This window comes from Rana temporaria, chromosome 2 (assembly GCF_905171775.1).
Source record: "Rana temporaria chromosome 2, aRanTem1.1, whole genome shotgun sequence".
NCBI lineage: Eukaryota > Metazoa > Chordata > Amphibia > Anura > Ranidae > Rana > Rana temporaria.
This window is the reverse complement of record NC_053490.1, coordinates 102,046,914-102,191,092: the sequence shown is the minus strand read 5'-3', so window position 1 is coordinate 102,191,092 and position 144,179 is coordinate 102,046,914. Positions and strand designations below refer to the sequence as shown.

The following is a 144,179-nucleotide window of genomic DNA, read 5'->3' as shown; positions in this document are numbered from 1 at the left end:
TGAACTGGAGTGGTGAAAAATAGCACATCTTATTAAGCTTTGGTGATAAGCATAACCATTCTATGTATACAGTATATAAGTGCTTTTTTTAGATACCGTATGCAGATAGGGATTTGTTTTGCAAGTTTTTTCACTATATTGTTTATTATTTTAAAACAAGATATTTTACCATGATATTGAGGTATATTTGGAATGTTGTCTTGGCCATGTATTTTGGGTCATTGTCATGCTGGAAGACTCATTCACGAACCATTTATAATGTCCTGGCTGTAGAAAGTTGTAATTTCTAGATTGTAAGCTCTAACGAGCAGGGCCCTTTGATCTCTCCTGTATTGAATTGTATTGTAACTGTACTGTCTTCCCTGATGTTGTAAAGCGCTGCGCAAACTGTTGGCGCTATATAAATCCTGTATAATAATAATAATAATAATAATATCTCCTTAGCAGAAAAACGCCCCCAAAGTATAATGTTTCTACCTCCATGTTTGATGGTAGGGATGGTGTTATTGGGGTCATAGGCAGCATTCCTCCTCCTCCAAACACTGCGAGTTGAGTTGATGCCGAAGAGCTTGATTTTGGTCTCATCTGACCACAACACTCACTCAGTTCTCCTCTGAATCATTCAGATGTTTATTAGAAAACTTCAGACAGGCCTGTACATGTGCTTTCTTGAGCAGGGGGACATTGCGCATGCTGCAGAATTTCAGCCCTTTAAGACATAATGTGTTACCAATTGTTTCCTTGGTGACTATGGGCCAGATCCACAGCCAGCCGCCGTAACTTAAATATTCCCATTTAAGTTACACTGCCGGAAAATTTCTACCTAAGTGCCCGATCCACAAAGCACTTACCTAGAAATTTTCGGCTGTGTAACTTAAATCCGGCCGGCGCAAGGCGTTCCTATTCAAATGGGGCGAGTCCCATTTAAATTAGGCGCGCCCCCGCGCCGGCCATACTGCGCATGCTCACGACGTCATTTTCCCGACGTGCTTTGCGCGGGTTTACGTTGCGCAGGGTTTTGAGAATCGCGACGGGCGTAAAAAAAAAAAATACGAGTTGCGGCGGGTAAAAAAAAATTTGAAAAAAAAAAGACGGCGACGCGGGATAGAAGGGTCTACTTTTACAAGGCCTAAACAGTTTAGGCCTTGTAAAAGCAGCCCTAATTTTACGATTGCAAACTAATACTTACGGAGTAAAAACGAAGCGTAAAAGCTTTGTGGATCTCCGTAAGTGCTAATTTGCATACCCGAAGCGGCATTTCGACTCGAAATGCCCCCAGCGGCGGATGCGGTACTGCATCCTAAGATCCGACAGTGTAAGTCCCTTACACATGTCGGATCTTCTGCCTATCTATTGGAAACTGATTCTGTGGATCAGTTCCAAAGATAGAAAGAGGGATACGACGGCGTATCAGTAGATACGCCGTCGTATCCCTTTTGTGGATCTGGCCCTATGGTCCCAGCTGCCTTGAGATCATTGACAAGATCCTCCCGTGTAGTTCTGGGCTGATTCCTCACCGTTCTCATGACCATTGAAGCTCCACGAGGTGAGATCTTGCATGGAGCCCCAGACCAAGGGAGATTGACAGTTATTTTACACCCCTCACATTTTTGTAAATATATTATTATATCTTTTCATGTGACAACACTGAAGAAATTACACTTTGCTACAACAAAAGTGAGTACACCCCTAAGTGAAAATGTCCAAATTGGGCCCAAAGTGTCAATATTTTGTGTGGCCACCATTATTTTCCAGCACTGCCTTAACCCCCTTGGGCATGGAGTTTACCAGAGCTTTACAGGTTGCCACCGGAGTCCTCTTCCACTCCTCCAAGACGACTGGTGGATGTTAGAGACCTTGCGTTCCTCCACCTTCTGTTTGGGGATGACCCACAGATGCTTAATAGGGTTTAAGTCTGGAGACATGCTTGGCCAGTCCATCACCTTTACCCTCAGCTTCTTTAGCAAGGCAGTAGTCGTATTGGAGGAGTGTTTTGGGTCGTTATGTTGGAATACTGCCCTGCGGCCCAGTCTCCGAAAGGGAGGGGATCATGCTCTGCTTCAGTATGTTACAGTACACCCCACTGCTTGCTGTGCTTTGTAGTGCTTTTTTCCTTTTTACTATTAAAAGCTACCTTTTTAATTAATTTTTTGTGTGCGGCTGTCCATATCTTCTCTTCAAGTTATGTTACAGTACATGTTGGCATTTATGGTTCCCTCAATGAACTGTAGCTCCCCAATGTCGGCAGCACTTGTGCAGCCCCAGACCATGACACTCCCACCACTATGCTTGACTGTAGGCAAGACACACTTGTCTTTGTACTCTTTACCTGGTTGCCACCAAACACGCTTGACACCATCTGAACCAAATAAGTTTATCTTGGTCTCATTAGACCACAGGACATGATTCCAGTAACCCATGTCCTTAGTCTGCTTGCCTTCAGCATACTGTTTGCAGGATTTCTTGTGCATCATCCTTCTGGGATGACAGCCATGCAGACCAATTTGATGCAGTGTGCAGCGTATGGTCTGAGCACTGACTGGCTGACCCCCCACCCCTTTAACCTCTGCAGCAATGCTGACAGCACTAATACGTCTATTTCCCAAAGACAACCTCTGGATATGACGCTGAGCAAGACCACTCAACTCCTTTGGTCGACCATAGCGAGGCCTGTTCTGAGTGGAACCTGTCCTGTTAAACCACTGTATGGTATTGGTCACCATTTTGCAGCTCAGTTTCAGGGTCTTGTCAATCCTCTTATAGCCTAGGCCATCTTTATGTAGAGCAATAAATTCTTTTTTTCCAGATCCTCAGAGAGTTTTTTGCCATGAGGTGCCATGTTGAACTTCCAGTGACCAGTATGTGAGAGTGATAATACCAAATTTACCACACCTGCTCCCCATTCACACCTGAGACCTTGTATCACTTACGAGTCACATGACACCGGGGAGACAAAATGGCTAATTGGGCCCAATTTGGACATTGTCACTTAGGGGTTTACTCACTTTTGTTGCCAGCAGTTTAGACATTAACCACTTAAAGACCGCCGCCTGTAAATATATGTCGGCAGACTGGCACGGCTGGGCAGATGGACGTACCGCCACGTCCTGTACATCTACCCAGCTGTGGGTCTCGGGCGCGCATCCGCGACCTGGTCCGAAGCTCCGGGACCCGATCGCCACTGGGGTCCCGCGATCGGTCCCCAGAACTGAAGAACGGAGAGAGCCGCGTGTAAACATCCCCTTTATAGGGAGACACAATCGATGACGTCACTCCTACAGCCACACCCCCCTACAGTTGTAAACACACACTAGGTGAAACATAACCCCTTCAGCGCCCCCTGTGGTTAACCCCTTCAGCGCCCCCTGTGGTTAACTCCCAAACTGCAACTGTCATTTCCACAATAAACAATGCATTTTAAATGCATTTTTTGCTGTGAAAATTACAATGGTCCCAAAAATGTGTCAAAATTGTCCGAAGTGCCTGCCATAATGTCGCAGTCATGAAAAAAAATCGCTGATCGCCGCCATTAGTAGTAAAACCAAAAAAAATAATACAAATGCAATAAAACTATCCCCTATTTTGTAAAGGCTATAAATTTTGCGCAAACCAACCGATAAACGCTTATTGCAATTTTTTTTACCAAAAATATGTAGAAGAATACGAATCGACCTAAACTGAGGAAAAAAAATATTTTTTTATATATTTTTGGGGCATATTTATTATAGCAAAAAGTAAAAATATTGCATTTTTTTCAAAATTGTCGCTTATAGCACAAAAAATAAAAACCGCAGAGGTGATCAAATACCACCAAAAGAAAGCTCTATTTGTGGGAAAAAAAGGATGCTAATTTTGTTTGGGAGCCACGTTGCATGACCGCGCAATTGTCTGTTAAAGCAACGCAGTGCCGAATTGCAAAAAGGGGCCTGGTCCTTTACCTGCATTTTGGTCCGGGGCTTAAGTGGTTAATGGCTGTGTGTTGAGTTATTTTGAGAGGACAGCAAATTTACACTGTTATACAAGCTGTACACTCACTACTTTACATTGTGGCAAAGTGTAATTTCTTCAGTGTTGTCACATGAAAAGATATAATAAAATATTTATTTACATGTAAGGGGTGTACTCACTTTTGTGAGATAGAGGGCCAGATTCACATAGAATTGCAGCCGTGTAACGTAAGCCGTTTACGTTACACCGCCGCAAGTTTTTTTTTTTTTTTTTTTTTTTAAAGTTTTTTATTTTATTTTTTTTCCGTCCATCATACAGGATAAGTACGATTACAAGAACAATATATCATTCAAGCAGACAGTATTCTTGCGGACGCAGCCGCTACAACATATGCAACATAAGCAAAACATTATATTATACTTAGTAGTAATATAAACTTAAACTTAATGGACAGAGTGGATGCCAATGGGCTATATTGCTAGCCTTGTTCAACGGGCGCAAATAGCGAAACTGTTGGGCAACTGAGAGCCCTTAACTTCACAGGTGTACCCCTGGGTGTGACACAGTCTGAAGTGGGTCTAGTGGATTGTACTAGTTCCTGCTTAGGGGTTTGAGGGTTAGGGGGGGGGGGGGGGGGTGGGGGGGGTAGAGCCGCCACAGCTCGGTGAGGTATGAGGTTGAGGGTGCGTTGTGCGGTGATCACCTGGGATAATGGCTTTGTAGTCATCAGACAGAGTAAAATGCTGCCAGCAGGCCCAAGTCTCGTTGAACTTTGCCGGCGTATCGTTGCTCTGGTGGATCAGTTCCTCCATCTCCATTATCTTTTGGAGGCGTTGAAACCAATCGGACATAGAGGGGGGTTTTGGGGAGAGCCAGAAAAGTGGGATGCACATACGCGCGGCATTTACCATGTGCATAGCCAAGGAGCGGTTATATTTCCTCGGGCACGATTTGGCATGATGGAGAAGGAATTGGGCAGGTGAGAATTCTAGAGTATCTGTGGTAATGCGTGTTATGTAATTATGGACCTCAGTCCAGTAAGGTTGTAGTTTGGGGCACGTCCACCATATGTGGAGGAAGGAGCCCGTCTCCCGATGGCATCTCCAGCACCCTTTGGGGAGCGCCGGGTTAATTCTGTGTAGCTTGAGTGGGGTTTTGTACCATCTGGAGAGGAGTTTGTAGGCGTTCTCCTGCGTCTGGACGTTGATCGATCCCTTGTGGGCGAGTCTATATATGTGTTCCCATTCCCTGTCTGATAGGTCTAGCGAGAGGTCATTTTCCCACTGCTGGTTGGCCCAGTGAAGTTTAGGTGATTGTGAAGAGAACAGTAGACCGTATATCACCGAGATTAGATGTCTCAGTGGCGATGTAGAGTTGCAAAGGTTTTCGTAGGGGGTGTAGGGTCTGGACCATTGTACGTCAGGCTCTATTTTGTCTAGAAAGTGCCTAATCTGGAGGTAAGTCCAGAAGGGGAACTCGCTCTTACTCATTTTGGTCGCTAGTTCTGTTTGCAACAGAAGGCGGCCTGCGGTATAGAATTGACCTGCCCTTACCGTCTTGTGGGGCCATCCGTCGGCTAAAAAGGTAGGATTCATTCCCGGCGGGAAGTTGGGATTTAGACGGAGGGGGGTCATGGGGCCGGTCCGGTCCGCTATTTTGTATTTGGCGCAAGCCTTCTGGAAGGCCAGTAGGGTGGGGCGTATGAGGGGGTGGTCACCCCAACCTTGTGGGGCGTTGCACTTTGCGATCCATGGCAGGTGTGCTAAGGGCAGGGAGGAGAATGACTGCTCTAGGTCTACCCAGTTCTTTCTCGCCCCATTTGTTGTCCAGTCCACGATCCTGGACAGCCCACAGGCTAGGTTATACTTGTGTAAGTCAGGCAACCCCAGGCCTCCCTGCATTTTAGGGACCGTGAGTCTAGCGTAGCTTAAACGCGGGCGAGTGTCCTGCCACACAAATCTCGTGCAGGCCGAGTTGTAGGATAAGTAGAAAGCCGGGGGGAGCCTGATGGGTATGGCTTGCATGACATATAGAGCCCGGGGGAGTATGTTCATCTTGACCACTGCTATCCTACCGAACCACGATAGTGGTTTTGGGGACCAGTCTTTCAAGTCCTTTAGTATGTTATGGAGCAGTGGAGTGTAGTTAAGTGCATATAGGTCTGCTAGAGAGGAGGGAAGTTGGATCCCCAGATATGTGATGGCTCGAGTGGCCCACTTGAACGGGAAGTTTAGCTTGCACTGGTCGCAGAGAGTCGTGGGCAGAGATACATTTAGGGCTGAAGATTTGGAGAAGTTGATTTGGAGGTTGGTTAGAACTTTGAAATCCTCAAAGTCTTTCATCAGGTTGGGGATGGTCGTAAGGGGGTCTCTGAGAAATAGGAGAATATCATCCGCGAAGGCGGCTATTTTGTAGGTCTTCTTGTCAATATGGATTCCTTTAATTGTGGGGTTAGATCTAAGGCGCTGTAAAAGGGGTTCTAGTGTGAGGATGAATAATAGGGGGGAAAGGGGGCATCCCTGGCGTGTCCCGTTTGCGATGGGGAAGGCGTCCGACAGGTGGCTGTTCACTCTCACCCTTGCCGTGGGGTTCGCATAGAGTGCCGAGATAAAGCTCAGCATGGTCGGCGGGAGGTTCACGGATTGCAGCGTTGCCTGCATAAAATCCCATGCCACCCTGTCGAACGCCTTCTCCGCGTCGAGGGACAAGAGAAATCCAGGGGACTTGTTGGATGTAAGCCAATGGTGTACGTTTATTGCTGTGAGGGTGTTGTCCCGGGCCTCCCTCCCAGGGACGAAGCCTGCCTGGTCCAGGGCCACCATGTTTGGCAGGTAGGGCAGTAGCCTGTTTGCTATGGTTTTAGCGAACCACTTGAGATCCACGTTTAATAGGGATATTGGCCTGTAGTTGGATACCGCGTTCGGGTCTTTGTCTGGTTTGGGGATCACCACAATGTGTGCTGTCAGGAGATCACGGGGGGGGGTGGCTTCATTGGCAAAGGAGTTGAAGGCCGCTTTAAAGAATGGGGTAAGCACCGTCGCGTAGGTCTTGTAATACCCCGCCGTTAGCCCGTCAGGCCCCGGGCTTTTGCCCGCCTTTAGTTGCTTCAGGGCCAGTCCCACCTCTGCGTCGCTGAGGGGTTTGTCGAGGTCTGTTTTGGCCTCTTCTGACAGCCGTGTTGGGCCGTATTGGTTTAGGAAGTTGTTAATCAGGCCTCGCCTTGTTTCTATTGCCGTCGGTGTGTCCGGGGTCGGCAAGTTATACAGACCAGTGTAGTACTGTACGAAAAGTTTAGCTATGTCGGGGGTGGATTGCACTGTGTGTCCTAGGGCGTCCGTCAGGGAGTGGACCGTTATTTTTGCTTTTTGGGACTGTAGTGCTTTAGCCAAAAGTTTACTCACCTTATTGCCGTGCTCATAAAATGACTTCCTTGCTAGCACGTAGTTCCGTTTAACCCTCTTACCTATGATCTCAAGAAGTTCGGCTCTAGCTTGGTTTAGTTCCTGTAGTGTGGCGAGGGCTTGTGAGTGTTTGTGTGCGTTTTCTAAGTTCTTAATCCTGCCTAGAACGTCATCGTAGTGTTTTCGTCTTTCTTTGTTCCTTTTGGCCGCGGCCGCTATTAGTAAGCCCCGTACTACACACTTGTGGGCCTCCCAGTTTATACTGGGGGCTGTGTCTTCCGGCCTGTTTTCAAGAAAAAATAATTTGAGCGCTTTCTCCAGGTCCTTAGCCACTACTGGGTCTGTGAGTAGGGAAGGGTCTAGCCTCCATACCCTGGACCGTGGGTGACCGGGAGGTAGAGCTATCGTGGCCGAAATGGGGTTGTGGTCCGAGATGAACATGGGGTTGATCGAAACCGCGGATAGGAGGGGGAGGTCTTCCTGGCTGATAAACAGGTAGTCGAGCCGGGAATAGCGGTTGTGTGGTATGGAAAAGTACGTGTAGTCCCTGCCCGTCGGGTTTAGGGCGCGCCACGTATCATGTAGGAGTAGACCTTGCAGGAGCTTTTTAATTCTCCTTAGCGCAGTGTATTGCAGGGATGAGGTACCCGTGGAGGTGTCTAGCGTGGGGTTGAGTGGAGCATTGAAGTCTCCCCCGAGCAGGAGAATCCCCTCTTTAAAAGAGGCAAGCAGTTCCAAACTTGTTCTAAAGAACGTGACCCGGCGCGTGTTTGGTGCGTATATATTGGCAAGCGTTATCGTCCTGTTTTGGTGTGTGCCTTTGAGAAACAAATACCGCCCTTCCGGGTCGGCTAGTGTGTCTGTCAGTTGAAATGGGCAATTCTTACCTATTAATATGGAGACCCCTTTCGTTTTTGCTTGTGCGTTCGTCGCGTGATGGACCACTGGGAAGTGGTGATTATGCAATTTGGGTATAGCTCCAGTTTTGAAGTGTGTTTCCTGCACCAGTACTATGTCGGCCCTAGCTTGGTGCATGGAGAGGAGGAGCTTGGCCCGTTTTTCGGGTAGGTTCAGTCCCTGCGCATTCAGGGAGATGATCTTCACTTTGGGGACGTCAGCCTTCGTCGGTATGGTAGACATTGTCGGTCGGGTTTGTGAGTGTATGCCCGAGTTGTACGGTGATGTGATGTGAGCGAGCTGTGGCGGTTCGCAGTGGGGGGGTGGGTGGGGGGGGGGGGGGGATTGGGGTGGTTGCCTAGTGTGTCTACGTGGACCCCGGTATAGGTTCAAGAGGAACTACGCTCTTCAGGTGTCGGGTGTCCGAGCAGGGGGCCTAGCGGCAGGGTCCCAGGGACTGGGAGTGGTATTACCCGCAGTTGGGGCGGTGGGCGCCCGTGTCCGATTAGGCGGAGGGACTCAGTCCCGCCACCTGATTTAGGTGGTAGATAATCGGTGAGGTGCGGCCGTGGGGGGCGTCCGCGCCTGAAACTAGACGTAGACTCCGTCCCACGATACCGCTTGGGGGATGGTCTGGAGCTTACCAGCAGACCGCCTCGTGTGTGTGTACGATACGTGTCGTGGTTAGCCACCCCGGAGCGCACCTTCCTGTATGGCTTGAGAAGTGTTCGCCCCGTGGTCGATGAGTGTCTATGGGTATAGGGGAATTGTGTACCCTGCTGGTGGGAGGGGGGGGGGGAGAGTCCCACAGTGTTCCGCCGTATGGCGACCCCCGGGCTCGGTTTCCCTAAAAGGACAGCATACGGAGCCTCACCCGTCCCCTCTCCCCGTGCGCAGCCTCCTCATTAGATGGGAGTCCTGTGAGGAGGGGGGGGGATGGGGACCTTCATTCTCTGAATTATACCCCGTCTACCTATCCCCAGCCAGTTAGTGCGTGCCCTCCCCGTTAGGGTATATCTATCTGGCCGTGGTGCGGCCTATCGTCGGGGATACGGTAGACCAAGTACCCATAGCCTTGGGAGGTAGGTTTATGCGTTCATACTTTACCCGGGAACCTCAGTTCCCTCGGCTATTACTGAGTTCCGAGCGGTGTGCAGTCTTTAAGAAGTGCAGTTCGTGGTGTGGATATAAGCAGGTGTTGCAAAGGTCTCCTGTCTCGGGGAGGGTGGTCAGTTCGTTAAGGGTCGCCGTGGCGTGAGATTCTGGCTGATCCCTCCAGTTTCCAGGGAGTGTCCAGCTGCGAGACTGTGCCGGTTCAGTTCAGACAGTCGGGTGTGTGCTATCCCCGGGATCCGCGGTGTCCTCTGTTAGGGTGCGGTCCCCTGTCAGGTGTAGTCTCGAAGGTGTAGCGGTTGGGGGGGGAGCGTCCGGCTGTACCGGCTGGAGTCTCATCCAATGGGCTTGGGGTGGGCGCCTTATCGGGGCCCGGAAGGGTGATGGTGCTCACTTGGACCGTCTGAGAGGGAGGGAGGGGGAGGGGGTGCCGGCAGGTAAGGCCCGGTGAGTAGGTATGCGCGGGCTGTCTGGGGGCCCGGCGGACCTTAGAGTGCGTGCTCGGGGACGGTGGTTGGATTCCAAAATGGCTCAGGAGCTGCCCGCGGGATGAGTGGTGGTCTTTCCTCCGGAGCGGGGAGCTGAGTCTCTGTGTAGATCCGCGTCTGGGGTGTAGATGGGCGTAGTTGTCGGCGCGACACTCGTTCGTGTCTCCTCTGTCGTCTTTCGCCGTGTTGATGTGTCTTGCTTTGTGACGAGGTTGTTGTGCGCCGTGCCGGAGGTCATCACAGGGTTCCGCTTCCGGGAGTGCGGCAGTTCCAGCGCATTCTGGGTATTGTAGTGTTCAGTGTTGGGCTGGCCGCTCTGATCACAGATGGTCGAGGGGGCGGAGTCTGTCAAGGTTTCCCGCTTTGTAGGTAGGCGGCTGTTGTAGGTCCGGCGGGCGTGTCAACAGGGCCTTCAGGAGGACCCTCAGAGTGGCAGTCTCTGCGGCGGGGGTGCGATGGGATGAGGCTTGCTTCGTCTGTTCCCATTAAAGTTTCGTGAATAAAGAATAAAGTTTAGAGTCTCGGGGTCTGAATCAAACAGCTGTGTATAACTTGCCAACTAATCCTTGGGCATCCGCTCTGTCGGGGACTTAGTCTGTCCTTCAGTTGTCCCTGCGGGCTCTACGTGCTCCTGGAGAGGAGAGGGGGTCGCCCTCCCTTCTGGGACCTGCGTTGCTGGTCGAGGTGCGGGGGTTCGAGGGGGATCTCCTCCTCCTTGATCTTGTGGGTTGTGTTTCCATCTTTTCCGCCGGGGGCCCGTTCCATCGGCCCACGGAGCGGCGGTATATGGCATACCACTCCGGGACCGCAACGGGTGGAATGCCAAGGGTGTCAAAGAAGAGCGGCAGGTCCTCCGGGACTTTAAGCTGTGCCGTGCGCCCTTGATGGGAGGCAGAGAGGCAGAAGGGGTACTTCCATTTATAACGGATGTTAGCTGCTCGGAGGGCGTCTAAGAGGGGTCTGAGATCTCTTCTATGTTTCAGCGTTATTCCAGACAGGTCCTGGAACAGTTGGATCTGGGAGCCCTCATGTACCAGGCGCTGTCCCCTCGCCTGACGGAGGATTTCTTCTTTCAGGCCATAATCCGTGAGGCAGCAAACGATGTCTCTGGGGGGGTCTGTGTCCCTACCCCTGGGACGTAGTGCCCTGTGGATGCGCTCCATAGCGATGGCTGTGTCTGGGGGCCTCTGTAGGATGGAATTGAACAGCTCCGTCCCCTCTCTTGCTATCTGGCCTCCTTCCACTGCTTCAGGGAGGCCCCGCACGCGTAGATTATGGCGGCGTCCCCGATTTTCCAAATCCTCCAAGTGGCGGTTTATTTCCCGCATTTGTAGCGTGTGGTCGTCTATTTTCCTGGTGGAACGTTGGAGGACCAAATCGTGTTCCACCAGTGTATTCTCCGCGGCCGCAACTCTCCCATCCAGTGACTGGAAGTCGAGGCGAAGCTCTGCTATGGCTGCAGTGAGCGCGCTTTTTATGTCGGAGGCCACCGCTCTTAAGTCTCCGATCGTTATGGGAGCCGTCGCCGGGGCGGAGGTCTGTAACATCCCCGGGTCCGTAGTATTCCCCTGAGGGTGGTCCAGGGGGGTCGCAGAGAGCACTATCTCCTGTGCGTGAGAGGTGATGGCTTGCGAGCGGCTCTCGAGGTGTTCCCTGGCGGGAGGCCGCCATGTTTCCCCGTCCGGTGCGGAACATCTCCGGGATGTGGTGCTCAAGAGAGTCGGTTGGTTCCCTTGGGGAACGGGATCGGGAAGCCGAGGACTGTCGGGAAGCAGTACCCATGGTGTGTCTTGCTTGGTGGGGTCGAGAAACACCGCTAATTGTGAAGTACGCTCTGAGGTGGCCGGAGCTCAGCTATCAGGCAGCCATTTCCTAGCTCGGTCCAGCCACGCCCCCGCAAGTTTTCAGTCTAAGTGCCCGATCCACAAAGCACTTACCTGGAAACTTGCAGCGGTGTATCGTAAACAAATCCGGCGCAAGCCTGCCCAATTCAAATGGGGCGGGTACCATTTAAATTAGGCGCGCTCCCGCGCCGGACGTACTGCGCATGCTCTGTTTGCAATTTTCCCGACGTGCTTTGCGCAAAATTACGGCGGCGCGACGTGTTTGTGAATCGCGACGTGCGTAACGTACTTACGCCAGAAAAAAATAAATTCAAAAGCGACGCGGGAACGACGGGCATACTTTAACATGGTGGAGTAATTTTACACCATGTTAATAGCAGCCCTAACTTTGCGACGGGAAACTAAGACTTGCGCCGGCGTAACGACGGGAAAAATCTTCGTGGATCGCCGTAACTGCTAATTTGCATACCCGACGCTGGAATACGACGCAAACTCCACCCAGCGGCGGCCAAAGTATTGCATCCTAAGATCCGACTGTGTAAGTCAATTACACCTGTCGGATCTTAGGGGTATCTATGCGGAAATGATTCTCTGAATCAGCCGCATAGATACGACAGCAGATACGACGGTGTATCAGGAGATACGCCGTCGTATCTGTTCTGTGAATCTGGCCCACTGTGTATGTGAATATATATATATAATCACAAATCACCATCGCCATCTTGTGGTTCCATGTAGGATTGTAGAAGTAGTCTTTGTACAGAAATAACAATGACAAATCAGTAGCTTTGGTGACTGTGGAAATAAATTAATAAAATGCAATGTTAATGGGAAACTCCAGTTTTCTTTTTACATAACAAAACATCAGTTTGTAGCTTGTGCAAAATATAATATGTGTGTATGCTGTGTATATATATATATATATATATATATATATATACGCTACTGTACCAATTCTTAGATGCATTGGCTGCATTTGTTTTCCTTGTCAGGCTTATGCTTCCTTATTTTCACCTAGTGTTCTGGCCAGTAAGTCTGTTATTTTTTTATTTTTTGTACAGAACAAGCTATCCTACTGATGTAGCAGTTAGAGGGATGAGACAAACCATTTAAACACTGACAGGGATGTTTATAGTGATACATTTTTATTTATGTAAAACTATTATCCCAAAGGGAAAATAGTAACTGCCTATAAAGTCTGAGCTAAAGTTTGGCTTCAATTTAGTGTATCTAAATATGCTAGTACATCCAGCACTCCCACCCCCCCTACTTAGATTAACAATGCTGTTGTCCAAAGCTGCTCCCATGCTCCTTCATCCAGAGTGGTGGCACTCTAAAACAGGAGGTATGTTACTGACCAGACTACCGCGTGGAAACCAAGGGGGGAAAAGAAAAAAAAATAAGTAAACAAATTCAGCCACCACATATAATGATTGGGAAGCTGCAATATATCAAATGTTTTGGTTTTGGGGTTAAAGGGGTTGTAAAGGTTCATCCAAGTCGTTCTGGCTGGGGGTTAGTCAGCGTGCTCGCCCCCTCCCTTGGGACTACATCCCTGCGGGGAGATACACACCATCTCCCCACAGGATTGTCCCAAGGGAGGGGGCGAGCACGCTGACTAACCCCCAGCCAGAACGACTCGGATGATGGGGGAAAGCTTACTGAGAAGGAACAGGGAGTGAGAAATTCAGACAAAGAAAAAAAAACATTTAGAAGGGAAATCGAAGGAAAGGGTAAGAGAACCAACAATGCACTAGCTTAAAGGAACCAATTTAGAAAAAAAAAAAAAAACCTTTACAACCTCTTTAAAGCCACTTTAGTCGTAAAGTACAGGATAAAGGCTGGATAGGGGGTGGAGGCGTTAGCTTGGGGAGGGAGGTAATTTTTTTGTTGCATTTTGTCTACTGACCTATATACTATACAAACTGTAGTTTTCTTGTATGATTGCCCTCTAAGTCCCTGCCCCCCAAAAAGAGGTAACTTGAAGTGTGGTACAAATAGCAGGCATGGTGGCAACCACCAAGTCATATGAACCTTCTTTTTGAATATTGTGTAAAGGGTGAATAATACACCAAATACTTGTGTTCTTTATGACTGTGGGTGGACCCTAACAAGGATTGAAGATTTGATATTCTACATTTCCGCTTGGCATATTGTTAGCTGACAGGATTATGCTGGAAACGCCTGTCTGGGTACAATGCTCAAAATGGGTGAATTTTAAAGTAGGGATTGGGAGGAACTGATGTCCAGCAATAAAAAACGATTTCCAATTAAAAGAACAAGTGGAATCGAATATATCCTCCCTTTTCTCAAGTCTCAGAAGGATTCTTAAAGGGTAACTCCACTTTCATGGAGAAAAAAAATAGCAAATAAAGAAAGAATGATATGGTGTATACAAAGTCATATTGTAATTGAATGTTATTAAAAATTACCTTTCCTTTTCAATCTGCAGCCGCTGTAATTTCCTATAAATGTAATGCTACATGGAGTTGTTCTGTACATAGAACAGTGGTGGCTGGTGCTCAATTTTTTTTGGGGGGGGGCGCAAACAAACAAAAAAAAACAAAACAAAAAAACAATTGCAGCCTCACTGTGCCCATTAAACGCAGCCACTGTGCCCATCAAACGCAGCCACTGTGCCCAAACGCAGCAACTGTGCCCATCAAATGCAGCCACTGTGCCCATCAAATGCAGCCACTGTGCCATCAATTGTCGCCACTGTGCCATGCCATCAAATGCAGCCACTGTGCCATGCCATCAAACACAGCCACTGTGCCATGCCATCGTGCCATCAAATGCAGCCACTGTGCCATCAATTGTCGCCACTATGCCATCAATTGTCGCCACTGTGCCATGCCATCAATTGTCGCCACTGTGTCATGCCATCAATTGTCGCCACTGTGCCATCAATTGTCGACACTGTGCCATGCCATCAAATGCAGCCACTGTGCCATCATTTATCGCCACTGTGCCTATAAATTGTCACCACTGTGCCATGCCATCAAACGCAGCCACTGTGCCATGCCATCAATTGTCGCCACTGTGCTCATCAATTGTCGCCACTGTGCCCATCAATTGTCACCACTGTGCCCATCAATTGTCGCCACTGTGCCATGCCAAACGCAGCCACTGTGCCATGCCAAACACAGCCACTGTGCCATCAAACGCAGCCACTGTGCCGTGCCATCAAACGCAGCCACTGTGCCATCAATTGTTGCCACTCTGCTATCAATTGTCACCACTGTACCCATCAATTGTCACCACTGTGCCCATAAATTGTCACCACTGTGCCATGACAAACGCACCCACTGTGCCATCAATTGTCGCCACTGTGCCCATCAATTGTCACCACTGTGCCCTGTAAAATGCTGCCAAATTTCCCCCACCCGGCACTTACCTTTCTGGGGTCAGCCACCCTCCTTCCACCGTCCCTCGGTGTCTTCTCCCGCCCTTGATGACGCTTCAGCCGCTTACCGGTAACCAGAACCGGTGAACCTGATTGGCTGAGACGCCTGTCAGTGTTAACCAGGGAACCCTCCCCCTGTGCGTCCCCTGGTTAACTATTTGGAAGCCGATTACAGCTCTCAGGCTGTAATCGGAAAGCCTATCAGAGCCGCTGGCTCTGATAGGCACTTCCAAAGCCAACCAGCTGCCGTTATTCAGATGGCCGGCGCTCACCAGGGGGCCGGCCATCTGAATAGTGGGTGGCAGCGACAATGCATGAATCGATGTATTGTTTCAGTAGCGGTGCAGGAGAGAGGGGGCAGCGCTCCTGCGCCCTCTATGGACGCACCGCCACTGACACAGAATGTATACTGACAACTCCCCAGAAACATAATTTCCTGCTTGTGTGATTTTTTCCCAGAAGTTTACACTAAAATACAAGTCAGATTTCAGGCATTTTCCTGCAACAAAAATTTAATTTTTGATGAGATATTTCCAATAGGAACACGTCTAAAGGGATGCAGGCCCAGTAGCTTTCCTCATTACAGCCCTGCAGGTGCCACAGCTGACTGACAATTATGAAACCACTCCCATTAAACACACATGGATTTCTTCAGAAAACGAATGGTAGGAATCTGCAACAAAGGTTGTTATAACCCTTGCAATGCACATAGATCGCCCAGAGGGAAATGTTTCTCAACAAAAGTGGAGTTACGCTTTAAGAAAATCAGCTCTTCATTGGCACATTAAGTCCTTTGAGAGATACATAAGCCCTCGTTCACATTGAAGCGATTTGGAATGTGATTTGAGTGGCAGCCTATTGCCGGCAATGGCATCGATTTGCAAAAGTAGTTCCTGCACTACTTTTGCAGATTTCGGGGTGCGACTTCAATTAAGCTGCACAGATGTCTTTCAAGTCAAACACAAAGTCACACTGAAATGCGGCTTTGAAATCATGCGATTTCAGATGAAGTCGCATGATTTTAAAGCTGCGCTCAGCGTGAATGAGGGTTAAGGGAAAACCTCAATCCCATTGGACTAAGGATCCAAATCTCTCCCACCCTTAACCACTTCCAGACCGCTGCATGTACATATATGTCGGCAGAATGGCACGGACAGGCACATGTACGTACCTGTACGTGCTCTGCTTGACGTGGGTCGGGGGTCCGATCAGGACCCCCCCCCCGGTAAACGTGCGGTTCCCGTGGCTTCAGGAGCGATCCTGGACGACGGCGCGGCTATTCGTTTATAGCCGCCCCGTCGCGATCGCTCCCCGGAGCTGAAGAACGGGGAGAGCCGTATGTAAACACGGCTTCCCCGTGCTTCACTGTGGCGGCGCATCGATCGAGTGATCCCTTTTATAGGGAGACTCGATCGATGACGTCAGTCCTACAGCCACACCCCCCTACAGTTGTAAACACACACTAGGTGAACCCTAACTCCTACAGCGCCCCCTGTGGTTAACTCCCAAACTGCAACTGTCATTTTCACAATAAACAATGCAATTTTAATGCATTTTTTTGCTGTGAAAATGACAATGGTCCCAAAAATGTGTCAAAATTGGCCGAAGTGTCCGCCATAATGTCGCAGTCACGAAAAAAATCGCTGATCGCCGCCATTAGTAGTAAAAAAATTCCCTATTTTGTATACGCTATAAATTTTGCGCAAACCAATCGATAAACGCTTATTGCGATTTTTTTTACCAAAAATAGGTAGAAGAATACGTATCGGCCTAAACTGAGGAAAAAAAAAATGTATATATATTTTTGGGGGATATTTATTACAGCAACAAGTAAAAAATATTGCATTTTTTTCAAAATTGTCGCTCTATTTTTGTTTATAGCGCAAAAAATAAAAACCGCAGAGGTGATCAAATACCACCAAAAGAAAGCTCTATTTGTGGGGAAAAAAGGACGCCAATTTTGTTTGGGAGCCACGTCGCACGACCGCGCAATTGTCTGTTAAAGCGACGCAGTGCCGAATTGTAAAAACCCCTTGGGTCATTTAGCAGCATATTGGTCCGGTGCTTAAGTGGTTAAAATTACAAATAATATGAAAAAGGAGTGGGAAAGTAAATAAATTAATGTTCTAAGAGTTTATTATTACTTCAAGAGGAATATCAACGACAACTAAAACATCTTGATAAGGATTTTAATTCCTTGTATGCACAATTGACCCCACTAAAGGTTCATGCTCAATATAAGGAACTAGAAAAATACCATAAAGGGCACTGTAAGACCCCATTCACACCTGAGCGTTTTGTAGCTTGAAGCCTGAAGCTACAAAACGCTGGAGGGAAAAAAAATCTATTATTCTCTATGGAGATGGTTCACATCTCCACTCCAAAACGCCTGAAGCCAGAAGCTCCAAAACGCCTGAAGCTCAAACAAGTTCTGGAACTTTTTTTTTTAGGCAGATTTGGGCGTTTTTCTGCTTTTAAATTGTTGACCCTTTGACATGTACAAAATCGCGGCAAAAAAAGCTGTAAAAACGCTGTAAAATTGCACGACTTTCTGCCTGAAAACGCTATGCTCAGGTGTGAATAGGGCCTAAGTTCATCCTTACAGAAAATCTGTAAGGTAAATTTACACTGAACCCCCTCCCCCGCTATACAGAAGTTCCGCGATCACACACTGCGATTTAAAATCCCTGCGACTTAATCTCCTAAACGTACCTCATAAAGGTACGTATAGGAGGCATTCTAATCAGAACCTGCCTAGCCAGTCCTATCAGTGCCGAAGAGGAGAGAAAGCCATGGGGATTTCAAATATTTGGACCAGTAAAGCGGGGACCTGATGTCAGAGGGTGATCGCAGGACAGGGGGGGGGGGGTCCAGTGTAAGTTCACCTTACAGATTTTTTGTAAAAGGTGAACTTACACTTTAACCACTTCAGCCCCAGAATGTTTTACTCCTTTCATGACCAGACCAGTGCGACTCTGTACCCAAATAAAATGTATCTGCTTTTTTTCCCCCACAAACAGAGCTTTCTTTTGGTGGTATTTGATCACCTATAAGGTTTTTATTTTTTTGCGCTATAAACAAAAAAAGGCTGACAATTTTTGAAAAAAAAAATATATTTTTACTTTCTGCTATAAAATTAACTAATAAAAAAAAAAAAAAATGTAATTTCTTCATCAATTTAGGCCAACATCTATTCTGCTACATATTTTTGGTTAAAAAAAAGTCCCAATAAGCGTATATTGATATGTTTGTGCAAAAGTTATAGCGTCTACAAACCATGGGATGTTTTTATGGAATTTTTATTGTTTTTTTGGGGACCAGTGACACTAATACAGTGATCAGTGCTAAAAAATATGCACTGTCATTGTACTAATGACACTGGCAGGGAAGGGGTTAACATCAGGGGCAAATGGGACCCTAGGGGGTGCTTTCTAACTGTGGACAATGTGCTTTAACTGTAAGAAGACAGAGATCCGTGTTCCTTGTGATGACGTGCTGCTAGGCCAGCCCCTCTCCTATTAGCTGAATGGAAGATTTAAGGCCTCCTGGGATATGTGACGTGCATATCCCAGGTGGCCCAGCGAGCGCTATGCACGTCATACGCTTAGGCAAATGATGTGCGCAGAGTGGCGGGCCATGCTTTTATGAAGAAAAAAAAGGTAACAAAGTGAAATAAAAAAAATTAAAAAACTGCCCTATTTGTGTAGAGTTGAGGAGGGGTTGAGAAGGGGAACTTCACAAGGAGGATGAATGTTCAAATTTAAAGGGTCACTAAAGGAAAAAAAATGTTTTTGCTGAAATGACTGTTTACAGGGTATAGAGACATATAAGTTAACTGATTCCTTTTAAAAATTATTACAAATAGATAGAAATCAATCATATAATGTGCCTGTAGGTTAGTTTCACTTTTAAACTGTTTTCATGTTCCTGTGAGCTAGAGAGACACACAGAACAAAAACAAACAAATCCAGGGCAGTGTTTTGTTTTTAAAATGAATCTGATTGGTTCTGTTAAGTTTTAGACACACAGTAATGACAGCTTAGACCTACAGTGAAAAGCTCCCAGTAATGTGGTTATAAGGAAAAAAACAACCAAGAAGTGTGGAGATCACAGCAGAATCACAGCAACTTCAAAGCAAAAACGAACAATAAGGACATGAAACCAGTACTGCAGTAAGGTAAAGGAAGCTATTTAGCTAAAAAAAAAATTCCTTTAGTGACCCTTTAACTACTTTCCTACCCAGCTATAGACATATACCATCTGTCTCTCTGGGAAGGCCGTCATATGACATTCTCGGCTTCCAAGGCCTCTAGGGGGGCACGCGCCCGCCGCGTCACTCGGGAGCCGATGCACCATGTTCCCAGCGTTTGCCGGGCACCCGCGATTGCCTGTCACACAGCAGGGACGTGGATCTGTGTGTGAAAACACACAGATCCACGTCCTGTCAGGTGAGAGGAGACCGATGGTGTGTTCCCAGTACAGAGGAACACCGATCCGTCTCCTCTGCCTTGCGAATCCCCTCCCCCTTAAGTTAAAATCACTCCCTAGGTAACACATTTAACCCCTTGATCGCCAGTGATATTTACACAGTAATCAGTACATTTTTATAGCACTGATCGCTGTATAAATGTTAATGTCCCAAAATAGTGTCAAAAGTGTCCTATATGTCCGCCGCAATGTCAGTCACGATAAAAATCGCAGATCGCCGCCATTACTAGTAAAAAAATAATAATAATGAAAATACCATAAATCCATCCCCTATTTTGTAGGCGCTATAACTTTGGCGCAAACCAATCAATATACGCTTATTGTGACTTTTTTTACCAAAATATGTAGAATACATCGGCCTAAACTGAGGAAGAATTTTTTTTTTTTTTTAATGGGATATTTATTATAGCAAAAAGTAAAAAATATTGTGTTTTTTTTCAAAATTGACGCTCTTTTTTTGTTTATAGCACAAAAAATTTTAAAACGCAAATATGATACCTCCAAAAGAAAGCTCTATTTGTGTGCAAATATAATTATCAAAATTTTATATGGGTATGTGTTGCATGACTGCGCAATTGTCATTCAAAATGTTACAGCATGGGCAGGAAGGGGGTGAAAATGCCATGTATTGATGTGGTTAAGGAACATGCCTAACAAACAGATTCTCAATGAAAAGGAGAAACAATATTGGCAAGATAAAACAGCCTTCAGTGGGGGCAGGGCAGTGGAATAATGCCCAAAACTTTCAGAAAAGAAAACAGGAAATTAATAAGATAGGGTCACTAAAGGATTTTTTTTTTTAGCTAAATAGCTTCCTTTACCTTACTGCAGTCCTGGTTTCATGTCCTCATTGTTGGTTTTTGCTCTGATGTTGCTGTAATTCTTCTCTGTTCTGGACACTTCATGGTTGTCTGTTTCCTGAGGACCACAGTACTGGGAGATTCTAGTTTCATTTTCCAAACCATCACTGCTCTATGGCTCTGTCTAGCACAGAGGCAGGATAACATGCAAAAACAAAACTAAATGCAAAAACAAAAGTAGATGCAAAAACAAAACTAGAGGTACATTATATGATTGATTTTTAATCAATTTTAAAAGGAATCAGTTAACTATTATGTCTCTATACTCTGTAAACAGTAATTTCAGCAAAAAAAAAAAAAATTTCCTTTACAACCCCTTTAAGGATAATAGTAGTAGCACCAACTACCTATCTGACTCAACCTCTACTTCTTCCTCGTCAATTTCCTCCTATACAGATCACTCATTTTAGAAAAGAAAGGGCCCCTTTCACAGACGTCATCAGATAGATGGGGAAGCTGAACAAGTAAATAAAAAATGCACAATCGAAGTTCATCAAACTGAGACATCGTATGGTGGTAAAAAGGGTTGGTACAATGGTGCCACTAAAGTAGGGTGACCAGATATTTAAAATGAAATCCGGGGACATATTTTTTTTTTTACTAGTAATGGTGACAATCGGCGAGTCTCTTCCCACCGCCGCCCGCCTCACAGCCTGTCAAGTCTTATGCCGTGTACACACGATCATTTTTAGGCATGAAAAAAACAACGTTTTTAAAAATTGTCATTTAAAATGATCGTGTGTGGGCTTCACATAATTTTTCGGGTTCTGAAAAACGACAAAAAAAAGAATTCGAACATGCTGCATTTTTTAAACAACGTTTTAAACAATGGCCCAGATTTAGGTACATTTGCGCTTTATTTGCGGAGGCACAGGGCAACGATTTTGCCCTGCGCCCCCGCAAATATTTTGCGCTGCCCTCGATTCACGGAGCAGTAGCTCCGTAAATTGCGAGGGCACGCCGGCAAAATTGCCCGGCGTAAGCACGCGCAATGTAAATGATCCCGCCGGGGGAGGGAATCATTTAAATTAGGCGCGCTCCCGCGCCGAGTGTATGCTCCGTTGGGAAACTTTCCCGACGTGCATTGCGGCAAATGACGTCGCAAGGACGTCATTTGCTTCAAAGTGAACGTGAATGGCGTCCAGCGCCATTCACGATTCACTTACGCAAACGACGTAGATTTTAAATATCGCGACGCGGGAACGTGGGTATCCTATAGCATTGGCTGCGCCTGCTAATAGGATGTGTAACCTTACGCGAAACCCGACGTACGCAAACTACGTAATTTGCGTACGCAGGGCTCGCGCAACATTGTGAATCGGTGTTAGTATGCAATTTGCATACTATACACAGATCACAATGGGAGCGCCCCCTAGCTGCCAACGCAAGAATGCAGCCTAAAATCTGCGTGGCATAAGAGCCTTATGCCACGCAGATTTTAGGCTGCAGTCGGCGTAGCGATGTTCCTGAATCAGGAGCATTCGCTACGCCGGAGCAAGTAAGCAATTGCGCTGTGTAACCTATGGTTACACAGGCGCAATTGCTTCTTGAATCTGGCCCAATGTCGTTTTTCGGGTTGTAAAAAATTATCGTGTGTGGGCTAAAACGACGTTAAAAACCTGCGCATGCTCAGAAGCAAGTTATGAGACGGGAGCGCTCGTTCTGGTAAAACTACCGTTCATAATGGAGTAAGCACAATCATCATGCTGTAACAGACAGAAAAGCGCGAATCGTCTTCTACTAACACAAAATCAGCTAAAGCAGCCCCAAGGGTGGCGTCATCCGCATGGAACTTCCCCTTTATAGTGCCATCGTACGTGTTGTACGTCACCGCGCTTTGCTAGAGCATTTTTTAAAAACTATCGTGTGTAGGCAACGTCGTTTTAATGATGAAGTTGGAAAAAACAACATTTTTTCTAGATGCTGAAAAACTTAGTTTTTTACATGCCAAAAAATGATCGTGTGTACGTGGCATTACTCTTCGGGCCCCCGGCTACTACTGGGTGGGGAGAGGTGGAAGACCACTCCACCAGGGAAGACAAGGAGATAAGCAGACAGCGGCTGGGCATGTACCCGAAACTGAAGAAAAATTTCCTCCGTCCGACCAGCACATGATCATCAGAAAGGGGCACAGATAATGGAAAAAAATACACCCCCACAAGCTAGTAGGAGCGGCGGGGGTGTGTAATTCTGAATTTTTTTTTTTTTTTAATTATGCACTGACGATCTTTGATCTTTGTCTGTTCACCCTACAACATAAGAATGATCATAGCGGTGGTTCCGTTCTTATAGGCGGCGGGAGGGGACATCCCCCCCCCCTCCCGCCGCCATCCGGTGCTTCCCAGGGCTCTCCCGTGTCATCGGGGGCCCGGAGAGCGAATCGGCCGGCGTTCGTTGGGAAAGCATAGAGATGACTGGTGACCAGATGGTCACCAGTCATCTATATGACCGTCGGAGGTCCGGGCGCGACGTTATGACGTCACGCCCGGTACCCGGAAGTAAACAAAGCCGCAATCGCGGCTGTCTGCATTAGATCGGTAAATTTTTTTCACCGATCTAATGCCTGTAAGCCTTAAGGAGAGATGTGTGGTCTTATTGACCCTACATCTCTCCATAAAGAGGACCTGTCACAGTGATTCCTATTACAAGGGATGTTTACATTCCTTGTAATAGGAAATAAAAGTGATCAAAAATAAAATAAATATGTAAAATAAAATTTTAAAATAAAAAAATTAAGTAAACTAAAAATAAAATTACCAAATTTTTTTTTTTTAAAACGCTCCTGTCCCCGGTAGCTCGCACTTAGATGTGAACTTGCATGCAAGTCTCGCCCACATATGTAAACGCCCTTCAAACCCCACATGTGAGGTATCGTCGCGTGCGTTAGAGCGTGCGCAACAATTCTAGCACAAGATCTCCTCTGTAACTCAAATAGTAACCTGTAAAGAAAATTAAAGCGTCGCCTATGGAGATTTTTAAGTACTGAACTTTGGCGCCATTCCATGAGTGCGTGCAATATTAAAGTGTGACATGTTAGGTATCTATTTACTCGGCGTAACATCATCTTTCACATTATACAAAAAAATTGGGCTAACTTTACTGTTTTGTTATTTTTTAATCCATGAAACCGTTTTTTCCCCAAAAAAAAGGCATTTGAACAATTATTGCGCAAATACCGTGTGAGAAAAAAAGTTGCAATGTCCGCCATTTTATTCCCTAGGGTGTCTGCTAAAAAAATATATATAATTTTTGGGGGTTCTGAATAATTTTCTAGGGAAAAAATTAGATTTTTACATGAAGGAGAAAAGTGCCAAAATAGGCCCGGATGTCAAGTGGTTAAAGGTGATGGTTGTGGCTGTTTGAAGCTTTTCAAAACTTAATGATGTCCCAGTAAGGGCCTTATGATCATATCCATCCAGATGGCATAAAGTCTAAAATGGATGGTACCCGATCCTCTGAAAGAAGGAGTGAGGTTTTCCCCTGTAATGTGTCCTATATGGCACTGGACCCCGGGTATTTGGAAATCTTGGTCTTTATGCCCAAGGTAAATCCCAACAGGGTGCTTTACGGGTCCAAGGGTGTGGACCCCTTACAAATAGGGGACCCGGTCCTTGAAGCTCCAGTAAGTGACAAGACCCGCCGTGATGGGGGAAGATTGGATCCGTTTTGATACGGATTCTGCAGCGAGACTGGTAAGTGCTCCCTCCTTGTAACTCCAGCCAAGGGCAGTGCCGTGTCGGGCCACTAGATGGTGTAGGTAGGGAGGATCGTTTCTGTGAGCGGGCACGTGGCGTGAGTACAAGTGCGAGCGTGCACATGGCAGTAATCGGCGCCTGACGTCAGCAAAGGGACACAGGACGTTGATACAGCATGGTTACAAGAGCAGCTGGCAGTCTGGCTGCTGTAGCTCCTGGCTGGACTCTGAAGGGACACAGAGCAGGCTCTTCCTTATAGTGAGTCTAGGAGGGTTTGGACACGGCTACTGCAGGTATTGGTTTTGGGGGATTGGTAAGGCTGTGGTAGCTGCTGTATGCTGGATCACAGTTTGTTTAATCTGAGGGAGTTTTTTCTTTCCTCGTTTCTGGGTCTTACTAGTAAGCAATGTCTTCCAGAAAATGAAGGGGGGGGGGGGGTTGCAGCAGGAAAGGGAGCAAATGTTCCACCATTTGGGTCAGAGGACCTGGCTCATATTACTGCTGAGCTGACCTCCCCTGAAAGACCTGTGGCATCTGGCCAATCTGAGCCATTACGCCTGTCAGGCATTGTGGCCACTACCAATGTCTCTGCTTCGGCTTACATTACTAAAGATGATTTGGCATCAGCCTTAGCTGGCTCCCATTCTGGGAGCTTGGAACAAAGACACTCAAGCTTTGGATTGTCCTATGTCTCTGTCCCCGAGGGTGAGACAGAATCTCTCATGGTAGTTGAGGCACAAAAACTTAAAAAAGGGGGAGATAATTTCTGCCAATAACCTGAAAGCTGATTACCATGGATGCCAGTCTTTTTGGCTGGGGGGTAGTCCTGGAGGAGACATCAGTCCAGGGGAAATGGTACTAATGAGAAAGAAGCCTACCCATCAATAACTTATAGATTCGGCCAGCCCAGTGGGCTCTAGTTTTTCGTAGGCCAGGTTACAGAGATCCCCTGTCAGAATCCAGTCCGACAACTCCGCCAGGGAGGTACCAGGAGCCAGGCAGCCCAGGAGGAAGTAATAATAGATCTAACAGGGCATTCTTTCTAGTTGGGGAATCTTCCAATTGGGTCATGAAGTTGTTATATAAAACATTCATGAAATGACGGGCCTTTAATGAGTGAGTTGTTCCCTCTGCCCAGTCAATATCGGGAAAACTGAAGCCACCCATTATGATTACATTCCCCTGTTATTTCTAACTGAGATAGTGATTCCAGATCCTACTCCTCCTTCATGTTGGGTGGGCTATAGCATACCCCCACTATTAATTTCCCACATACTTCCTCTCTTTGAAGTTTTACCCATACTGATTCCACCTCCCACCTAGTCCTATACATGTCACTCCTCTCTACCACCCTTGCATCATTTTTGATATAGACACACCCATCCCCCTCTTCTGCCTTCCCTGTCCTTTCTGAACAAGGAATACCCCTGTATATTGGGCAGTCAATCCTGTGAGCTGTCAAACCAAGTTTCAGTTATTCCCACAAAGTCCAAGTCCTCCTCCTGTAATAGCAGCTTCAGATCCACTATTTTGTTAGCTAGGCTCCTAGCATTTGTGTATATGCCTCTTAGTGTTGTATGAGTGCATATTATATCCCCCCCTTTGTTTCTCCTGCCTTTGTTTTTGTTATTAACCACTTCCAGCCCAAAGACGTCCTGGACTTTCAGTGGGGACGTCCTGGACTTTCATATGACGTCCTGGCCTTTCAGTGGGGATATCTGAAAGATGCCTGCAGCCACAGGCATCATTCAGATATCCATCTCTTCAGCCGGCGAATCCCTGCACCATAAGAACGATCATATCGGCGATTCCGCCGCTTGATCGTTCTTATAGGCGGCGGGAGGGGGGGCGTCCCCTCCCGCCGCCTATAAGAACGATCAAGCGGCGGAATCGCCGATATGATCCGGTTGCTTCTCCGGGCTCTCCTTTGCCATCGGAGACCCGATCCGCCGGCGTCCGATGGAAACCATAGAGTAGACTGGTGACCAGATGGTCACCAGTCATCTCTATGATCGTCGGAGGCCCGGGCACGATGTTATGACATCACGCCCGAGTCCTGGAATGTAAACACAGCCGCAATCGCGGCTGAAAGCATTAGATCAGTGAATTTTTTTTCACGATCTAATGCTTTCCAGCCTGGAGGAGAGATGTGGGGTCTTATTGACCCTGCATCTCTCCATAAAGAGTACCTGTCACAAACCATTCCTATTACAAGGGATGTTTACATTCCTTGTAATAGGAATAAAAGTGATCAAAAAAAAAAAAAGACCAAAAAAGTGTAAATATAAAAGAAATTGAGTAAAATAAAATAATAAAAAAACATTTTTTAAACGCCCCTATCCCCGGTAGCTCGCGCTTAGAAGCGAACACACACGTAAGTCCCGCCCACATATGTAAACGCCGTTCAAACAACACATGTGAGGTATCGCCGCGTGCGTTAGAGCGCCAGCAACAATTCTAGCACTAGACCTACTCTGTAACTCTAAATTTGTAACTTATAAAAAAAAAAATAAGCAACGCCTATGGAGATTTTTAAGTACTGACGTTTGGCGCCATTCCATGAGTGTACGCAATTTTAAAGCGTGACATGTTAGGTGTCTATTTACTCAGCGTAACTTCATATTTCACATTATACAAAGAAATGGGGCTAACTTTACTGTTTTGTTATTTTTTAATTCACAAAAACGTTTTTTCCCCCCCAAAAAAAGGCGTTTGAAAAATTATTGCGCAAATACTGTGCGAGATAAAAAGTTGCAATGGCCGGCATTTTATTCTCTAGGGTGTCTGCTAAAAAATATATATATATAGTGTTTGGGGGTTCTGAGTAATTTTCTAACAAAAAAATTATGATTTATGCATGTAGGAGAGAAGTGCCAAAATAGGCCCGGTATGGAAGTGGTTAAAATTGCCTACTCAATTATCCCGGGATTGTTATGGTTGTATTTTCACTGCTATTACTATTGCCGACTCTCCTTTCACCCTCTGTCATCTGCTCCCTGTCAGCTATTGCTTTCTCTAATCCCTCCCCCCAACACCTAGTTTAAAAGCCCCTCCAACATTGCGGCCATCTTACTTTCCAATAGAGCTGTACCATCCCAATTAAGGTGCAGCCCATCCTTACTAAAGACCCTGTAACCGACTGAGAAGTCAGCCCAGTTCTCCAGGAACCCAAACCCCTCTTTCCTGCACCAATTCCTCAGCCACTTGTTCAGTTCCCTAAGCTCCTGCTGCCTCTCTGGTGTAGCTCGAGGTACAGGTAGTATTTCAGAGAAAACTACCTTGGAGGTTCTTTTTCTCAATCTATACCCTAAAATCGTTTTTAGGACTCTCCACCTTCCCCTCACTTGTTATTGGTACCAACGTGTGTGGGGCTGGGCGTAAGTTAAATTCACGTCGACTAAGCATTGAGCCAACGTATCTTGGGGAGTTTTTGCGACGTGACTCTGAGCATGCGCACGCATTCGCCGTTCGATCGACCCCTAATTTGCATGGGGTCACGGCTCATTTCAATACAACACGCCCACTGCCTGGTACATTTGAATTAGGCGGGCTTACGCCAGCCCACATACGCTACGCCGCAACTTCGGGCGCAAGTTCTTTCTGAATATGGGACTCGCCTCTCAAAGTTACGGCGGCGTAGCGTATATGAGATAGGCTACGCCCGCATATAGTTACGCAATTGTATCTGAATCCGGGCCACTATTTGTAACCTACCCTATTCCCAGCTCTCTACATCTAGTTCACCCACAACACAGGTACTCTCAATACACAGGTTACTCCACAATACTCAAAACAGTTACTCCACTATACACAGCGTCCCCACTAGACTCAGTCAGCCTTTTCTGTAAATCATGACCGCCATGCTCAGACGTCCCTGCAATCGGTCACTTGCAGGGCTTGTCCGTACATACAGTCTCCCCTGGTCAGCCTGCCTGTTACTTCTCCCACTGCTCGTTTGTCTGCCTGTCACTCTCCCCCTTCAGTCCGCAGCACACTTGCCTGTCACTTCTCCCGGTCAGGCCTGTCACCTCACGGTCTCTTGGTCCCACCTCCTCTGGTGGAGTCAATGGGATAGCACTTGCCCTGTTCTCAGTCACTCCCGACTCACGATGTCCCATGCCTGCCGCCGATTTGTCGCCCTGGGTCACCCACCGCTGCTACTCCCGGTCTCGGGGGTTTGGCCCAGTCAGCAACACACACACACACACACACACACCAAGAGACTCGTGAATTAGTGGATGGTGGAATAATCCCCAAAGATATTTGGGAATACATTCAGATCAGGCACCCCCATACACTGGCCTTTTATGCACTTCCAAAAGTGCATCAAGATGTAACCAACCCCCCTGGGAGACCCATCATCTATGGGAAGGGTTGCATATCTAAGGGGATGAGTCAAGCGACTGACGCACACCTAAGGCCTCATGTCATTAGCCTGGCATCATTTACAAAGAATACCATACGTCTGCTTCAAATAATAGAAAACTTAGTTTCCAGGGCACATACTACCTCCAGATACACCCTGTACCTGGAGGTAGTAGGAGCCCTGGAAAAGTAAGTAGCGACATGTTGTGCTACTATGTTGTTGGAGAAGGACTTTATAATTGATGATTACTTGTCTATATATATATATATACACACGCCACATAGTTATGTGGCAAAGGGTACATAGACTACATACTTTTTGTATGGGACAGACCAGAGCATTTATTGAAATCATGTCTTGAAAAAATGAACCAGAACGACTCAAATCTCTTTTTTACTATAACCTATGATTGCCATAAGGTACATTTTTTTTTTAGATGTTAGTATTCAAAAAGAACAGGGACGACGACTTAGGCCCCTTTCACACGGGGGGGAATCAGTAATGATCCGCCCCGTGAACCTCCGCTTGCTCAGCGGGGATCGCTCCGTTGATCCCCGCTGAGCTGGCGGATGACAGGGCGGTCCCCGCACACTGTGCAGGGACCGCCCTGTCTTTTCTCCACTCTCCCCTTTGGGGGGGATCGGATGAACACGGACCGTCTGTCCGTGTTCACCCGATCCGCCAGACGGATGGAAAAGTAGGTTTTTCCTCCGTCACACTTTGGCGGGTCGGATGACAGCGGGCATGTCACCGCTGACATCCGCGGCTCCTTAGAGAAGCACGGAGCGCCCGTTCAGGTCCGCCTAAAAGACTGGCAGGCGGACCTGAATGGGCCACCCGTGTGAAAGAGCCCTAACTAGTAAACATTACAGTAATGAGACTGCCAGCAATACTATCTAAATGCCACTTACTCTTCCATCCTGAACACCTCAAGAAATCTATACCATTCAGTCAATTCTTACGCATTAGGCATAATTGTACTACTAATAAGGACTTCCAAATTGAGGCAGACAAACTAACCAGATTATTATTATTGAGGGGTTATACCAAGTCATCATTGAAAAAAGCTTTTAGGAAGGCAGGATCAATTAAAGAAGAAGAGTTGAGGAAAGACCCGTGTAAACACGTGGGTACTTTCCCCTGTGGGGAATGTGCACAATGGCCGGTTGTAAATAAGGCAAAGCAATTCATTCTTCCAAATGGTGAGGGATTTATGGCCAAGTACTTTGCCAATTACAAAACAAAAGGAATCGACTTGTTTACCTGATGCAATGGGAGTGTGGCTAATTTTATGTGGGCAAAACACAACAGGAATTTGGTAAACGAAACAATAAACACATGTACAGTATGAAAATAGGCAACTTATATTGTACCTACCCCTGGGAAGACATGTAGCCAGAATCCACTGATATAAAATGCCTAAAAGTGATCTCAGTTTTGGATAGAGTACATATTCCCACAAGGGGTGGGGACTGGAAGAAGGTGCTGCTCCAGTGCAGGATTAGAAGACTCAATGCCATGTCTCCACCAGGCTTAAAACTAAGCCGATAGCTTCAGGCCTTTTCTGAAAAGCTTTTGTTCTGGAAAAACGGATTCGCTTAACAAGATATCTTCAAATAAATAATCTAAATATTATTGTGTGTTTAGAGTAGCATCATCACTAGGCTTCATAGTTCAACCTGTTTTTACATCTGTAGGTCATGATGGCCTCATACATTGGATTTTTAAAAGTTGTAAAACAGATATATAGCGTATGGTTGTTATACATACTGTTGTATTTTTTTGTGTTTGTGCCCTGTATGGACCAGGATGTGCCTCTGTCACGTTCGGACAAAGTTGTTTGGGGTTGTGATGGTTACTCCCAGCACAGAAAGGTGCAACTCACGGGGGGGGGGCCTCTCTTCACTCCGTTGGTCTCTAGAAGTAGCCTTTGCGGGAGCCGGATGTGATGCAATCAGGCCTAATGTCACCACGGCATGCATGCCTGATACATTGGAATGCCGTTATGGGTGCCATTTTATCCTCCCCTGCCACATGGGAGAGTGCAGACATTGCACAACTCCCCCTGGGGGAGATACTATTATAACTGCCCACCTCAGCAAATATAATAGTGGTGAATAGGAGGACTTCAGATTGAAAGTACTCTCACATGTGAATGGACACCCCATCTGTCAGCGGCTTTGGAGACCTTTTTTGGTTAGCATTCATTCTTGTAAGTACTTATTTTTCTTGTGATTAATAGGACAAAACCATTGTATACATTATAGACTTCCTGAGGTTACTAAATAAAAGGTTATACTAGTAATTTTAGAGAAATTATTACTGTAAAAATTAAATAAAAAAGGGAAATTGCTAGTAAAATAGTGAAAATAAAAATGGAACGGAGAGGTCTCTGTTATAAGGCTATTTTAAGCCTAAAAATTTAAACCATGTAAATATTAACCACACTATCAATTTCACAAAATTGTATAACCATACTAATAAGTACTCACTATCAAGTGAATGTGTCAACACAATCAATTTATATAGTGCCATTGATGGAGTTCAAAGTGAATCCAAATGCACCACCTTAATTCCACATCAAAGTGACTGTTAGTGTCTCCTCTGCACTAACATATACGTAGGGATGGGCCTGCTGTTCGACTTGAACATTGGGTGTTCGCCGATTAGTGAACATTATGGGGTGTTTGGGGCAAATTTGAGCACTGCAGAACACCCCATAATGCACTGCGGAACTGCAGGGCAGTGAAAGCCGATTGGCCACCTGACCTGCATGCTTTGGCCAATCACAGCGTGCTCTGCGAGAGCCATGATTGGCCAAATCAAATTTAGCCAATCATGGCTCAGGGGGCTACGTCCACACCCCACACTATATAAGGCTGCTTACACAGTGGCCGTAAATAGTGTTTTAATTGAGAGAACATTAGCTAGGAGGCAGGTTAGTTAGTGGTGTGCAGGCAGTGTATTAATATACAGTATCTCACATAAGTGAGTACACCCCTCACATTTTAGTAAATATTTCATTCCATCTTTTTCATGACAGCACTAAAGAAATTACACTTTGCGCCAATGTAAAGTAGTGAAGTTTACAGCTTGTAAAACAATGTAAATTTGCTGTCCCCCTCAAAATAACTCAACACTCAGCCATTAAAGTCTAAACCACTAGCAACAAAAGTGAGTACTTCCTTCTGGGAAGATAGCCATGCAGACCAATTTGATGCCGTGTGCACTCAACTTCCGAGTAGAACCTGCCCTGTTCAACCACTGTATGGTCTTGGCCACCATGCTGCAGCTCAGTTTCAAGGTCTTGGCAATCTTCTTATAGCCTAGGCCATCTTTATGAAGGGCGACAATTTTTTTTTTTTCAGATCCTCAGAGTTCTTTGCAATGTTGAACTTACAGTGACCAGTGTGAGAACGAAAACACCAACATTTAACACCTGCTCCCCATTCACACTAAGAAGTCACATGACCATGGTGTGTCCTATAAAAGATTCTGTCGAGAAGGAGCCACGCTCTGTTGGCTACTTGCATGCACCAGCAGGGTGTATGCGAGTGTTGCTGGGACCAGGACTAGCCTTTGCTCCATGTGTCCCTCCGCACCAAACTCACGTGGCCGAGTTGCATCCATCTTGGATTCGGCAGGGGACGGTGGTGCCTGTGAACTGGGGTCTGAGATTGTAGCAGGCCAAACCCCCTGACAAATAGTGATGTTGGGGGGTCTTCTGCCAACTGATGCTGCTGCCTGTCCCACGGGTTGCAATCAGTGATTGAGTACAATTGGAATGGGGCAGTGCAGAGCTTCCTGCTCAAGCGGCCATCTTAGGAGCTTCCACGCATTACATCTCCTAGAGGAGTACCATTTCATGTGTGGCCTCATAGCTCGTAACAAATGCTAGAAATCAGTTATACACTATGGAAAGCATTATTTGCATTTTATTACATGTATGATACTGCTACTGAGCGCATAAGCTAGAGAGCGGGAGGAGAGAGATTACCCTATATATCACAGTGCAGAGAAGCATCTTGCTTGATACAAAAGCGGTTTGCAACCTCTCACGTGGAAGTCGCATATGCTCGGGTAAGCCTCAGAGTTTTGTGTTTGGCTATACGTTGAGTGGAATTATCAATATATCCTACTTCGGCAGCTTTGAACTCAGCAGAATGGCCAAAGGAAGACAGGGAAACAGTCTGGGGGCACCCATCAAGTTACAGTGTGAAAGGGCTCCAAGTGGACAAACTACCACCCCATTAGAGCCAAGCCTGAGTGCTAGCAAGTCCATCTGACCTTTTTCATCCCCTAAAGCATGGGTCTTCAAACTATGGCCCTCCAGTTGTTCAGGAACTACAATTCCCATCATGCCTAGTCATGTCTGTGAATGTCAGAGTTTTACAATGCCTCATGGGATGTGTAGTTCCACAACAGCTGGAGGGCCGTAGTTTGAGGATCCCTGCCCTAAAGGGTACTCGTGACCTTCACACCTGTGGTGGAGGAATGCCCCAGTGCCAGGTAGGTAATGCAGTAACAAACAGTATGCCACCAGGAGATAGAGATCAGAGGCATGCAGGTGCACAACAGGCAAAAATGGTGGTCATTTTAAAGACAATTTGGAGCTGAAAGGGGGAGAGGTCTGGAGTACAGAAAACAAAAAAAAACAAAAAAAAATGTTCAGAGAAGGAGGGTCTAGGAAAAAAAAAAAAAAGAGAAAAAAAAAAAAATCTTTTCTTCAAAATAATGTCCACTGTCCTAGGACACTAGCAAAACCCAAAGCATGAAGTGTGAGAAGGGTTACCCGATTGGCTAATGGCTTTTTTGTCCAATTTCTCACGAAGACAGCAGTATAACTCCGTTAGATTTACTTCTGAACTTTTTGTAATTTACCAACAATAAGGAAAAACTATTAATCAAAGCGGGATAATCTACTACTTCAGGTTCAAACAGAATATTTCTGCCCCACAAATGCAGTTTTCACAAGTTATGAAAAGGTTTTAAAAATACATTGCAGAACTGTGCCAACGTTTCTATATAATAGCATACTATTAAAGAAAAAAAAAAAAAAAAAAAGAAGACCACAATGAACGAAGCACAGCTTTTAATAAATGTCTCCCATTATATTTAGGGGTCCTCAAAACCACACAATTATTCCACAGTGTGAAGATGAAATCTTTTACACAAAAAGACAGACAAACATTTAAACAGACATAATACTTTAAAGATTAGTTTATTTGAGGGAGGGGCAGAGCGATAAACAGAAAAAAAAAATTGAGGGTTGGTCAGGTACTTTACATGATAATAAAACATCTCCCAGAAAGCCAATTACAAATCATTACAAGTTTTTATTATATATTTTCCTCAGATTACACTTCAGTGGGAAGTGTAAAATGTTAAACCAAGGTTTCAAGAACTGGCCTGAGAGACGAGGACCCAGCTCTCCAATGCACATTAGTTATAAATTAGGGAAGGCCAGATGAAGGGGTTGAGGTGGGGTAGAAGGAAAGAGGACTAATGTTGATTCAGGGTGTCTGATGCGCGAAAGGCAGTGTCTGAATGCAACATGCCACTCAAACACCACCTCTTCCAGATATTTTATTTAAAAAAAAAAAGAAAAGAAAAACATCCTACGAACAAAAGTTCATTGCTACAGCAGCCTCCTGGAAACCCACAGCACCACACCAAGTTTGAGGGGGGATTCTCCTATGTAACATGGGTTTGAGTCTGTGGATATAGCTAGTAATCGGATTTTTTTTTCTTTTTTTACATTTTTTTTTTTGCCACTGTGGATGACAGGCTTCTGGCAAACTGTTCTATTCTGAGTGCAAACCAAGCATCCGAAGGCTTTAATTTCACTACTGAAGCTGCAAATCAGGGCTTCATATTAATTCATTTTATTATCATAATGTGCTAAAAATGCAATCATTAAGGTCCAGCACAACAAGTCCATGAAGTTCTCTATGTGCTGGAGGAATAACCTTAAAATAGGAGCTCTGGGAGCCACCCAAAAGTCTTATATATGAGACATTGCTGCTTGGAAATTAATGTATTCTCTGGCATAAAAATGATAACCTTTGTGCAATGTAGCAGAGGTTTTCGGGAAGCATTGAATATACTGTGTGATAATCCTGTTAAACTTCCCTTTCCCAAAAAAAGCATGAACTGCGATTAAGGGCTCCCTCACCACACACTGCACTTACGCCCCCCTCCTATTTCACGCACACGGTAAAAAGCTGCAGCATGCAAGAGAACAAGCAGCTCATTGTTTTTCTAACTGAAGATCATTGTTGAAGGTGTCAGAGTTGGACTGCTTTTAGATTTCTGAGGGGACAGAGCCGGAAGGGGTGTTGCTTTTCTTGCTCTTATGGAATAGGGCATATGGGAGATTAAAAGGAGAGAAAGGAAGGAAGGAATCCAATAGACACTGGTATTCCCCCAGGTTAGTCTGCGTATTCTTCTGGCTCCTCTTCTCCATCCACAGACAAAGCTGCGTATTTACTTGCGTGGCTGAATTTCTACACGTAACAGAGAAAAAATATAATAGGCAAGGATGTTAGCCTGGTTCAAAAAAATTGGCATAAACAGGTTCTGAGAACAATGGAATGAAAGACTAGAATGAATATGCAAAACAGTTTAAAGAATGGTTTAACCCTTTCGCAGCCAGGTCCGTACTTCATATGAACCTAACAGCAGGGGGTATCACACACAATGCAGTGACAAGCAGCCTCCTGTCCGATTGAGCTAGTCAGAGCATCGGTACCGGGGGTGTGTGAGAGCAAAGTACTGCTCCCTCACAGATTACTATACACTAGAATAAAAAAAGGCTGATGCAAAGTCAAATTCGGGTACTTGCTTTAGTTGTATCAACACAAGTTTATGGTTTTAATTAATGCACAGCACCATTTAATGGTCTACCTGGAGTTCAGATTTAAGTAAGCAAAATTGCACACAGTAATAAAAAAAAAAAAACAGACAGACTCCAACTATTTGACATTCTAAAAAATAAATGCATGGCTGTGTACCCATTGGAAGAAATCCAGTCAACTCCTTGCACCAGTGATGGTGTTTCAAGAAAAGGATGTGTGCTGAAATCTCTACAATAGAGGACAGGCCACAACTAAAACTTGGAGGTGCTCATATGTCTCAGTATTGTGTTCGCAATGGTTTAAAGCAGGGATATGCAATTAGCAGACCTCCAGCTGTTGCAGAACTACAAGTCCCATGAGGCATAGCAAGACGCGGACAGTCACAAGCATTAAACACAGAGGCAGAGGCATGATGGGACTTAGTTTTGCAAAAGCTGTTGGCCTGCTAATTGTATATCCCTGGTTTAAAGTAAAATACATTGACCCTGAAGTGCTTCAAACAAAAATACAAAATGTGTCTGTATAACTGCAACACTAGTTTGCCAAAACTACTGATTTAGTACCCAAAACAACCAGTAACTTTCTATTAATTTAGATTTTCACTTTTCTATTAGTGTTTAGATATAGGGGAACTCTGTTGCACCCACCGTTGAAATTCTGCAGCCCAAAATGCAGCAAATAAAACCAGAAAAAAATAAAATAAAAAAAACACTTACAGCTGCCTGCTCGTCTTTACTCATTGGCTCCGACACTACATTTAAATCCTCATCGTCCCTGTAAATAAAAAAATAAGTTATATAAATTTTAATGCCTCCAAATCCAAACTTTAAGCAAACACTTGTACAGTTACAAATATAACTGGTACAAATGAAATCTAAAAATCAAAAAAACAAACAAACAAACAAACAAACAAAAAAAAAACAACAAAGGTTCAATTATGAATATTAAAAAATCTTCAGAAATTGTAGTACTGTTTAGACATTTGTTTCATTGTTGCCGCGCTATAAACAAACCGATTTATACTACCTAATGAGGCGCAGGATAAAATACTTGACTTCATTACAGATGAGAAACTAAGAGCCGACTCACCAGAAAGCAGGGCGGGAAAGGCATGTTTTGTGCATGTTTCCCGCACTGCCTCTGCAATCTGCTGTGAGTGCCAATGCAAGGTTAATAGCACTCCAAATGCAGATCGCAAATGCAGTACACCAGATTGAACAGTACCATGTGATTTGGTGCAGCACCTTCTTGAAAAGTAGTGTGATTTGCAGCCCATACACAGTGTACATTGAGAAGCAACAAGTTTATTCAAGTGCACTGCAAACTATAAACCATCAGACCAGCCTTATCACAAATCACTGCCCTCATCTCTTATGCTTTAACCTCTTGACCACTGGGCACTTAAACCCCCTTCCTCACCAGACCAATTTTCAGCTTTCGGTGCTCTCACAATTTGAATGACAATTACTCTTTTACTCAATTGTCCTTTTTTTTCCCACAAATAGAGCTTTCTTTTGGTGGTATTTGATCACCTCTGCGATTTTTATTTTTTGCGCTATAAAAGAAAAAACACTGAAAATTCTGTAAAAAAAAAAAAAAAAAAAATCTCGTTTCTGTCATATTAGCAGGTATTGCGGAGTATTGGGTGGTATTGCAGAGTATTGGGTGGTATTGCAGAGTATTGGGTGGTATTGCAGAGTATTGGGTGGTATTGCAGAGTATTGGGTGGTATTGCAGAGTATTGGGTGGTATTGCAGAGTATTGGGTGGTATTGCAGAGTATTGGGTGGTATTGCAGAGTATTGGGTGGTATTGCAGAGTATTGGGTGGTATTGCAGAGTAGAGTATTGGGTGGTATTGCAGAGTATTGGTGGTATTGCAGAGTATTGGGGGTTATTGCAGAGTATTGGGGGGTTATTGCAGAGTATTGGGGGGTTATTGCAGAGTATTGGGGGGTTATTGCAGAGTATTGGGGGGGTTATTGCAGAGTATTGGGGGGGTTATTGCAGAGTATTGGGGGGGTTATTGCAGAGTATTGGGGGGGTTATTGCAGAGTATTGGGGGGTTATTGCAGAGTATTGGGGGGGTTATTGCAGAGTATTGGGGGGGTTATTGCAGAGTATTGGGGGGGTTATTGCAGAGTATTGGGGGGGGGGTATTGCAGAGTATGGGGGGGTTATTGCAGAGTATGGGGGGGTTATTGCAGAGTATGGGGGGGGTTATTGCAGAGTATGGGGGGGGGGGGTTATTGCAGAGTATGGGGGGGGGGGGGGTTATTGCAGAGTATGGGGGGGGGTTATTGCAGAGTATGGGGGGGGTTATTGCAGAGTATGGGGGGGTTATTGCAGAGTATGGGGGGGTTATTGCAGAGTATGGGGGGGTTATTGCAGAGTATGGGGGGGTTATTGCAGAGTATGGGGGGGTTAATTGCAGAGTATGGGGGGGTTAATTGCAGAGTATGGGGGGTTAATTGCAGAGTATGGGGGGTTAATTGCAGAGTATGGGGGGTTAATTGCAGAGTATGGGGGGTTAAATGCAGAGTATGGGGGGTTAAATGCAGAGTATGAGGGGTTAATTGCAGAGTATTGCACAGGGAGGGAGGGATGGATCTGTGACTGCATGTGTCACAGATCCATCCCACAGCAGCTGCTGCTGCTGCCGCTCTCCCCCCTCTCCTCTCACACTGTACCGATCGGTACAGAGAGGAGAGGGAGGAACCGGCGTCATGACATGACGCCGGTTTGTTTACAAGTGATCGCTCCGTCATTTGACGGAGCGATCACGTGGTAAACCGCCGCTATCAGCTGATGATTCCGGGAGCGCGCCCCAGGGGGCGTGCGAGTGAAGGATTCTGGGAGGACGTCCCAGGGACGTCGTCCCGGAATAACTCCACCGCGCTGTAGCAGTATTTTCGCTATGGCGCGGTGGGGTAGTGGGTAAGCTATCAAAATTCGACCGGTCAGCAGCAATTTGCTAAAATAAAAAAGTCAGTCTAAGGAACGGCTCCTATCAAAAAGGTCCTGCTGGACAACCAGCATTTGTTCAGTGCTGATCCGTGTATTCTGGGGGGTTAGCCCCCGCTGTCAAAATAAAAACGCAGTGGGGGAGGATCCTTGCACCCACATCACTTGTGTGGTCGGGATGGGAAAAAAAAAAGTCAGTGCATACCCCGCTTTACAGTCCACTGATGTGCCGCTTCCTACCATGCCCAACCCCCCCCCCAAAATGACCCAGGAAGTTTATTTGCAATTCCTCTCCCGCACAGCTTACCTATCAGACACTTGATTGCGATCTCCAATGCCACGTCCACTAGACTTCGACACATGGTCCAAATCATCTGTGTTCTCATCTGCTTTAAAAAAGAATGAATAAGCTCTGGGGAAAATGTAACATATGAACACACAGGTTACCTTTGACAAGCAACTTACCTCCTTGCACATTCACAGGCTGCCGCCTTTCTGAATCATAAGGTCTCTCCCCTCCACTAGAAGTGAACAAAAAAAAAAACAGATTACCATAGTTGTCCAAGGCATTAAATTCCATGGCAGTCTTTTTTTTTTTTGCAGAATGTATGAATGAAATGCATAAATTCCTCAGACATTGCTCAAATTATACATTAGAATGTTAGCAACTACCAAGGGTGTTAAAGAGCAAAGGTTCTTTAGAAGTCATGGTCCATCAGGACTTATTTCCATTTGCCAGTTGTGTGCTCACATTACACTTTCCAAAGTAAGCCTAGGTTCACACTGACAGCGGGATAGAAATAGTGTGAGTTCCTCTGAACGCACACGATTTTATACATGCATGTCAGTCCGACTTCAGATACATCTGTGTGGGTTCCTTCACAGATATCGATTGAAATCGCACCCCGAAGTCGCCAAAAGTAGTACAGAAACTACTTTTGGGAATCGGTGCGGCGCTGTAAAGTTGGCTTTGCACAAATTCGGACGGTGCCATTGCTAGCAATAGCCACTGATTTGGAATGCAATTTGACAAGGGAACCTAGGCTAAAGCAGATTTTTTTTCTCCTTTATCTGCTGTTCAAATCTCTACCAAGTTTTTAGAACTAGGAAATTATATGAATTATACAGGATTTATATAATGAGGGCAGTACATTTATAATATATACATGTGAATTGAGCACACATCCACACAAAAGTCCACAAACAAGTGAAAACAGACATGCAAATCTTTAAAAAAAAAACACTAAAGTCCAGGAACAAGTGAAAACATTCAACTATCCGACTCTGAAAGTATCGAAGAGACGACCAAGACACTTGTGCCCTTCACCACAAATAAGGTCGGCCTCTTACCAAATATGAAAGATCCCCGCCACAGATCAGCCAGGCATGCAATTAACAGACCGCAAGACATTGATCAATGGCAATAGCAGGACACCAACTTCCGGTTTCAGCGATTCCAAGGATCAGCATGTCATATCAGGCCGCATCCGCACTCATGAAGGAGAAGAGGGTGAAGGCCAGCAGTGAGGCATCAGTACACGCTGTATTTTTTTTTACCTCAGTCTATTGTTTTAACCTTTTGGCACTGGCCAAAACCGTAAACTTGGCCCAATTTTTTTGTATAATGTGAAAGATGATGTTACGGCGAGTAGATACCCAACATGACATACTTTGGAACTGCGCACACTCATGGAATGGCAACAAACTACGATACTTAAAAATCTCCATAGGCGATTTCTACCTGTTACCAGTTTAGCGTTTAAGAATCTAATAATCGTGGCAATACCTCATGTGTGGTTTGAGCACATTTACATTTGGGGTGCAACTCAGGTATGCATTGCTTCTGCTCACGAGCACAGAGACGAGGCGCTTAAAATTTATTTCTCTCTCATTTTATTTTTACACCATCTTTAAAAAACTAAATAAAATTCTGATCATTTTTATTTGCGTCACAAGGAATGTAAACATTCCTTGTGACAGCAATAGGCAGTGACAGGTACTCTTCATGGAGGGATCTGGGGACCCCAAGTCCCTTTTTTGCACTTGACAGCATTGAAAACAGCCAAACTTGGCTATTTGAATGCTTTTATTTTAAAAACATTGGCACCATTAAGGCTCCAGTAAACCAAAAGTGATGTCATGACATCACTTCTGAGTTACTAGGTCTGAGAACTTGTCAAAGCCGGCTTCAGTCAGGTTTCCGGCTAGCCGGCGGACGTGTCAGCTGATCGCCCGGGCCTCCCAGTGGGACGGGAGAGCCGCAAAAGGTGGCAGGATGTCCTCGTTGGGATAACAACCCAAGAAAGTCGTCCATCCGCTCTAAAAAACGGTACCGAGGTGATGTGGGCAGACGCACGCATCACCTCGGTACAACTCCGTCAAGCCGAAGGCCGCATATTTGGTCGGCATTAGCAAAACTCAGATAGTTGAATGTTTTCACCAATTCCTGGACTTTACCGTTTTTAGAAGATTTGCACTCCACTGATGGTTTCACTCAAGGTTTGTGGATGTGCTCTCACTGTATGTGTATACATAGATTCCGACAACCGATATTCCGATGTTTAGTGGGCGTTTCTCTGTGTACGCTTTCACATCCGAGCAAAATATTTTTTTGTATTTTGTTAGCACAATACAGGAGGAATCAGACGGCTAGCTTGAGAGGAGGTGAAAAGGGAGCCGGAGAGCAGGTCTTGGTAGCAATGCAGAGAATGTTTGAATGTATTAAAATTAAAAAACTCAAGGGGTTGAACAGTACAGTTCAAGGCTTCAGGATTGAGAAGTGGGATCCCAGAATTACATTTGACCACAGTTGTGACTTGGGAGCGCTTACCTTTGAGAGGACTCTGAACTGATGGAGCGAGAAGGGCCAGGTGCTGTAGTACGCTTTGCCCATGCATTCTCTTTAGGAGGTGGGGCAGGCATAACTTTGAAAGGTAGCTGGGAATCCGATTTGGGGGACTTCAAGCTAGGAGGTTCCTCATCTTTTCCGAACACTTCATTCTCCACAGATTTTTCACTTTCTCTCCGTCGTGAGACTGTGGAGCAATAACCAGAAATATGTTACAGTGCATCACTTCACGCTCTAAGAGATAAAAGAGCCGAAACCAATGTGCAACTATAACATTGTTAGTAATAACAATGCAACAGTAAGTTAGTTTTCAGTGCCACTCTTTAATTCTTAGTATCATAAAATCTAATAAGTAAATTGACCTTAAAACTTTGCACAACTCAACAGAAGAATTCTAATAACAAACCCTAAAATTAAACTTGTCATAAGCTTAGACAATTAAGCATATGACATTACTTTTTTTACCTTAATGCATTCTCTGCGTTAAGGTAAAAAAAAAAAAAAAACAGTCCCGCTAAGTGTCCTACTGCCCATCCATTAAACACACTTGCCCGGCTCCATTCCATTGAACCAGAGACGCCTCTGGCTCCGGTGTCACTTTCTGCTTTAACAGAACAAACTGACGGCAGCAGAGCAGGTGGGAGCAGGGGCATGGCTTACTGACGCTCTGTGTCTAGGGATTTAAACAGCTTGGCACAGGACCTGATATAACGGGTGCCACCTTTAGGCCCTGCTTGCTAAAGGAGGTGCCCCAAACAAGGATGGAGCCTACAGGGACTGCCAGAAGAGGAAGAAAGCAATGTTTCTGTGCAATATTGATGCACAAAAGCAGGTAATTGCTACAAAAAAAAAACACACATTTAAACTTTAAGGGCACTAATGTTTACAGGAAAAATAGACATTTGCATAAAACTTTAGCCAAATATAAATTTTGATCCTAGTCTAGAAATGCAGGTTCTACTAAAGGAAACATCTGCTTCTGCATGTTTTCATTGTGTGCAGAGTGTGATTTGGTCAGGTACATGAAGGCCCAACACTAGACCCTCCAAATAACTAGGAACCTGAAAACCCCCTAAACCATGAGCTTAATCCTTAAAAATTATTAAATTACCCTTAATTTTTTTTTTTTTTTTTTTTTTTAATATTCCCGTTTTAAAGATTTCAGAGACCCTGTCATCAACTTAAATAATTGCCGGTAAAAGCACAGAAAAATACGTATTTTAAAATGCTTCCTTGCAGTGTTTTCCCTTTGATAAAATTTACTTGCAATGTGCATTAACTACCTCCCACCATATAGTAAAATGACAGCTGGAAAGTGGTTCCGTTATCCTGACTGGGCATCATATGATGACCAGCAGGATAAGGCAGGGGGCACGCAAATTGGTGGTGTGTCAGTCTGACACTGCATCTCTGATCAAGGCAAAAAGCCTATGACATGGCCACCAGAGATGCCCATCAGTGTCCATGCGTGATGGCACCATGTCCATCAGTGATGCCTGCCAGTGCCTGTTGATCAGTGCTCACCACCAGTGCCGCCTACGAGTGCCAGATATGAGTGCTGCATATAAGTGCCAATCAGTACTGCCTCACCAGTGCAGACTCACCAGTGCAGGAGAAAAAGTTTAAAAAGTTTCGTAACAAACTGAGAAAAAAAAAACCTTTCAAAATGTGTTTTTTATTTGTAGCGCACAAAATAAAAAACCCCAGTGGTGATCAAATACCACCAAAAGAAAAAACGGATAGTGCCGAAAGCTATACGTCTATATACACACTGCTGTACAAATGTTTTAGGCAGGTGTGGAAAAGAAAAACTGAATAAATGCTTTCAGAAATAGAAGGGTTTATCTATCAATTAATAAAATCACACTGGGGCGGTTTGCAGGCACTATAAATAGCACCTGCAAACCGACCTGAAACAGCGGCTGCTGTTTCTCCAGTGTGAAAGCCCAAGGGCTTTCACACTGGAGCGGTGCGCTAGCAGGACCCGCTCCAAAAGTCGTGCTAGCCACATATTTGGAGCAGTGAAGGAGCGGGGTGTTAACCGGTGTGTTTACCGCTCCTTCTAACTGAAAGCAATGGGAAACCACGGCTATACCGACGGCAATGCGCCTCTGCAGAGGTGCATCGTGAGTAGTAGGATAGTATCGGATGTAGGATAGGATGCATTAAGGTGAAAAAATAAAAATAAAAACAGGAAGGTTTACAACCCCTTTAACATATGTAAAGGGACAGATTTACTGAACTCAACTGTAAAATCATAAAAATACATGTATAATGTACGCTTTATACATGGAAAATCTTTGCATTACTCAAAATTACACGTTTATAATCCACTTTAAAAGAAACTGTAATTTTGTCCATACAAGGCTTTTTTTTTTTTTTTTTTTTAATGCTAGTTGGCTGGCTGTAAAAATGTCACACTTTCTAGGAATAGGAATAAAAGGAATGTTAGAGAAGTGCCATAAAGCCTAATCTGCATCATAGTTCCATGTCATTTATTCAAAGTATCGAATCCAGAGGCTCAACCACCAGTCGGGTAGCATTTTCAGAAGGGGAGCTCAGGAACAGCAGCCTCTGTTTCTCTCAGGGCCGATTTCTCTTAAAACATGGCTGCACTACTGCAGTCTTCACACCATTGTTAGGATTTAATTTCAGAATTTAAATAAGGTTTTGTTCAAACTAGCATTGCTTTTTATTTCCCAACTCATTTCTTGTACAGGATTCCCTCGAAAGAGGTTTAGAATGCATATTCTAAAGGATCCTTCTCTATGCTTCTTGGCGACTTCAACATCCCTACTAATGCTAACACTCCTGCAACTTCCAAACTTCTCAGTCTAACCTCCTCTTTTGACCTGAAGCAATGGATACATGCTCCTACTCACTCTGAAGGCAATACTCTTGACCTTGTCTTTTCTCACCTATGCACTCTATGCAACCTCTCCAATTATCCTTACCCCCTCTCTGATCACTACCTTATTAATTTTACTCTCTCACTCTCCTCCACATCCTCTCCCCCCAAATGCCTAACAGTTACTCGTAGAAACCTGGACCATATCAACCCTTCTCTTCTATACTCTGAGACTGACCACCTCTATGACAAAATTGCACCCCTGTCCTGCACCGACCTAGCCACTTCTGTCTACAACACTTCACTTCTAGCATCACTGGACAGACTGGCCCCTCTCACTACACGCAGAATAAGGCCCCGTCCCCTTCAACCCTGGCAAACAAATGATACTAGAAGTCTGAAAAAACATAGCCGTGCTCTCGAGCGCCTGTGGCGCAAGACTAAGTCCCAGGAAGACTTCGCCCAGTATAAATCTGCCCTCCAAATATACAATTCTAGCCTCTTCACTGCCAAGCAGACCTATTTTATCACCCTTATTAAAAACTTATCATCCCGTCCCCGTCAACTCTTCTCTACCTTCAACTCTCTCCTTCGTCCTCCATTGCCTCCACCCACTAACTCACTCACCGCCCAGGAGATCGCCAATCACTTCAAGCGGAAGATTGATACAATTCGCAACGAGATCTCTACTGTTCAGATACCCTCCACGCCTCACGCCTCATGCCTACAGGTACAGTCATTACTTCCCTCTTTCAACCCCACCACTATAGACGAGGTCGCTAAATTACTTGCTAACGTCCATCTTACCACCTGTGCTCTGGATCCTGTTCCCTCGCAAATGCTACGCTCGCCCTCTGGCTCGATTCTACACTCTCTAACCCACATCTTCAATCTCTCCCTCTCTTCTGGCATCTTCCCTAACTCTTTGAAACATGCACTAGTCAGCCCCATACTTAAAAAGCCCTCACTGGACCCGTCCAATCTTGACAACCTACGCCCCATCTCCTTGCTCCCCTTTTTATCCAAACTCCTTGAACGTCTAGTCTACAACCGACTGAGCGTCCACCTTGCTAAAAATAACCTCCATGATCCCCTTCAGTCTGGATTTCGTCCTCAACATTCCACAGAAACTGCTCTCCTAAAACTAACAAATGATATACTAACAGCCAAAACTAAGGGACACTATTCTGTGCTCCTACTCCTGGACCTCTCTGCCGCCTTCGATACGGTTGACCACCCACTCCTCCTCAAAAAACTCCACAATTTTGGTCTCCGTGACTGTACTCTTCGCTGGTTCTCCACCTACTTATCCAACCGCACCTTCAGCGTTGCTTACAACTCTACTTCCTCCTCTCCTCTTCCATTCTCTGTTGGGGTCCCCCAAGGTTCTGTTCTTGGACCTCTCCTATTTTCTATCTACACCTCCTCCCTGGGTCAGCTGATAGCCTCCCACGGCTTCCAATACCATCTTTACGCTGATGACACTCAAATCTATTTCTCTACCCCTCAACTCACTTCTTCATTCTCCTCACGTATCACTAATTTACTATCGGATATATCAGTTTGGATGTCACACCACTTCCTCAAACTCAACCTATCCAAAACGGAACTTATAATTTTTCCTCCCCCACGTGCCTCTTCCCCTGATCTCTCTGTCAAAATTAATGGTACAACTATCTGCCCATCCCCACATGTCAAGGTCCTAGGAGTAGTCCTGGACTCTGAACTCTCCTTTAAGCCTCACGTTCAATCACTGTCCAAATCTTGCCGCCTCAACCTTCGCAACATCTCCAAAATACGCCCATTTTTAACCAATGACACCACAAAACTCTTAATTCACTCCCTGGTCATCTCTCGCCTCGATTACTGCAACTCCCTCCTCATTGGCTTACCGCTGCATACTCTATCCCCCCTTCAGTCTATCATGAATGCTGCTGCCAGACTAATCCACCTTACCAACCGCTCTGTCTCTGCTACTCCTCTCTGTCAATCCCTCCACTGGCTTCCGCTCATCCAACGAATTAAATTCAAAATACTAACAATTACCTACAAAGCCATCCACAACACTGCCCCCAGCTACATCACTGACCTAGTTTCTAAATACCAACCTGTACGTTCTCTTCGTTCTTCTCAAGACCTCCTACTCTCTAGCTCTCTCATCACCTGCTCACATGCTCGTCTCCAGGACTTTTCTAGAGCCTCTCCATGCCTATGGAACTCCTTACCCCAATCTATCCATCTATCTCCTTCTCTATCAGCTTTTAGAGGATCCCTGAAAACCCTTCTCTTCAGAGAAGCCTACCCTTCCCACACATAACTGTTTTTTCATTTGAGTCCATCTGATCATCCCTCACAGCTAACTACCCTTTGTTCCACTTGACCCTCCCTTCTAGATTGTAAGCTCTAACGAGCAGGGCCCTCTGATCCCTCCTGTATTGATTGTATTGTGACTGTACTGTCTTCCCTGATGTAAAGCGCTGCGCAAACTGTTGGCACTATATAAATCCTGTATAATAATAATAATAATAATATGCTTAACAGAATAGTGAATAACCCGTTGGCTTTATGTACACGGGACATTTTTCAACCTCTCCTGAACAATTTAACTTGACAGCTAGAAACTGGCGTCTAAAAACCGCCATTTAGCTGTGTTTACATGCCGCGTTTGCGCCTAGAAGCATTTGGGAAAAAATATTTGTTTGCTAAAATGAAAGATGGCGGTAAACGAAACGCTGCCTTTAAACTCAGCTTCTGGACGCATTTTTTGGTGTTCCAGAAAGCCTCTAAACTGAACTGCCTAGAAACTACTGTAAACGACCCTGTGTACATGTACCGTATTTTTCGGATGATTTTTCGGCGCACTTAAAATCCTTTAATTTTCTCAAACATCGACAGTGCGCCTTATAATGCGGTGCACCTAATGTATGGTTGTGCTTTCTGTCCTAGAACCGATTTTATGTGGTACACGGCGCTCAAAAATCTGTCAACATGTTTTAGCATGGCCTTGGTAAGCTACGAAGCTGCACTGTTTGGATTGAGCATTACGGCCATCGTAGTCAGGAGGTGTGTGCATTCATTCATTAATTTTCTATACCCGCTGCCCCAAAAATGGCTCCTGTTAGGAGACATGCTTACGAAGCGGATTTCAAACTCAACGCTATCAGTCACGCAGTACAACATGGAAATAGAGCAGCTGCGAGAGAATTCAACATTAATGAATCAATGGTACGGAAGTGGATTGTATGGTTTTGTATTTTATGTGTTACAACTGAACAATGTTGAGAGTTATTGTGAAAGAGTTGAATAAAGTTTGACTTATCAGAGTTTTGTTTCATTTAATGCGCCTTATAACTCGGTGCGCTTTATGTATGAAAATAAACCCGTTAGCAGTCGATCAATGATATTGCGCCTTATAACCCGGTGCGCCTTATGGTCCGAAAAATACGGTACTGCTAAAACAGGAGTTAAGGAGCAGTTATGCATTTTTTTCCAACTGCTCCTGAATGTCCGTTTATCATACATGATAAAGCTGTATACACAAGTAGAAATATTTTATGCGAGTTGGGGGGGGGGGGGCAGTCAAATATAAGTGTGTGCGCATAGGCATAAAACATACAGGAGTCCAGGATTTTAAGAGTTTCTCAGTTGCTTCATACAAGTTTAAAAAGAAGAGAAAGATTCCTCATTTCACTCACTCCTTGATGATCCACCAGTGCCTGTTTGAGACGACTCACTTCCAGTCCTAGACCTTTCTTGGTTTTCTTCACTTCGCCAGCTTGGATGCCTACGGGTTAATAAATAAAATTAAAAAAATCACAACTAAAAATCGCTGCACAGCAAAAACATTAGGGCGACCAAAAGCTCCAACCATAGCAAAGCACTCTAGCACGCAATAACTGTGGCGTCTATCCTAGGAACAACAAACGGTTGTAATACTAATGGTGCACCATTTTATCATTGTGGGTGGAGTGGTAGAGAACATAGAAGAAAAAAAAAAAAAAAAAAAACACAAACACACGACAGGGAGTGAAGCACTGACCTAAATGAAACAGAGGTGGTATGCGTGTCCTGCAGTGTTGCAAGGCTGCCAGGAGCAACCACAGAGCGCAGAGGTTGACTAGAGGTCCTGAAGAGTCTTCGGGGGGGGGGGGGGGGGGGGGGGGTGTGTGATATCAAGGCATTAACCACTAGCCGACCGCGCACCGTCATTATACGGCGGCAGGTCGGCTCTCCTGGGCGAGAGCCCGTAGCTATACGTCCTATCGTATAGCCGCCACTCCCCCCCGACTCCCGTGCGTGTGCCCGGCGGGCGCGATCGCCGCCGGGCACACGCGATCGCTCGGTACAGAGCGGGGAACGGGAGCTGTGTGTGTAAACACACAGCTCTCGTTCCTGTCAGCAGGGGAAATGCTGATTTTCTGTTCATACAATGTATGAACAGAAAATCAGTGTTTCCCCTAGTGAGGCCACCCCCCCCCCCCACAGTAAGAACACACCCAGGCATACTTAACCCCTTCCCCGCCCCCTAGTGTTAACCCCTTCACTGCCAGTGGCATTTTTATAGTAATCTAATGCATTTTTATAGCACTGATCGCTATAAAAATGCCAATGGTCCCAAAAATGTGTCAAAAATGTCCGAAGTGTCCGCCATAATGTCGCAATACCGAAAAAAAAAATCGCTGATAGCCGCCATTACTAGTAAAAAAAATAATAAAAATGCCATAAAAATACCCCCTATTTTGTAAACGCTATAACTTTTGCGCAAACCAATCAATAAACGCTTATTGCGATTTTTTTTACGAAAAATATGTAGAAGAATACGTATCGGCCTAAACTGAGGAAAAAAAATGTTTTTTTATATATTTTTGGGGGATATTTATTACAGCAAAAAGTAAAAAATATTCATTTTTTTCAAAATTGTCGCTCTATTTTTGTTTATAGCGCAAAAAATAAAAAACGCAGGTGATCAAATACCACCAAAAGAAAGCTCTATTTGTGGGAAAAAAAGGACGCCAATTTTGTTTGGGAGCCACGTCGCACGACCGCGCAATTGTCTGTTAAAGCGACGCAGTCCCGAATCGCAAAAAGTACTCTGGTCTTTGGGCAGCAATATGGTCCGGGGGGTAAGTGGTTAAAGCAGCTTCAACAGTGCAGAAAAAAGGGAGGAATACAAGTATCTGTACAAGACACCGTTTCCTTAACCACTTCAATACTGGGCATTTTCACCCCCTCCCGGCCCAAGCAATTTTGAGCTCTCAGCGCTGTCACACTTTGAATGACAATTGTACGGTCATATGACACTGTACCCAAATAAAAATAATTTTCCCCACAAATAGAGCTTTTTTAGTGGTATTTGATCACCTCAATATTTTTTTACTTTTTGCTATAATAAATATCCCTCAAAAATATATAAAAATACAATTCTCAGTTTTGGCCGATACGTAGTCTACATATTTTTGGTAAAAAAAAAATAAAAAAAAACGCAATATGCGTATATTAATTGGTTGCGCAAAGTTATAGCGGCTACAAAATAGGGGACAGATTTATAGCATTTTTTTCTACTAGTAATGGCGGCAATCTGCGATTGCGATCTGCGACACTTGACACTATTTTGGGACCATTCACATTTATACAGCGAAAAGTGGTATAAATATGCACGGATTACTGTGTAAATGTGACTGGCGGATAGATTAAACACGGTCATTACGAAATTGGTGCACCCCGACCAGACGGGATTAATGCCGGGCAGGGGCACCGACAAATCTCAGGAGATATAGCTAGAACGGACACGGAGGGGCAGACACTGGTGGCCTCCCTCGACGCAGAAAAGGCCTTTGACTCTGTTGAGTGGAGGTACCGTATTTTCCGGTGTACAAGACTACTTTCTACACCCAAATCATGCTGCCAAAATAGGGGGTCGTCTTATACGCCTATAAAACAGACGCTTGATGACGAAAAGCCCAAGAGGCACTGTGACAGTATCGGTATGATATCCCCGTCAAAGATTCCCTTCTTCCATAAGAACATCACCCAATATTCCACTAGGAGGAATATTCCTGAGATCGCCCATTAAGCCACACATTAGTCCAGGCTTACTGCTAGAACAAGACAGACTTTAATGTTATATCACACAGCTTATATGTAATTTCCAAAACTGTTACAATGACAAATCTCCGCCCCCCTCACACTGGGGCTTCCATACAGATGATTAGGCAGACACGACGGAGCCGATGCTGAAAACACATTTTCTTTAGACAATGACATCAAGGACGCTGATTACTAGTTGTACTAAATACATTAACTAGACCGCTCGACCCCGCATATAGAGAGATAATTTCCACACTGGAGCAATCAGAATAATTAACACAAGCCACTTAAACACAGATCTCCTTCACACAACACAATAGATCAATTAACCTTTAGAAATAGTGAGGGGACATTAGCACGTCAATAACCTGTTAGCCGAGGACAGAATCACACAGGGCAAGCAGGGAGAATTAGACTGAGACATATAGGAAATTGCATCACAGGCACCAATCGCCCTGGTCGAATGCGCCGTAACCTGAAAGGGGGCGCCCGCCCCTTTAGGGCATATGCCTGAAGCACGACCTGTCGGATCCACCTAGAAATGGTGGCCGACGAGACCGCCAGACCCTTCTTAGAACCAGTCACTGACACGAACAGTGAATCTGACCTCCGAAACGGAGCCGTAGCAAACAAGTACACCCGTAGGGCTCGAACCACATCCAAGGAACGCAACGTGGCTTCCTTCGGGTTCTTCGGCTGAGGACATAAGGATGGAAGAACAATGTCCTCATTAATGTGAAAAGCCAAAACAACCTTTGGAAGGAATGACGGCTGCGGCCGCAGCACCACCTTATCCTTGTGGATGACCCAGTAAGGGGCCTTGCAAGACAAGGCCGCTAGTTCAGAGACTCGCCTTACCGAAGTTAATTGCCACCAGAAAAACCACCTTCTGGGACAGAGTCAAAGGAATTTTCCAAATGTCCTCAAACGGAGACTCTTGAAGCACCGAGGAGAACTAAATTCAAGTCCAATGGAGGCAGTGGAGGACGCACAGGAGGGGCCACATGCCGAACCCCCTGCACAAACGTACACACCAGAGAGTGCGCCGCCAAGGGTCGCTGAAAGTAAACAGCCAAGGCCGAAATCTGACCCTTAATCGTACTTAAGACGAGAGCCTGATCCACTCCACGGTGTAAGAACAGCAGAATCCGGGACATCACGTATGTACGGGGGTGCCAATTCATCTCCTCACACATGGAGATGTAGGCCTTCCACGTACGATGGTACATCTTCCATGAGGTAGACTTCCGTGCCCGTAGCATGGTAGAAATCACAGAGTCCGACAGGACTCAGTCCTTCAGCACCTGACTCTCAACAGCCATGCCGTTAAAGCCAGCGACTGTAAAGCAGGGTGAAAGATAGGACCCTGCGACAGAAGATCTTCTCTCAGGGGTAGACGCCAAGGGACGTCTGCCACCAGGTCCGCGTACCAGGGACGGCGCGGCCAATCCGGGGCGATCAGGATTGTTGGTATCCCCTCGGCTTTCACTCTGCGCAGCAGGTGAGGAAGAAGCTTCAGGGGAGGAAAGGCGTAGATTAGGCGATAGTGACCCCAGGATGCCACCAACGCATCCGCCCACGGGTCTCTTGACCTGGCCACAAACCGTGACACCTGCCGATTGAGACGGGACGCCAGAAGATCCACGTCCGGAGTGCCCCATCTTTGGCACAGACTCCGAAACACTTCTGGGTGTAGCGACCATTCTCCTTGGTCTAGCATTTGGCGACTTGGGTAGTCTGCACCCCCGGAATGTACACTGCCGACATAGCCGGAACGTACCTTTCGGACTGGACACCCCAGACACCCCCCTAGCCGGAGAAGCTGGCATCCGTTGTTTCCCGGTCCGAAGCACCAGAGATGTCAGCCACCACACTAGGGGAGGACCAGACGGCTCACCCGGATCTGGTAATCCAGAGACGAAGGGAGCTTGTCCCAACGTGACAGAATCTCTTTCTGTAACACTCGAGTGTGGAATTGAGCATACGGAACCGCCTCGAAGAATGCCACCATCAGACCCAGGACCCTCATGCAAAAGCGAAGCTACAATAGCGATTCCGCGCTGCCTCAGCAGGGCCAGAATCGGAGCAAGCACCTTGGTGAAAACCCGTGGTGCCGAGGCCAGGCCGAAAGGGAGGGCCACAAATTGAAAGTGGTCCTCCCCGACCGCAGAAATCTCTGGTGATTTGCGCACACAGGGATATGCAGGTACGCGTCCTCGATATCCAAGGACGCCAGAAATACCCCTGATGGAGTGCCACCACTACCGAGCGAACAGACTCCATCTTGAACTTTTGCACCTTGACAAAACAGTTGAGGGCCTTGAGATCCAGGATCGGACGGACCCCTTCCTTTTTAGGGTACTACAAACAGATTGGAGTAAAACCCCTGAAACCGTTCCACTGAGGGAACCGGCACAATCACTCCCCTGACCAGCAACAATTGAACAGCCCCTGACAGGGCCCCCCCGACGTTCCCGGAGGAAGCTGAAAGTTGGAAGGAAAAAATCTGTTTGGTGGACAAGAGAGAAACTATTTTGTACTCTGAGGAAACTACTTTGCAAACCCATCGGTCGGAAAGAAGAGACCTCCACCGAGCCTCGAATTCGCAAAGCCGGCCCACCACCCGAGACACGGGCGGGGGCAGACCTTCATGCGGAAGCAGGCTTGTTGGGCTTGCGGTACCAGGGGCGCTTATGCCCTTCAGCGGGCGCCTTGGCACCCTGGAAACGTTTTCCTGATGCGCCGGGCGAAAGGAAAAAACGCTTGGGGGCGGTAAAGGAGGGCCCTTGCTTACGGCGAGGCTCCTTACCTTTACCCAACTGTGGGAGCAGAGTGCTCTTATCTCCTGTGGCATCTTTTATGATGTCATCCAGAGATGCCCCAAAAAGCTGTTCACCCTTAAAGGGCAAGTCCACCAAGGCCTTTTTAGAGGACTGGTCCGCAGACCAACACTTCAGCCACACCAGGCGGCTTAACACCACCGAGGAGGCCCTGGAAAGTAGGGGAAGCGTGTCCAAAGCAGACTCGCAGACAAATTTGAGGCCCTGCACCAACTGGTCGGCCAGGTCCACACAGAGCTCAGAAGCATTCTGCGCCTGCAGCAGCGACTTTGCTTGTTCGGTAAGTGTCTGCGACACTAGAGCCCCGGCCAAGACCGGTCTCACCGCCGATCCCACCACTGAACATGGAGTGGGCCACAGCCTCAGCTCTCCTATCTGCGGGGTCCTTAAAAGCAGGAGCCCCTTCCACAGGCAACGTGGTAGCCTTGTTCAGTCTGGACACAGGGGGGTCCACTGACGGAGCAGATACCCGTTTGAGGAGGATTTCCTAAAAAAGTGGGTAACGGACCGCAAAGTATTTTGGAACAGCAAAAACTTTCTGCAGCCGATCCCATTCTTTGTACAACAATTTGTCCAGATATGGAACACAAGGAAACACTTTTGCGGTGCGGGGTGGCTTGCGGAACCCAAAAGGGACCGGCATGTCTGATGCCTCCGCCAAACCCTCAAGTTTGAGTATCCCGCACCGCAGTGATAAGAGCTCCAACAAAACGCCTTATCATGCGCTAACCCTGAAGCAGAGTCATCCTCACTGTCCGTGTGGGCTAAGCCTGCATCATCTGACATGACGGAACCAGGGCCAGACGCAGAAGTGGGGCCTGATTCCATGTCAGAGACATCCCCAGAAGAAGGCAGAGGGAGGGGGCGCTTTTTACCCCCCTTCTGGCCACTCGCCGCTTCAATCCTGGCAACAAACGCCTCAAGGACTGCAGTCATAGCATCCACTGAGGCCGCAGGAACAGGGGCACTAAGGGTTAACTCTGGCATGCTTGGGGTATCAGCTTCCGGCTCGGACGCCATGCTGACCCACCATATATGCCGCCCTTACACTGCAAGGCAGGACCCACAGGTCACCCTCCCGGCCGCAACAGCGAGCAGGGGACGCCCCAGAGGACTCACCACCCCATCAGGCTGTAGCGCTACTGAGAGCCGAGAATGCTGCCCATGCTGTGCCGTCCCACAGGAAGAGTGCTGAGAGCATTTGGCGCCGTTATTCTGGTCACTAGAGGCCAAAACTTTTCCAAGATGGCCGCCGACACGCAGAAAAACAGCATGCGGACTACAAGAAAATGGCCGCCGAGTCAATAGAGGAGCGTCAGCGGCAAAATGGCGGCCATACACGCGTTTTAAAAATACAGTGACAAACACAGCAAAAGTACCAGGCCCTCCAGGCCCGCCCCCCCCCCCCTCCCCAGCATCATACCAAACAGAAAAATAGCACCCCACAGCAGCGCAGCCCCCTGGTAGTAACGGAGCCCCCAGGGACCCCCCACCTCACGGCCGCCACCCAGAAAACGAGGAAGGGGGATAGAGGAAAGCAGGGCGGACCCTCAGTCGACCTCCCCAGGAATGCACCAGCCGAACCACCATGCCTAGGCAAGGGGACCGTCCTGCGACCACCGGCTGGAGGCATTTCAGACAGAACAAACATCTGCTTACGGCATGGCTGTTGGCCCAGCACACTGTGACAAAGCCAGAGACCGGTCATATGTGTGCCCTGTAGCATATAGCTCACCGGCCACCCCTAGAGCAACGGGGCATGTCATGGACGGCCCAGCACGTAGCTAAAGGCTGCCACCCGCTCGACTGCCGAAATGGGGGGACTACAAGGATCGCAGATCCAGCCTGTCACCCAGTCGGCAGTTGATTGTAGAATCCCAGGATCCAAAATAAATAAATAAATAAATAAATAAATAAATAAATAAATAAATAAATAGCCCAAAAAAACCTCCAGAGCACATGGGCCCCGAGGAGCCTTGTCTTCTCCCAACGTTAGGCAGAAAAAAAACTGAGGCTGCATGTGCAGAGAGTGGGATGTACCCGGGGGACCCGCCCCCTGGGAGGTGCTGTACTGAAAGAAGTGTTTTAACACTTGAAGTGCTGTTTTTTCTGCCCAAGCCTCTCCTGAAAGGAAAGGTATATAACCCTAAGGTCAATGCTGCTGTGTCCGTCCATGAACGGAAGAGAAAAGGTTTTGTTTTTTTTCCCACATGACTGCAGACCGATTCTGAATAGGAGGATCTGGTTCAGTATGATTACCTAGAGCAGTGTGTCTCAAACTTTCAGCTAAGACACCCTGTAATTCTACACAAACTTGAGGCATTCCATTTTAAAATGTGAAAAACTAGACAAATAGTTTTACGCATCGCAACATCCACACATGTAGGACACCCAGTGTTCGGGAGGAATTATTCTTCCAAAGCAAATACACCTTTGCACACTGGTGCTGATTAGTATTCCAATGTTTTTCTTCAGATTCGGTTACTCGGCCCCAGTGCTGAAGAGGGACAGCAGAGGGGAAACAAGGATGCTGTGCCATTGGTTGTTAGGTGGCGGCTAGAAGGTTGTAATGGTGCACAATAAAAACCTGTGACTTTACCAAACTACTTGATTCATCCTCTGGCTCATATACAATTTTTGGGCATTTTGCCAAAGCACCCCTGAGTGCCTGGGCACCCCTGGTTGAAAATGGCTGGCCTAGAGAACTCTGTGTTCTAATGGGGAAAGCTGCAATGTCTGCATCTCTTTAGAAGTATTTAACCCCAAGGACGCAATTCACCAAAGCGTAAATTTCTATTACAATGGATGCCAAAAATGTCTTGCATGTTATTACACATTTACGTTTTTGGTTGAAACATGACAATGTGGAAAATTTCAAAGGGGTATGAATACTTTTTCAAGGCTCACCAAAGCAGGAAATTTAATTTCAAGGGGCGTTCTGTACACCAAATATGCAATGGGCAGTCCAAGACAGTAAATTTTTCCCACACAGGCAGAAGGGGTCTGGAGTAAAAATGGGCATATGGCACTGCCTCGAAAGGAGGCTACCATTAGGCCAAAGTCATGCATATTGCATTCATGAACCTGAGGGCTCTCTTTGGACCCGAATGGCCATGAGACCAAAGAAAGAAGTTTGTCTCAAGGCAGAAAGGTTCCGGATAAATGGATGTACCTGTAGTGTCCATTGGAGATTAGCTGATAACAGAACAGGGAAGAATGGGGATTGAAGTGACTTTGAATGTGGCATGGTTGTTGGTGACAAACGGGCTGGTCTGAGTATTTCAACTGCTGATCTACTGGGATTTTTACACACACACACACACACACACACACACACACACACACACACACACACACACACCTCTAGGTTTTACAGCGAATGGTCAAAAAAATATTTAGTTAGCGTCAGTTGTGTAGAAAGGCAACAGTAATTAAAAAAAAAAAAAAAAAACACTTGTTACAACCAAGGTATGCAGAATATCATCTCTGAATGCACGACACATCAAACCTTGAAGCAGATGGTCTACAGCAGTGTTTCCCAACTCCAGTCCTCAAGGCACACCAACAGGTCATGTTTTCAAAATTTCCCTCAGATGAAACAGCTGTGGTAATTACTAAGGCAGTGAAACTGATCAAATCACCTGTGCAAAATAATGGAAAGCCTGAAAACATGACCTGTTGGTGTGCCTTGAGGACTGGAGTTGGGAAACACTGGTCTACAGCAGCAGAAGACCACAATGGGTGCCAATTCACACAGGCTCACCAAATTTGGAAGATTGGAAAAAGGTGCCTGGTCTGTTGAGTCTCGATTTCAGCTACGACATTCAGATGGTAGGATCAGAATTTGGCGATAACAAAAAATTAATCTATTCTGCCTTGTATTAATGCTTCAGGCTGGTGGTACAATGGTGTGGGGATATTTTTCTTGTCACACTTGGGCCCCTTAGTACCAATTGAGCATCGTTTAAATGCCACGGCCTACTTGAGTATTGTCGCTGACAATGTCCTTATGACTAGTGTACCCATCATCTTCCAGCAGGATGATGCACCATGTCACAAAGCTCAAATAATCTCAAACTGGTTTCTTGAACATGACAATGAGTTATACAATATGGCTTGTATAGCAATTGCATATGCTGTATTTTTTATTTGCCATTTTTTACCCCATGAAAGTGGAGTTACCCTTTAACAAAGCGGGATAGCAAATGGATGACAAAGCAGAGTACATCAAATTATTCAACCCTCTCTTACCTTTCCCGTGGCTTCCTCTCTATCTGTCGAGGCCGGTCATCCTCCAAATGACGATGCATTTTTTCCTGTTCTTTCTGCAATCTTTCTTCTACCTCACGTTCTCGGGCAGCTGTGTCCACAGGTTTGGCACCCCCAAAAATTGACGCAGCTCGACTTGTGGCTGTGCTCTCCTCCTCTTTTGGTGCAGTACGAGGTTTAAGATTCAACCTTGGCCTCTGAATAGGACCTGCGTTCATAAAATTGGCATATAAAATTTAACAGCTGGCACATGCATGAGTCGTAGTGCCCAAACAGTACAGATATAAACTAATTTAATAATGTCTGCAACAAGGTTTACATTTTTAAAAAACTTGCATACCTCCACCGCCTCCTCCTACTCCTCCTCCTCTTTCTTCCCTCTTTTCTTCATTCCTGGAAAAGCCGTTCCACTTGTCTGACCTATCCTCTCGCCGGTCATCATACCGATCACCACCATATCGATCTGAACCACCACCACCGCCGCCGCCGCTACCACCACCTCTGAAATCATCATCTCGACGATATCCGGTGCCAAACGCTCTCCTTCCACTTCCACCTGCACTACCTCCCCAGGAGTCAGAACCTGATAAGGAAAAAAACATTAAGACAAAAAAATAAAAAAAAATACATTGTTGAACACTAGATTAAAACTTGACTAAGAGTTGATTCTGGCTAAAATGAGAATCACGATTTTTTTTGGTTTGGAATAAAGATCACGATTCTCTCAGTGTAACATCTTTCACATTATACAAAATTGTTTTGCTAAATTTACTGTTCAGTTTTTATTTAATTCATTAAAGTGTATAAAAAAATAAAAAAAATAAAAAAAAAAAAAAAGTTTGAAAAACCGCTGCGCAAATACGCATGTGACATAAAACATTGCAACAACCACCATTTTATGCTCTAGAATCTCTACAAAAAAAATTATATATATATATATATATATATATATATATATATATATATATATATAAAAAATTATTTTGGGTGTTTCAGGTAATTTTCTAGCAGAAATTTTTTTTTTTTTTAAATGGTTAAACTTCCTTCATCTAGTTCTTTCCTTTGGTAAAAGAACAAAAAGATACTTTGTTTCTACTTGTGTTGTAATAAAACTTGGCAGACTGCCTGGATTTTGTTTTTCCAGCTGTAAGAACTCTCTGCCCTCATTAGAAAGAAAGTGACATGCCGTTTTGAAGATCGAGAAGGGAAAAAGATTGCGATTTTGATTCTGAACGATTAATCGTGCATCTCCAACTTGACTACTACTTAATGCCCAAGTTGTATATTCAAATAAATGTTGGCATTGTCTGGAAGGAACCTCCTATAATACCAGGGGTGCCCAACCTTTTGAAGAACAAGGGCCACTTAAAGAGGAAGTAAACCCTAATGGGTTTACTTCCCGTTTCCCTACAAAGGAAAAGCATAATGTGCCATGTATCACATAGTAGCCCATTATGTGTCACTTACCTGAAACCGAAGCCTGCGATGTCCCCGATTTCCTCACCTCCACGAAGCATCCATCTTTCACCCTCTTCCTTCCAGGTATCGCTGCTCTGGCGCTGTGACTGGCCCGGAGCAGCGGTGCCGACACTTACAGCATGATGCCATTCAGCAATGGCACGCTCAGTGCGCCTACACCGTTGTCTACAGCGCTCATGCGCCGTAGACATCGGTGCATTATTTATTGCAAATATCTCCTAAACTGTGTAGGTCTAGGAGCTATTGCAAGCACCTACAGGTAAACCTTAATCTAGGCTTACCTGTAGGTGAAAGTTCTCAGAGAGGGTTTACAACCACTTTAAGTGACTTGGTAACCAGTCGCAGGCCACAATAAGTGGAGTGGGTGGATGGCACTCCAATCTCAGCACACCAAACTCACAGGTAATAAAAGTCTATGAGTCAGTGGAGGTAACCCACAGGTGCACTTCTCTGCACCTGTGGATCAGTTTGAAAGCAGACCAGTAACCACTGCAGAACAGATATGCCCATATATACACTGTGATTTTAGCAATAAACTTACCTTTAATAACAGAATTCTATTTTATTCCATCCCAGAGCAGGAGGTATTGGGCCACATCAGAGGGCTCCGTGGGCCACATGTGGCCCTCGGGCCAATAGTTGGCCACACCTGTCCTATACCCACTTTATTCCCACTCCATCAGATTCTCTACAGCTGGTGGAGCAGCACTGCTTCCAATTTCACCAACATAGCCGATCTGAAAGTTGGCTGTGGAGGAGGAAGCCGCTATGAGGGGAGCATGTAAGGAGTGTATAAGGAGATTGGGAGGGATGTCCTTTCCAGAGGCACCATAACCTTGCCAATTGCAGTGAGGAGTTATATTTATTTTTAATGGCTACAAAAACATAATATAGAAGTCTTTTACACACAATCAACTTCTATTCTTAAAACTGAAAGATAGAATCTTATTGCCCCCAACAACCGCTACCGATTGATCCAGTCTTGATAAATGCCCCTCTGTGTGTGTAAAAGTGTATGTAAAGATGTACTAATGTATGTGCGGGATGTCGTAATAGGGTAAAGGGCAAAAAAAAAAAAAAAAGCTAGTCATGCCAAATGCACTCATCCTACTCATTTTTCCAGCAACAAATTTGCAGTTCAGGAGAAGCTTCCGTCTCTAGCTTTTCAGACAAAAGCAAAGAACAGAACAAGTGCTCCAAACCTTAGATCAATCACACATCAATTATAAAAATTAAATAAAGTGCAATGCAGGTAAAGCAAATGAATACAAGTGATCAAATTTGAAAAAACACGTCAAACACTTCGTATTTTGCTCATGTTTGATATTTGCCTCTATCACGGTCATCGTAGCGATCCCTTCCTCTGTCTCGATCAAAGCGGTCATCCCTACGTGGGCCATCACGATACCGGTCTGACTCATACCGGTCACCTCGATCACTTCGATACCCTGTCAGAAGGTTGGCATTAGTATTACAGGTCTAAAGAAAATATTTATCATGCACTTAAGCAGCCACTAGCATTCACATTCATATACAGTGGAACCTCGGATTACGAGCAGAATTGGTTCCAAGAGAATGCTCATAATCCAATGTACTTGCATATCAAAGTGTTTCCCCATTGAAGTCAATGGAAACGAAAATAATTTGTTCCGCATTGACTTCGATGGCATGCAAAAATGCCGGAGAGCCTTGGAAACAGCCGGAAAGGCCTGAGGACAGCTCGGCTAACTTTGGGAATTAAGTATTTCCGTGTCATTCCGAGCGCTTGTGTTAGTACAGTGAACGAAAAAAAACAAAAAACGTTAATAGCGTGTACCCTGCATAATAGAGAAATCTGGACAAAGAGATTCACTTTTGAAAAGAGAATCCTCAAATCAGGCACAACTACTTACTGTCTCCAAAGCCCTCTTCACGGCGAGGAGGATTATCATCCGCTGCATCTGTGGTGGGACGTGCCCTCCAGTCAGAGGAATCGGTCTTGTCAGAATCTCTATTGCGGTCCCGATCTCTGCCAAATGAGCGATCATCCCGATCTAAACACAAAGAAATTGTGGTAAATCAAAGTTACTGCTTAGGAAAATAAGTCCTTGTACTGCTAAATATTGTAAAAAATAAAGGCCATCAATCTCAAGCAAAATACTGTTGTACAGCTCGATTATGCATTAAATGTAAGCTGATCTTACAGACAGCAAGTAAAAAATCTCCACATGTTCATAATTAGAAATAAGGCAGCATTTTTATGAACTATTCTATATAGTGATAAGTAGGGATGAGTCAGATGTTCGCCAAACAGCGAACATTATGCGGTGTTCGCGGCAACTTCGAAAAGCAGCGAAACATTAATGTCTATGGGACACCAACATGAAAAACCAAAAGTGCTCATTGTCATTTTGCTGTGGTATTGTTCTAAACACGGGAAAACTGCGCCACTTTACAGGCATACTATAGACACCCTCCAGGCACGATATTTAAAAGAATATTTCATTTTTATTGATTCACTTGAAGCATTATTAAAAAAAAAAAAGTTTAAAACTTTCTGCATTGATAAATGTACCTTGGGGTAGAATACCCAAGTGAAAAATATAAACATGAACATGTCAGAAAAAACAAAACAAAACAAAAAAAACACACACACAATGAGGAAGGAGGATGCAGGAGCTGGACTAGGTTACTCGTGTCACCCTAAATATGGGTGGAAAAATGTAACAGGTTTCAAAAAGTGAACCCATCCTTTAGTCACATGTTCCTTGGATTCTTATAGCCTGTGGGGGTACAATATCTTGTTACAGAGTCACAATATCACAGCCCTCTTTCCAATGTTTCCTTTCTGCATGGAAGTGAGAAGGCATATCAGAAAAAGCAAAGTGTTTTCTGACACCATTAGGAGAGGCCATCTCCAAAGACAGTCCACAGTGATCTTCTGCTTCTCTCTTACTGGGAAACAAACTTAGTTTAATTTGCTCTGCTATCGTTTCTAATCATTGTATGCGCTGGAAATCCTATCGCGCATAGATAGACGAGCTGTATTTAAATGTAATGCCCAATTCCAGCTAAAACTTTTTTTATTTTGAAAAGAGCAGGAAGGACTTTTACTGCCATCTGCATACCCAAAAGACAGATGATATCTCCTTCATGACCTGATAACAGGGAGTCATGTGCATGGGAAGTGAAATACAAAATTCTAAAATGAAGCAGAAAGAGAAACAAAAAATGTTCAGTACAATGTGGAGTTTTTTTCTGTATGAAATGCAGAAAGTTTAGAATTAGAGGTCGACTGATATATTATGAAAAATAGGCTGACTGTCTGGCATCCGAGATAGCGGTGTGCTGGGTGGAATTCTTCCGCCTGCCAGCCCACCTGTTCGCCCGCTGCCATCTGGTGACTTTTTTAATTTTTAGTTTAGGAAGTCGGCAGCCAACCAGCGGGCCGGTAACAGCCAATGGGCGGCCGCCGCTGCCGACATCCTCCACTGTAAAAAAAAAAAAAAAAAACGTCCCGACATGCTGCGCGCCCTGCCTCTGCCTACAAACCCCAGAATGCAGCACGTGCCGGCATTCTGAGGTTTGTAGGCAGGGCTAGCAGCACGTCACGTTTTTTTTTCAGAGTGGAGGATGTCGGCAGTGGCGGCCGCCGATTGGCTGTTACCGGCCCGCTCTGCATTCTGGGGATTGTAGGCAGAGGTGGGGACGCACGTCAGGGCCAGGGACGAATGGTGCTTTCCTGTGCTAGGCTAGGAACGGAGCCTGAAACGCTCCTCTGGTGGGCATTGATGAGGTGGCAGTGAATGACATTGGGCTGTACTGGTGGGCACTGATGAGGTGATGCACTGGTTGGCACTGGTGAGGTGATGCACTGGTGTGAGGTGATGCACTGGTGCATTGGTGGGCATTGATGAGGTGGCACTGATAGACACCAATGAGGTGGCGCTGATGGACACTGATAGGCTGCACTGGTGGACACTAATGTGGAACTTATGGACACTGATAGGCTGCACCCCACCTCTCCACCCTAAACAATTATCTCCTCCCCACCCTAGTTTTTTTGAGATGAAGGAAGAAAAAAAAAAAAAAAAAAAATCGGCCTAAAATATCGGCCGCAAAAATCGGCAACACATATCGGCCATCCCGATTTCCAAATATCGGCCAGAGAAAAACCCATATCGGTCGACCTCTATTTAGAATGAATCAAGTTTTTGTTGCAATAAAAGCCCAAAATTGTTCCAATCACTCCTTACTGCCATCAACATATGGGTAGTAGCAGAACAAAATTGCTGGCAGCTGGTTAGCTCAATAATCCTCATGTCTGTTGCATTTTCTTTACGCTATAAGCTCACGGTCACTTCAGAGACTTTGAACTTATAGCAAAACAGTCCTCTAGACCCAGTCGATTAATAATAGCTGTGATCAGCGGCTAATAAGCCAATTGCAGGCATTCATTAAAAGGTCTCATATACACGGACGCTTGGCAGCCCCTGTGAGCCGAAGGAAGAAAAAAGCCAGCCACTTTACATACTATATGTAGCCACCAATACAAGTGAACAGCTGCACACACCCATGCTCAGAAACAGATCACTTTTGCATCAGCATTTACCTGTGCATGTGCATTTCTCCAAAAACACGAGTGGTGAGGTACATACATGGAGAAATGTCAGGACAGAAGCCATCATTGTTCAGAGCATGGCTGTGTATAGCTATTCATTTGTATTAGAAAATGTACACAAACATGAGGCTCACCAGCAACCAGAAAGCAACTGGGATTTAACACCACAGGACCTGACAAATGTCCATGTGCAGGTAGCCTAAAAATGCTTTTCTTCACGTTGTAACACACTGTACTGTGAAACCTATTACGGGGCCATGTGCATAGAAAAAAAAAATAGATAGTTTGGGGTGGGATTTTCAAAGTTGTAGGTAAAAAAGGGTGAAACATGATAAAATGAAAAAATAGCAAAGGTCTAGCCACCTGATGTTCAAAACAGAGGGCAGGGCCTGGCAGCAAAAGAGTTAAAGGCAAAAGCATTATTGCATAGACTACTTACCTTTGTCCTGTGCTTGGTCAGCTATGTCCACTCTTATTCTTCTGTTTCCTAGAGACTGGAAATGCACAGAATTTCAAGAATAATTTAATACAAATAAGTGATAATGTAAGAAAATCAGATCTGCAACTACTATTATGACTATTTTTAAAATGCTAGATAGCTGCCATGCCCATCACCTGGCCTCAAGTCAATGATCCAGAAGCGTTCTGAATTTACTGGCTACATGCCCGTTTCAAATTGTGGCTCAAACTACTGAACAGCCACAGATAACTAAATTAGCACACGGCAAGACTACACAGGCAGGGCTCTGGGAAGTTTCTTTGAAGGCGATTCCTTCATATATAAAGCAATGCATCGGAAGGAGGGTATCCACATCAGAGTTGAAAAGGAATAAAAAGGGGAGTGGACTGACTCTGCAAGGAGCAGCATCTCTCAGCTGGATATAGCAGTGCATCACATGATACCAAGCAGAACTTAGGATATTAGGGGATCTACAGACAAGTGAGGCACATGGTACAAAGGCATGATCTGGCTGCTCTTTACAATCCCGTTTTTAGTTACAATTCAGCTTTAACGCCAGGCAAGGGTTTACTAACTTTAACCAACTGAAACACATCGGAAACAGGAGCATGAACTGCTCAACACACCGTTGGTGTAACTGAAAAAGAGAGTCAGCAGAAGCATTGATGTGTACCTTTCCACAGTCAGCATTCCTCACTGCACACAAAGGAAAAATAAAGCAATGAGATTCTGCTACACTCAGCAGTTCTGGCTTTACAGAGCCCTTGAAAGCCCAGCGATGAACGCAGCTCATATGTCTATGACTGAGCTATAACTGTGGACTTTTCAAGGATACTCACTTTAGAATTGCTCATAACAACCATGTAGCAAATGTTGTGTAACCCACATGTACAAGATTTTAAGATTTATTTAAAAATTATATATATATATATATATATATATATATATATATATATATATATATATATATATATATATATATATATATATATATATATATACACACACACACACACACATATACACACACATATACATATACACACACACACACACACACACACACACATATATATATATATACATATATACATATATATATACATATATACATATATATACACACACACACACACACACACACACACACACACACACACACACACACTATATATATATATATATATATACACACACACACACACACACGACTTTGCAGTGCACTAGGAACCAATATTTTTATTCTGTTACTTTATGACATCAGTACTTCAAAACAGATCAGGACTCACAAAATTCAGGTACTGTCTTCCAAAGACAGCAGCAGGCGAGTTGCCAATTTCAGCTAATTGTTGGCAAACTGAAGCTGCAGAGTTTGAGTTCACACTTCTGCGAGCGTAGACATCACATGTGATTCGCACCTCAAAGCTGTGCAGATCACATGCAATGTCTGTGCAATGCAAATTCAGCCATACAGACTGTATGGCTAAAATCACATTTGCACCAAAATGGTGCAGGACCTTTTTGGTCTGCTCTGAAAATCAGATCGCATGGGTGTTTACACCTATCAGATTCCTGCACCATTTCACAGTTCCCAAGATCGGTTCATAGAACGCGTTGCGGTGTCATTAACTTTACATTGACACCAGCAGTGGTTCACAGATGTCAGTATGAACCGCCGGCGATTCAGGTGTGATGTAGTAACCCGCACAGTTCCCGTATCGCACAAGCCTAAAAGCCAAGATTATTTTGTTTAAAAAAAAAAAAAAAAAAATCATTTTTTTTGCAAGTTAAAAAATGTGCATTCATTACCTTTCTCAGAAGCAAGCAGAGCATTGCACCCGCAATCAGTGGTTCGTGGTTGCAATGTCAGGCTCTTGCAGACACTTCCTACAGTAAGGGCTGGCAGTTTCAGTGCTGCAGGAAGCATCATTGAGCCACATGGGTGGTGATCAGCGCTCATGTAGTCCATGGAGAACTACAAGTTCGTCTGACACAGTGGGCAGATGGGACTTGTAGTTTATTCAAAGATCACAACTGTTCATGCAGAGCCCCACATAACCATTCCAATTTTAACAGACTCTGGGCGTGAGATTTCGAGAAACCGGTTAAACTTAAATACAGTTTTAGCATGTTGCTAAAAGTAAACTTGGCCTTTAAACACACAAGGCAAGGGTAAATTCAACCAACTCTAAGACCCCTTTTCACACTGGAGCTGTTTGCAGGCGCTATTACACTAAAAATAGCGCCTGCAAATGGACCTGAAACAGCGGCTGCTGTTTCTCCAGTGTGAAAGCCAGAGGGCTTTCACACTGGAGCGGTGCGCTGGCAGGACATAAAAAATAAATACAAAAAAAAGTCCTGCTAGCCGCATCTTTGGAGCGGTATGTATACCGCTCCTGCCCATTGAAATCAATGGGACACTGCGGCTATACCGCCAGCAAAGCACCTCTGCAAAGGTGGTTTTTAACCTTTTTTCGGCCACTAGCGGGGGTAAAATCTCTCGCTATCGGCTGAATAGCGCCACAAAATTAACAGTAAAGCACGTCCCACCCCAGTGTGAAAGGGGCTTAAATATATAAAGAAACAACATGTTACAAGTTAAGACACTATGGCTGTGCAGTCAGTGTACTTACTAGACATTGCTATGAAAAAAAGAAGGGGGAAGCTAGATGTTCTAGGGGGAACACCTGGATATGTAAAAAAAATACCCATAAGCAGTATTCTGAAAATACACAGGGTCTTGAATTTGTTATCCCAAAATAAAAAGGGGGCACCTCCTGGTGTACAAGTTCCATATGTGCAGTGTGAGATCCAAGACTGATGTCTGACCCAATTTTGGGTAAGATATGGTAATGTTGCTACTGTATTTTCAACTGTTCTCCTTGCCTGGAGACTTTGAAAAGAGGAAGCAAAGTCCTGTCTCTAGCAAGATGGCCACCTCTACACACAGACAGAGCAAACACAAACCATGGTAAATCTGTAATGAGGAAATGATCAGCTGCAGGAAGACCACAGGCAATACTGATAACTTGTCTTTTATCCTCTGCTTTTCAGCTGGCCAGTTTAGGCAGTCAGGTGAGGCTATATACCAAATACTGATTTTAAGTGGAGAGGTCTACAGAGAGTGGAGATGGATGGTCGGTGAAGACTGTGCCCTAACCATCTGTACAAACAGGCAATATAATATTAGGTATGAGATTTACTTACTTCCTCGTTAAGACTCAAAGCACTCAGAAGAGAGTCCAAGTCATCAAACTCTGCGTAACCAAACCCTTTTAATCTCTCTGGATTGCTGGGTTCACGGGGCAGACGAACAGCACTAATCTAAAAGAAGGAACAAAGAAAATCATGAGGAGAATAATTCTCATTTACAGGCAAGTAGCTCCACCCAAAAATAGCTAAATCGGATTAAAAAAAAGGTAACGGTTAAAATACTAAAACCCCAATTATTATGACTATTACGGATAACAAAAAAAGAAACAAATGTACACCATCACAAACGACCAAGTATGTACATTTATGCATTGCCATCACTCGACTGTAGGAGAGACCAGTTATCATCCACATCATACTATTTTCTGGCCAATGCTCTTTAGGGTGCGCATGCGGAATGCTAGTAAATTAGATCTATCACAACCTAAAGATAATCCTCTGGATTGGAGGACATCTCATATCTATGGATGGCCTTAAAAACAGAGTACTTAAAAAAAAAAAAAGCAGACAAAATATATCCCCATACAAACAAGGGCGCACACACCTGGTTCGAGGTGCTAATCTCAGCTCACCACCGTCAATAGCATGAAGAAGGAATTTGATTGCACACTCAAATCCAAAAAGATGCATTAGAAAAATTATTTAGTCAGAAAAGCTTACAAAGATGAAGTTGACGCTTTTCACACGTAAAAATCGCGCTGGTTGTGAATAAGCACGATTTTTACGTGTGAAATGCGTCAACTTTTCTCATCTTTGTAAGCTTGTCTGACTTGTGACGATAAAGAATTTTTCTACTGCATCTTTTTGGATTAAAGTGTACAAATTCCTTCTTCATAATATATCCCCATCCAAGCCATAAATTAGTATTAAAAAAAATCTTGAATAAATCTGTCATAGAAACATGGAGGCTACCATCTCAGACCTGGTTGGCAAGCTGATCATCTGGCTTTAATACTGACCAACATTTCTGAAATTTTCTCCCACTCCAGGTTAATGCCTCAGAAATAATGGAGCATAACAGATAAGCAACTAACATTTTAAGTCAACAACGACTGTCCCCATATTTTGTTTAGCGCTGTAAGAAAATTACTACATTGCAGGGAGCTAGTAGATAGAGGAGAGCACAGGTAAAAACTGTTGCTGCTCCCTTTTTATCCATGCTCAGGTTGTGGCGTTACCATTTTAAATGCAGGAAAGTGGGGGATATGCTGCCTGACAGGGATGCCTGGATTAGCGCAAGGCGGGAAAAAAAAAGACCTAGTTAGACTTACCGGTGACGGTATTTCTAAGAGCCTTTCAGGACAACCTTGGAGAGAGCGCAGCTCCGCCTCTTCATTAGGAAACACATGCTAATCTTTAAAAGCCCTCCTCTTCCACCATGGCCTCAGTTATTGTGGTCCGACTCTCTGGAAGACATAGCACAGAAAACCACAACACCATGATAGATTTTATAACTTATTACTTTAACATTTAGGGAGGGTAACAGCGGTTGTCCTGAAAGGCTCTTAGAAATACCGTCACCGGTAAGTCTAACTAAGTCTTTCTCCAGTCGCCTTTCAGGACAACCTTGGAGAGGATAAACAAGTAACTTACCCTAGGGTGGGACTACTGCTTGCAGAACCTTTCTGCCAAAGGCTTGGTCTGCGGCAGACAATAGATCCAACCTGTAGTGCCTTAGGAACGTTGAGTAGTTGCTCCAAGTGGCGGCCTTGCAGATCTGCTCAGGTGTAGCGCCGGCTCTTTCGGCCCAGGAGACTGCAGTTGACCTTGTTGAGTGTGCCACAATACCTGAGGGAGGCACGACTCCTTTGGCTTTATAGGCTTCTGAAATAGCAAGTTTAAGCCATCTGGCTAAAGTACTTTTGGATGCTTTTTCCCCCTTGCGGGGACCTGAGAAAGCTACAAAGAGAGCATTTGACTTTCTGAAATCTCTGGTGACTGAAAGAAACTGTAAAAGACACCTTTTCACGTCTAGTGTATGGAACGCTTCTTCTCCAGCATTAGAAGGGTTTGAAGCAAAAGTGGGTAACACTATTTCCTGTGACCGGTGAAATTTTGATGATACTTTCGGAAGAAACGAAGGATCCGTTTGAAGGATCACTCGGTCTGGAAAAATTCTTAAGAAGGGTTCAGTGATGGCCAGAGCTTGGAGCTCACTGATTCGTCTTGCTGACGTAATAGCCACCAAAAAAAACTGTTTTGAGGATTAAGTTTTTCAAAGAAATATTCTCCAATGGTTCGAACGGAACTCCCGTCAAACCTTGTAGTACAACCGATAAGTCCCAACTGGGAAAACTTTTGAGGATCACTGGCCTATTTCGAGCTAGTGCCCTAAAAAACCTGGAAATTAAAGGTTCTCTGGACAGAGTTTTTTCTAAGTAAACAGAAAGAGCCGCTACCTGTGTCTTTAAGGTACTGGCTGCAAGTCCTTTTTCCATTCCTTCATGGAGAAATTCTAGCACTGAGACCACAGTCTTAGTTTGAAAGGTCTTGGAAGAACACCATGAGTTATACTTCTTCCACACTTTAAGATAAATTGATCTTGTTACCTCCTTCCTACTGGACAGAAGAGTTTTTACAACCTTGTCCGACAAGCCTTTATTTTTCAAAATGTCTTCCTCAGAAACCAAGCGCTTAGATGTAACCTGTCTGTTTCTGGGTGACACACAGATCCCTGTGTTAGAAGGTCCTTCTTGGGAGGCAACTTCCATGGAGGTTTTGCGGCCAGGTTCAGTATGGTTGCGAACCAAGGCCTCTTTGGCCAAAAGGGAGCAATCAGAATTAGGTCTGTTTTCTCTTCTCTGAATTTCCTTAAGACCAATGGAATTAAGGGAAAGGGGGGGAAGGCGTAGCACAGATGGTAATCCCAGGGATGGGCTAGAGCATCTATGCCTATCGCCTGGTCTTCTCTGTGGAGAGAAAAGAAGTTTTGAACTTTCGTGTTTTGCTGACTGGCAAAAAGGTCTACTTGAGGATGTCCCCATTCCTTGGAGACCATGTTGAAAATCTCCTGACTTAGACTCCATTCTGCTTCTATTACTTTCTTTCTGCTGAGAAGATCTGCCAGCAGGTTTTGGGATCCTTTTAGGTGGATTGCTGACAAAGAGGCCACATTTCTCTCCGCCCAAGTCAGTAACTGATTGGCCAGCTCCATCAATCCCTGGCTCCTGGTCCCGCCTTGTCTGGTCACATAGGCCACTGCTGTAGTGTTGTCCGACAAAATTTGAACATGACAACCCTTCAGCATCTGTTGAAAAGCCAGGAGACCCATAAAAATGGCTTTTAGTTCTCGCCAATTCGAAGACCTCCTTGCCTCCACTTTGGTCCATGACCCTTGTGCGGTCTGTCCATCCAAGTGGGCTCCCCATCCCCACGAACTTGCGTCCGTTGTCAGACGTTTGTCCGAGGGAAGGACCCATGAGAGACCTTTTGTGAGATTGGAAGGATCTCTCCACCACCAGAGGGACCGCTTTACCTTTGATGATAGAGAGAAGGTTTTCTCCAGTGACTCCTGGTGAGACCACTCCTGTAGGATGTTCCTCTGTAGGGGTCTGGAATGAAGCCTTGCCCATTGAATGGCAGGAATCGAGGCCGTAAGTTGACCTAGGACTGCCATGGCAGAACGTACTGACACTGGGAGATTCGTTTGAATCTGGCTCACTGCAGAAACTACCTTTTCTACTTTTTCTTGAGGGAGAAACACCTTCTGCAGAACTGAATTGATGGTGTAACCGAGGAACCTCATTTTCTGTGAGGGGTCTAGGTTTGATTTTTCTAGATTCAATATCCACCCCAGGCTCTCGAGATGAGCCTGGGACGTCTGGAGATCTGAAACCAGCTGATCCCTTGAACCTGCAAAGAATAAGAGGTCGTCCAGATAAGGAACAACTGAGACCCCTCTCAGTTTCAGAGGCTCCAAGGCTTCCGCCATCACTTTTGTAAAGATCCTTGGTGAGGATGAGAGGCCGAACGGCAGAGCTCTGAATTGGAGGTGCCATATTGAAGTTCCCAAGTTTATTGCCAAGCGTAGAAACTTTTGTGAGGCCTGCGCTATTGGCACGTGTAGATACGCATCCCTTAGATCCAGAGAGGCCATGAAGCACTCTGGTGTTAACAACTTTGTGATGGAATAAATGGTGTCCATCCGGAAGTGCTTGTACCTTATAGTTTTGTTCAGGATCTTCAAGTTCAAAATTAGGCGATATTTGCCTGAAGGCTTTTTTACTAAGAATATGTGGGAGTAAAACCCTCTTCCCTCCTGATCTTTTGGGACTTGGACAATAACTTCCTGTTGGATCAGATCCTTTAGAAGGTTCATCATTGCGGAAGCTTTTTCCAGATCCCTTGGTAGGGTTGTCACATAAAACCTGCAAGGAGGGCACTCTGAAAACTCCAGACTGTATCCTTGTGTAACTATGTTTTTCACAAAGGGGCTCTTGGTCAGAAGGCTCCACTGAGAAGAGAAAATGGACAGTCTTCCCCCCACAGGAGTCAGATTGTCACTTGTCTTTTGATGACTGATCCTGGGGCGACTTAAAGAGGATACCTCCTCTTCCTCTACCTCTTTGAGGAAACCAGCGCTTTTTGTTTTCTTCTTTTTTGGAGGTTTGTGGAAAAGAACGAAAATTCTTTTTAACAGGTTGTTTCTTAGCCGGGAAAGCCTTCTTTTTGTCGGCTGTTCTATCCAGAATCTTTTCAAGATCTGGTCCAAACAGTAAATCCCCTGAGAAGGGTAACCCGCAGAGTTTGACTTTAGAGGCTGTGTCCCCTGTCCAGGTTTTCAGCCATACTGCCCGTCTGGCTGAGTTCACCAGGGCAGAGGATCTAGCTGACAACTTAATTGATTCAGCTGACGCATCAGCCATGTACCTGATTGATTTTAGAATCAATGGAAAGGATTCCAAGATATCCTTCCTTGGTGTACCAGCTTCAACATGGTTCATCAGCTTTTCCACCCAACACTCCAAGTTTCTTGCCACCACTGTGGAGGCCATTGCAGGTTTTAGACTAAGAGAAGTAGAGTCCCAGGCTTTCTTTAACAGGGAGTCCGCTCTTTTGTCCATGGGATCTTTTAGTATCCCCATGTCTTCGAACGCAAGATCCGTGCGTCGAGACACCTGGGAAAAAGCAGCATCAACTTTTGGCTTTTTATTCCAGGCTTCAGAGTCTTTATCTTCAAAGGGAAATCTTTTCCTTAGACTTTTAGAAAAGAAGGGGCCCCTTTCTGGATCTTTCCACTCTTTTCTTATAGTATCTGATACTACTTTATGAACTGGAAAAACCTTGTGTTTGGAGGCATCCAGACCCTGGTACATTTTGTCATGAAGAGATAATTGTACCTCCTCTTCTTGAATATCAAGTGTAGTATAAATTGCTTCAAGAAGGTCATCTACTTCATCTAGAGAGACTTTATATCTGGAGTTTCTGTACTCTCCTTCCTCTTCCTCCTCATCTGAATCCCTGAGTGAGCGAAGAGTACTTGTCCCTTCATCCCCTGAATCCACAACCTCTGACCTCGAGGTGGAAGCTTTTGGGCTGGGTGGTAAATGTTGGGGTTCAGCTTGCACTGCTGGAGTCTGAACCAACATAGATTTGACCGAATTCAAAGAACTTGCAAGTTCTTGCACTGAAGAAAATAACATTTTATATTGCTGGGATGTCTCTTCTTCCACTAAATCCTTAATACAAGATTTACACATTGCCTTCTGCCATGAATCTCTGAGAGGGTTTTTGCAGGAAGGACATTTCCTTTGAGTTGGTGGCTTTTTAGTTTTTTGTTTCTCCTAAAACACAAAAGAGGGTATTTTACCATTGGAGAAACAATAGGTTTTTTACAAACAAGGAAAAAACCGCCACCACTTTAAAAGGAGGATGTGATAGAAAGATCCACAGCTAATCAAACACCACCCAGTGCAACTGTCAGGGACCGAGAGAAGTTACCTCTGATCCTGCAGTACAGGCTCCTTAAGGAGGACAAATAACAAACAACCATATAAGCCCAATAGTAAGGATAGAGGCACCGCTGTACCCCCCTACCTGGACCTGAGCAGCGTCTGAGGCGCCTGTCTCCGCCATGGCTGTAGGTTCTTCCATCGCCGAGAGAAACACAGCCGGGACTGAATGATTTTTAAATCTTTCCCGGGCCCGCGCGTCATCAAAGACGGCCGGAACCGGAAGACGCCGCTCTTAGGCCTGTCCCCTGACCTCTGCGTTACTAGGCGACGTGGACCACGTGTCACCGCGCCTCTACAGGAAAGAACGCTGCTGTGCATGACGTCACCCGCCCGCCAGGACCCGGGACCGTCATGCGGCGTTTCAAAAATAAACACCGCCAATGCGGTAGTGAGCCGCCCGGCCACCTGAGCCAAAACAGCGGACCCCTGGGCACTCAGCGCCGCTTCCTGTAGAGCCTTCACTCCACTGAGCAGGGAGAGGCTGGAGACTCCGGAGGACTCCCCCCACCCTTAGGGGAGCCTGGGATGGCCACTGCACACCAAACAGAAAAGGTAAGGCTTACCCCTCCAACCTTGGAAAGAGCGCAGCACCCCTGGTCCACAAGCATGCGCTTCCACCATGGCGGAGGAAACACAATAACTGAGGCCATGGTGGAAGAGGAGGGCTTTTAAAGATTAGCATGTGTTTCCTAATGAAGAGGCGGAGCTGCGCTCTCTCCAAGGTTGTCCTGAAAGGCGACTGGAGAAAATTTCTTACGAAAGGTAAAAGTACAAAAATCTAAAACATTTTTCTCGTCCATTGAGAGAAAAACAGGAATTCACAGTGCAAAATTCCAAAAGGCAGTCCAACTGAGGGTTGGGCTACAGAAACTCAACTACCTGAAGAACCAAACTGCCAATGAACAAAAGAGGTCACAGGAGATCAACCCAATGCTCAAGAACAACCCCAAGTGTGTGCAGAAGAACATCATGTGCAAAAACCATCCACTTAAAAACACCCAGGTGTGTCTATGGGGCCAGACTTGAAGTCTGCAGAACCTGTCTGAGCACAGAACATAGCTAGGAATATTCTGACCCACCCCAGTCCAGCGAAGTATCCATAGTTGTGCATCAAGAAGCAGGAACCTTAGCAATACTATCAAGAACATACACCCAAACATAACCAAGGAATGGATCTAGGGGGAAAAAAAAGATTTCCAGGTCAATCAGATCCTACAAAGGACCCATAGCTATTGAGTGAGAGGCAGGAACCCTAATCATATGACTAAACATTCACGCAAAGGACATAACCAAGGGAAAGATCGAGAGGAACTTCCTCCAGAATCTGCAGTTCAACCATGAAAAGAGAAGCTATTTGCAGGTGATCAGGTACCGTGAAGGCCTCTGGAATGCTTCATCCACCAACCTGCAAGAGGATCTCCATGTTCCGTCTGCTGATAATCCAAGGGAGTACAAAGCTCTTCAGCAATGATTTCTTACTGCAATGCAGGAATTGAGGGACACCCAAGTGCACAAACCTCTCTTTACAAGTTGAGAGACAGATACCAATGCACTGTCTGTAAAGACCATGTAGCCAGGAGTAGTATTCTCAGTGTATACCAGCTTAGGGGCCCATGTCACAATAACTTGCAAACCTCAGAGATGATCGTTCTACAACATCTAGGATGTCCAATGGAGTCCAGGTCAGGAAGCAGAATCACCATGGGATCCCACAACGAAGAGTGACCATTTGTTCAGAACTCCACTTGCTGGGACAACCCTACAAGTGGAGCTCTCACGGGGTGGTATGATGAGGTTTGAAGGTTGTTCCCCAAATAGCCCTGCCTCCAGGATGGGCAAGGAGGGAAAAATCCTGTGCCTGTTAAGGATCAAATGACATATGGGGTGTAGACTTTTTTTTTAACCACTTGCTTCCCGGCGTATAGTCATATGATGTCCGCAGGAACTTTTCGTTCCTCCGGGAGAACGTCATGACGTCCTGGGTTTCCCAGCTGTCTAGGGGGCACTCGCGCCGCATTGCTCGAGACTCGGTGGCCGCCCGCAATCACGGAATGACCGTGGATCTGTGTGTGAAAACACACAGATCCATGTCCCGTCAGAGGTGAGGAGACCGATGTGTGTTCCCAGTACAGAGGAAAGGAAAAAGCCAGAAAACTATCCCCTATTTTGTAGATGCTATAACTTTTGTGCAAACCAATCAAATACACTTACTGCGATTTATTTATTTTTTTTTAACAAAATGTAGAAGAATATATTTAGGCCTAAACTGGAGGGAATTTTTTTTATTTTTTAACATTTTGATATTAAAATAAAAAAAAGATATTTTTTTTTCAAAATTGTTGCTCTTTTGTTTATAGCGCAAAAAAAAAAAAAAAAAAAAGCGGAGGTGATCAAATACCAAACAAAAGCTCCATTTGTGGGGGGGGGAAAAAAACACAAAGATATAATTTAGGTAGTGTTGCAAGACCGCGCAATTGTCAAAGTGCGACAGTGCTGAAAACGAAAAATTGGTCTGTGCAGGAAGGGGGTGAAAATGCCCTGTATTGAAGTGGTTAAAGAGAAGATTTAAGCTGAATTGCTTTAGACAACTGACCCTCGAGAGGCATCTTGTCTTGGCATCTCATAATGAGATACCATGCTCTGCAAAGTAGCACGTACCTCCAAAGAAAAAATGAGCCAGGCCTTTTGCAAAGATAGTAAACAGGAGAAACTGGTCTCGGTCAACTTTATGGATCAGGTAGTCTTAGAGAGGAGATACCCAAGGATCTGGATGTACAAACATCCCTCCAACTGAAAATATAAAAGTGTACCTTCATGAAGAAGACTGTTCAGAGGCTTCAAGCCCTATAAGTGGAGTAGGAGTTAGGCTCTGAAGACCTACAGGTGGCTGCTGCCAAAAAAGATGAAGGGTGGGATGTCTCAGAAACCTCGGCAGACCTCCAGAAAAGTCAGGAGCACACTCTGACCACCTGTGGCATTGCCAACCATGTTGTCAAGACCAGGAACTAAAAGACAGCTTCTCACAAAGGCTAATCAGGTCAGATACTCCTTGGGTATAGGATGAGTATGCCAAGTATGTAGCCAGAGTGAGCAAAAAAGAATTCTGGTTGGCTGCACATCCAGTAAAATCACCTCTTTCAGCAAGTCCATAAAAACATGTCCAAAAACACAGAGGTGGAACAGCATAACCATCTAACACGTTTCAGGCTTCCTTATCGCTTAATCACGAGTTATGATAATCGCTACGGATAAAACGTGTTAGGTAGCGATTCGGTTTCCCTCTGTTTTTGGACATGTTTTTATGGACTTGCTGGAAGAAAAGCGATTTTACTGGACGAGTGGCCAACCAGAATTTTTTTATTCATTGGAATTTGTCATGGATAGGGCCAGCATCCGGTCTGTGCGTTAGTGGAGATGGGAGGCTGACCTAGAGCGGTGTTCACACTATGCAGCCAAAGTGCTTTGTGCATCTGTACGGGCATTAGTTGTGATGGCTTTTGTTGTAGGTATTTACACTTACGTCTCACATGGACATAAGCATAAGGCTCCAAGACATATGTTGCAGCTGCTTTATGACACAAGGACTACCCTATTGTTGAAGTAGCTTTTTTTAAATTGGACCTCCAGTCCGGGGGAAAAACAAAAAAAAACGTTTATAGAAGGACACTTACTGTCCAGAGATGCCAGGATGTTCGCACCCCAAGCCGATTCATCAATCAGATCAGGTGCAGGAATTGTAAGGGAAACCAGCAGTGAAATCCTTGAAGATTTCCACAACGGTCTTACCCAGAAGTGGGAGCGGGTACCTCTCAAAACCAGGTACCTGCTCCAGTCAGCATTGTAGCAGGTCAAATGGAGAAGTACTTGGATGTGTAGGAGCTCTAAAAGACCCAAGGCCTAGAACAGCAGGTTGATCCTCCAAATGCAGGGAAATGCACATCGCATCAGTGAGAAAAAGGCCTTCCTCAGATAAACAATTGGGACTGAACCATAATCATATGGCCACATGACGATTTGATTTAAGGGGCTGAATGCTTAGAGTCCCCGTAGGCAGTATGCCCCAGAAGCCCAATACAAAAACAGGCAAGCGTTCCTGAGCAGACATTGAGGTCCCTTTGGACATGAAGGAAGGCTTGGCTTGGCTTCACTGAACAGAGCCAAAGACTCCTAAGATAACAACCCTATAACAATAGGGGTTCCCTGGTTCTAGATTACAGGCTTGGGCTTCTTTCTGGGGATACTGGGTAAATGTCCCCGGAATCACTAGAGACGTAGGGTCACCCATGGCAGGGGGATTGTCCTCTGTCTTTTAGAGAAGATATGTTGTGTCCACGTTGCAGTAATGCAACTAGGCTCAATGTGATACAGAACCTCAGGTACTCACAAAACCAAGGCAACTAGTGCCGATAAAGGTTTCAGGGAACCAAAAGAGGGAATGAAAACGTGGTGCTTCAGCTCGGATTCTTCAGAGAAAGGCGCACACCTTGAGCTGCGTCATGCTCTGTAATTGGAAAGTGCTCTAACTAAGAGTATACAAAGGTCTGCAAATTGCCACAATGCAGAGCCCAGGGTTTGAAATTCACACTCAAAGCTAACCCCACATTTTCGATTTCAGAGAAGTCCAGGCAACAGCCTCCAAGGCTTGTGCTGAGGAATCGCAGAAACAAAGCTGCTATGTAGAGGCTAGCAAAAGCAACGATGCAGTGCAGAATCTTTAAGTCACAGAAAAAAAAAAAAAAAAAAAAGCGTTGTTTCACCCATAAATGGGACTTTCGCTTTTCGAAATCCTCCACCCCCCTCTGGTGACACATTTGGCACCTTTTGGAGAGCAGATACCTGTCTAATAAAGGTATTTTGCTCCCACAGCAAATTTTTTCCTCGGTTTAGGCCGATACGCATTCCATTTTTTTTACCAAAAATATCGCAATAAGTGTTGGTTTGCGCAAAAATAGGGGATAGTTTTATGGCATTTTTCTTCTTATTTTTTTTACTAGTAATGGCGCCGATCGTCGATTTTTATCGTGACTGCGACATTATGACAGACATATTGTGGACACCTGACGCTGTTTTGAGACCATTCACATTTATACAGCGATCAGTGCTATAAAAATGCACTGATTACTGTATAAATGTGACTGGCAGTGAAGGGGTTAACCACTAAGTGGCAGTATAATGGTTTCTAAATTCCAGCATCCCTCAATGGCAGAGAAAGAAAAACCTAGAACCAGCTTATTGGGAGGAAATACAACAGCATGCAGATAAAGCGTTCTAAACTATTTAATCTTTATTCTTCGAATACGCCATGGCAAGGTAATGATATACCCAACACTTACATTCAAGCCCCTGAAGAACTTTTGGATGGATTCTTCAGACACATCATAGGGAAGATTTCCAAGAAAGGCAGTGAAAGGGGGACTTTTCGGCAGGCGACTTCGGTCCACATCAGGTTCACGTGCAGCTCGGGGGGCAGTGGGAAGGATTGAACGATCAATTCTGCTGCCGTACCCATCCTCTTCATTACTTTGCCATGTTGTGGAGACTGAAACGTATTTAAACAAGAAAAGCAATTAGAAGTTCTGTGCAGTAAATCTTACTTTTACAATTTTAGGCCAGAGTAAGGCCTCGTACACACGATTGGTTAACCAGAGGACAACGGTCTGATGGACCGTTTTCATCGGTCAAAACCGATCGTGTGTGGGCCCCATAGGTTAACCATTGCTTTAAATTTAACCGATGTATTCCTAACCGATAGGTCAAAACCGATCGTCAGTAGGCACAACCATCGGTTAAAAATCCACGCATGCTCAGAATCAAGTCGACGCATGCTTGGAAGCATTGAACTTCGTTTTTTCAGCACGTCGTTGTGTTTTACGTCACTGCGTTCTGACACGATCGGTTATTTAACCGATTGTGTGTGGGCGCAACGGACCATCAGTCAGCTTCATCGGTTAACCGATGACAACGGTCCTTCAGACCGTTCTCATCGGATGGACTGATCGTGTGTACGAGCCTTAAGAGTATTAATTTTAAGTAAACCATGAAAACAAACCAAAATAGAACACATTCTGGTATGATTTTGGCCAAGTTCAAGGGGTTGTAAGGCTTCATTTTTTTTTGAAGTATGCATTTTTTTTATTGCAAATTTCAGTTGAAAAGGAAAGTGCACAAATGCTTACAGTTGAATTCCAGGATAATCACTAATCCTAAAAATGCGCCATACTCCTTTCTAAGCTGTGTAAGAAAGATCTGCATACTTCCTTATTTTCAGGCTGCGCCAGTAATGCCATCTCCTCTGTGTCAGCTAATGCCGGGTGAAGGGGAAAGGAGAGAATGCTCGATAATAGCTGCCAATGCCTGGGAGCGATGACATCACCCATCCTATGGCCCATCTGTTATCTGCGCTATACTGATAAGAGGCATGGAGGAGCTCAGCAATTATGAAAGAGTAGCGGAGCTGAAGTTATTCTCTTGAGAAAGGGCAATTAAGGGGGATATGATCATTAATACCAAAGTGGTCCATATAGTGAATTTGGTGTTGATTTATTCATTTTCATTATACGACAATGGAGTGCACTCTGTATGTCTGGAGGAAGATAGATTTAACCTATATGTACGGAAAGGCTTCTTCACCGCAAGAGCTGGAAAAAAAGAATTGGAATAGACTTCCCAAAGAACTAGTTCTATCCAGCTCAGATTTATAAAAACAAATTAAACAAAGAGCAGGATCCATTTCTAAAAGGAAAAAAAATATAACTGGATAACATTTATAGGCAATACTACCAGCAGTAGTTGATCCAGGGATTATTTGACTGACCCTGGGGGATCAGGAGGGAATTTTTTTTATCAAGGAAGTCTACATGCAATCTTTAAGTTAGAGCTGACTGGATCTCCATCAGCTGCATGGACCACAGCTAGTCACTGCGTTAAGTACTGGCTGCTGGCTCTCAACAGATAGACATTTCTTAGGGTAAAAGATTGTGGGTGGGAGGGGTTTAAATTTAATGTGCTTTGCCCATGAAGGGCACAGCAACAGGTTCATGTCACCATGCACGTGACCCGACACTTACCTTCCTCTCCCCACCTTCAGCTGCTAGGAAGCAAAGCCCTGTATGAGCTTTGTCGCTGGAGCTGTAATTCATGTGACATTGTTGTATTGAGCATTGTCACATTGGAGTTGGTCATTTGCTCCTTCACCCCATTATAAGGTTCCTTTAGCTTCCGGTGTTAAATGGGACTAGCGTGGGAGCACATGATATCAAAGTACAGTCAGGTCCATAAATATTGAGACACAATTCTAATCTTTTTGGCTCTATACACCACCACAATGGATTTGAAATTAAACAAGATGTGCTTTAACTGCAGACTTTCAGCTTTAATTTTAGGGCATTTACATCCAAATTGGGTGAACGGCGTAGGAATTACAACAGTTTATGTGCCTCCCACTTTTTAAAGGGACCAAAAGTAATGGGACAGATTAACAATCATACAAACTTTCACTTTTTAAATACTTGTTTGCAAATCCTTTGCAGTCAATCACAGCCTGAAGTCTGGAATGCATAGACATCACCAGACGCTGGGTTTCATCCCTGGTGATGCTCTGCCAGGCCTCTACTGCAACAGTCTTCAGTTCCTGCTTGTTCTTGGGGCATTTTCCCTTCAGTTTTGTCTTCACCAAGTGAAATGCATGCTCAATCGGATTAAGGTCAGGTGATTGACTTGGCCATTGCATAACATTCCACTTCTTTCCCTTTAAAAAAAACTCTTTGGTTGCTTTCGCAGTATGCTTCAGGTCATTGTCTATCTGCACTGTGAACCACCGTCCAATGAGTTTGGCTGAATATGAGCCGATAATAATATTGCCCGAAACACTTCAGAATTCATCCTGCTGCTTTTGTCAGCAGTCACATCATCAATAAATACAAGAGAACCAGTTCCATTGGCAGCCATACATGCCATGACACTATCACCACCATATTTCTCTGATGAGGTGGTATGCTTTGGATCATGAGCAGCTCCATATTTTTCTCTTCCCATCACTCTGTTACAAGTTGATCTTGGTCTCATCTGTCCATAGGATGTTGTTCCAGAACTGTGAAGTTTTTTTTAGATGTTTGGCAAACTCTAATCTGGCCTTCCTGTTTTTGAGTCTCACCAATGGTTTACATCTTGTGGTGAACCCTCTGTATTCACTCTGGTGAAGTCTTCTCTTAATTGTCAACTTTGACACACGTATACACCTACCTCCTGGAGAGTGTTCTTCATCTGGCCAACTGTTGTGAAGGGTGTTTTCTTCACCAGGGAAAGAATGATTCAGTCATCCACCACAGTCGTTTTCCATGGTCTTCCGGGTCTTTTCGTGTTGCTGAGCTTACCGGTGCGTTCTCTCTTTTTAAGGCTGTCCCAAACAGTTGATTTGGCCACACCTAATGTTTTTGCCATCTCTCTGATGGGTTTGTTTTTTCAGCCCAATGATGGCTTGCTTCACTGATAGCGACAGCTCTTTGGATCTCATATTGAGAGTTGACAGCAACAGATTCCAAATGCAAATAGCACACTTGAAATGAACTCTGGACCTTTTATCTGCTCCTTGTAAATGAAATAATGAGGGAATAACACACACCTGGCCATGGAACAGCTGAGCGGCCAATTGTCCCATTACTTTTGGTCCCTTAAATAGTGGGAGGCACATATACACAAACTGTTGTAATGCCTACACTGTTCACCTCATTTAGATGTAAATCCCCTCAAATTAAAGCTGAATGTCTGCAGTTAAAGCACATATTGCTTGTTTAATTTCAGCTCTGGTGTATAGAGCCAAAACGATTAGAATTATGTCGATGTCACAATATTTATGGACCTGACTGTAGATTTGCTTGGAGAATAAAGCCAACCTGTTGCTTTAATGTACAAAACAAAAGTTTAATTCAAACTCTATTTACAGCAGCATTTTAAGTTTTAGGCACAGCAAAATTGTTTCAATATCAATTCACAACAGCCACATCCAAGCAAAAGACAGCATAAACAAGAGAGCTACTTACCATCTCCCTCCAAATCATCAGTCTCATCTGCCCAGCTGACCGGTTTTGGTGTATAGGTGCTGCCGCCACCACCATCCCGACCGCTGTCCCGACCGCTGTCTCGATAGCTGTCTCGACCGCTGTCCCGATAGCTGTCTCGACCGCTGCTCTGATAGCTGTCTCGACCGCTGCTCTGATAGCTGTCCCGACCGCTGTCCCGATAGCTGTCTCGACCGCTGCTCTGATAGCTGTCTCGACCGCTGTCCCGATAGCTGTCTCGACCGCTGCTTTGATAGCTGTCTCGACCGCTGCTCTGATAGCTGTCCCGAAAGCCGCCACCGGTGCTTCCGCCGCCACCACCAACGCCGACGCTGCTGCCGCCTCCACCACCGCCACTGCCCCCATCATCCGCCAGGAAGTCAGTCAGGGTAAGAGTCTTCCCCTTCTTGTTCTTCTTCTTAGCTAAGGGATTAAAGAAAATGGGGCATTAAAGCATGCAAGTATAAGCGTGTAATAAAACTTTTTGTAAGGTAAACCCATCTTTTAGGTTTGTAGAAGTAATTGGCTTCTTAGCCTCCACAATCAATTATTTATAAGCAAACAATTAGATGGTTGCCACTCGTAAACAAGACCTCAAAATAACCCTTTAATTACTGCAGTGTAATCTATCCAATTTTGAGCATGGTTTACAACAATGAAGACTTTTGTTTCCTAGGAGGTAATAATGAATTGGCAGTTGCTGGACACTGCAAATTATATGCATGTTTAAAATGAAGAGTAAGGCCCGTTTCACATTAGCGGACCGTTCGCCCGTTTATTACAAGTCCGTTTACGGACTTTTAATGCATCCCTATAGGATCGCGTCCGTTAGCATCCGCTAACGTCCGCAACCGGTTTTTCAGACGAAAGAAACCCCTATTTTTCTTCCGTCCGGCGGAACGGATGAAGACTGACAGACGCTCCGTCTTCATCCGATTCCCCATAGGGGAGAACGGAGGAGAGACAGGGCGGTCTCTGCACTGTGTGCGGGGACCGCCCTGTCCGCCGACAGCTCAGCGGGGATCCCCGCTGAGCCGACGGACACACACGGAGCGGACACAAAAACGGTCCGCTCCGTGTGAAAGAGGCTTAAAGCATCAAGAAGGTGCCGCATGCGCCCTGTTTCCACTACCAGTCATGGATTGTGGAAGGTCCTGGCTCTGCCAGCTTCTTGCGTACAAGCTGATATAGTTGGTGGCAGAAATCGCATAAAAAAAAAAAACCCTCAGTACAACCAAGAACCCCATGGATGGATTGAAATTCAGTCAGTTTTTGCTCAACCATACAAATTTTGACCCATCCATGGCCGGCTTCAGGGTAGGTCAAGCCTGTCAAAAGCTAGTAAAGCTGCAGTAATTCTGCAGAAACGATTCAGAAATACAGGAAGCAAGCAGAATAATCTCAAGCCGATACATAAAACATAATGAGCAAAGCAACTGGTTATCTTTCTTGAATTTATCTCTTCACTTGCAGCAATGAAGCAAACGTGAGATAATGCCCTTCCCTGAGACAATCCAAGAACACAGTCACAACCAGAAACATTCTGTGTGCTCATTAAACAGATACATTTTTACTAGAAGTTAAACGGACTATTCGACAAAGAGGCTGAAGAACTGCCAAAAGTGAGACAATTTATGCATCTAAAACAATTGGAGCTACGTCAGTGCTAAACATGACTTGGCTCCTTAGGGTAGGGCTTGACAATTGAGGTTGTTGGTGTGTAGAATGCTGTGTGGGCTGGACTCTGCTAATCTCCCTGCTTTTCTCTGGGGGCACGTAGATTGGCTGGTGCCAAGGTGTGGGTGTCTTTTTGCACAACGGCATCAGGTCTGAGGGGGGTAGAAGGCGGAGAGTGTACTGGGGTGCTAGTGTGTGGGGAGGACAGGGAAAACTGACATTGTAAGCAGCAGAGCTAGGGTTTTTTGTTTTTGAATGTTGGAACTGGGTCAGATGTCCAGGGCGTTGCTCACACTGGTGCCGGTTGGGCTACCGATGGCCCAGGTACCGGGATGCGGTTTCTGGTCCGCGGTGACCTAGCAGCTGGTATCTGTCGAGCAATGCCTTAGGGATCTTTCATTAAAAAATATTCTGACATGATATACACTTACCTTTAAGGCTAGGTTCACATTGGAGCGATTTGACAGATCAAATTGCATGACAAGTCGCAGCCTATTGGCGGCAATGGCACTATTCCAGTAGGTGCGACACCGATTTTGTGGCACCCCACCGATTTGCAAAAGTGGTTCCTGCACTACTTTTGCCAATTTCAGGTGCGACTTCAATAGACATCTGTGTATAAATCCACACAGATGTCTATCAAGTAGAACCTGAAATCTCGCTGACCCTGCTACTTTGAAATCGCGCTACTTGAAGTAAAGTAGCGCGATTTCAAAGTAGCATCAAATGTGAACCAGGGCTAAAATTGTTAGTGTGCCACTCAGGCTCGGTGAGGGGGGGCATGCAAACCAGTGTGTCCGCAACTGCTACTCAGAGTGCTGGCAAGAGATGGAGCCCATCCTGGTTCCTGCAACGGCTCCATCCGCTAACGGAGGCGATCCCATAGGGATGTATTACAAGTCCGTTAACGGACTTGTAATAACGGACAGGCGGAGCGGACGTCTGAAAGGGGCCTTAGACCCCTTTCACACTAAGGAGTTTTTCAGGCAGTACATCGCTAAAAATAGCGCTGCTATACCGCCTGAAAAACTCCTGCCCAGCTACCTCAGTGTGAAAGCCGGAGGGCTTTCACACTGAGGTGATGCGCTGGCGGGAGACAAAAAAAAATCTCCTGTCAGCAGCATCTTAGGAGCAGTGAGAGGAGCGGCGTGTATACTGCTCCTTCCCATTTAAAAGAAAATGGAAAACCGCGGCAATACCGCCCACAATGCGCCTCTGCAGAGGCGCATTGCGGGCGGTATTAACCCTTTATCGGCCGCTAGGAGGGTTAATACCGCACGCGGACGATTTCCACTGCAATCCCGGCGGTATAGCGCCACTATTTTTAGCGGCAAAATGCCGCCACCGCAGCTCCCGCTGTAATGTGAAAGGGGCCTCAGGAGGTGCCTCTCTTCTCTTTTATACCCTGTAAAAAAATGCTTTTATATACACAAGTGCTTTGGATTACAAGCATGTTTCTGGAACAAATTATGCTTGCAAACCAAGGTTTTACGACTAACAACATAGTTGCTAAATGCTCAGCAACACATGCAACTCTATATGCCCACACATGACATACTTCCCCCTGTACAGATATAGAAAGTGCAAGGAGGAAATTCTACTGACAGTACCTAGAGCATGACAAGTGCCAAAAGCAAACAGCAGCTGTATACACACACCTTTGTGTGGTTGCACAGGGATATCCATGCTAGGCACTTTTAAAACAGAATCAGCCAAAATAACATACAAAAATTATAGTAATAAAAAGGTATGTCCCACAGCAAAACATACTTTCAAAACACTAACACAGCAGCTGTTCCCTTCAGAAGTAGGCAGTGCGCTGAAATACACACAGCTGTTGTGTTTCCGTTTCCATTTATTTAAATATATATCTGTCATTGAAAGGTATCGAAACTCAAAACTAATATACTGTCACGTGCTAATCCATGGTGTGGCAGCTACATTCATTTTCCTATTTTTTCCCAGCTTTTCACCTGGCAATCCTGCCCCTAGATGGATATGAAACTCCCCCACCACTTCTATAGAGTGATCAATGGTTGTCCCCCTAAAGCCGTTCATAGACAGTATGAATCTCAGCCCGTTCATCAGGAAACGGACAAGATTTCAGCATCACCCCAGGACCTTTAGAGTGGACAGTCAGCTTTCTTGTAATAACAGCTACGGCGCCTCAGCAGCCACCACGAGACCCGAGCCACCACGTCCACTGCCTGGCCGAAGACCTGAACAAAGCCGATGCTTTGTTCAGGTCTTTGATCTAGTAACCTGAAAGCAATGTCATGACATTACTTACAGTTTTAAAAAAATATATAAAGTATTCAAAAATGCAGAGCTTGACGTTTTGAATACTTACCAAATGCAGAGAAGCATGAGGGTCTTATAGACCACAGATCCCTCCATAAAGAGTACCTGTCACTAGTGATGTTTACATTCCTTGTGACAGCAATAAAAAAAAAAAAAAATACAAAAAATAAATAAAAAAAAAGTGTAAAAAAGAAAGCCTACAGAATATCGGCCTGAAAGGCAGCTGAAAAATCTGTATCGGCCCTGAATAAAAAAAAAAAAAAAAAAAAAAAAAAAAACACACGATATCGTCGATCCCTAGAACACAATGGCTCAGCGGGAGGGATTCTACCATCAGCACTGTGTGTTGATGGGGTAATCAAGCCATTGTGGTTGCAGGTAAGAAATGTTCTCCTTCTATGGCTGGCCTAAGCAGCTCCCCTGATATGGACCACAAACATGTCCTTATCTTTATCTCCATTACATGGGGGGTCAGGGCAATAGGTACTTTGCAGAAAATTGCTAGGAAAGAAGATATCTGAGGAAATGACACGGATGCTGCATTCCTGATAACATCAGAAGTATTTTTTTTTTTTAAGCACTGATCACTCCAATAACGTCTCTGGTCCCCAATTTTTCCACCGCAATGTCACAGTTGCTGATCACTGACATTACTAGTAAAAATAAATAAAAATATCCCATAGTTTATAGACACGATAACTTTTGGTGAAAGCCATTCAATATACGCTTTGGGGATTTTTTTTGTCCTATGCCTATATACTTTTGCTAATAGTTGTCCCTCATGCCTATCTCAGCAAGTTAGGAGGTATGATTTTTAATAAACCCATTCTGCCAAGTCTTTCCACTGAAGTGGCAAACTTTATTCTTGTACATGCAGTTACATGAAAAAACAATGAAAAACTAGCCACCATGCATGGCAAAGGTCACGTCTTGTTTGTTTACTTTAGTCAAGTATTTTTATACCCTAAAAGGCAGCGCATAACCGCACTGTTTCCATTAAGGTGTACACTGCAAAGTGATATTTGTTATAACATAGGCATACATTACCCTAACAGGGGCACTGCAAAGGTAACCGTCAGTGCACCACAAGCACAACATAATCTAAAAGTCAACATTGCCCTAAGTGTTGCAGCAGTATTCAGCATACTTGTGCTTCTACCAGAGGTGAATGCAAACTGCATTGCAACACAGCACACAGGTTGTCACTCTTATACACATGTACGCCAGAACCCTTGCAAGTAAACGCAAATGGTCAAACCACGATATTAGGGACATGCCTTGACATCTGATACACTCAGTCGGTTCACACTGGGGCGGCACGACTTCAGAGGCGACTTGAAAAATGACTTCTGTATAGAAGTCAATGCAAGTCGCCCCGAGCCGCCCCCAAAGTCGTACAAGAACATTTTTCTAAGTCGGAGCGACTTGCGTCGCTCCTATTAGAACGGTTCTGGTGAATAGACTGGGACACGACTTGTCAGGCGGCTGAGTCGCCCGACGAGTCGCCCCAGTGTGAACCGGCTCTTACATGTCACTGTGTGCATACCTACTGTAAACAAGCTGGCAAGCCCATATAAATAACACAGCAGTATGCTTTGCGTCACTACAACCCGCCGACTGCAACTTCAAAGTGAATGAGGCAGCGCTGGAACCACATGCAGTAGTGCGGCATTAAAGTGGTTGTAAACCCTTCGGCTGCCAGGCCCTGTGCTTTATTTTTACACCTCAGGTGGCCAGGCCATTTTTGCAATGTTTCCATTGCTTTTTTATTTTTCCCTTACAGCTTTCAGAGCTTGTTAAAAACCTCCCCAAACCCTATATTTTCTGAAAGCACATGACCAGAATACAAATAAGGTGCTACTGATTTTTAGGGCACAATGGTTTATAAAAAAATATATATTTGTTAAAAAAATAACTAAAATCGTTATCTAATTGGCTTGAGAAAGGTTGGAGAGCTTGCACCCCGAACTAGGGCTGTAACTAACGATTATTTTCATAATCGATTAATTGCCCGATTATTGTTTTGATTAATAACCTTAAAGTGTGGTGTACAATTTAGTCAATATGTAAAGTTTAAATAAGGCTGTATGCGTGTGTATATATATATATATATATATATATATATATATATATATATATATATATATTATACACACAGTATATACTATTAGAGGTTGAATCTGGTAAATAGACTCAGATCACATTTTCTTTTTAAAGGAAAAAAAAGTTGACTGTTTTGCAGATTTTCAAACAGAACTGTACTATATTACATACAAAAACAATTTCTTCCCTCAAAAAAATGTTTTCTTTTAAGGATGTTAGATTTTCTAATCGTTAGTGGGGTTAAATCGACGTTTGTTTTCAACCACAGTGACGGGAAAATTTAGAAATAGAAAACTTGGTCAGAGCAGACGGTGTATGCGTTTTTGTTCAGAAATTATATTCATTTTAAAATTGAATGCTAAAAGCAAGTGAAAATTTCAAACAGTTTCTGCAGTGCTTTTTGCTGCGAGTGTTGATTTTTGCAAACGTGATTTTGCTGCGATTTGCATTTTTTATGGGGGTTTATTTTGGGCAAATTTGTTGTTGGGCAGATTAAAAAACACAAATTGCTGCAAAAACGAATTACATGTTTTCCTGCAGCTTCTCCATTGAAGTATATTGAACCAAAAAGCAATTTTTTTTTGCGTAGAAAAACCCTTTCCAAATACGCAGCAGCTGAAAAAAGCATAGATGTGAACGTGTCTTGTAGGAAACCATGTAAATGAACTGTAGTGCATTTCTGCAAAAAGCACCAAAAACACATAGGTGTGAACCAGGCCTAAGACATTTAGTAACATAATGAGGTTTAAAAAAAAAAAAAAAAAATCCCCTTTATAGTACAAAAAGAGAAAATCGCTACTGTAAGGGGGTTAATTTTTTTACTGGGGAAAAGTGAAAGTAATATTTACAGTAGCGATTTGCTCTTTTTGAACTATAAAGGGGCAATTTTAGTTTTTTTTTAACCCCATTATGTTACTGGGCGATTAATCGATTATGAAAATAGTAATCGATTAATTTCATAATTGATTAGTTGTTGATCGATTTGTCCTTTCGGCCCTACCCCAAACCCACCCACTTGTGACAACAGCAAATTAATATTCACCATTGTGTTCTCAGGACGGATCGGGTTGGCCAGGAGGATTAGAGTAGGAAGCCGTGGAGGGGTGAGTGCAGGAAACCGTCACTGTGGAGAGGCTGGGTGCGGGTGGACCCGGGGGGGTTTTACCAACTTTTTTTTATAGGAGTCTTTGATGCAATATTAGTGGTCTAAACAGACCCCCCCCTCCCCATATCTTTTTGAGACAGAGAAAGGGGCCGTCCCTTTCTCTGCAGCACTTAACTGGAATAAGGAATCTGTCATTTTATGAATGAATGAGAAATCTCTATACAATCTGATACATAGTAACACTTTTGGTTTACTATGCATCAGCTGTCAGTGGATATAGGAGCGATTTGCTGCCTACGTCCACTGTACTACAGGGGGGAGCTTGGTAAACACACCCACCACCAGCACCGCTTCCCCACCATGCACCCCAGCCTGACATGTCGCCGGAGCTCAGTGCAGGCAAAAGTTGCAAGCGGCGGGAAGGACGCTGCTCATAGCAGACATAGATCAGGGCAGCGGGGGCAATACAAGTGGCTAACTGGCGGGGATGAGGGGGACATATCTGGATTCCCCCATAGCTCCATGCAGCACCTGAAGCCAGTGGAAGAGAAGGGATGCCAGCTAAATGAGGGTAGCTGCTGTGATCCGGTTTGCGGGGGTCGGATCAGGTGGAGGAGAAAAGGGGATAGGATATGGGGGAGGGCACATTTGAAGTCAACGCTGATCAGTGGGTTGTAATCCGCTGATCAGAGTTAAAGCGGATTAGAGTTAAAAGCCAGCAGCTACAAATACTGCAGCTGCTGACTGAATAAATGGACACTAACCTGTCCAGGGTGCCCGCAACCACTCATCTCTCGGCTGCCCCTGCCGCCATGCTCGTGAAGGAATCAGGAAGTGAAACATTGCGGCTTCACTGCCTGGTTCCCTACTGCGCATGCGTGAGTCGCGTCCTCACTGGTTACCGCTGTTATAAGCTTATGGTCATTGAAGCGACGGGAGCTTATAGGAAAGGGAGAAATTAGGTCCGTATGCACCTGGCCACCTGCAGGCACTTTTGTAGGTCTGTACGATTCACATCAGGTGTGGTGGGACTGCGTTGGGCAGCTATTCCAGCGCAGTTTGAAGGCAAGACAAAGCATAATGCCTCGTCTACTATGTCTTCGGTTCACACCACCACATTGTGGCAATGTGCACTGAATAAAGGTAAAGCAAGCTGTACAGAACTAATTGAAATGTCACTGAAGTTTCAATAAAAAAAATTTTTTAACAAAAAGTAAAGCCCGTGATGCACAGCGATCGGCACTGCAGTTATCCAGCCAGGTCTCACCACACAACAGCCACTGCATTCTAACAGCTGGCATGAAGGAAACCTTAAAGTGGTTCGAAAATCTAAAAGGGTAATACCTAAACAAAATCTCTGCATCAAGTGTAAAAAAAAAACTTCCAATACCTGCGAGTGTCACGAAGGTGAGTATCCTTAAAAGTAAAAAGGTAATTTTGCTGCGATTTGCATTTTTCCTTATTTATTTTAGCCAATTTGTATTTGGGCAGATTAAAAAACACAAATTGCCACAAAAAAATGCTTTTCTGCAGCTTCTCCATTGAAGTATATTGAAGAAAAAAAATCAAAATGGCAGTTTTGCATAAAAAAAAAAAAAAAGGCCCTTGCAGCAGCTAAAAAAATCATGGATGTGAAACCATGTAAATAAAGTATAGTGTGTTTCTGCAAAAAACAGAGGTGTGACCCAGGCCTGAGATATTTAGTAACATAACGGAGTTAAAAATACTAAAATTAGTACAAAAAGGGCAAATAATTGCTACTGTAAGGGGTTCATATTTTTACTGTGGGACAGTGAAAGTTATATTTACAGTAGAGATTTGCTTTTTTTGCACTATAAAGGGCTAATTTTTTTTTTTTTTTAACCCCATTATGTTACTGGCCGAATAACCAATTATGAAATTAATCGATTACCATTTTCATAATCGATTCGCTGTTTCAGCCTTCCAGCTGAGAGGTCCGACATGTTTCCCCTGTCTGTCTTTCAGGTTGATCGGCCGAAGCTGCGATGACTTCACTCCCATGCATATGTGCGGGAGCCTTCTGTTTCGGCAAGGTATGCCAGATGTTCAAAGTGCATGTGCCGGGGGGGGGGGCTGAAGGGAGGTGCTGCACATAGGATTTTTATCTTAAGGATAAGTTCACTTTTTTTTTTCTAAATTTCTGCTCCCCTATGTACCAATATAGCATTAATGTACTTTGTTTGCAAAAACAAAACCCACTTTCCATTTATTATATACAGGCTTATCTAACTCTTCATAGGTGGTGAAACACTGCTCAATTACTTCTGCCTTACTTCCTGGTCAGACTTTAGATCATGATACAGAAAGGCGTTGACCAGCTGAGGGTAGATGACGCAGGGTGTGTGCTAATGAGATCAGCTGCTCAACCCCTTCCTGTGTCATGACCTAAAGTCTGACCAGGAAGTAAGGCAGAAGTAATCAAGCAGTGTGTATAAACAGATATGAAGACAGTGAGGTAAGCCTGTGCATAATTAAATGGAAAGCATTTTTCAGAAAATACGTATATTAATGCTATATTGGTACATAGGGGGGCTGAAATTTAGAAGGGAAAAAAAAGGGGGGAGGGGGTTTGAACTTAGCCTTTAAAGAGGAAGTAAACTATTCTGGTGTGTTTGTACCTATAGGTAAGCCTCACTATACCCTCCCTTCTAGAGAGTAAACAAGCAGGGCCCTCTGATCTCTCCTGTATTGTAAGCGTACTGTCTGCCCTCGTGTTGTAAAGCGCTGCGCAAACTGTTGGTGCTATATAAACCCTGTATAATTATAGGCTTACCTAAAGGTACTGTAAACATCTAAACTTGCATCGTTTAGGAGATATTTACTGTTCACATCAGCGCATGCGCTCAAAAAACGAACAGATGCCCCCGTGCCGTGACCAGCGGTTCCCGTACACGTGAGTGAGGTAATCATGGCTCCTTTCAATCACAGCGTCGGAGCCCGCACACCCAGAAGAAACACCGGGAAAGATGTTAGCGGTGTGCGGGCGCCACTGGAGGGGGGGGGGCTTCATTCTAAGGAATTTTATAATGAGCTAGTATGCGATTCATACTGCTTATTATGCCTTTGCCTTGCAAGGGGGGGGAGTTGCAGTTTACTACCACTTTAAAGTGGTTGTAAACTCCCACCCGGACAGGTAAGCCTAGGTTAAGGCTTACCTGTAGGTGTTCGCAATAACTCCTGAACCTACACGGTTTAGGAGATATTTGCCAATAGGTATACAGTTGTCTACGGCGTGCAGGCGCGCCATAGATAACAGCGCAGGCGCAGTAAAAACCCCATTCTTAAAAACGGAAATGCCGTATTTGATGCCTCCCGCATGCGCGGGAGTGACGTCATTGCCGCTCCAGCCAATCACAGCGCCGGAGCGGCGATACCCGGAAGTAACCTTCCAGATATCTGTGAAGAGCTGTCTGCGGCCGGAGGAGGAAGAGAACGGCTTTGATTCGAAGGCAAGTAATGCATAATGAGCTAGTATGCTAGTCATACTAGCTCATTATGGCTTTGTCTTGCAGGTTTTTTTTTTTTTTTTCAAATGCATTAAGATAAAACCTTATGCCTTTACAACCACTTTAACTGCATTTGGCGGAGTCTCTAATGCATTGGCTCTGGAGTCATGCTTGTAACTATCAGCCTTGTGGAACTACAAGTCCCATGATGCAATGCAAGGCTGATAAAGTTACAAGCATGAAGGTAATTGTTTTGCATCAACAGCAGGAGGGCCACAGGTTGAGCACCCATGCTGTAATGGGATCCTGAACACAGCATTGCACGCTCTCTAAACACAGCTGAACTGGGGGCACACATACACACAGGTGAGCACCGCCACTGAAATATCACCTGCACTTGTATGGTTAGGACTCTCCTCTATGGACACAAAACACATGGCTGGGAGAGGAGTGCACATGGCGCACACACTGACCCCCCTGTACATTAAGTGAGATTACACAGGCTCCTGGTGAAGCAAGGTATTAGTAATAGGAGTGTGTAGATCACACACACTGTCCCCGCTGTACATGAAGTGAGATTACCCTGGCTCCTGGTGAAGGAAGGTATTAGTGATAGGAGGGTGTAGATCACACACACTGACCCCGCTGTACATGAAGTGAGATTACACACAGAGCACACACTGACCCAGCTGTACATGAAGTGAGATTACACGGTGAAAGAAGGTAATAGGAGGGTGTAGATCACATATATCAGGAGGCAGGGGACGGCATGGTGCCGATTGTTGACGTGTCTTCCAGGCTCCGCTGACCTCCTAGGGGCGGAGATTCCACGGACAGGCCGGATTGGAGGCAGCACACCCCTTGACCATGCCCAGGCCTGAGGGAAGAGATTACACCTCCCGTGCCCCCACCCCCGGTGGGCCTGTAATGGCGGGGCAAAGCCTGTATATCCTGCCCTCTATAGGCCACACTGATACCCCCATCTATACCTCCACACAGGGACAGCTGATCCCCGGATAACCCGCCCGTGTAATAGCGGCCCAGGCCGGACATGAGGATTACACTGGAGGGAAGGCGGCACTATGGAGCTCCCCCCTCACACACATGGGACGTCCCAGCCGCTGAACACAGCTGGCATCCCCCCCGGCCTCCATGCCGCACCCGACCCCCATGCCCTCCTCTCCATCCCGTCCCGGCCTGCAGGCCGCGCTAATCACCGCGCACACACAGACAGGGTGCGGCCTGGGCCAGCCCCGGGATTATGCAGCGTGTCTCTGCGCACAGCGCCTCCCCCCACCCGCCGCCAGACACACGCTGTAGGTGGGTAGGTAGGGCGGGCGCTGAGCCGCACGCACGCGGAATATGAAGGCTGACGAGCCGCCGCAGAGCCAATGCCGGCTGCGACCCCCCTTCCCTCGAACACACTCACCTGAAGCTGCCATGTTGGGCCGAGTGTGAAAGAACGCAAAGACCCGGATGAGACGATCACGTGTATCCAGCGAAGGCAAGAGAGCGGCTGCTTGACGTCACGACGCAGTGGGCGCGGCGTGATCGAGCCCGCCATTTTTGTTGTTGGCACTATGAGGCGTCGCCAGCAGCTGTATTTGGTAATGCTGGGTTGCAGCGTGATCTAAAAAGAACACGTGCGGTATTTAGTGCGCAACGTGTACTTTGTTTTAATTGCTGATCATGAAAAACGAACTATCACTTAGTTCTTCCCACCTTCATCTGTTTGCCTTTATTGTTTCTGTGCGTGTCACAAGATTAAATTCTTTATACTGTAAAGTGACAAAATAAAATCCGGGAACATCCTACTGACAACGCCCACTTGTACTCACATGCTACAAAATACTGCTAACAATGGTGGAGGAATAAATATCTCAATATCACTGACAGGAAAAATGCTGCTGTGTTACAGTCAACAGGAGGAAAAAACAGACATTACAGAGCGGGCAGTCAATGGTGGGGTTAGGCAGTGCCGAAGGGGCAGTCAATGGCGGAGACAGGCATTACAGAGCGGGCAGTCAATGGTGGAAACAGGCAGTACGGAGGGGGCAGTCAATGGTGGAGACAGGCAGTACAGAGGGGGCAGTCAATGGTTGGGTTAGGCATTACAGAGCGGGCAGTCAATGGTGGAGACAGGCAGTACGAAGGGGGCAGTCAATGATGGGGACAGGCATTACAGAGCGGGCAGTCAATGGTGGGGTTAGGCAGTATAGAGGGGGCAGTCAATGGTGGGGACAGGCAGTACAGAGGGGGCAGTCAATGGTGGGGACAGGCATTACAGAGCGGGCAGTCAATGGTGGGGTTAGGCAGTACAGAGGGGTAGTCAATGGCGGAGACAGGCAGTACGAAGGGGGCAGTCAATGGTGGGGACAGGCAGTACAGATGGGGCAGTCAATGGTGGGGACAGGCATTACAGAGCGGTCAGTCAATGGTGGTGTTAGGCAGTATGGAGGGGGGGCAGTCAATAGTGGGGACAGACAGTACAGAGGGGGAAGTCAATGGTGTGGTCAGGCAGTACAGAGACGACAGTCAATGGTGGGCACAGGCAGTACAGAGAGGGCAGTCAATGGTGGGGACAGGTAGTACAGAGGGGGCAGTCAATGGTGGGGACAGACAGTACAGAGGGGGCAGTCAATGGTGGGGACAGACAGTACAGAGGGGACAGTCAATGGTGGGGACAGGCAGTACAGAGACGACAGTCAATGGTGGGCACAGGCAGTACAGAGGGGGCAGTCAATGGTGTGGACAGGCAGTACAGAGACGACAGTCAATGGTGGGCACAGGCAGTACAGAGAGGGCAGTCAATGGTGGGCACAGGTAGTACAGAGGGGGCAGTCAATGGTGGGGACAGGCCGTACAGAGTTGGGCAGTCAATGGGGACAGGCAGTACAGAAAGGGGCAGTCAATGGGGACAGGCAGTAGAAAGGGGGGCAGTCGATGGTGCCCCCCAATAGCAAGCAATTGTTCTGAAAGTTTGAAAATGACTTGCTAAGCTACTGCTAGACTTGCCAAGCTTCACAAGTTTGTTGCACAATTGCAGCAAGTCGCATTGCATGACTCCAGATCAACTTTCTTTGTGTCAACTAGAACTTTAAGTGCTCTACAAGTATACAAGTTGCCAGTGAAAATGTGCAGCAACAGACTTACAAGTCAACACTGCTACAAATTTGTGGCAAGTTATCCTTGCTGTCTGGGTGGCGGACAGACAGTACAAAGGGGCAGTTGATGGTGGTGTCAGGCAGTACAGAGGGGGTAATCAATGGTGGGGACAGACAGTATGTAGGGGGCAGTCGATGGTGAGGGCAGTCAATGGTGGGGGCAGGCAGTACGGAGGGGGCAGTCAATGGTGGAGACAGGCAGTACAGAGGGGGCAGTCAATGGTGGGGACAGGCAGTACAGATGGGACAGTCAATGGTGGGGACAGGCATTACAGAGCGGGCAGTCAATGGTGGGGTTAGGCAGTACCGAGGGGCAGTCAATGGTGGAGACAGGCAGTACAGAGGGGGCAGTCAATGGTGGGGACAGGCAGTACAGATGGGGCAGTCAATGGTGGGGACAGGCAGTACAGATGGGGCAGTCAATGGTGGGTACAGACAGTACAGAGGGGGCAGTCAATGGTTGGGACAGACAGTACAGAGGGGACAGTCAATGGTGGGGACAGGCAGTACAGAGGGGACAGTCAATGGTGGGGACAGGCAGTACAGAGGGGACAGTCGATGGTGGGCACAGGCAGTACAGAGGGGGCAGTCAATGTTGGGGACAGGTAGTACAGAAGGGGCAGTCAATGGTGGGGACAGGCCATACAGAGTTAGGCAGTCAATAGGGACAGGCAGTACAGAAAGGGACAGTCAATGGGGACAGGCAGTAGAAAGGGGGGCAGTCGATGGTGCCCCCCAATAGCAAGCAATTGTGCTGAAAGTTTGAAAATGACTTGCTAAGCTACTGCTAGACTTGCCAAGCTTCACAAGTTTGTTGCACAATTGCAGCAAGTCGCATTGCATGACTCCAGATCAACTTTCTTTGTGTCAACTAGAACTTTACGTGCTCTACAAGTATACAAGTCGCCAGTGAAAATGTGCAGCAACAGACTTACAAGTCAACACTGCCACAAAATTGTGGCAAGTTAGCCTTGCTGTCTGGGTGGCGGACAGACAGTACAAAGGGGCAGTTGATGGTGGGGGCAGGCAGTACAGAGGGTTTAATCAATTGTGGGGACAGTCAGTACGTAGGGGGAAGTCGATGGTGGGGACAGACAGTATGGAGAGGGCAGTCAATGGTGGGGGCAGACAGTACGGAGGGGGCAGTCAATGGTGGGGACAGGCAGTATGGAGGGGGCGGTCGATTAGGGACAGGCAGTAAGGAGGGGGCAGTTGATGAGGACAGAAAGTACAAAGGGGCAGTCCAGGGGTGCTAACAGGCAGTATGGATGGGGAAGTCAATGGTGAGGACAGGCAGTACAAAGGGGGTAGTTAATGTTGGGAACGGGCAGTTTGGGTGAGAACAGGAAGTACAGAGGGAGCAGTTGATGGTGGGGACAGGCAGTTTGGAGGGGGCAGTCGATGGGTGGAAACAGACAGTATGAACAGAGGGCAATCGATGGTGGGAACAGGCAATATAAAGAGGGCCGTCGATGGTGGGAACAGGCAATATAAAGAGGGCTGTCGATGGTGGGAACAGGCAATATAAAGAGGGCCGTCGATGGTGGAAACAAGCAATATAAAGAGGGCTGTCGATGGTGGGAACAGGCAATATAAAGAGGGCAGTCGATTGGTGGGGACAGGCAGTACAAGAGGGCAGTTGATGGGTGAGAAAAGGCAGTACAGAGGGGGAAGTCAATTGTGGGGACAGTCAGTACGTAGGGGGAAGTCGATGGTGGGGACAGACAGTATGGAGAGGGCAGTCAATGGTGGGGGCAGACAGTACGGAGGGGGCAGTCAATGGTGGGGACAGGCAGTACTGATCACATAATTACAGCAGAAAGGGACGTTTCAGAGCCACATAGCATCCCTTCATCAGGCATGTCACAGCCTGATGAAGGGGTCCTGCGTGGCTCCGAAACATCGCTTTCTGCTGTAATTATATGATCGCTGATTAAAGTTTTGGACCCATTTTTGGAGATCCTGGTGTGCTGGTGACATTACTCTCTAATTCTATGTCGTTACACGCTGTAAAGCCTCGTACACACGGTCGGACATCAAACAAACTTTCCCTTGGATTTTTGTCCGAAGGGAGTTGTCCGGTCCCACCCATAGCATACACACACTCTGACTTTTTTGGCAACAAACACGAACGTAGTGACGTTTTAACGCACTGACGAGAGTTTAAAATAGTAAGTTCAATTCTCCAGCGTCACCCATTGGGCTCCTCCTGCTAATCGAGAGTTAGTAGAGGTTTCGTCCGTTTCTGAACGTTCGTTCGTCAAGCAGACATGTTGCGCAATGGGGTTGTGCTAACTTGACCCACAAAATAATATAGAAATTTGTTTGAGTCATATAACCAAAATATACTAATTCAAAGTAAAGACATTTGTTTTTACTCCGTCAGTATCACCAGCAAAGCAGCTTTTAGTATTATCACATTATAAAGAAGAAGAGAATGTGCGCTGCTTTTCTTGATTTCAGAACTTGCCACTTCACGAATGTGCTTTTTCATATACGAACGCTAGTTTTACTAGACAGAACGCTTCCGGCTGGTCTTTGCTTCTGAGCATGCGCGTTTGTACTTTGTACAAAAGTCTGATTGCTTGCTGTACACACGGTCGGAATAGGCACCATCGGACTCTTGTTGACGTAAAGTTTGTCCGTTTGCAGACCGAACTTTTTGTCCGATGAAACCCGAAAAAGTTTATCCAATGGAGCGTACACACGATCGGACTAATTTGAAAACTTGCTGTTTTTGAAGTTTGTTGGCAAAAAGTCAGACCGTGTGTACGGGCCTTTACTTGGTTCAAGTTGCATTAGGAGCGATGTGCTGAGCCTAAACCCACTCTACCAGTCCAGCATACCTCTGTTACCTCACTCCCACTAACAGCATGGGTTCTACCATGTACCTAGCACCAGTGGTGGCTGGTGCTAAATATTTTTAGGGGGGGACGCAAACAAACTGAAAAATTCTGTAAAAAACCCCCATCAATTGCAGCCTCACTGTGCCATCAAACACAGCCACTGTACCATCAAACGCAGCCACTGTGCCCATCAAACACAGCCATTGTGGCCATCAAACACAGCCACTGTGCCATCAAACGCAGCCACTGTGCCCTCAAACGCAGCTATTGTGCCCATCAAACGCAGCCACTGTACCATCAAACGCAGCCACTGTACCATCAAACGCATCCACTGTGCCCATCAAATGCCATCACTGTGCCCATCAAATGTCGCCACTGTGCTTCCTCCGTAGCATAGGGAAAAATGTTTTGCATTGGGTTTTTCTAGAATTTTTCCCTTTTTGTTAATTTCTCTCAAGTGCTCGCCTATCCTTACCTTTAGGGTTCTTTTTGTTTTTCCAATATAGATTTTGGGGCATGTTAGATTGCATATAGATTACACGTGCTGTTGAGCAATTCATCCCCAATTGTTATTCAGAGGTCTAGGAAAGAGATCGCAGTCCGATCACACGTACATGCTAAGCGTATATTACGCTTGTTTTGATTAAGTTGATCTATAAACGTTTGTAAATCATCTGGGCTGCCCTTCCAGACCATAAGTACATCGTCAATGTACCTTAACCACGTATGTACGTGGTCTCGGTACATTGACGAATTGAACAATTCCTCCTCCTGAAGAAAAGATGATCTGCACTCTGGTCATTGCTCTTAAAAATTAGTAGTGTTTATTAAATGTGTGATGTATCCTCTCTGGAAACTTACATTGAATACAATATAATACCAAGAGAATTGAGGGATAGAATTATCCCAGCTGAACATCTACATACTGACAGATTCATCCTGAGATGGAAGGAACGTTGTATTAATCATGGACTGGCCATTATGGGGTTAATAGTTAGGGGGAGAGGATTCAATTAATAGGAATTAAAGAACAGATTGAGGATGTGGTCTAGAGGCACTGAAAGAAATAGGTGAGTTCTCAAAGCAAAACAACATTTTGAAAAAAGAGATAGAAAGAGCCCAACTTAATTTAAAAACTACAAAACAGAGTAAATTCAGATGAGATATTGATAAGGATACCCCCTGGCACAACTCTAGGGCATAACCCATTCTGCCTCTGATTCAAATTCATAATAGTAAAGCACGCAGACAAGAGGGAAATTCAGTCTACATCCTTCACTATCCCAACAGCAAGAGAGGCGGGAACCTTTATTGTCATCGTAGCTTTATAGACAGACTGACATAGTAATCATCATTCATATGGGTACATCTGATTCGCTAATCCACATATGGTCTTCTCTTGTGACGTCTGTTTCTTCACCACATGGCTTACATTCCACACTCATGGGGGCCATATTTCTTTTGCTCGATGGAAGGGACAGGAGGGGTTTGGAGACATCTGTTTTCACTTAATCACTCCTGAAGGTTTTTAACTCTATAATGACTTTTTCAAGGAAAATAATAGTGTCTTTGTCACAGAATACTGGAACACGCATACACATATATATGTACATATCTAGAAATAAAAGATAAAACGATATAAGAAAGGAAAGCAATATTTGAGTGGCTAGGAGAAAAATAATCATTTTATTAACTTCATCACAGTCCCCCCTTAAAATTACTATTTTATCAGTACTGTCCCTACACTTTTTGTCCCTGTGTTTGGCCTCCCTATCAGGATCTTTTTTGTGTTTCGCATACCGGCCAGACAGGGCTTATCCGTAGTCCTACCAACGAAACATTAGGAGGCGGTCAAACACTATTCTTTCTCTCATCATTTGAGAATGTTGTATGTGTTTTTAACAGGTAAGGACTGTAATGGAGGATACGGTCCCTCTTCTTCCTCCTTCATTGGACCTCCAATATCACCCAAATTCAAAAAAGTAGGAGTTACCTCTTCAGCTGTCTTTCCTAACAGCTTCTTTATGCAGGGCAGAATACAACAAACCATCATCGTAACCAATATAAGCAGAAACAAAATTGCTATACCCATCTGAGTACAAATGTGTTGTCACCCAAAATACTGTTCCCAGGTAACATTTTACATACACCCCCCTTATCAGCTAAAATCATGTCTAGGGCCATACGATTTTACAAAGTCATTTGTGAAGTGGCCTCTAGTTGTTCAGCTAAACCTTGGAGTGCATCCCTGTTTATAGTTAACAAACCTCTGTTGGTTATAGTATATATAATTACTCCAATCTACATTCTTATTTGAACCCTCTTTATCCCATTACTAAATTAAATTTTGTAAAAGCAACAATCTTACCAGATTACTGTATTTTTCCTCTTACTATACTTTCAATCATAACCGTTTTAATTTTGCAAAAGAACATTAATTTAGATTGGGCTTTCCTAAATATTCTATTTCTGAAAGAAACTTAATTATGTTGAATTACACTATTTTTCAGAACCAATCATACAGTATGATTGACTGAACCACATATGCTCTGTCACACTATGACTATTAAACAAACACATGTCAGTCTTAGTTCATCCTTCAGTGTAGACAAACATACAGGAAGTTCCACAGTGCTAATACATGGATCCATTTATAAAAGCACAATATTCCTCCCCAATAAATACATTTGTCAACTAAAAGCCTATATACAGTACAGACCAAAAATTTGGACACACCTTCTCATTCAAAGAGTTTTCTTTATTTTCATGACTATGAAAATTGTAGATTCACACTGAAGGCATCAAAACTATGAATTAACACATGTGGAATTATACATAACAAAAACGTGTGAAACAACTGAAAATATATTTCATATTCTAGGTTCTTCAAAGTAGCCACCTTTTGCAGCAGACACATCTCTAGAACTGTTAAGAGGAGACTGTGTGAATCAGGCCTTCATGGTAGAATATCTAGGAAACCACTGCTAAAGAAAGGCAACAAGCAGAAGAGACTTGTTTTGGGCTAAAGAACACAAGGAATGGACATTAGACCAGTGGAAATCTGTGCTTTGGTCTGATGAGTCCAAACTTGAGATCTTTGGTTTCAACCCCCGTGTCTTTGTGCGACGCAGAAAAGGTGAACGGATGGACTCTACATGCCTGTTTACACCGTGAAGCATGGAGGAGGAGGTATGATGGTGTGGGGGTGCTTTGCTGGTGACACTGTTGGGGATTTAATCAAAATTGAAGGCATACTGAACCAGCATGGCTACCACAGCATCTTGCAGTGGCATGCTATTCCATCCGGTTTGCGTTTAGTTGGACCATCATTTATTTTTCAACAGGACAATGACCCCAAACACACCTCCAGGCTGTGTAAGGGCTATTTGACCAAGAAGGAGAGTGATGGGGTGCTGCGCCAGGTGACTACCTCTTGAAGCTCATCAAGAGAATACCAAGAGTGTGCAAAGCAGTAGTCAAAGCAAAAGGTGGCTACTTTGAAGAACCTAGAATATCAAATATATTTTCAGCTGTTTCACACTTTTTTGTTATGTATAATTCCACATGTGTTCATTCATAATTTTGATACCTTCAGTGTGAATCTACAACTTTCATAGTCATGAAAATAAAGAAAACTCTTTAAATGAGAAGGTGTGTCCAAACTTTTGGTCTGTACTGTATATATGGTTCCTGAACGTATTACCCTGCCAGTCTAATGGAGGGAAGCAGACTATAGTACAGTAATCAAATATAAGAAAAAAGATATATAGTTTCATTCTGATGCGGGTGGAACAGTCCATCATATCTCATCTCCAGAGAATGTTTTCGAAGGAACTTCTTAACCATCACCCAATCACCAGGGAGTATGCGGTGAATACCTGTATCTAAATCAGGATCTGGAATGGAAGAAAATACTCGTACATGGATATTAGTTAATTATTTTTCAAGAGAGGTCACATCAAAGTATCAGACTGTAATTGCAACTGTCATGGGTAATAACAAACTAATCTAGAGGCTGTTTCAAACAAGATTTCAAAAGAGGATAAAGAATGCTCTCCCCTTGGGGCCACTTTCCCACTACTCTGAGGGTGGTAAGGTGTGTGAAACGTTAATGTGGTACCTAGGACCTTGATCACTCTCTACCACCTCAGTTACTCCTCCAGAAGGAAAAATGGTGGATATATAGGCTGAGGTCCCTCGTGGCGGTGGGCCTCAACACAGAACTGAACTTGTAGGTGTTTCTGGAGAGCTAAGTGTATTGGATTCCCACGAGACTCCTGAATTTTGAGTCTTGGGTGGAATTCTAGTGCACTATATATGACTCTATGGGGGTTATTTACTAAAGGGGAATCCACTTTGCACTACAAGTGCACTGAAAGTGCATTTGTAAGTGAAGTTGCTGTAGATCTGAGGGGGACATGCAAGGAAAATAAAAAACAGCATTTTAGCTTCCACATGATTGGATGATAAAAGCAGCAGTGCTTCCCCTGATTTCAGATCTTCCCCTCAGATCTACAGCGACTGTACTTCCAAGTGCACTTTCAAGTGCACTTGCAGTGCACTTGTAGTGCAAAGTGGATTTGCCTCTAGTAAATAACCCCCAATAATTTGGATGTCACCTTGTAGTTCTTGATAAGATATGGATGTTCCCAATATTCCCTCAGTGAGATAAATTGCTGTCCGATTGTCTTTACATTACACAACACCCTGCACCTCTGGACCCCTTTACATTACACCGCACCCTGCATCTCTGGACACCTTTACATTACACAGCACCCTGCACCTCTGGACCCCTTTACATTACACAGCACTTTGCATCTCTGGGCCCCTTTACATTATACAGCACCCTGCATCTCTGGACCCCTTTACATTACACAGCACCCTACATATCTGGGCCCCTATACATTACACAGCACCCTGCATCTCTGGGCCCCTTTACATTACACAGCACCCTGCCCTTCTGGACCCCTTTACATTACATAGCACCCTGCACCTCTGGACCCCTTTACATTACACAGCCCCCTGCACCTCTGTATCCCTTTACATTATACAGCCCCCCCGTGCACCCCTTTACATTACACAGCACCCTGCACCTCGCCGTGCACCCCCTTCCCCTCACCACTGTAGCTAGCTCGCCTCTCCCTGCCTGTGCCTGTCACAGTGTGTTGCTGCGGCGCTGCCACCGTGGGTGTAGTACTGTTATGTACTGGAACGTACCTTGTAGCCAGAGCCTAGTGTGCAGGAAGAGGTCTCTCTTACAGCCCTGGCTCTGGAGCTGCTGGAGTGGGGACAGCAAGCTCGGGAGCGCGGCGAGGTAGGAGTGCCTGGTGATGACAGCAGTCCGGCGCCGTTGGTGGTCCTTCGGGACGGTGGGTGCAGAAGACAGCGTCTCTGGAGCTGGTACAGGCACTGGATAGCAGGAGCTGGTGAAGCAAACCGGGTTAGCAGATAATCAGGTGGTTAAGGCAAACATGGTCAGATTCAGGCACAGGGTCTGGTAACGGTGGGCAGGAGAGCAGAGCGGAGTCAGAGACAAGCCAGGGGTCGGAGTGGAGAGGGTCAGACGGAGCCGGGTCGGTTAAGGGTAACAGGTTACAACAGGTCACAGGTTTCACTGATACAAAGCTGCAGATCAGACAGCAAAGTGTCACTGCAGCTGCTCGCTTTTTAAAGGCCGAGTGGCGCCAATCGCGCATTAACGAGTGTGTAGTAGGCGCGTGTGCGCGTGTAGTAGGCGCGTGTGCGCGTGTAGTAGGCGCATGTGCGCGCACATTTGGCGCACATATGCGCGCATTTGGCACATAACTGTGTGCATATGAAACGCGCCTGCGCACATGAATAGGTGACTGATGCTGATTCCAGCCATTAGCATGTGTGCGCATGCGTGCATGCCAGAGCCTATTAGCAGGTCCCTGACAAGTACAATTGCAGAAGGGGGGTGCCGGCCTGACACCCCCAGTGTGTGGTACCCGCCCCCCCCCCTTAGTACGCCTCTGTTGTGTACTTAAGTCAATTGATTGACTTCAGTACAACTAGCTTGCCCATAGATGGATAAAAATTCATCTGGTTCCTGCTGAACTGGCCAAATTTCAATTTGTCTATGGCCGGCTTTAGAGATTTTTTGTGTGTGTTTAGGCCATCAAAAGATTGCATTGCAATGGGAATGTCTTCCATTTGGAGATTTGGGACATCATCTGATTTGGGACATCATCTGGGTAAGGAGGGTTAGGTGGAGAGTTTGGTAGAACTGATATATTCAGGAATAGGGATGAGCTTCGTGTTCGACTCGAACATCGTATGTTCGACCGTTCGTCGAAATACGAACGTTACGGGCCTTTCGCGCCAAATTCGAGTGGCGCATCACGGCCCATAATTCACTGCGGCATTGCTGGCTGATGATTGGCCAAGCATGCACTATGACCGGCATGCTTGGCCAATCACAGCATGCAAAAAACGGAGAGCCATAATTGGCCAAAGCAAGGGTGGCTTTGGCCAATTATGGCTCAGGGGGATTAGTACACGCCCCACACTATAAAAGGCCGCCTGCAGGTCGGCCTTGTGTAGTGTGTTGCGCCGGTGGTTAGAGATCTGTCTAAGAGAGAGAGACTGTCTTTTTTTCTAGGTAGATAGAGCAGGCAGGCTAGTCAGTTAAAGTTACAGTGTGTAGAGGATATATATACATCCCAGGTGTTGTACATATATTTATACACTGTATAGTTTAGCTAGATCAGTTCTTCCTAATTTACTGGCAGGCAGTTGATTGTGCTAGCTGCAGTATTCTCACGTGGTGTATTTCCTGTGTCCTCTGTAGTTTGCACCTAAAGCTTCTTGGTGTGTACTGGCCGTGTCCTCTGTAGTTTGCACCTAAAGCTACTTGGTGTGTACTGCACGTGTCCTCTGTAGTTTGCACCTAAAGCTACTTGGTGTGTACTGCACGTGTCCTGTGTAGTTTGCACCTAAAGCTACTTGGTGTGTACTGGCCATGTCCTCTGTAGTTTGCACCTAAAGCTACTTGGTGTGTACTGCACGTGTCCTCTGTAGTTTGCACCTAAAGCTACTTGGTGTGTACTGCATGTGTCCTCTGTAGTTTGCAGTACTAGCAGCCGCAACCATTCTATCCTCCGGTGCCCCTCTTTCTATTAAACCCTGGATGATGGTACGTTATATGATTATTTAAATAACTTGATCTGATAGCTATACTCAAACATTTTTGCTCTGTATTTACACCTAAAGCTACTTGTGTGTACTGGGCCCGTGTCTCTGTAGTTATGCACCTAAAGCTACTTGTGTGTACTGCACGTGTCCTCTGTAGTTTGCACCTAAAGCTACTTGGTGTGTACTGCACGTGTCCTCTGTAGTTTGCACCTAAAGCTACTTGGTGTGTACTGCACGTGTCCTCTGTAGTTTGCACCTAAAGCTAATTGTGTGTACTGCACGTGTCCTCTATAGTTTGCACCTAAAGCTACTTGGTGTGTACTGCACGTGTCCTCTGTAATTTGCACCTAAAGCTACTTGCTGTGTACTGCACGTGTCCTCTGTAAGTTTGCACCTAAAGCTACTTGGTTGTGTACTGCACGTGTCCTCTGTAGTTGCACCTAAAGCTACTTGGTGTGTGTACTGCCTTTGTCCTCTGCAGGCCATTAGTATGTCTGGAAGTACAACAAGGAGAGGCAAAAGAGTGTCACGAGGGCAAGCAGGCTCTGTGTCTAGAGGCAACAGTGCTGGTCGTGGACACGGTGCATCTTCATCAGCATGTGGCCGTTGGACACACTCGTCCTTGTTTTCGGCAGCTGACCGTGTTGAGCCGCACATGCCAAAGAGACTTGGTAGCAGTGGATGACCAAGCGTCCTCATCCTCCTCATCCTCTCACTCACCCCAGGCACAGGGTACCTTTTGTCTGGCAAAGTAGCTGCCAGGCGTCCTCTTTCCCTCTGATCAATGGCAACACTCACTCCTTCCCGTAGCCCCACCATGTCCTCCTGAGCAGTCCCCCGAACTGTTTGACCACAGTGTTGGTACATGCTGCATGAGGATGTGCAGCGTTTTGAAGGCTCCGATGATGGTACACAGATAGAGAAAGGCAGTAACGTGAGCTCAAAGAGAGGGGGTGCCTAAGAAGGGACAGCAATCTGGCAGTCATGTTCCCCCAGCTGCAGCATACTGACAGGTTTTCTACAGTGATGAGGAGGGAGGGGATGATGAGGTCACTGACTCTACGTGGGGTGCCTGATAGAAGAGAATAGGAGGAGGAGGCACAGGCACATCTCCAACGAGGCAGAATGCCCTCCAGGGGCCAGCTTACGGGCAGCAACACCGACTGCATCACAACGCAGAGCTACGCATGTGCAGGGCGCTGCTGTGTCTCAGCGTTATTCCAAAAGTTCTTTGGTGTGGGCCTTTTTTGAGACGAGTGCATCAGATTGCACCGCTGCTATTTGCAACATATGTCTCAAGCGTATCTCGCGTGGCCAAAACTCACACCGCTTGGGAAGCCACAATGCTTGACCAGACGTATGTCGACCTGCCATGCAGTTCGTTGGCAAGCGTACCTCAAAGACCCACACCAAAGAACAAAGCGGACCTCCCCTTGCCCCTCATCAGCTGAGATCTCCAACCCCATTATACCCTCAGTCCTCTCTGAAGCCTGCACTGATAGGACTGAAGGTTTAGAATTAGGTGTGTCACAGCCTAGTACATGCGGGCAATCTACTATCGGTACACCGATGGCAGATTGTACCAGGCAAATTTCCCTGCCCTAGCTGCTGCAGTGCCACAAGAAGTTCTCTCCCAGCCATCCACATGCCCAGCGGTTGAATGCTAGCTTAGCTAAATTGCTAGCACTTCAACTGCTGCCTTTTCAGTTGGTAGATTCTGCCCCCTTCCGTGAGTTTGTGGAATGTGCGGTACCTCAGTGGCAAGTTCCCAAACGCCACTGTGATGGAAGTGAAATAAAATGTATATTTTATTTTATGCTATTTTGTGTTATGATTACTTTCCTCCTGAGCTACTCAAATGTTACATATGTATGTGTGAAAATATACCACAGTGCTGTTACTTTCCTTAAGAGACATTATAGGGTTAAAGGAACCTTCAGGAAGTAATTAAATGAAGACAGCTGTTATCCCTGCCTTGTACCCACTCCTAAACTCCCTCCTTCCGGCCCATCCCATCAAGTGAAGAAGATGGCCCCCAAAGACTTTGAAACGTGTGCAGCATGCCAAGAATAAACCCACAGGAAGACCCTTATATGGACTTACAAGGAGAATGTGTGCCATGTGCAAAGAACAGACATCACAGGGGGGCGTGTAAAATGGGACTGGACTATATGAATTAACCAATCAGTGTGTTCATGTGAATGATGTCATGATCTTTATAAAGCCATAGGAAATAAAGGGTTTGGTCTCTTGCTGGCTGAAAGGTGAGGATGTAGAGTTTTTCCTCTGGTCTGCATGTCTCACTATTATGATTTGGGTCAAACAGCAGAAATGGGGTTAATCCTGAGGTTGTATCAGGGATCAATCTATTTCATTTTGGCGCCCAACATGGGGCGCCAAAATGAAATGCGGTTAATCCTGAGGTTGTATCAGGGATCAATCTAATTCACCACTTTTTCTTACGGAAGGCAATTCTGGCTCTTTACCGCCATGTGGAAGGCAATGTCCATGCCTCGCTGGACAGGGCGGTCAGTGGTAAGGTGCATATTACCGCTGACTCATGGTCCAGCAGGCATGGACGGGGACGTTACCTATCTTTCACGGTGCATTGGGGTGACTCTGCTGGCAGCTGGAAGGATGCAGGACATGGTACAGTAGTGTTGGTGGTTGTTCCGCCACCACGCCTCCAAAATGCTACTACTGGTTGTGACACACCTCTCTCCTCCACCCCCTCCTCTTCTTCCTCTGTGGCCTCTTCCTGTGCTGATGAGTCCTCGGAACCAGCGATGCTCGTAGGCGTTCAAGGGCTACGCAGGTACGCAGGAAAAGAGATGCCATGCGGGGCTTGAGCTGGTGTGCTTGGGAGACAGGAGCCACACTGGGGCAGAGGTTCTGTCAGCTCTGCAGGGGCAGGCTCAGAGGTGGTTGAAGGCCACACCAGCTTAAGCCCCTGAATGGTGGTTTGAGACAATGGCACAACCTCCTCTCCGCCCCTGCGACAGGGACAACTGACCCCATGTGCCCTGTTTTGCTCATGACCTTAATTTGGTGGTGCAGCGGGTTCTTGGCAGGTACCCAGGCTTACAGGAGTCCTGAAGCGGCCAGAAAGTCTGTGTGACTTTCCGATGGTCATATATTGCCAGATCTCCAACCCATTATACCTCAGTCCTCTCTGAAGCCTGCACTGATAGGGACTGAAGGTTTAGAATAAGTGTGTCACAGCCTAGGTACATGCGGGCAATCTACTATCGGTACAACCGATGGCAGATTGTACCAGGCAAATTTCCCTGCCCTAGCTGCTGCAGTGCCAAAAGAAGTTCTCTCCCAGCCATCCACATGCCCAGCGGTTGAATGCTAGCTTAGCTAAATTGCTAGCACTTCAACTGCTGCCTTTTCAGTTGGTAGATTCTGCCCCCTTCCGTGAGTTTGTGGAATGTGCGGTACCTCAGTGGCAAGTTCCCAAACGCCACTGTGATGGAAGTGAAATAAAATGAATATTTTATTCTATGCTATTTTGTGTTATGATTACTTTCCTCCTGAGCTACTCAAATGTTACATATGTATGTGTGAAAATATACCACAGTGCTGTTACTTTCCTTAAGAGACATTATAGGGTTAAAGGAACCTTCAGGAAGTAATTAAATGAAGACAGCTGTTATCCCTGCCTTGTACCCACTCCTAAACTCCCTCCTTCCGGCCCATCCCATCAAGTGAAGAAGATGGCCCCCAAAGACTTTGAAACGTGTGCAGCATGCCAAGAATAAACCCACAGGAAGACCCTTATATGGACTTACAAGGAGAATGTGTGCCATGTGCAAAGAACAGACATCACAGGGGGGCGTGTAAAATGGGACTGGACTATATGAATTAACCAATCAGTGTGTTCATGTGAATGATGTCATGATCTTTATAAAGCCATAGGAAATAAAGGGTTTGGTCTCTTGCTGGCTGAAAGGTGAGGATGTAGAGTTTTTCCTCTGGTCTGCATGTCTCACTATTATGATTTGGGTCAAACAGCAGAAATGGGGTTAATCTGAGGTTGTATCAGGGATCAATCTATTTCATTTGGCGCCCAACATGGGGCGCCAAAAGAAATGCGGTTAATCCTGAGGTTGTATCAGGGATCAATCTAATCACCACTTATTCTTACGGAAGGCAATTCTGGCTCTTTACCGCCATGTGGAAGGCAATGTCCATGCCTCGCTGGACAGGGCGGTCAGTGGTAAGGTGCATATTACCGCTGACTCATGGTCCAGCAGGCATGGACGGGGACGTTACCTATCTTTCACGGTGCATTGGGTGACTCTGCTGGCAGCTGGGAAGGATGCAGGACATGGTACAGTAGTGTTGGTGGTTGTTCCGCCACCACGCCTCCAAAATGCTACTACTGGTTGTGACACACCTCTCTCCTCCACCCCCTCCTCTTCTTCCTCTGTGGCCTCTTCCTGTGCTGATGTGTCCTCGGAACCAGCGATGCTCCGTAGGCGTTCAAGGGGCTACGCAGGTACGCAGGAAAAGAGATGCCATGCGGTGCTTGAGCTGGTGTGCTTGGGAGACAGGAGCCACACTGGGGCAGAGGTTCTGTCAGCTCTGCAGGGGCAGGCTCAGAGGTGGTTGACGCCACGCCAGCTTAAGCCAGGAATGGTGGTTTGCGACAATGGCACCAACCTCCTCTCCGCCCTGCGACAGGGACAACTGACCCCATGTGCCCTGTTTTGCTCATGACCTTAATTTGGTGGTGCAGTGGTTCTTGGGCAGGTACCCAGGCTTACAGGATGTCCTGAAGCAGGCCAGGAAAGTCTGTGTGCCTTTCCGATGGTCATATATTGCCAGTTCGTCTGGCAGACCTCCAAAGGGAATACAACCTGCCCAAGAACCGCCTAATCTGTGACATGCCCACCAGGTGGAACTCTACGTTGGCCATGCTGCAGCGGCTGCACACGCAGCAGAGGGCCATCAATGAGTATCTGTGCCAATATGGCAGCAGATCTGGGTCAGGGGAGCTTGTTTTTTTTTTCCCACGCCAGTGGGCCTTGATCAGGGATGCATGCACGGCCCTGTCCATTATTCCTGGTGCGTGGAATAATGGACAGGGCCCTTGAGGCAGAACAGAGGGAGGAAGAGGAGGACTTCCTTACCTCTCAAGGCCCCCTTTATTCAGACAGTGTTCTTGCCTGCCCGCCTATCACACAGGAAGAGGACGAGGAGGAGGAGGATTGTGTCAGCATGGAGGTGGAGCCTAGCACTCAGAATCAGCAGCAGTCTTCAAGGGATCAATTACAGTCCCAAGGAACCCATGGACTTGTACGTGGCTGGGATGAGGTGGCTGCGGATCATGTCGTCCTCAGTAACCCAGAGAACTCCTCACCGAATGCCTCAGCAAACCTACGTTGTATGGCCTCCCTGATCCTGCAAAGCCTGCGTAAGGATCCTCGTATTCGTGCTATCAAGGAGAGGGATCATTACTGGCTGGCAAGTCTCCTTGATCCACGTTACAAGAATAAGGTTGCGGACCTTATCTTGCCGGCGCAGAGGGAGCAGAAGATGAAATATCTTCGGGAGGCCTTGCAGAAAGGTCTGTGCAACTCGTTCCCAGAGACTGGGGGGTTACAAAATTCAGGTCCTGGACAACGTGTTGCTGAGGCTTCGGTCAGTCACAGAAGGAGCGGTGGAAAAGGTGGCTGTCTGACCGATGCGTTCAGACAATTTTTTAGTCTGCAGCCCCAAGGTATGACCGGTTCCATCAACCATCGCCAGCGTCTGTTTTACATGGTTCGGGAATACCTAGGGGCAAGATCAAACTTGGACACCTTTCCCACCGAAAATCCTCTGGCTTACTGGGTCTTGAGGATGGATCACTGGCCAGAGCTTGCACAGTACGCAATTGAGCTACTGGCTTGTCCTGCATCCAGCGTTCTTTCAGAACGCACAGTCAGTGCTGCTGGAGGCTTTGTAACCGATCACAGTGTGCGCCTCTCCACCAACTCGGTCGATCGACTGACCTTCATAAAAATGAATCAGGCTTGGATCACCACCAGCTACCAACCACCTGATGCTGATGTAACTGAATAATTGTTTTTGAAATGTCAGATCCCTTCAAGACTGCCTATGCTGATGCTGAGTGACTATCCTGTTATGCTGAGTGAATATCCTTTTCCTCCTCAATGATCTTGTCGATAGCTTGTAAGAACATTGTTGGTTCTGGGATCCGCCACCAGTGGCTAAGGCCCAATTTTTATGCCCCTGTTTAACAGGGGCGTGTAATTACAATTTTTGATGCAATACTTTGCAGCGGGCTCATTGCTGCATTGCAACTAGAGTATCTGTGAAGGGTTGCAGTGTTGTGGCACCAGCACCAGTGCCTAAGGCCCAATTTTTCTGCCCCGGTTTAACAGGGGCGTGTAATTAAAATTTTTGATGCAATACTTTGCAGCGGGCTCATTGCTGCGCTCCAACTAGAGTATCTGTGAGGGGTTGCAGTGTTGTGGCACCAGCACCAGTGCCTAAGGCCCAATTTTTCTGCCCCTGTTCAACAGGGGCATGTAATTACAATTCTTGATCTAATATTTCACAGCGGGGCGTTCCAGCGCACACCAAGACTAACTGTGAGGGCTTACAGTGTTGTGGCAACACCAACACCTAGGGCCCAAATTTATGCAGAGTATATACGGCAGGCCCCTTCTTTCAAACATCCAACTTACAAACGACTCCTACTTGCAAACGGAAGGAGACAACAGGAAGTGAGAGGAAATCTATCCCTAGGAAGGTAAATTCTCTTCTGTAAAAGGTGTCTCCTGTCCACTGATGCTTTATCATCAATCCTTGTTTCACAAAATATAAAAAATGTTCAAAAAATCATTTGTCATTGGGACAGAAAGTGAGGTGAAATCTTCTGAACAGATGCACACAGACAGCAAAACAAATGTTACAGGGATAAAAACCCTTCTCTATGTTTTCAGAAAAGCTTAAAACAAGATTTTATGGCTGAAGCTACACTTTAAAGAAGTACCAGTTGAAAATTACAAACAGATTCTACTTAACAACAAACCTACAGTCCCTGGGCCAGATTCATGTAGCTCAGCGGATCTTTAGATCCGCCATATCTAACTGTTTTACGATCCGCCGGTGCAATTTAGCGAGGCTAGTGCATGATTCATAAAGCACTTACCTCGCAAATTGCACCGTCGGATCCTAACTCCCCCCAGCGTAATGCAAATTCCGCAGCTAGGGGGAGTGTACAATTTAAATCAGGCGCGTTCCCGCGCCGATTTAACTGCGCATGCGCCGCCGGCGAAAAAGCCCAGTGCGGATGCTCCAAATGACTTCGCTAGGACGTCATTGTTTTCGGCGGCTAGGTTACTTACGGCCATCCGTATTCCCGACGTACTTACGTAAACGACGTAACAAATTTAAAACTCGGCGCGGGAACGTCGGCCATACTTAACATTAGCTACCCCTCATATTAGCAGGGGTAGCTCTCCGCCGGAAAAAGCCGAACGCAAACTACGTTGAAAAAGAGCGACGGGCGGGCGTACGGACGTGAATTGGCTGTTCTCCTCATTTGCATATGCAACGTTTAAAAAAAAGTGACGACACCTAGCGGCCGGCGGGAGATTACAGCCTAAGATTCGACTGGTGTAAGTCACTTACACCAGTCGGATCTAAGGGAGATCTATGCGGAACTGATTCTTATGAATCAGTCGCATAGCTCCGACCGTGGGATCTCACAGATCCGACCGTCGGCTCTCACAGATACAACGGCGGATCAAGAGATCCGCCATCGTATCTCTTGATGAATCTGGCCCCCTGTCTTGTTTGCACCGCCTGTATACTGCTGTTCAAAGTATATCGGGCCAAAGGGGCTTGTAATGACCTGGGGGGAGGGGGGCTATTTTTCTCAGTGATTTTCATCCATATTGCAGGGACCAAACATTACATTAACATAAGCAGTCTTAGGCCCCGTACACACGACCAAACATGTATGCTGAAACTGGTCCGCGGGCCAGTTTCAGCATACATGTTTGGTCGTGTGTAGGCGCGAGCGGGCCGAATTCCAGCAAACATTTGCCCGCCGGGCCTTTTCCCAGCGGGCAAATATTCGTGGACGTGTTTTAAAACCGTCCGCTGGAATCCTGCCCGCTCGGACATGTACGGTCGTCAGTACAGACCTCCAGTACATGTCCAGGCGCCCGCCGTCCCTCGCATGCGTCGAATGACTTTGACGCATGCGTGGAAGCCTTTAAATGGCAGGCCCGCCCACGTCTCCGCGTCATCTCTGCGTCATCTCTGCGTCATCGTCGCGGCGACGACGCGGACACGCCCCGCGTATTGTTTACGCGCGGACTTCTGTACGATGGTTAGTACAACCATCGTACAGAAGCCCTCTGGCAGGCATGTACGGTGAAAACGGTCCGACGGACCGCTTTCACCGTACATGTTTGTTCGTGAGTACCCGGCCTTAAATTAACTTTTTCTTATAGTAATCTCATTTTGTGCAGGGACAGTTCTAAACACGTGCGTCTACTATAGACACCCAGCAGGTACGATATTTAAAGGAATTTTTCATTTTTCTTTTTCACTTTAAGCATCATTAAAATCGCTGTTCCAGAAAAATCGACTGCTTTTAAAACTTTTTTTTCCATTGATACATGTTCCCTGGTGCAAGACCCGGGTCCCCAAACCCATTTTCCGACAATAACTTGCATATTAGGCTTTAAAATGAGCACTTTTGAATTCGAACGTTCGAGTCCCATTGACGTCAATGGGGTTCTAAATGTTCGCGCAAACGTTCGGTCCGTTCGAAGGTTCTTATGCGAACCGAACGGGGGGGTGTTCGGCTCATCCCTATTCAGGAACATGTGGTTGTAGTCAGGTTTCAGTCTTATTCCTCACTGCTTAGATCTAGTCAGTTAGGCCCGGATTCACAGAGAGCGGGCGCACATTACGCTGCCGTAGCGCATCTCAATGTGCGCTACCCCAACGCAGCGCAGAGAGTCAAGCATGGAATTCAGGAAGCCAGTGCTTCCAAAGCTGCGTCGGCGTGGCGTAGGTTTCGAAGGCGCAGGCCGGCGTAGGTGGAAGTGGGCTTGCCCCATGCAAAGCCATGCAAATGAGGCGTGACCCCATCCAAATGATGGTTGGAGAGCCAGACAAGTACGTTTAACGAACTGCGAATGCGCCAGGACGTGGACGCATCCCTCTGCGCATGCTCAAAACCACGTCGGAACAACTGCCTAAAATACGCCGGATCACTGCCTACATCGTTAACGTAACCTACGCCCAGCCATATTCACGTCCAACGTAAACAAAGTAAAATACGCTGGCTTGAGTTCCCTGGTGCAGACCTTTCCATGTCTGCTGCTGGGTTACACCTGCTTTATGGGGCTTAAATTTATGCCGAACGTACAACTTACGCGCACATCGCGTAGCCTGCGTAGGGCCCACTTACGTTCGTGAATCGCCGTATCTCCCTCATTTGCATATTTGAATAGAAAATCAATGGGAGCGCCACAACTGTACACCCTGGGTTCAGGGCCAGATTAAGAACATCATGGGCCTGGTGCTGAGGATTTTGGTGGGGCCTTTTAGGCTGCATTCACACCTCCGCGACAAGTAACGCCGCATACGCGGCGTATTTTGCCGCGAATAGTGTAACTTTTTTTTTACAAATCCTTCCTATTGCTTTGTATGGCCGAACGCCAATGCCGCCTGAAAAAAAGGGTCCGGGACTTTTTTTCATGCCGCAGGTGTACGGCGTCTATGAGATGTGAACCATCTCATAGACAGCAATGGGAATTCTCCCCTCCAGCGGCACGAGCGGCCGGCGTCGGGCGTTTTGTCGCGGAGGTGTGAATGGGGTGTAATAAATAATAAATAAATGCATGGGAATGACATGAACGCAGCCCAGCCAAGGCAAGTGACCAAAGGCACAGAACCCAGAAGGAAGACCGGGTGAAGATGGAAGTGTCCAGGCCCCGCCTGATTCATCGCAGCACTGGAGGGCTCAGTCTGAAAATTGAAGTGTACACTAATGTGCTAATATGCTGTGCATACTTGTACGTTGTGGCATAACCTACCCCAGGGCCTCTAAAAAGTAGTAATGTCAGGAAAGTTTACTACCGCTTTATTATCACAGGATCCCAGGAGCCTCTCATGGGGCCCCCTACTGACCCGGTGGACGGTGGCCCTTGGGCAGTGCCTAAGTGCACAGTTGCCAACATTTAAAAATATTTTCAGGGCCACTTTTTTATATAAGTGCTATATTTAGAGTAGCTGAGATCCCCGATGTTCCTCTATACATCATAGTAGTAATCACAAAATTAAATGAGTACTAATAATGGGGCAGAACAAATATGAAAACTGATATTTCCTTTAGTTGAACTAACAAAAGTGTGTCCATTCTAGAGCTGGTAACATTGAGGATATTCAGTATAATTTTAAAGAACTGTTTTTGTGGGTAAGCGACATAGGGGAGGAGTATGGACGGTATATAAGTGGGAAGTATGTGCAGGTGAGGGAGAGGAATGTGGAGGGTATGACAATGGGCAGTATGTACAGGAAGAGTGTGGGGGTATAACAGAGGGTAGTACGTACCAGAGAGAAGTGTGGAGGGTATGATGGGGCAGTATGTACAGGAGAGGAGTGTGGAGGGTATGACAGTGGGCAGTATGTACAGGAGAGGAATGTAGACGGTATGATAGTGGGCTCTATGTATAGGAGAGGAGTGTGGAGGGTATGACAGTGAACACTATGTATAGGAGAGGAGTGTGGAGGGTATGACAGTGGTCACTATGTATAGGAGAGGAGTGTGGAGGGTATGACAGTGAGCAGTATGTACAGGAGAGGAGTGTGGAGGGTGCGACAGTGGGCACTAAGTACAGGAGAGAAGTGTATGACAGCAGGCACTATGTACAGGAGAGGAGTGTGAAGGGTATGACAGTGGGCGCTATGTATAGGAGAGGAGTGTGGAGGGTATGACAGTGGGCACTATGTACAGGAGAGGAGTGTGTAGGGTATGACAGTGGGTACTATGTATAGGAGAGAAGTGTGGAGAGTATGACAGTGGGCACTATGTACAGGAGGGGAGTGTGGAGAGTATGACAGTGAGCACTATGTACAGGAGTGGAAGGATATTTAGGGACTGAGTAGTGGTTAAGCGGGTCATACATGGATTGAAATTACGCCAATTATGCAGAGACCAGCCATAGTCAATCTATGTATGGGCTAGCTGGTTTTACACAAGTCAATCTATTAATCAACTTGAGTACAACCAGCCTGTTTTTTTTTTCTTAAAACAATCAGTGCTGCCAGCTAAAGTTAGCAACACTGATCATTGTACGCACTGGCAGAACACAATAACACTGCAGGAGTGATTCCCCCATCCACAGGTCAGCAGGTGAGAGGGTGTGTGGGGACAGGCTGGGGAGAGATACTAGTCAGTGGCTGGGTAGGCACTGGTAGTATCAGAGCCAGATACACACAGGTTACATACGCCACGATCGTTAGAGCGAGAACAATAATTCTAGTACTAGACCTCCTCTGTAACTCTAAACATGTAACCTAAAAAATTTAAGGCCCCATTCACACCTAGGCGTTTTTACGCCTGAAGCGCACTGCTCACAAACGCCAGAGGGGAGAATTAACATTATTCCCTATGGTGACTGTTCACACCTGAACGCCTGAACGCCCAAACGCCTGTCGCGCGAAGCTCAAACAAGTCCCGGACCTTTTTTTGTCGCGCGAATCGCGCGACAGCGGCGTTTGAGCGTTTTTTTTTCCCCCATAGAAAGTAATGGGAAACGCGCGTATTGAGCGTATCGCGCGACAACGGGCGTTTGCTATGGGCGTTTCGTCGCTTTAATCAATAGAACTTGTCGCCCAGGCAGAAGATTAAAAAAAATCTACCAACATAGCAACAAGTGATGAAAAGATGATAATTTTTCCTATTGGCTAAAATAAGAAACGCCGAAGTACAAAAACGTCGCACGACGCTGTATGCAAACGCGCAAATAAGCATGAATACGCGCGGAAAAAAACGCCCGAAAAAACGACCGAACGCCCTACGCTCAGGTGTGAATGCAGCCTAAAGCATCGCTTAGGATACCAAAAAAAACATTGTAACTGACACTTCCTTCTTAGATCAAAGGGATACACTTCTGTGTGTAAAGAACAAATCTGGGCAGTCTGCGAAGTTTGTAAACAAAATGGAACATTGTAACTAACTAACATTGTAACTAAATTTAACCACTTAAAGTCCAACACTTGTTTCTTAAGTTAGAAAGCAATATTATTTGCTAGAAAATTACTTGGAACTGCCAAACATTGTATATATTTTAGCAAAGACTCTAGGGAATACAATGGCTATTGCTGCAATATGTTATGTCACACTGCATTTTCCCACTTCAATGAATAATAAAAACCATAAAAACAAAACAGTGAAGTTAGCCCATTTTTTTTTTTTTTTTGTTTTAATGTGAAAGATGATGTTACGCCGCAACAATCGTGAGAGAATCGTGATCTATCTTCTAAGCAAAAAAATTGCAATTCTCATTTTAGCCAGAATCGTGCAGCTCTATACCGTGCAACATAAAAAGTGCAAAGACCACCATAGAGTCATTTTCTAGCAAAAAACAAATGATGATTTTTACATGTAGTAGAGAAGTGTCAGAATTGGCCTGGGTGGCAAGGGGTTAATTGCCATGAGTAATATACAAATAATTATTATAAGCACTGTGATCCTATCAGTCTGCTGTAGTGTGTCAGCTTGTATTTATATTGGCCGCTCTGAATGTAGCTTCTGACAGGCTGTGCAAGCAGGCCCGTATCTCCGGAACCATAAATGATAGACGTCCCATATTTTAACCAGTTGTGGGGTAGCTCTTCCCATGCCGGAAAAAAGAACCAACTCACATATGATAGCATGTAGTTGCCATCATCCCATAGTACTAGAAATTAATCGAAAATACCTCATGGAGTGGGATTGTATAGGCAACGAATAATACAAATTTCAAATATATATGAAAAAATAACAATTTATTACAAAAATAATTACAACATGTACAAATTTGTTAAATATCTCGAGAGTTATATAAATACACATAATACAAAACAAAACATAGATGATGCAGATATTGTCCGGCATACGGTACCATCACCATAAGGGAGGTAAGGTTGTAGCTGAAAAGCCGACGCGTTTCGAATGCTACGCATTCTTCATCATGGCATAAAACAAGTATTGCATCTATTGCTTAAAAAGCTCCACGCTCAAGAGTGTGGGGCAGGAGGCCCCCCGGTATTTAGGGACGCCGATGTCTCCTATGGCAGGTTGCACCATATAGAACAAATCCCCATTTGAATATCACTCATAGAGTGGATAGAACCAATTGGTTCAATTTGGGTGGTGTTTTGCAGTCCACCAGTAATTTGGAATCTTTGTATCCAAAACGGGGCCGGGTGCAGGTAAATCCTGAAAAAGATTTTGGTTTCCCCAGACAGATTCCCCTTGAAGAGGAAAGACAGCTCCTTGTTCTCCATTCAGGAGAACAAGGAGCTGTCCTTCCTCTTCAAGGGGAATCTGTCTGGGGAAACCAAAATCTTTTTCAGGATTTACCTGCACCCGGCCCCGTTTTGGATACAAAGATTCCAAATTACTGGTGGACTGCAAAACACCACCCAAATTGAACCAATTGGTTCTATCCACTCTATGAGTGATATTCAAATGGGGATTTGTTCTATATGGTGCAACCTGCCATAGGAGACATCGGCGTCCCTAAATACCGGGGGGCCTCCTGCCCCACACTCTTGAGCGTGGAGCTTTTTAAGCAATAGATGCAATACTTGTTTTATGCCATGATGAAGAATGCGTAGCATTCGAAACGCGTCGGCTTTTCAGCTACAACCTTACCTCCCTTATGGTGATGGTACCGTATGCCGGACAATATCTGCATCATCTATGTTTTGTTTTGTATTATGTGTATTTATATAACTCTCGAGATATTTAACAAATTTGTACATGTTGTAATTATTTTTGTAATAAATTGTTATTTTTTCATATATATTTGAAATTTTTATTATTCGTTGCCTATACAATCCCACTCCATGAGGTATTTTCGATTAAGCTCTTCCCATGCCTACCCCCAAATGTGGGGTTTCTGTGACCTCTGGTCATCGAGCTACAACCCCCCAAATTCGGTCTTAAAAAAAAAAAAAAAAAAAATTTTTTTTTATTTATTTTTTGGGCAAATGGGCCTATCTTGAGAAAGGGGCCTGGAGCTGCAGCTCCATCAGCCCCATTGTTAATCCGGCCCTGCCTGGGTTTCTGAACACATCATTTTAATAAGAAGTAGAGATTCCTTTAGGCTGACCATACACCAGTAATTCTTTTTTTCATTCAACCAGCAGGTTGAAAATTATAAAATGACTCGATTTCCCCATCCTCATGCTCCAAATGGAAGGGGAATCCCTCCCGCTCTGTTATTGTATTTTGACAACAGTTAGACTTCCCCACCATCAGGCTACACTCATCAGCACTCACCAGCGTAGATCAAGAAACAATTTTTCACTAATGTACAACCAGCGTGCCCATACATGGATCATAATTCGTCTGGTCCCTGCTGACCAGCTAAATTTCGAACCATGTATGGCCGACCGGCTTTAGTCCCTTCTTGCACTAACTTGTATGGTTATGCTGCCGCGTTCGGTGCTACACCATACACTGCACTAATAAAAGCCAAAAAGTCTGAAACAGCTGAATGAAGTTTGGAATACTGTAACTGCCTCTATTTTATGAGGTTATCTTTGCACTATATACCAGCAGTTCTGGATATACAGTATTTTTGGCTGATGAAATGTAAGGAATTATTTACATGGCTCCACCCACTTTCCTGAAATCAGGAATATCCTCTTATTTTTGGGATATGTAATTGAGTGAGACATAAATAGCTTCTGTTCTGAGGCTTTACTGTGCTAAAGAGTTCTTTAATGTACCACAAGATGGTGATATTGAGGCAACATTGTTTTTAGCATGACTACTAGATTGCACGTCATTGCAAGTTAGTCAGAAGGTTAGTGGAGACTGATGCATCGTACACACGCCCGGAAAACTGCAAGGAGAGCTTTTGGCCGGGAATCCCAGCCATGTGTATGCTCCCTCGCAGTTTTTCCGATGGGAAAACCAAACCCACCGGACAAAAAAAAGAGGTTCAGCTCTCTTTTTTCCCACCGGGATTCCCGACTTATTCCCGTCAAAAAACCCGGCCGTGTGTAGCAGAAACCGGCCATTTTTGACAGTTTTCCTGTGGGAAAAACTCAGATGGAGCATAAACACGGTTGAAATTTCCGAGAAAAAGCTCTCATGGGATTTTTCCCGACGGGAAAACCGATCGTCTGTACGGGGGAAAAGTAGAGAGCAGATTCTCTGTTTTCCCCTCTGGATTTCCGACAGACCATTTCCCGTAGGGAATCCCGGTCATATGTACTAGGCATGAGACTATAAAGCCCAATACACACGGGTCGAATACCGGTCGACATCAGCCGGTTCTATATGTATGAGCCCGCCGGTCCGACAGAAGAAAAACCCCAGGTGGCTAGGTTTTTTTCTTGGCTACTGTGAACAAGGCCTAACATGCTGCAGACGCACCGCAAACCCATCGCAAACTCACTGCAAACACATGACAGTGAGTGTATGGTGCATTACCATTGCCTTGAATAGAAGGCATTGAGATGCTTCAACTCCACATGAAGCTTCATTTTTTAAGTGCAGAGACAAACAAAACAAGGCAAAACAAACGCTTCATCTTTTGATAATGTGAACTGTACTGTGTGCGGTCCATATTATCAATTGCAGACTGTTTTATTAGGAGTTTGAGCAGTGTTAAAAACACACCCCATACCCACACCCCTGTTTTTAAAGCCAGTGTGAACAGATCAAAGAGGAGTAAGTTGGGGGCCACATTGTTGTCATGGTGTCTATTTATAAAAAAAATGCTATGTGAATGTCTCACGCATTCACACAGCCACCATGAAAAATCCCCTATATTGTGTAATATGTTTCCTTTCTATGATCATCAGCCCCATTCACTGGTTGCGCAATGTTTTTCTGAAATACCCCAATCAGGAAAATACCACATTGTAACCACTAGATGGAGCCAACGATCATAGGAAATAAACACTTTAAACAAATTATGGGGAATATTTGTGATGGCTGTGCAAATGTCTCAATCTATTGTTTTTTTTTTATAAATAGACCTCTGTGAGTCCAATAGGGGCAGTCGCATCAAGTCCTCTGTGAGGTATTGAAAGGAAAAAATTGTAGGGCATAGCTGCCAAATCTCCTGCTAGTGGCTCTGTAGTGGCTTATTAGACTGGATGTTGAGGGCACTATGAAGTGCCATTAGTAAATTCCCTGGCCTGGATGGAGGTCATTCTGGGATCTGCTTCACGGGGCTGTAGCTGGAGTGTGCAGTAACAATGAAGGAGTCCACAGCTCTCAGATATCCAGTGAGTGTATTAGCAGAAGCAAATGGCTGCTTAGCTGGTTGGGTGCTGTGGGCATTGTGCAGTGCCATCAGTATTTCCCTGGGCATGGGTGGAGGAGGTTTTGGGTTCTGCTTCACAGTGCTGTAACTGAAGTGCACCAGAATGACAGAGGAGTCCACAGGGGGTAGCAGAACCACTCAAGGAGGGGGAGAAGATAAGTAAATGCAGGATGCTGTTGGGCACTATTAAATGTGCTGAGAAACTGAGAGACTTTAACCACTTCAGCCCCGGAAGAATTTGCCCCCTTAATGACCAGGCCATTTTTTGCGATACGGCACTGCGTCGCTTTAACTGAAAATTGCGCGGTTAACACAAATAGAGCTTTCTTTTGGTGGTATTTGATCACCTCTGCGGTTTTTATTTTTTGCGCTATTAAACAAAAAAAAAGAAATATTTTTTACTTTTTGTTATAATAAATATCCCCCCCCTAAAAATATTAAAAAACTAATTTCTTCCTCAGATATGTATTCTTTTACATATTTTTGATAAAAAAACAATTGCAATGAGCGTATATTGATTGGTTTGCACAAAAGTTATAGCATCTACAAAATAGGGCATATATTTATGGCATTTTTATTATTATTATTTTTTTTTACCAGTAATGGCGACGATCTGCGATTCTTAGCAGGACTGCAACACTTTTTTGGGACCATTGACACTTATACAGCGATCAGTGCTATAAAAATGCACTGTTATGCTGGCCATACACTCCACGAAAAATCGTCCGAACGAACTTTCGAAAAACGAAAGTTCTTTCGTGAGTGCAAACGATAGTGCCATCATGTAATGGCTGATAAATCGTTCAGTGGACATAAAAAAAAAAAAAAGTTTAGTTTTTTTTACATATATCTAGTGCAGAAAGTTCGGACGGGAAACACATTGGGCCAGATCCACGTACAGCGGGCGCAACTTAATTTTTGGGATTTAAGTTACACCGCCGCAAAATTTCTACCTAAGTGCCCGATCCACAAAGCACTTACCTAGAAATTTTCAGCGGTGTAACTTAAATCCGTCCGGCGCAAGGCGTGCCCAATCTAATGGGGTCGAGTCCCATTTAAATTAGGCGCGCTCCCGTGCTGGACGTACTGCGCATGCTCCCGACGCGATTTTTCCGATGTGCTTTGCGCGAAGTTACGTTGCGCCGAGTTTTGTGAATCGCGCCGGGTAAAAAAAGTTGCGTCGGGGGAAAAAAAAATGTAAAAAAAAATTTTGACAGCGTCGCGGGAAAGAAGGGTCTACTTTTACATGGTGTACTAACTTTACACTTTGTAAAAGCAGCCCTAATTTTGCATTTGCAAACTAACAACTTACGGAGACTTCACAAAGGGAAACCGCTTCGTGGATCTTTGTAAGTGCTAATTTGCATACCCGACGCAGAATTTTGACGAGAAATGCCCCCAGCGGCGGCCGAGGTACTGCATCCTAAGATCCGACAGTGTAAAACTATTACACCTGCCGGTTCTTAGGAATATCTATGCGTAACTGATTCTGTGAATCAGCCGCATAGATAGAAACAGGGATACGACGGTGTATCAGTAGATACGCCTGCGTATCCCTTTTGTGGATCTGGCCCATTAACCTTCCGATTTATCGTTCGTTCGGCAGAAAATTTCCAAATTTGTCCTTCGTTTTTTCGGCTCAAAAACGTCCAAACGATTTTCGATTTTGTGCCCATTAACTGGCCGAAAAATTAAAGATCTTTCTTTACGACTTCTTTACGAATTTTCGTATAGTGTATGGCCAGCATTACTGTGTAAATGTTAGTTAGAGATTGAAATAAGCCAATACTCAATCAATCACTTATGAAAAGAAATGAGATTAAGAAATTGGTGAAAAGCCACATAGAAAATTTTTTTATGAAGACAATCCAATGGGGTCTTAGAAGTGAGACAAATCACATAGAAGAAAAGTCTAATAGCTGGATTCAGAGAGAGCGCCGCAACTTTAAGGCGGCGTAGCGTATCGTATTTACGCTACGCCGCCTTAAGTCAGAGAGGCAAGTACTGTATTCACAAAGTACTTGCCTCCTAACTTACGGCGGCGTAGCGTAAATGGAGCCGGCGTAAGCGCGCCTAATTCAAATTAGGATGAGGGGGCGTGTTTTATGTTAATGGGGGGTGACCCGACGTGATTGACCTTTTTTACGAACGGCGCATGCGCCGTCCGTGTACATATCCCAGTGTGCATTGCTCCAAAGTACGCCGCAAGGACGTATTGGTTTCGACGTAAACGTAAATTACGTCCAGCCCTATACACAGACGACTTACGCAAAAAATTTAAAATTTTCACATTTCGACGCGGGAACGACGGCCATACTTAACATTGACTAGTCCAGCTATTTGGTGGAATAACTTTACGCCTGAAAACGCCTTACGTAAACGGCGTATCTTTACTGCAACGGGCGCACGTACATTCGTGAATAGGCGTATCTAGTCATTTACATATTCTACGCCGAACTCAACGGAAACGCCACCTAGTGGCCAGCCTAAATATTGCACCCTAAGATACGACGGCACAGGCGGACGTATCTTAGCTAGGTTTAAGTGTATCTCAGTTTGAGAATACACTTAAACTTACGATGGCGCAGATTCAGAGTTACGTCGGCGTATCTACTGATACGCCGGCGTAACTCTCTCTGAATCTGGCCATAAGACAATACCTTAGCGAGGCAGAAGGAGTCTTCTCACCGCTCGTTTGACATAACCAGCACAACGCCCTCCAGTGGACAAATCGGAGACTACACCCCACAGCTTCATCGTACATCCATCGGAGAGATAGTGGAATGGCGGTGACCTCTGAGTGCTAGCAGTTCAATTACTATCCAGCGTTTGTCTGAATCAGAGGAGCGTGACTGGTACTTGCAGGTCCAACTATACAGGCTGTTTTACCAGCTTGTTCTGGTAAGCACAAAATCCTTACGGTGGTGGATCACGAGTGTTTTGTGGTGTGAAATTATACTCAGTACTTCTGATGGCACCTTTAAGTCTGGGACTTAATTTTACTTTCAAGATCTCATTGGATTTGTCTTCATAGACCAGGGGTCTCCAAACTTTTCAAACAAAGGGCCAGTTTATTGTTCTTCAGCCTTTAGGAGGGCCGGATTGTGGCTAGCGGGGTAGAAAATGCCCTGAGCCCAGCATTGGTGAGAATAAATATGGCTTCATAGTTTACGATCACTAGGATAAAGAGCGGTGCCCCTATTAGTAGGAGTAATTGTATCTCATCATTGGTATCAGTGGAAGAAAAAGTGCCCCCTTGTTGGAGTCAGTGGGAAGAATAGTGCCTCATATCAGTGGGAGGAATAAAGCCCTGGGGGCCGGATAAAGGCTAGCAAAGGGCCACATCTGGCCCTCGGGCAGCAGTTTGGAGACTCCTGTCATAGACTTTTCTTCTATGTGATTTGTCTCACTTCTAATGCCGCGTACATGCAATCATTATTCAGCATGAAAAAAAACGTTGTTTTTCTAACTTCATTATTAAAACGACGTTGCCCACACACCATCGTTTTAAAAAAATGATCTAGCAAAGCGCGGTGACGTACAACACGTACAATGGCACTTTAAAGGGGAAGTTCCATTCGCCTTTGGGCTGCTTTAGCTGATTTTGTGTTAGTAAAAGACGATTCGCGCTTTTCTGTCTGTTACAGCGTGATGAATGTGCTTACTCCATTATGAACGGTAGTTTTACCAGAACGAGCGCTCCCATCTCATAACTTTCTTCTGAGCATGCGCGGGTATTTAACAACGTTTTAGCCCACACACGATCATTTTTTACAACCCGAAAAACGACATTAAAAAATGCAGCATGTTCGGAATTTTTTTTTGTCGTTTTTCAGAACCTAAAGAACGATGTGGAGCCCACACACGATCATTTTAAATGACGTTTTTTAAAAACAACGTTTTTTAAATGCTAATAAATGATCGTGTGTACGCGGCATCAGAACCATTGGATTGTCTTCATAAAACTTTTTTCTATGTGGCTTTTCACCAATTTCTTAATCTCATTTCTTTTCATAAGTGATTGATTGAGTATTGGCTTATTTCAATCTCTAACTAATATTGTTGGTATTTTCACTTTTAGTTATTGTATTATAGCGCAACTTGTTTTACACTTTTATGCTCTTATACGTTTGTTCCACGTTTTAGGCTGCAGCTGATTTTTTTATTTTTTATTTTGATATTTATATTTCTTTGTTAGCGCAGTATTACACGTTTTTCCTACTGTGTAAATGTTACTGGCAGGATGGGGGTTAACCACTAGGGGTTATCAAGGGGTTAAAGGTGTGTCCTAGGGAGTGATTCTAACTGGGGGGGGGCACTGCCTAAAAGAGAAGACTGATCGCTGTTTATACTTAGTATGAACAACAGATCTGTCTCCCCTCTCCTGACAGAACAGGGATCTGTCTGTTTACATTGACAGATCTCCGTTCTGCCTCTCTCAGGAGCGATCACATCGCTGCCGCCAGGCAAGCACATCGGCTCCTTTTTTTGCGTGTGCACCCCCTAGTGGTCTTAAAGCGGTCGACGGATAGTTATTTGCCCAGGGGAGCCAACCTGCCGCTGTATAACTGGGGTGGCTGGTCCTCTAGTGGTTAAAGAGGAACTGCAGTCTGCTCACATAATTTGTAATAAAAACATCTTTGCAATTCTGAATCTTCCCTCCAACCACTTTGCATATTATTTTATATATACTGTGATTCTGTAATTTGCCAAATATGCTGCAGACATCTTCCTCCACTGAGTCTGGCTGCAATCATTTTAACTGTGGGCAGCTGAAGCTGCTGCCTGTTCACTTTCTGGACTTACACAGACACACAGAGGCACACCTCCAACTCTACAACCCTGCAGCTCTCATTGGCCCTCTTATGGCTCATTCCTTCTCCCTTCCAGGCAAACTCTCAGGAGAGTGAGTGGGAAAGTCCATACGGATGAACGGATTTTCCTATAGGAATTTTTTCTGTCTGAAAAATTGAGAATCTGCTCTCAAACTTTTCCTGACAGAAATTCCGACAGCAAAAGTCTGATGGGGCATACACACAATCGGAATTTCCGATGAAAAGCTCACATCAGACTTTTGCTAGCGGAAATTCCACTTGTGTGTATAGGGCATAAGAGTTTGGATACTTTTTATATCATTAGCGCAGCATTATTTAGATTAATATTTCACATTTATATTGGGAGTGTAATATTTGCTGCTTGCTTAGAGATTACATCATTTTCATCTTATTCGCTCTGAAGACATTCTATAATTTATAACATGGAAAATAATTACCATGGATGCAAATCCCTTAAAACAGATGTCCGCTGAAAAAAAAATAATCTTAGAAGCCAGCAGCTACAAATACTGCAGCTGCTGACTTTTAATATTAGGACACTTATCTGTCCTGGAGTCCAGCGCCGTCCGCAGCAGAGGACGAGCGATCGCTCGTCACTCTGCTGCCCCCCCGCCATCCTCGGTGAGGGAACCAGGAAGTGAAGCGCTCCCTACGGCGCATGCACGAGTCGCGCTACGCCTGCCGATTGGCTCCCGCTGTGTACTGGGAGCCAAGTGTTCCCAGAACACAACAGGGGGGGGTGGGAAGTGACGTCATGCCCGCAGTCTGCCCGAGACCGTGTGGCTGGAAGTGGGTGCAAATACCTGTCTTTAGACAGGTATCTGCACCCCCCTCCCCCCTGAAAGGTGTTAAATGTGACACCGGAGGGTTCCGATCAGTGGGAGTTCCACCTTAGGGTGGAGTTTCGCTTTATGTGAAGCATCTTGGCTTTCCTAACAGTGCAGGTTGGTTGGTTGGCAGAGGAATCAAGGAACTGTGAACCATTTTGTTTTCTCTAATTCCCTAAAGAATTAGAAAACATCCTTTAGACTGGGTTCCCACTAGTGTGAATTGGATGTGTTTTTTCCCTGCATCCAATTCACATGACTGGAGATTGTGTTCCACTCTCTATTGAGCCGGTTCACAAATCTCCGGGGCTGCTCCAGAGCGGCTTTGTAATAGTCCAGGGCTTACTACGCATGCACCAATGGCACGTTGCCGCAAGAGGAAATCCATGCCAACTGAGCATGCGCCAAAGACGCTTCAGTGCGCCAACCCGCACCCGCGCAGTAGACCTGATGGAAAAAAGGCAGGAAAATGCACATGAGGTACACAGGAAGTGATCTCAACCTGATGGAAAAAGGAAGGAAAATACACAGGAGGCTTACAGGAAGTGACCTCAATCTGATCGGAAAAAGGTGGGAAAATGCCCAGGAGACGCACAGGAAGTGACCTCAAACTTTCCTATATATACCCAGCCCAGCCACTGCCAAATTGCTTGATTATCTTCAGTCACCCCTTGTTCCTGTGCTAGTGTGTGATCTGTCTGAACTTGTTGTAACCTGAAAACCTATTTGACTGCTCTTGATTGCTGCTTGCCATTTACCTTGGATTTGTACCTTGACCATGCTACTTCTTTGCTCCTTTTGTACTGAGCTGCCAGATTGGAACCAACCCTGGCTTGGATCTCGACCATTCTTCTTCTGATTACCCTTCTGTACTTCATTGCCAGAGCGTACTTGACCTCGGCTCGGTTCTCGGACTAAAGCTTGCACGGTACTCTGTACCCTTGGCACCCATGCCACTCAGTGTCCACCAAGTCTCTGTCTCCATCTCCAGAAGCTTCAAAGACCCGAGGTGCAAGGGAGGCCTCCCCACTACTCCGGTCTCACCTCAGGTATGTGGCCCTCGTGACAGAATAATCCAGCCATGTCTGAGACTGAGGGGAGTGCCTCTGCCTTTGAGGCCCTGTCCAACAAGTGGCCTCTGTGTCTGGAAGGTCGGCTGACTGCAATGACCAATGCCTCAGTTCTGCGCCCTACGGAACCACCTGTTATGGCTATGGAGCAGCCCATCTCTAATCCAGCTCCTGAACCACGGGTTCCTATGCCGGAACACTTTTCAGAGGTTCGCCACTATTTCCCGACTTTCAGGAACGCCTGTCAGCTATACTTTACTTTACAGCCTAAAACCTTCTCTTTAGAGGATACAAAGGGTGGGTTTGTACTAGCCTTACTTACAGAAGAACCTCAGGCATGGGCTCATCAGCTATTGGAAAAGGAGAGTCCTATACTGCACTCACCGGCCCGGATTCACAAAGCACTTACGCCGACGTATCTCGAGATACGCCGCGTAAGTGCAAATATGCGCCGTCGTATCTATGCGCCGTGCCCATAAACTGAGATACGCCTAAAAATAGGCCTCATCGAACCGATGTAACTTGCCTACGCCGGCGTATCGTGGGCGTATATTTACACTGGATGCATGTGGCGCTCCTATTGATTTCCTATTTCAAATATGGAAATGAGGGAGATACGTCGATTCACAAACGTACTTGCGCCCACCGCATAATATACGTGGTTTGCGTAAGTCGTACGTCCGTCGTAAAGTTATTCCCCATATATGAGGCGCAACCCATGCAAAGGTATGGACCAGGGAACACAAGCTGTCGTATCTTTTGTCGTTTACGTTGTTTGTGAATATGACTAGGCGTAGGTTACGTTCACGTTGTAGGCAGTGATCCGGCGTATTTTAGGGAGTAGTTCCGACGTGATTCTTAGCATGCGCACTGGATGCGTCCACGGGACGGCGCATGCGCCATTCGTATCTTTATGGCGCTCGGCCCATCATTTGCATGGGGTCACGCCTCATTTGCATGGCTCGCGCCCACTTCCACTTACGACAACTTACGCCTAAGAAACCCAGCGCAGATTTGGTGGCAAGTGCTTTGTGAATTCGGTGCTTGCCTCTCTGTGCTGCGTCGGCGTAGCGTAAAAAAAATACTCTACGGCGGCATAAATATGCGCTGATGTATGTGAATCCGAGTTGCAGCCATTATTGACTCTATAAAAATGCATTGATTACTATAAAAATGCCACTGACAGGAAAGGGGTTAACACTAGGGGGCGAGGAAGGGGTTAATTATGTTCCCTAGGTGTGTTCTAACTGAAGGGGGGGGTGGGACTGACTTGGGGAAATGACAGAACAGCGAACAGTCATTTCTCCCCCTGACAGGACCAGGGGCGAGTGGGGGGCACACGTGCGCGCCCCTATTGGCTGCATAGCGAGATGACGTATAGCTACGTGATCTCGCGCAGCCGAGCCGACCTGCCGCCGTATAACTGCTCCGGCTGGTCAGCAAGTAGTTAAAACCATGTATCGACTACAGAGAATTGAACAGTATCACATTCAAGAATCGGTACCTGCTGCCTCTAGGTTCTGAGCTTGTTCAGAGGTTCCGCACCGCCAAGGTGTTCTCAAAATTGGACCTACGGGAGGCCTACAATTTAATACGGGTAAGAGAGGGCGATGAATGGAAAACGACCTTCTGTACTAGGTTTGGCCATTTTGAATATCTGGTCATGCCATTTGGGCTGTGTAACGCCCCAGTAACTTTCCAACACATGGTGAATGATGTCTTTTGGGATTTTCTTGACCTCTTCATGATAGTGTACTTAGATAACATCCTTGGTTTTTGACCTTCCCTCCCATCACATCCACATGCGAAAAGTATTTTTTCGCCTCCGAGCCCATAAACTCTACACCAAGCTTGGAAAAAATGTGAGTTTGAGAAAGACAGCATACAATTCCTTGGCCTCATTATTTCGAATTCTGGCATATCCAGGGCCAGATTAAGAACATCATGGGCCTGGTGCTGAGGATTTTTGTGGGGCCTTTTAGGCTGCATTCACACCTCCGCAACAAGTAACGCCGCGTACGCGGCGTATTTTGCCGCGAATAGTGTAACTTTTTTTTTACAAATCCTTCCTATTGCTTTGTATGGCCGAACGCCAATGCCGCCTGAAAAAAAGGGTCCGGGACTTTTTTTCATGCCGCAGGTGTACGGCGTCTATGAGATGTGAACCATCTCATAGACAGCAATGGGAATTCTCCCCTCCAGCGGCACGAGCGGCCGGCGTCGGGCGTTTTGTTGCGGAGGTGTGAATGGGGTGTAATAAATAATAAATGCGTGGGAATGACATGAACGCAGCCCAGCCAAGGCAAGTGACCAAAGGCACAGAACCCAGAAGGAAGACCGGGTGAAGATGGAAGTGTCCAGGCCCCGCCTGATTCATCGCAGCACTGGAGGGCTCAGTCTGAAAATTGAAGTGTACACTAATGTGCTAATATGCTGTGCATACTTGTACGTTGTGGCATAACCTACCCCAGGGCCTCTAAAAAGTAGTAATGTCAGGAAAGTTTACTACCGCTTTATTATCACAAGATCCCAGGAGCCTCTCATGGGGCCCCCTACTGACCCGGTGGACGGTGGCCCTTGGGCAGTGCCTAAGTGCACAGTTGCCAACATTTAAAAAATATTTTCAGGGCCACTTTTTTATATAAGTGCTATATTTAGAGTAGCTGAGATCCCCGATGTTCCTCTATACATCATAGTAGTAATCACAAAATTAAATGAGTACTAATAATGGGGCTGAACAAATATGAGAACTGATATTTCCTTTAGTTGAACTAACAAAAGTGTGTCCATTCTAGAGCTGGTAACATTGAGGATATTCAGTATAATTTTAAAGAACTGTTTTTGTGGGTAAGCGACATAGGGGAGGAGTATGGACGGTATATAAGTGGGAAGTATGTGCAGGTGAGGGAGAGGAATGTGGAGGGTCTAACAGTGGGCATTATGTACAGGAGAGGAGTACAAAGGGTACGGAAAAAAACACTATGTACAGGAGAGGAGTGTGAAGGGTATGACAATGGGCAGTATGTACAGGAAGAGTGAGGGGGTATGACAGAGGGTAGTACGTACCAGAGAGAAGTGTGGAGGGTATGATGGGGCAGTATGTACAGGAGAGGAGTGTGGATGGTATGACAGTGGGCAGTATGTACAGGAGAGGAATGTAGATGGTATGATAGTGGGCTCTATGTATAGGAGAGGAGTGTGGAGGGTATGACAGTGAACACTATGTATAGGAGAGGAGTGTGGAGGGTATGACAGTGGGCACCATGTATAGGAGAGGAGTGTGGAGGGTATGACAGTGAGCAGTATGTACAGGAGAGGAGTGTGGAGGGTGCGACAGTGGGCACTAAGTACAGGAGAGAAGTGTATGACAGCAGGCACTATGTACAGGAGAGGAGTGTGAAGGGTATGACAGTGGGCGCTATGTATAGGAGAGGAGTGTGGAGGGTATGACAGTGGGCACTATGTACAGGAGAGGAGTGTGTAGGGTATGACAGTGGGTACTATGTATAGGAGAGAAGTGTGGAGAGTATGACAGTGGGCACTATGTACAGGAGAGGAGTGTGGAGAGTATGACAGTGAGCACTATGTACAGGAGTGGAAGGATATTTAGGGACTGCGTAGTGGTTAAGCGGGTCATACATGGATTGAAATTACGCCAATTATGCAGAGACCAGCCATAGTCAATCTATGTATGGGCTAGCTGGTTTTACACAAGTCAATCTATTAATCAACTTGAGTACAACCAGCCTGTTTTTTTTTCTTAAAACAATCAGTGCTGCCAGCTATAGTTAGCAACACTGATCATTGTACGCACTGGCAGAACACAATAACACTGCAGGAGTGATTCCCCCATCCACAGGTCAGCAGGTGAGAGGGTGTGTGGGGACAGGCTGGGGAGAGATACTAGTCAGTGGCTGGGTAGGCACTGGTAGTATCAGAGCCAGATACACACAGGTTACATACGCCACGATCGTTAGAGCGAGAACAATAATTCTAGTACTAGACCTCCTCTGTAACTCTAAACATGTAACCTAAAAAAATGTAAAGCATCGCTTAGGATACCAAAAAAAATTGTGCTAACTTAACTAACTGTTTTTTTAATGAATGAAACATTTTTTTTCAAAAAAACATGTTTGAAAAATTGCTGCGCAAATACCGTGCTAGAGCTGCACAATTAATCGTTAAAAAAATTGTGATCTCGATTCAACCCCCCTGAGGATCTCCAATGCAGAGTTTGCTGATTCTTTCATATAACAAGTGGAGAGACTTTCAGCTGTCAAAAGAAAATATCTGGGCAGTCTGCCAAGTTTTTAACAGGAAACATTGTAACTGACACTTCCTTCTTAGATCAAAGGGATACACTTCTGTGTGTAAAGAAAAAATCTGGGCAGTCTGCGAAGTTTGTAAACAAAATGAAACATTGTAACTAACTAACATTGTAACTAAATTTAACCACTTAAAGTCCAACACTTGTTTCTTAAGTTAGAAAGCAATATTATTTGCTAGAAAATTACTTGGAACCGCCAAACATTATATATATTTTAGCAGAGACTCTAGGGAATACAATGGCTATTGCTGCAATATTTTATGTCACACTGCATTTTCCCACTTCAATGAATAATAAAAACCATAAAAACAAAACAGTGAAGTTAGCCCATTTTTTTTTTATGTGAAAGATGATGTTACGCCGCAAGAATCGTGAGAGAATCGTGATCTATCTTCTAAGCAAAAAAATTGCAATTCTCATTTTAGCCAGAATCGTGCAGCTCTATACCCTGCAACATAAAAAGTGCAAAGACCACCATAGAGTAATTTTCTAGCAAAAAACAAATGATGATTTTTACATGTAGTAGAGAAGTGTCAGAATTGGCCTGGGTGGCAAGGGGTTAATTACCATGAGTAATATACAAATAATTATTATAAGCACTGTGATCCTATCAGTCTGCTGTAGTGTGTAAGCTTGTATTTATACTGGCCGCTCTGAATGTAGCTTCTGACAGGCTGTGCAAGCAGGCCCGTATCTCCGGAACCATAAATGATAGCCGTCCCATATTTTGAACAGTTGTGGGGTAGCTCTTCCCATGCCTACCCCCAAATGTGGGGTTTCTGTGACCTCTGGTCATCGAGCTACAACCCCCCAAATTCGATCTTAGAAAAAAAAAAAAATCTTAAAAAAAAAAATAAAAAAAATTTTTTTTTTTTTTTTTTTTGGGCAAATGGGCCTATCTTGAGAAAGGGGCCTGGAGCTGCAGCTCCATCAGCCCCATTGTTAATCCGGCCCTGGGCATATCCATGGACCCCCAGAAGGTAACTGCAGTTCTTGAATGGCCAATATCCTCGGACCGTAAGAGCGTCCAGAGGTTTGTGGGATTCGCCAATTTTTATATAAGATTCATCAAAGGCTTCTCGTCAATAATTTACCCTATCACACAACTCACCAAGCAAAACAGACGTTTTCTGTGGTCCCCCTCAGCACAGACCGCTTTCGACAAACTCAAGAAGCAATTTACCTCTGCCCCGGTCCTTCGCATTCACCACCCAGCCCTGCCTTATGTGCTGGAAGTTGATGCTTCAGAGATTGCGGTTGGGGCAGTCCTTTCTCAGCACTATGAATCCACAGCCTTGTTGCACCCTGTTGCCTTCTTTTCCAGGAAGTTGTCCCCAGCCGAAAGGAACTATGATGTAGGGAATTGGGAACTCCTTGCTATTAAACTGGCCTAGAAGAATGGCGATATCTATTGGAAGGAGCCTTGCACCCTATACTTATCTACACTGAGCATAGGAATTTGGAATACCTCTGTACAGCTAAACGTCTCAGACCTAGACAAGCCAGATGGGCTCTCTGCATATCACGTACCGTCCTTGATCCAAGAATTGTAAAACTGATGCTTTATCCCGCATGTATCCCACATCAGATAACAGGCCAACGACGGACGTGATACTCCCTGCCTATAATTTCCTCCTACTTACGGATGACCTCATGTCCAGGATTAAAGGGGATGTAAAGGTGCGTTTTTTATTTTCTAAATAGGTTACTTTAAGCTAGTGCATTGTTGGTTCACTTACCTTTTCCTTCGATTTCCCTTCTAAATGTTTTTTTTTCTTTGTTTTCTTTGTCTGAATTTCTCACTTCCTGTTCCTCCTCAGTAAGCTGTTCAGTAAGCTGTTCTGGCTGACTAATCACCACTCGGATGATGGTGGCAAGTTTACTTAGGAGAAACAGGAAGTGAGAAATTCAGACAAAGAAAAATGTAGAAGGGAAATCGAAGGAAAAGGTAAGTGAACCAACAATGCACTAGCTTACATAGTTACATAGTTAGTCAGGTTGAAAAAAGACACAAGTCCATCCAGTTCAACCACAAAAAAATAAACAAACAAAATAAAAAACACAGTACAATCCTATACACCCAACTCCATACCCACAGTTGATCCAGAGGAAGGCAAAAAACCCCAGCAGAGCATGATCCAATTTTCTACAGCAGGGGAAAAAATTCCTTCCTGATCCCCCGAGAGGCAATCGGATTTACCCTGGGTCAACTTTACCTATAAATGTCAGTACTCAATTATTTTATGTACATTTAGGAAAGTATCCAGGCCTTTCTTAAAGCAATCTACTGAGCTGGCCAGAACCATCTCTGGAGGGAGTCTGTTCCACATTTTCACAGCTCTTACTGTGAAGAAACCTTTCCGTATTTGGAGGTGAAATCTCTTTTCCTCTAGACGTAAAGAATGACCCTTTGTCCTCAGTGTTGACCGTAAAGTGAATAACTCAACACCAAGTTCACTGTATGGACCTCTTATATATTTGTACATGTTGATCATATCCCCCCTAATTCTCCTCTTCTCAAGAGTGAATAAATTCAGTTCCTCTAATCTTTCCTCATAGCTGAGCTCCTCCATGCTATCAGTTTGGTTGCCCTTCTCTGCACTTTCTCCAGTTCTCCGATATCCTTTTTGAGAACTGGTGCCCAAAACTGAACTGCATATTCCAGATGAGGTCTTACTAATGATTTATTCAGGGCCAAAATGATATCTCTGTCTCTGGAGTCCATACCTCTCTTAATACAAGAAAGGACTTTGCTCGCTTCGGAAACCGCAGCTTTAAATAGGTTAAAGGAACCTATTTAGAAAATAAAAAATTAACCTTTACAACACCTTTAAACTGGCCTCTTCACTAGACCAACTGCCCTCAGGAGAACATCTGCAAGAAAACCAGGGCTCGAGTCCTGCGGGAACGTGTGGGAACGGAGTCCCTGCACTTTTTTCACAGCAGGAACGCAGTTCCCTTTGCAGGACTAGAGCAGCCAAGAGCAGCCGAGCCGCCTGAGCCAATCCTTCACTAAGCGGCGATGCCCAGCTCGAGTCACTGTCAGGGGCAGAAGAACCTTAGTAATCCTTTATGTTACTGGCCGCTTCCTGTATATGGATTCATCGGGTAGTGTGCGGGTATTCCTCGGCAGACCTCCGCAATGTCTCCTGGGAACAATGACAAAAGCTCCCAGGAGACATTGCGGCATCGAGGAAGTGACGGAATACCCGCACACTACCCGATGAATCCATATACAGAAAGCGGCCAGTAACATAAAGGATTACTAAGGTACAGTGGATCGAAAAAAAAACATGCGGTTTAGTAATTATGCATATGAGCGTATCATTTTTTTTTTTGGTGAGGGAGTGGATCTTGGGTGGGAGTTTCGACACTTTTTTCCCCAGGACTTGACCCCTGAAGAAAAGGATGGACTTTTCTTTGATGACCATGCTGTGTTTGTGCCCCTTCAACTGAGAGTTCCTTTGCTCAAACTCTGCCATGACAACAAGTTAGCAGGGCATTTTGGGGTGACCAAAACCACCTATCTGCTTTTGCGAACCTTTTGGTGGCATACCTTCAAGGAAGACTGCCACCCTTACATCAATTCCTGCCCAGTATGCAATCACAGCGAAACGGAAAATAGTAAATCATGGGGTCTCCTACGCCCCCTGGAAGAAATAATTTTTTTACAAAACGGACGTAGGGCGGTGCGGCGCGCTGTCATCACCCAAACAAGCTCCAAACGTTCCCCAGTAGACAGGTGTCTGTGAATTTGTGTTCCGGTTGGCACATCAGATTCAAGGTGATCTTTTTACTACATTTCTGTAAGTGCATTACCCTTTAAAAAATGTTTTTACATGGTGGATATTGCTGTCATCACTTGTGAATGAGACCCAATTGGATCACATACTTCTGAACCACATGACTGGGAGTGATTGCCCTTTATATGCTGTTCATGATCCCCTGTAATAAGGGATCATGGAGTTCTGGTAAGAATCCAATCATTAGACTGGTGGAGGATTGTATCACCGTTTCTTTTTGGTAATGTTTTCTACTACATGATATTTGGCACAACTCACGGGTGTTCCGATGAAATCTTCGTCAAGAATTTATGGATTTTTTCGTTACAGTTCTAAATTCAACATAATTTATATTTACTTGCTTTGCTTACTTTGATTTTCAGTTTTTGTTCATATATGTCTATTTGAAATGTATACACTGTTGGTATCACTATAATAATGTATATTAACATTGATGGGTGTTGATATGGTCATCTAGTGCCATCCAGTGGCTACCCACTCCCATCACACAATTAGCCAGATTCACGTAGAGCCGCGTATCTTTTGGCTGGCGTAGCGCATTCTATTTGCACTACGCCGACGTAACATAGTGAGGCAAGGCCAGTATTCACAAAGCACTTGCTCCGTAAGTTACGTCAGCATAGCGCAAATGGGCCGGCGTAACCCCGCCTAATTCAAAGTAGGCATGTAGTGGGCGGGCTACATTTAAATTAACCGTGACCCCATGTAAATGAGGGCCGTTGGTACGGCGCATGCGCGCGCATGCTCAGAATCACGTCGCAAATACTCAATGCTTTCGACGTGAACGTAACCTATGCCCAGCCCCATTCACGTACGCTTACGCAAACGACGTAAAATATGACGGCTGTTCCGTCGTCCATACCTTGCATGGGCTGCGCCATCTTTTTGGTGGTTTAGCTTTACGCCGGAAAAACGCCTTACGTAAACGGCGTAGCTTACTGCGACGGGCGTACGTACGTTCGTGAATCGGCGTATCTTGCTCATTTACATATTCAACACGTAAATCCACGTACACGCCCCTAGCGGTAAATATACAGCCAAGATACGACGGCGTAGGAGACTTACGTCGGTCGTATCTTGGCAACAGTGAGGCGTATCTCAGTTTAAGAATGCGCGCAAAAATACGACGGCGCGCAGTCTCTCTGAATCTGGCTAAATATATATATTTTCTGACACAGCTATATATAGCATTATATGTTACTGGTCTTTAAATACCACTGTTTGGTGCCTTTAATAGGCTCATATGTTTAGAGTTAGCGCGATTTTTATATTTCTCACAGTTTTCTTCTTATACTTATTCTTTACTTGTTTATCGCAGCTCTCAGGATTGGGACGAAGGTCTTTTTTCCTTTTTTTCACTCCCTCTTGTCAATGGTATCTTAGCACAGTTTCTTTCCTTTTTTCCTCCTACGCCCCCTGCCTGTTCCCTCCAGACCCTGGGAACAGATCAGCATGTATTACATAGTGGAGCTACCACCAGGGCTGGACTGGGAATAAAAACCATCCCTGGAAAAAATTTCATACCAGCCCCACAGCATTTTTATACCAGCGTAACAGCATAGCGTCATTATTTTCTTGTTCATGAAAGGGAAAACCATACATTTTAAAGCACATTTGAAGAGTGTATTATATATAGATAAGACAGATATGAAAGCACAGAGGGCTTTATATCTATAAACGCAAATTCCAGGTAAAAGTGGTCAATCATCATGGGGGACCCCAGGAACTCAGAATGTGTGGGGGGGGATCACCTTCCGCAGAAAGAATACGGTAAGGGTAGTGGGTTACTGATATAAGGGGGGAAACCTTTATATCAGTGCCCCCTTACATTATTGTATTCACTTCCCCTTTACATCAGTGACCCCCCCCTCAGACTGGCCTAGCGGTGCTGTCACCGACCTCCTTTCAGGTGCACCATGCAGGGCTCAGTCAGTCGGCTCCAGCTTGGTGGCTCTAGTTTTATCCTATATAGTCTCTTCTCCACAGTCCACAGACATCTGACTTCTCCATGACCCCCATCCCAGCGGGGCTCCCACTCTTGACTCCTCTCCAGACTCCCTCAGAGACTGCAGACATGATACAGGAGATGGTCAGTGGCTGCAGACATGATACAAGAGCTCAATGCAGCCTCATCAGTGCCCATCATTGCAGTCTCACTGTGCCCATCATTGCAGCCTCACTGTGCCCATCATTGCAGCTTCACTGTGCCCATCAAATGCAGCCTCACTGTGCCCATCAAATGCAGTCTCACTGTCCCCATTATTGCAGCCCCTCCTGTGGCCCATGTCCCAGTCTGCAGTCCCTGTCTGTGGGAAGGTGTGTTGTTGATGCTCGGTACGATACCTTCCATGCCAGCCGGATATACATGATCGCCATCAGCATGCAGGGTCTGTTCTCGTCTTGGACAGGGACAGTGCTCCTTCTAGAGGATCTGTTTGTTGTGAGATGGAGTGGTCCCTGGCCACCTGCACCTTCAGCCGTCCTCATTTTCTGCCCCCAGTCAGCCTGTCCTCTGATCCTGGGGAAGTGAGAGCACTGGGTGGGAGCTGGAGAGAAGGGAGAGCGGAGAGCACTGGCGGGGTTGGAGAGCACATGGGTGGGGGCAAAGAGCAGGGGGGAGTGGAGATCACAGGGGTGGGGAGCGGAGAGCGCTGGGGGGCTTGAAAGCACTGGGGGGGGAGCCAAAAAGAACAGGGGTGGAGAGCACGGGAGGCTGAGGGGGGGATCTTGAGAGCACTGGGGGGGGGCAGAAATAACAGGGGTGGAGCGCACGGGGGCTGGAGAGCACTGGGTGGTACAAAGAGCAGGGGGGAGTGGAGAGCACTGGGGAGTGGATAGCAATTGGGGGAGCTTGAGAGCACCAGTGGGGGCCAGAAAAAACAGGGGTGGAAAGTACGGGGGGCTTGGGTGCACTATGGGGGGGCGGAGAGCACTGGCGGGGTTGGAGAGCACATGGGTGGGGGCAAAATGCAGGGGGAGTGGAGAGTACAGGGGCGGAGAGTGCTTGGGGGGAGCTTGAGAGCACTGGAGGGGGAGCCAAAAAGAACAGGGGTGGAGAACACTGGGGGGCTGGAGAGCAATGGGTGGAGCTTGAGAGCACGGGGGGGGGGGCAGAAAGAACAGGGGTGGGAGGACAAGGGCAGAGAGCACAGGGGGGTAGGGAGAACAGGGGTGGAGAGCACTGGGGGGAGAACAGGGGTGGAGAGCACTGGGGGGGGGAGAACAGGGGTGGAGAGCACTTGGGGGGGGGTTTGAGAGCACTGGGGGGAGAACAGGGGTGAAGAGCACAGGGGGGTAGGGAGAACAGGGGTGGAGAGCACTGAGGGGGTGGGGAGAACAGGGGTGGAGAGCAGAACAGGGGTGGAGAGCACTGGGGGGGAGAACAGGGGTGGAGAGCACTGGGGGGGACAGGGGTTGAGAACAGTATATATATATAAAAAATATTAATAATAATAATAATAATAATAATAATAAACCACACTGACACTGTCCCCACATCCGTCCCCACATCCCCCAAAAAGAAGAAAGCATTGTAAAAAAATAAAAAATAAATAAAAATGTAAAAAAAATGTAATAAAATAAAATAAAAAATACTGACACATGTGCCACTTTCACATGAGATTAAATTAAAAGTATCAGTATTCGGTATCGGCGAGTACTTGAAAAAAAGTATCGGTACTTGTACTTAAAAAAGTGTTATCGGGACAACAGGTTAATGAGGTTATGATTGACCAAAAATATTATTCAGTGCACATACATACATATACTTGTAACCTGGTAATAACCTGAAGGGGTATACGTGGACAGGTGCACAGGGGGATAAATAGCCAATAGCTTTTTTTTTTTTGATGAAATCATTTTTTTATTTCTTTTATATACAAATAACAAAAGCAGAGAAAAACATAACAGAAACAGCATATAACCCTAGCCCGTATTGAGAGGGAGAAAAGGAAAAAAAAAATTAAATACACTCCCCTGATCCGCACGCTCCCCCCTCCCCCTCCCCACCCCTCACTCGATCCTTCCAACTCTCACATTCCTCTAGAACTACAAACCACCTGCTCCATATTTTTTCAAATTTCTCTAAACCACCTCTGTGTAGGAAAATATACTTTTCCCTAATTAAAGTTTGCCTTACTTGTATTTTCCATTCCGTTACAGTGGGAGGAAATGGTGATACCCATTTTTGTGCTATAAGTTTTCGAGCCTGGAATAGACTTCTATTTATTGAAACAGTATATTCCCCCCGGAATTCTTAATTCATCCAGTATACCCAGAAGACATCCCCCAGGTTCAATAGGCATCCCAATCTCAAATACACTATTAATCGTAGATACCACCCCTGCCCAATACCGATGAAGTTTAGGGCATCTCCATAACAAGTGTATTAAATTAGCTGCACTCCCTTTACATCTAGGACATTGTTCTGTATCTCTGCATTTCCATTTGAATAATTTCTCTGGTGTATAGTGAACCCTATGCAGAATAAATAATTGTGTTAAATTTTGTGTTGGAGATAAAGAGGCCTGATGTATTGCCGATAGTGCCAGCGCCCACTGTTCATCTGAAATTGGCCCTATATCGCCGGACCAAGCTAGTCTAGCCGATATATCCACAGTTCTTTTAAATTTATCGAATAAAATATCACACAATTGTGATATCAAACCCTTTTTTTCCCCCTATCTTATCCAACAAGGTTTTTACAACTGACTTAGTATGCTTCAATTTATGCGTTCGACCCTATATTTTTAAAGCATGCCGGAGCTGTAAATATTGAAAAAATCTTTGATTTGGGATAATATATTCTATTCTTAATTCACTAATGGTTTTCATCACATCTTCCTGAAATAGCTGATTTATGTATCTTAGTCCCTTCTGCCTCCAAATCTCAAACCCCTCCAATTTCATCAGTTCGTCATAACTACTATTATTCCAGATTGGAGTATATGACGTATATCCCTCTACTTCAGTAATTTTCCTAATTTCCTGCCAAACCTTGTCAAATAATTTACCCGTACGGAATCCTTTATCACACAATTGATTTCTCGACTCAATAAGGAAATCAATGGATATACTCCATATACTGATAGTAAAAGACTCAAGACACACTAAAGTGTTGTAATTGTGAGGCTAAACAATAATTTTTGTGGTGGGGGATCGCCAATCCTCCCTCTTCTTTGGTTAACATTAATGTTGTTAGCTTTATACGTGGTTGTTTTTTGCTCCAAATCAACTCTCTGAAGAGATTAAATTTTTCTCAACCAAAATGCTGTGATCCATATGGGTGAGTTATTAAACACATAAAGTAATTGCGGCGCCCAAATCATTTTGATAAGATTTGCTCTTCCTTTCACTGTCAGGTGTAACTTACACCAGTTTTGACATTTATCCTTAAATTACAGCCAATACCTTTAACACATGTATTGAATACCTTCCCACTGAGGCCTCAACACACAAACCGGTGACTTGTCCTCAATGTTCCCCTAATGGGGAAGTTCCTTCAATGACTGCGCAGGCGCAAACTTCCCGACGGAAATCTCCGAACCTCGCCCGGCATCCAGGCTCATTCTTTAACATCCCCGTGGATTGGAGGATGTTTGAAAAGGAGCCAGGAGGCCGAGCGAGCGGAGCGAGCCGTCCGAGCGAAGCGAGGACGTGAGGCCGACTGGCCACTTACCTCGAAATCCACGTCGCCCTGGATGCCAGCCGAGGCTAGGAGATTTCCGTCAGCAAGTTTGCGCCTGCGCAGTCCTTGTAGGAACTTTCCCGTTAGCTGGAACCGTCTCAGCACATCAGATTGCTCATGCGCTGGAACTTCCAAGATAGCTGGAACAAGCACGGCAGATCACCGGCACACAATATATAACATATAAAAACAGTAACACAGTGCAAGTTCTGATTATATCTCACTAAATAGCTCCTCCTATGTTGTAGTTCAGAGCATAGCTCCAATGTAGAACAGTAAAGCTTAGTAGAAGAAGAAGAGGTACATGTTCCTTAAATTCCGGATGTCTTCAGCTAGCCTGATATTATACTGCAGTGATGATTATGTGTTTGCTTGTAATCCAAAAGAACAAAAGGGAATGGCTGAAGGACAAAATGCTGATAATTGCTCAACTGAAGAACTATTCCCACTTGTAGATTGTGAGGTAAGTAAAACAGTACTGACCTTACAGCACAGGGGAGAAAGGCAAGGCCCCAAAGTCTAGCTGTATGATGTCTGGGAAGGAGCAGATTTACATCTGTGGAGCTACAAGTCTCACCAGCAGTCTGCAGGAACAAAACTCACTCAGCAATACTATAGTCACTACCTGGATGGGCAGATGCCCTCTCACCACAATGGATCCCAGCAAATGTTAGACTCCGTCCAGAATCTCCTCCTGGTGCCTCCATTACTGAAGATGGCGTCGCCGCACTGTGCTGCAACTCCCGTTGGCCTGGAATGCAGATGACTCCAAATGCTCTGGAGCGCAGTCCGAGCCACCTGCTAGATTAGCAGGGCCGTCCTCCAAGATCCCTCTGAGGTGGGCGATCCGGCTCTCCACTACATAGGCTGCAGTCTCTCGCTTCTGGTCACACACAGACCTCCTGCTGGCAGGTGTTGAATGGCGTCCAGAGAGACTGAAAACAGGCCGCGTCTGTCCTTTTATCTCTCCTCCCAGCAGGCTGTGCGCTGTAGTTCAGAGCTAATTCAACCAAACGAGTCACTTCCTCATCCAGACTATATATCCCACAATGCATGGCTTTGCTTAATTATTAGAAGGAAGGAAAATCCTGAGAGAGGTCAGCAGACACTAGGGGGAGCCAAACTCATATACAAGAAACAATGAACTGTTCAACAAAATAACTATAGTAACAACCCCAGGGCTACACAAACAATATATGTTAATTGTTTTTTTTTACCAAAAAAATGTAGCAGAATACAAATTGGCCTAAATTGATGAAGAAATTACATTACTCAATTTTTTTATTGGGTGCGTTTTAT

General features: G+C 45.4%; 1 protein-coding gene across 2 annotated transcripts; it reads right to left on the bottom strand.

The window, feature by feature from the left end:
* Positions 1-33,583: 33,583 nt before the first annotated feature.
* EIF4B (eukaryotic translation initiation factor 4B) lies at positions 33,584-94,158 on the bottom strand. 2 transcript variants are annotated; one of them, XM_040340628.1, is made up of 15 exons: positions 94,062-94,158; positions 81,962-82,402; positions 78,257-78,462; positions 66,964-67,080; positions 63,736-63,790; positions 60,589-60,729; positions 60,028-60,144; positions 57,558-57,800; positions 57,200-57,425; positions 47,717-47,805; positions 41,156-41,360; positions 38,791-38,846; positions 38,633-38,714; positions 36,080-36,137; positions 33,584-35,012 (listed from the first exon to the last, which is right to left on the bottom strand). In XM_040340628.1, the coding sequence occupies exons 1-15, from the start codon at positions 94,072-94,074 to the stop codon at positions 34,938-34,940; spliced, it is 2,124 nt and encodes a 707-aa protein (XP_040196562.1). In that variant the 5' UTR covers positions 94,075-94,158; the 3' UTR covers positions 33,584-34,937. The 2 variants fall into 2 exon arrangements, with proteins under 2 accessions (XP_040196562.1, XP_040196563.1); XM_040340629.1 differs by having other exon boundaries at positions 38,633-38,711.
* Between the last annotated feature and the right edge of the window lie 50,021 nt (positions 94,159-144,179).

Excerpts from the sequence above, each read along its gene's own strand:
- EIF4B (XM_040340628.1), bottom strand. Across the intron at positions 57,801-60,027 it reads CTACGATGACCGTGATAGAG|GTTCTGACTCCTGGGGAGGT; the intron begins GCAAATATCAAA and ends TTTCCTTATCAG. Across the intron at positions 38,715-38,790 it reads GCCTGTGAATGTGCAAGGAG|CAGATGAGAACACAGATGAT; the intron begins GTAAGTTGCTTG and ends TCTTTTTTAAAG.